The 144,179-nt window shown below is 41.2% G+C and overlaps 1 protein-coding gene across 4 annotated transcripts; it reads right to left on the bottom strand.

The window, feature by feature from the left end:
* Positions 1-27,318: 27,318 nt before the first annotated feature.
* Positions 27,319-111,139, bottom strand: PTPDC1 (protein tyrosine phosphatase domain containing 1). 4 transcript variants are annotated; one of them, XM_025360715.1, is made up of 10 exons: positions 110,604-111,139; positions 65,892-65,979; positions 45,208-45,379; positions 42,796-42,876; positions 42,445-42,563; positions 41,349-41,486; positions 38,212-39,470; positions 35,045-35,230; positions 32,464-32,574; positions 27,319-29,360 (listed from the first exon to the last, which is right to left on the bottom strand). In XM_025360715.1, the coding sequence occupies exons 2-10, from the start codon at positions 65,971-65,973 to the stop codon at positions 29,244-29,246; spliced, it is 2,265 nt and encodes a 754-aa protein (XP_025216500.1). In that variant the 5' UTR covers positions 65,974-65,979; positions 110,604-111,139; the 3' UTR covers positions 27,319-29,243. The 4 variants fall into 4 exon arrangements, with proteins under 4 accessions (XP_025216500.1, XP_025216501.1, XP_025216498.1 ...); XM_025360716.1 differs by having other exon boundaries at positions 38,227-39,470; XM_025360713.1 differs by lacking the exons at positions 65,892-65,979; positions 110,604-111,139 and adding an exon at positions 45,860-46,206.
* Positions 111,140-144,179: the final 33,040 nt, after the last annotated feature.

The raw sequence follows: 144,179 nt of genomic DNA, 5'->3' as shown, positions 1-144,179 counted from the left end.
GGGCAGAGGATTTGGAACCTCAGACATGACCAGTGACTGGTTCCAGAGAGGCCAGATGCCTGGGGACTCAGGGACGAGGGCAAAGGCGGTGGGAGTGCAACCCAGGGAGGGGACACACAGGCTGGCGGGGGGACAAATGGGGGGACAGAGAAGGGGAGGTCTGCCCCACACCCTCGCGCCCCTGTCCAGAAGCCACCCGACTTAAACGGAGGTGGACCCTTTCCTGACTCGGTGGAACCTGTCCCATTCCCGCCTGTAGTTCATGATGCTGATGTGGTTTTGCCTCGTTGCAATTTTCTCCACACTCTTGCTCCCTGTAGCAAATTCTCCTCCTCCCCTGCTCCGCTTGGACACCAGCGGGCTCTGTGGGTCTGAGGAAATCTTTGTCCTGAGCCACCCTTGCCTCCCAGGAGCCCGAAATCGGCTGGGGCAGCACACTCACTGCAGGAAGTGAGTGCTCTCTGAGGAGAATAATTTGCCAAGTTCTCCAAAGACTAAGAGAAGGTCACTGGCCTGAGGTGCGGGGAAGTGTATGGAGAAGGTCCTCTGAAGTGGGCCAGGAGGACAGATGTCACTGGGGGAAGGGTGGAAACACAGCAGGAGTGGGGTCTCAGAGGAGAGGGGGCTGTGCTGTGTGGGATGATGTGACACTGGCCCCCACTGTGTGGGACAAGCTGCACTCCAGCTGGGACCCATTTTGGTACCTGTCAGACAAAGCCAGGGAAACCACGAGACTTGGAAGTAGGGAAAGAATGTGGAGGATGTGTCTTCAGACAGGCCATGAGGGGTGTGGGGGGAAGCGGAAAGAGACCCAGAGACTGACCCGGGGGTGGAGACAGGGAGCTGGAGCTGAAAGACATTTACCCAAGAATCTGTAGACAAATTGAATGACTGGGGGTGTGGCCAGCCGATTTCATACAAAGAGAAAGACAAAAGTGATTTTCTTGGGGTCAAGAGAGGATGCCACATTAGAAGCTAGGTCTCTGAATTCCCAGAACCTGATTACCAGGATGTCTGTGGTTGAAAACCTTGGACAGAGCCATCCACTGCAGATGGTGGAATGGGAACAGGCTTAATGCCAGGGTTGCTCTCACGCCCCAGCCCAGCTGGAGAGGGGTCCTCTGCATGCTTGGAAAGGCTGGCCTCTAGGTACATTTCTATCCTTTAAAGAGAGAATACACACGTGTTCCAGCTTTGCTGGTGTTCCCTACCCAGAGGCTCCACATCTCAACAGCCCAGGCCCTGGGATGGGGAGCAGAGGACCTGGCCCAACCTGTAGGGCTGTGGATGGTCTCGGGACCGTGGCACATTCTCGGAGGCCTGGCATGACTGAGATCAGGTCTTTCACCTGCCTGGGGAGAGATGGGGGCTTGAAGTCTACACCGAGTTGGTTTAAAGAAAGAGAAGAAATGTGCTACTTCTTGCTCACTTGTTTGTGGACTGTTTTAAAAAGTGGGGGTTGGGGCTCTTTGACATTTGACACCAGAATGACCCACTGACTTTATTTCTACCCCAACCTCTCCCTACAGTCCACGGACAAAGAATGATTTGGCTTTTCAGAATGAAAGGCCGGGAGTGCTAGGATCTATAGTTTCCTTGTCCAGAATTCCCTGCACACAAATCCACAAGGCATGTCCCCTCCTCTGTGGAGCCTTCTCCGCCTTCCCAGAGGGCTCCTGGCCTCATATGACCCGGTGTGTTCCCGGTAAGAAGCCACTGGGGCTGCAGTCTGTTCCCACAGCTTGCCTCCCTCCCTAGTTGGACTGCTGAGGAGCAGAGGCCGTCTGCGGTCCATTTGTGTCCCTAAGCCCAGGAAGGACTCCGAATATGCTCCTTAGTGAAGTGCTGAATGAATGGAGCCAGTGGGAAGGAACTTAGCTGGCTCCATATTTCATTCAAATCTCGAGTCCATGGCTCTGATACAGTCCATTCTAAGGTACCGTTTCCCATTTGCCTGAAGGATTATTTTACACGCGGGGTTTCTTCATGGCTCAGTTTCTGGGCAGCAGCCAGCAGGCGCTACCGGTTAGAATTCCTGCGGAGGAGGACCTCTGAGCGCCATTCTGACCTCCTGGCCTGCCCTGCGGAAGTCAGACAGGCTGAAATCTTTCCTAAGCTCTTTAATTAAATCAAGATTTTTTGGTTTTGTTTTGGTCTTCAAATTAGTTTGCCCATGCCGATGATCAAAACCTTAAATTGCTGACAAAAAATAATTTTGTGGCTATACCAGCTAAATCTCATCTGTGACTTTTAAATATAGAAAGCAGGAAGACAAACATCTGGTAATGGAGGTTAAGTTCTGAATGGGCGGTGGCCAAAAAAAAAAAAAAAAAAACCCAAAAAAACATTAGTCAGAGTCTAGAAAAATAGTGTGTTACTTTTACCAAGTAATATTTAGAAGCAGGACTGAGAAGGGAATTAAGACATCTGTTAAAAAGCAGATTTTTCCAAACACAGTCCTTTAGAAATTCTTAGGAAAAACATTTTAAATAAAAATAAATTTCAGTTCATTTAAAGATATTTTAGATTGTAAAAACAAAGCTCCTACTGTAAAAATATTACAACTCATAGAGGTTTGCTGAAGATTCAGAATCAACAAACATCAGAGCTCAGTTGTGAGCTGGAAAATGTTTTTCTAACTTTAAAAAATAACACAGTTAATACATCGGCACATTTGTGCCACAAAAACTCAAATGATAGTTAAAGCTCAAGTTCCCCTTGTTTATAACAACCCTTCCCAGGGCCCTTCCCAGGGCCCTCCCCAGAGAAAACCACCATCATTATGTTACAGTAGGTAGTCAGGCAGACATGAGCAGGGCAGGAGAGGGCCTACAGGGGTGGGAGGGAATGTCAGGCAACCATCAGGTGATGGTCAGGAGGTTATTTATTTATTTATTTATTTGAGACAGAGTTTCACCCTGTTGCCCAGGCTGGAGTGCAGTGGCGTGATCCCGGCTCACCGTAACCTCCGCCTCCCGGGCTCAAGCGATTCTCCTGCCTCAGCTTCCCGAGTAGCTGAGACTACAGGCATGTGCCACTTCACCTGGCTAATTTTTGTATTTTTAGTTGAGAATGGGGGTTTCACCATGTTGGCCAGGGTAGTCTTGAACTCCTGGTCTCAAGTAATCTCCCTGCTTTGGCCTCCCAAAGTGCTGGGATTACAGGCATAAGCCACCTTGCCCAGTCAAGAGATAGTTTAAATTAAAAAAAATTTTTTTTCTCTTATTTCTTTCTTTTTCTTTCCCTCTCTGCTTCCCACTTCCTACTTTGGCCTTCAGAAATGCAAATATAATCTTCACCTCCCCTCACCAGACACTCCCTACAGGGCAATGCTCCAAGAGGATCGCTCCTTGACAGTTGACAGTTGATTTGCAGACTGAAACATACCCCATGGAACTCTCACCTCCAGGGGTTGCCTTGGAACTTGTACCCATGCGGAGGGCATGTCAAAAGCATACTGGTGTGGCCACCTTTACGACTTATTTCTGTCCAGGAAGGCGCCAACTCAACTGTTGGATAGATAAGGCACCAAACTAGCAGTGGGACCCCCTGCCCATGCACACTTCACCCCCTGCCTTTTTGTTTTGAGACAGAGTCTCGCTCTGTCACCCAGGCTGGAGTGCAGTGGTGCGATCTCAGCTCACTGCAACCTTCGCCTCCTGGGTTCCGGTTCAAGCAATTCTCCTGCCTTAGCCTCCGCTGGGACTACAGGAACACACCACCACGCCCAGCTAATGTTTGTATTTTTAGTAGAGATGGGGTTTCACCATGTTGGCCAGGCTGGTCTTGAATTCCTGACCTTGTGATCTGCCCACCTCGGCCTCCCAAAGTGTTGGGATTACAGGTGTGAGCCACCGCGCGGGGCCCACCTCCTACCTTATAAAACTTTTCTGCTCCAAAAGTGAAGCAGCACATTTAAAGTCATGGCGCTTTGTGCCTCTTTCCATAAGCCAGCTCCGGAATAAACTGACTTTTTTTTGTACCAGATCTCACTTTGTTAATTGGACACCATGTGTGGCAAGCAACTAACCTGCTTTTTAGTTATGGCCATGCCTCCTTCTTCTCCCTTCCCCACCTCCAGGAAACCACAGATCAGCTATCTGTCACTACAGATTACTTTGTATTTTCCAGCGTTTCATATACATGAAATCACACAGTATAGAATTCTTTTTTTGTCTAGAGTCTTTCACTCAGCATAATTAGGTTGAAATTCATTCCTGTTGTATGTATCAATGGTTCATTCTTTTTAAATAGATAACTAGTATTTCACCTATTTTTATAACCACGATTAGTTTATCTGTTCACCTGTTCATGGATGTTTGTGTTATTTACAGTTTTTGGCTATTCCACATAAAGCTGCTGTGAACACTCATGTATAAGTCTTTGTAGGGACATACGTATTTTTTTTTCTTTTGGCTAAATGCCTAGGAGTGGAATTGTTATAGAAAAGCGGTCCTGATCCAGACCCCAAGAGAGGGTTCTTAGATCTCGAGCAAGAAAGAATTTGAGGCAAGTCCATAGAGTAAAGTGAAAGCAAGTTTATTAAGAAAGTAAAGGAATAAAAGAATGACTATGCTATAGGCAGAGCGGCCCCGAGGGCTGCTGGTTGCCCATTTTTATGGTTATTTCTTGATGATATGCTAAACAAGGGGTGGATTATTCATGCCTCCTCTTTTTAGACCTATAGGGTAACTTCCTGACGTTGCCATGGCATTTGTAACCTGTCACGGCGATGGTGGGAGTGTAGCAGTGAGGATGACCAGAGGTCACTCTTGTTGCCATCTTGATTTGGTGTTTTAGCCGGATTCTTTACTGCAGCCTGTTTTATCAGCAAGGTCTTTATGACCTGTATTTTGTGCCGACCTCCTATTTCATCCTGTGACTTAGAATGCCTAACCTCCTGGGAATGCAGCCCAGTAGGTCTCGGCCTCATTTTACCCAGTTCCTATTCAAGATGGAGTTGGCTCTGGTTCAAATGCCTTGACAGAATGGCGGGATCATATACGGTATTGCCAAACCATTTTCCAAATGGATTGGGCCATTTTATATTCACACTGGAAGTGGATAAGAGTTTCCGTTTCATTATATCCTCATCAACACTTGGTATGGTCGGTCTTTTAAATTTTAACCATTCTAAAGTGTGTATTTCTCTAAAGCTAATGATGTTTTAATTTGCATTTCTCTAATGACTAATAGTGCATATTTTCATGTGTTTATTTATCAACCGTTTATCTTTGTTGGTCTATTCAAATCTTTTGCACATTTAAAAGTTTGGGCTGCTCTTTTTTTCTTATTGTCAAATTTTGAGAGGTTTCATATAGTCCGGATGCAAGTCCTTTAACAGATATATGCTTTGCAAAGATTCTTTCCTAGTCTGTGGATTGTCTTCTCATTCTTCTCATGGAGCAGTTAAGATTTTCTTTTTGTTTTTGTTTTCATTCTCTCTCTGAGTCTTTTGAGGAACACATTTTAAATTTTGATGTAGTTCACTTTACCGACCTGTTCTTATGGATTGTACTTTTGGTGTTGTATCTCACAAATCTTGAGCTAACCCAAGGCCACACACGTTTCTCTCATGTTTTCTTCTAAAAATTTTATAATTTTAGATTTTAGATTTAGGTTTACAATCCTTTTTGAGTTGATGTTTTAATACGGTGAACGATATACATCCAAGTTCTTTTATATATGTATATAAATGTCCAATTGTCCCGGCACCATTTGTTGAAAGGCTATCTTTTCTCAGACAGGTGAGGTGGCTCACGTCTGTAATACCAGCACTTTGGGAGGCCAATGTGGGAGGATGGTTGAGGGCAGGAGTTCAAGCCCAGTCCAGTCAACACAGTAAGACCCTCATCTCTACAAAAAAACAACAAAACAAGGAAAACAAAACAAAAAAGATTATCCTTTCTCTGCTCCATTGCCTTTGTACTTTTGTCAAAAATCATGTGTCCATATATGCATGGGTCTTTTTCTAGAATTATTATTCTGTTCCAGTAATCTATCTATATACCAAAACCACTCAGTATTGATTACTGTAGTTTTATAGTAGTTCTTGAAATCAGTTAGTGTTAGCCCCCCAATTTTGTTCTTTTTTCAAAGTTGTCTTGGTCGTTCTAGATCCTTTGCCTTTCCACATGAACTTGAGAATCAGCTTGTCAATTTCTACAAGAAAAGCCAGCTTGAATTTTGATTAGCAATGAATATATAGGTCAATGATGGGGGGAAGTTGACATTCTAACAATCTTGAATCCTCTGACTCATGGACAAGGTGCATGTCTCCATTATTTTAGGTCAGTTTAATTTCTCTCAGCAGTATTTTGTAGTTTTCAGTGTATGGGTGTAGTGAGTTGAATCATAGCCCCTGCCCCCAACATATGCCCATGTCTTAATACCCAGGGTCTGAAAATGTGATTTTATTTGGAAAAAGAACTCTGCAGATACAATTAAATGTCTCAAGATGCAGAGATCACCCGGAATTCTCCAGATGGGCTCTAAATCCAAAGACATGTTTTTGTAAGAGAGATACAGAGGAGAAAGAAAGAGGGAGGAGAAGGTGACGTGAAGATGGAGGCAGAGATTGGAATGATGGGGCTACAAGCCAAGAAATACCAAGGAACATCTGAAGCCAACAGAAGCAGAAAGAGGCAAAGAACAGACTGTTCCTCGGAGCTTTTGCAAGTACTGCAGCCCTACCAGCACCTTGATGTCAGACAGATTTCTGGACTCCAGCACTATGAGAAAACACACTGCTGTTTTAAGCCACCAAGTTGGTGGTAATTTGTTACGACCGTCCTAGGAAATGAATACAACAGGTCTTTCACATTTTCTGGCAGATTTATCCCTAGTATTGTATCTTCTTGATGCTATGGTAAAGGACATTGTTTTTTCAATTTCAATTTTGGATTGTTCCTTGCCACTTTATAGAAACACAGTTGATTTTTTTGTATGTTGACCTTGTATCCCTCTGCTTTGCTAAGCTCACTCATTTGATTTGGTAGCTTTATTTTTCTAGATCCCATCAGCTTTTCTACACAGACAATCATGTTTGGGAATAAAAATGGTTTTACTTTCTATTCTCCATGTCTTTTATTTCTTTTCTTGCCTGATTGTGTTAACAGCGGCAAATGTGTACAGGTCTGCAGCAACCTCAATTCTTGCCTCCTCAAAAGAATTTGAGTGAGGGGCATAAAGCAGAATGAGAGACAGAGGCAAGTTTTAGAGCAGGAGAGAATGTTTATTAAAAAGCTTTAGAGCAGGAATGAAAAGAAGTACACTTGGAAGAGGGCCAGGCGGGCGACTTGAGAGATTCAAGTGCACAGTTTGACCTTTGACTTAGGGTTTTATACACTGGCATACTTCCGGGGTCATGCACTACTTCTCCCCTGATTCTTCCCTTGGGGTAGGCTGACTGCATGTGCAGTGGCCTGCTAGCGCTTGGGAGAGGCCACATGTGCAGTGTGTTTACTGGAGTCATATGCATGCTCACTTCAGGTGTTTTTCCTCTACCAGTCTAGCATTCCTAGAGGAAGGTCATATGCCAGTTAAACTCCACCATTTTGCCTCTTAGTGCACATGCTTGAGCCCACTCATCCAACTCTTGAGACCTTATTGGGAAGCTGCTGATCACCAGTTTTAGGTGTTTCTATCTGTTGGGAAACTGCCTTTCCCTGGCACTGGCTGCAACCAATAATTATTTCAGAGAGACAGTTTAATAACTGCCTGGCCATCACCTGATGGTGGCCTGACATTCTTGGTGGGGGTGCCTCTCCTGCCCTGCTCATGTCTGACTGGCTACCCACTGTAACAATTGCACTGGTGAGAACCTCCAGTGCAATGCTGGATAGGAGTGGCAAGAGCATGCATTTTGGAATTGCTCCTGATCCTATTGGATCAGCGTCCAGTCTTTCATCATTACTAGGTACGATGGTGCCTGTAGGTTTTCTGTAGATGTCCTTTACCAGGTTGAGAAAGTTTGTATTACCAACTTGCCAAGAATTTTTATCAAGAATCTTGTTGGATTTCATCAAATGCTTTTTCTATGTCTTAAGATTATCACATTTTTCTTTTCTCAGTTTGTTAACATGGTAATTTCCTCATGAATGAAGTGATCAGTACTCATCTGAACACGCCAGGGTGTCTCACTGCAGATCCTTGGGAGTTTTTGCTAGTGTGTCTCTCTCCTCTCTGGACTCTGCTCCATCAACTCAAGCTGCCTTGGTCTCCCAGGCCCTCAGCTCCATCTTCTCAAGTCCAGGAATCTTCCAGGCTCTGCCTCTGTTCTCTCTTTGCCACAGTCTGGAAGCTTTCTCAGGGTGGTAGGCTGTGGCGATTGTGCAGTTCACAGTGTTTTTTCTCATCTCTCAGGGATCACTATCTTTCATTGCCTGAGGTCCAGTGTCTTATATACTATTGTTTTTGTCACTGTGTGTGCTTGCTTGTTTCAGAAGGGAGGTAAGTCCAGTTTCTGTTACTCCATCTTGGCTGGAAGGGGAGGTCATATATAGTTTATATAAGTTTTTTCAAAATGATGAAAAAATATTGCTGTTTTCTAGCTTTGTATCATGGAAAATTTCAAAGGTATTAAAACATAGAGAAAATAGAATAATGAATTCACCACACAGCTTTAACAACGATAAATCAATGGCCAACTTTGTTTCATCTATAACTCAGTTCACTTCTCTGCCTATGTCCTGATCTTATGAGGACACTTCCCTCTACCAATTTTGAAACAAATTGCCCACACTGCATTATTTTATTTGCCAATAGCTCTGTTTGTGTCTTTAAAATTTATGAATTTTAAAAACAAATGATAGGCTGGGTGCGATGGCTCATGCTTGTAATCCCAGCACTTTGGGAGGCCGAGGCGGATGGATCACTTGAGGTCAAGAGTTTGAAACCAGCCTGGCCAACATGGTGAAACACAATCTCAACTAAAAATACAAAAATTAGCTGGGCATGGTGGTGTGCACCTGTAATCCCAGCTACTCAGGAGGCTGAGGCAGGAGAATTGCTTGAACTTGGGAAGCGGAGGTTGCAGTGAGCCAAGTAGTGCCCCAGTAAGGACCAAGATCACGCCACTGTATTCCAGCACAGAGATTTCATCTCAAAAACAAACAAACAGCAAATGATTATCATTCTTTAATATAATAAAATATCTAGCTGTTGTCATTGCTGTTTTACAATAGTTTATTCATATCAGGATCCTAACTAGGTCTACACATTGTATTTGGCAGATAGGTCCTTTTCAGTGTATTGATTCCTTCCTAGTCTCTCCCTTGTAATTTATTTATTGAAGAATGCAGGTTATTTGTCCTGTATAGCTTCTTAGAGAATGATTATTCTGGTTGCATCTCCATGTTGTCTTCAAAGTGATTCTCGGTCCTCTGTTAAACTTATAGTTAGATGTGATTCAGGTTCCAGTTTTGGGTGACTATTTCAGAGGCTGTCGTGTATAGTACCATCAGAAGTTTATAATGTATTATTGTATTTCTTTCGTAGTGTTCTAGTAGCATCCTGTGCACACCCCCGCCATAGTACAGTCATGCACCTCATATTTGTCAGCTCAGGCTGCCACAGCAAAATACCACAGACTGAGTGGCTTAAACAACAGAAATTTTATTCTCACAGTTCTAGAGGATAAAAGTCCCAGAGCACTATCTGGCAGGGTGAATTCCTGGGGAGGGCTGTCTTCTTGTCTTGTAAATGTCCACTTTCTTGTGTCCTCACATGGTGGAGAAAGACCTCTGGTATCTTTCTCTTCTTATAAAGGCACCAGCCCTATCAGATTACGAGCACACCCCCACTATGAGCTCATTTAACCATAATCACTTCTTCACAGGCCCCATCTCCAAATATAGTCACATGGAGTTTGGGACTTCAACACATATATATTTTGTGGAGACACAAATATTCAGTCTAATATATACCTTAAAACTTTCTTAAAAATAAACTTTAAAAAAATAATATTTGCAGGTTTAGAAAAGTTGCAAAGATTGTACAGAGAATTGCTATATACTCCTGACCCAGTTTCCCATGGTACCTGTATCACAACTAAGAAACCAACATTGGCACATCATTATTAACTACACGTGATGCTTTGTTTGGATTTCATTAATTTTTCCTCAATGTCTTTTTTCTGTTCCAGGATCCAATTCAAGATGCCACATTACATTTATTCATTCTGTCTCCTTAGCGTTCTCTGGTCTATGACAGTTTCTCAGACTTCCCTTGTCCTTGATCACCTTGGTAGTTTTGAGAAGAACTTCCCAGACTTTTTGCAGAATGTCCTTCAATTTGGGGTTGCCTGATGTTTTTCTCATAGTTAGTCTGGGATTAGGGGTTTGGAGAGGGAGGCTGCAGAAGTAAAGTGGCATTCTCATCACGATATATCATGGATACATGCTATCAACATGCTTCCAACATTACTGAGGAAGTTAACCTTGATCACATGGCTGAGGTAGGGTTTGTCAGGTTTTTTTCACTGTAAACTTATTCTCTGTCCCCACAACCTCACTTCAATACTCTACTTTTTGGAAGCAAGTTACTAAGTGCATCCCCCATTTTGGTGGCGGGGAGAGGGAATTAGCTACATAAATTAATCTGGAATTATTCTGTACAGGCAATTTATCTAATCTCCCCCACTTATTTCAAGTTGAAACATTTATTTATATCTATATGGACCCATCGATATTTACGTTACACTTTTTGTATGGCTCATGCACCACACAAAAACAAGTAGTGAGCCAGACTGGCCTGCAGACCATCGTTTTCTGATCCCTAGTCTAGAACACTCCTCAGGAAGGACTCATTTGAACAATATTCAAATAAGTTATTATACTGTATGAGTCCATTCTCACACTGCTATAAAGAACTACCTGAGACTAGGTAATTTATGAAAAAAAGAGGTTTAATTGACTCACAGTTCTGCAGGCTCTATAGGAAGCATGCCTGGGAGGCCTCAGGAAACTTACAGTCATGGCCAAAGGCAAAGGGGAAGAGAGCATGTCTTTACGTGTCAGAGCAGGAGAGAGAGAGAGCCAAGGGGGAGGTGCTACACAGTTCCAAACAACCAAATCTCGTGAGAACTCACTATAATGAACATAGCAAGTGGAACATCCGCCCCCATGATTCAGTCACCTCCCATCAGGCCCCTCCTCCAACACATAGGGATTACAATTTGACATGAGATTTGGGTGCAGACATAGAGCCAAACTATATCATCTATGTTCATGTAAGTTTGTGGTCTTTACATATACAAAGGTTGCATTGGCTGATTAGAAAATCTCTTTTCCATTTCTGTAAAAAAAGGCTATTGGGGCCGAGGCGGGTGGATCATGAGGTCAGGAGATCGAGACCATCCTGGCTAACACGGTGAAACCTTGTCTCTATTAAAAATACAAAAAAAAAAAAAAAAAAATTAGCCAGGCCTGGTGGCGGGCACCTGTAGTCCCAGCTACTCAGGAGGCTGAGGTAAGAGAATGGCATGAACCCAGGAGGTGGAGTTTGCAGTGAGGTGCCATTGCACTCCAGCCTGGGTGACAGAGCAAGGCTCTGTCTCAAAAAAAAAAAAAAAAAAAAAGAATGTTGGAATTTTTACAGAAACTTCATTTATTCTGTAGATTACTTTGGATAATATTTACATCTTAACAAGATATTTGTATCAGTCCGTTCTCCCATTGCTATAAATAAATAAATACCTGAGACTGGATAATTTATAATAAAAGAAGTTTAAGTGGCTCCCAGTTCCACAGGTTGTACAGAAATCATGTCAGCATTTGCTTCTGAGGCGGCCTTGGGGAGCTTTTACTTATGGCAGAAGACAAAGCTGGAGCAGGAGGAAGAGAGAGAAGAGGGAGGTACTATACACTTTTAAACAACCAGATCTTGTGAGAACTCACTCACTATAGAGTACTGAGGCTGGGATGGTGCTAAACCATTCATGAGAACTCTGCCCCTCATGATCCAATCACCTCCCACTAGGCCCCACTTCCAACATTGGGGATTACAATTCCAGATGAGATTTGGGTGAGGACAACATCCAAACTATATCATTTCACCCCTGGCCCCTCCAAATCTCATGTCCTACTCACATTGGAAAATACAATCATGCCCTCCCAACAGTCCCTGAGAGTCTAAACTTATTCCAGCATTAACTCAAAAGTCAAAGTCCAAAATCTCATCTGAGACAAGGCTAGTCCCTTCCACCTATAAGCCTGTAAAATAAAGACCAAATGAGTTTCTTCCAAGATACAATGGGGGTACAGGCATTGGGTAAATACTCATGTTCCAAAAGGGAGAAATTGGCCAAAAGAAAGGGTCTCCAGGCCATGTGCAAGTCTGAAACCCAGAAGGGCAATCATTAATCTTAAAGCTCCCAAATAATCTCTTTTGACTCCATGTCTCAAATCCAGGGCAGACTGGTATAAGGGTGGGCTCCCAATGCCTTGGGAAGCTCCGCCTCTGTGCCTTTGTGGGGGTCAGCCCCCATGGCTACTCTCACAGGCTGGTGTTGAGTGCTTGCAGCTTTTCCAGGCGTATGGTGCAAGCTATCAGTGGCTCTACCATTCTGGGTTTGGGGGATGGTGGCCCTCTTCTCACAGCTCCACTAGGCAGTGCCCCAGTAAGGACTCTGTGTGGGGGCCCCAACTCCACATTTCTCCTCTGCACTTCCCTAGTAGAGGTTCTCCATGAGTGCTATGCCCCTGCAGCAGGCTTCTGCCTGACCATCCAGGCTTTTCCATACATCCTCTGAAATCTAGGTGGAGACTCCCAAGACTCAACTCTTGCACTCTGTGAACCCACATGCTTAACATCAAGTAGAAGCCACCACGGCTTATGGTTTTCACCCCCTGAAGCAGCAGCCAGAGCTGTACCTGGGCTCCTTTGAGCCATGGTTGGAGGTGGAGTGGCTAGGATGCAGGGAGCAGTGTCCTGAGGCTGTGCAGGACAGTGGGACCCTGGGACTGGCCCACAAAACCATTTAGTCCTCCTAGCCTGGGATGGGTGGGGCTGCCACAAAGTTCTCTGAAGTACCTTCAAGGGCTCTTCCCCATTATCTCTGTTATTAGCATTTGGCTCCTTTTTACTTATGCAAATTTCTGTAGCCTGCTTGAATTCCTCCCCTGAAAATGAGCTTTTCTTTTCTACCACATGGCCAGGCCGCAAATTTTGCTTTGCTTTCCTTTTAAATACGAGTTCCAGTTTCAGGTCATTTCCTTGCTCACACATATGAACACAGGTTCTTGGAAGCACCCAGGTAACATCTTGAATGCTTTGCTGCTTAGAAATTTCTTCCAAGGCTGGGCATTGTGGCTCATGTCTGTAATCCCAGCACTTTGGGAGGCCAAGGCAGGTGGATCACTTGAGGTCAATTCGAGACCAGGCTGGCTAACATGGTGAAACCCTGTCTCTACTAAAAATACAAAAATTAGCTGGGTATGGTGGTGCATGCCTGTAATCCCATCTTCTTGGGAGGCTGAGGCATAAGAATTGCTTGAACCTGGGAGGCGGAGGCTGCAGTGAGCCGAGATCTACTCCAGCCTGGGTGACAGACTGAGACTCTGTCTCAAAACAAACAAACAAACAAAAAAGACATTTCTTCCACCAGACAACCGAAATCATCACTCTCAAGTTTAAAGTTCCACAGATCCCTAGAGCAGGAGCACAGTACAGCCAAGTTCTTTGCTAAAGCACAGGAAAAGTGACCTTTACTCCAGTTCCCAATAACTTTCTTATTCCTGTATGAGACCTCCTCTGCCTGGAATTCATTTTCCATATCACTATCAGCATTGTGGTTGCAACAATTTCACAAGTCTCTAGGATGTTACAAATTTTCCCTCATCTTCCTGTCTTCTTCTGGGCCTTCCACATTCCTCCAACCTCTGCCTGTTACCCAATTCCTAAGCTGCTTCCATGTTTTCAGGTACCTTTATACCGATGCCACGCTTTTCTTTTCTTTTTTTTTTTTGAGACGGAGTCTCGCTCTGTCACCCAGGCTGGAGTGCAGTGGCCGGATCTCAGCTCACTGCAAGCTCCGCCTCCTGGGTTTACGCCATTCTCCTGCCTCAGCCTCCCTAGTAGCTGGGACTACAGGCGCCCGCCACCTCGCCCGGCTAGTTTTTTGTATTTTTTAGTAGAGACGGGGTTTCACCGTGTTAGCCAGGATGGTCTCGATCTCCTGACCTCGTGATCTGCCCGTCTTGGCCTCCCAAAGTGCTGGGATTACAGGCTTGAGCCACCGCGCCCGGCCAATGCCACACTTTTCAATACTAATTTTCTGTATCAGCCTGTTCTTGCATTGCTATAACGAAATACATGAGACTGGGTAATTTATGAGAAAAGAGGTTTAATTGGTTTACAGTTCCACAGGCTATATAGAAAGCATGGCAGCATCTGCTTCTGGAGAGGCCTCAGGGAGCTTTTATTCATGGTGGAAGGCAAAGCTACTGCAGGTATCTTCACATGGCCAGAGCACGAGGAAGAGAGAGAGGGAGGCAGTGCTTATAAACAACCAGATCTTGTGAGAACTCACTCACTATATGGTACCAAGAGGGGATGGTGCTAAACCATTGATGAGAACTCTGCCCACCATGATCCAATCACCTCCCATCAGGCTCTACCTCCAACACTAGGGATTACATCTCAACATGAGATTTGGGCAGGGAGAACATTCAAACTATATTAACACTTGAGCATCTGAACTCATTGTCCTCTGGCATAGTGTTGCTTTTGAAAAGTCTGATGTCAATCTGGTATCATTTCCCTTATAAATGACTTGGTCTTTTTCTCTCTGATTGTCCAAAGGTTTTTTGTTTGTTTGTTTGTTTTTCTTTTTCTTCCCTTTAAAATTCAACAATTTTACCAGAACATTTCTCATTGTTGGCCAGCTGGGTTGATTTTCCCATGTAAATGGAGTAACTTTTCAGTATATAGTTTTAAGTCTTCTTTTATTGAACAACGCTTTTGTTGCATTATAGCTTTTTAACACTTACTTTTTTCCATTACTTTGTTTTTCTTGTTTAGAAACTCCTATTATACTTATCTATAATAGTAGTAATTTGCTTTGCTCTAAACTCTGTATCTAATATGTTTTTTAAAAAGTAATGTTTGCATGATATATCTTTTTCTATCCTTTAACTTTTAACAACTTGTGACATTAGTGAGTTTCTTATAGACAGCATATTATTAATCATGGTTTTTAAATCAACTCTGTCAATTATTTAATTGGTATATTGAGACCGTTTGAATTTAAATTATTTACTGATATGTCAGAGCTTAAATCAGCCTTTTTATTATTTGTGTTCTGCTTGCTTTCTGTGCTTCTCCTCTGTTTCTTTTCTTACTTTCCTGTGGGTTACTTGAATTTTTTTCTTTTTTTTCTTTTAGACAGAGTTTCACTCTTGTTGCCCAGGCTGAAGTGCAACGGCCCTGTCTCAGCTCACTGCAACCTCCGCCTCCTTGGTTCTAGAAATTCTCCTACCTCAGCCTTCCAGGTAGCTGGGATTACAGGTGCCTGCCCCCATGCCCAGCTAATTTTTGTATTTTTAGTAGAGATGGGGTTTCACCATGTTGGTCAGGCTGGTCTCGAACTCCTGACCTCAGGCAATCTGCCTGCCTCGGCCTTCCAAAGTGCTGAGATTCCAGGCACGAGCCACAGCGCCGGGCCTATTTGAACATTTTCTAAAAATCACGTTTGTACAGTTTCTTTAGTGATTACTCTAGGTAGTACATATATCCAAATGTAACTTAGCACAGTCTAACATCTATTGATGCTTTATTACTTTAATTGAAGTAGAGAAATTTTACTTCCATAATGTCCTCATACCCTCCCTAGTTCTTAAATATAATTGCCTTAGGTATTTATTCCATATACATTAAACACAACATCAAAGGGTATAATTTTTACTTCAACCATTAAATGTAATTTAATAAACTCATGAGGCTACTCCATTATATTTACTCATTCCAATGTTCTTTTTCCTTTCTGAAGTTCCAAGCCATCTTCTATTATTATTTGCTTTTGTTTATAGAACTCCCTTTACCCATTTTCTGATCAGGTAGTCCCTTATGAACATTTATGCAAAAATTCTCCACAAAGTTCTACAAATTCAGCAGCATTTTAAAAGGATTGTATACCATGACCAAATATAATTTATTCCAGGAATGCAAAGATGGTACCACATATGAAAATCAATCAATGTAATACACCACATTACAGAAAGAAGAAAAAAACCCACACGATCATCTCAATTGATGCAGAAAAAGCATTTGACAAAATTCAACACTCTTTCATGATAAAAACACGAAACAAACTAGGAACAGAAAGAAACTATCTCAACAAAATAAAGGCCATATATCAAAAACCTACGGCAAACATCATAAACATCATGGTGAAAGACTGAAAGCTCTTCCTGTAAGATCAGGAACAAGACAGGAATGCCTGCTTTTGCCACTTCTATTCAAAATAGTACTAGAAGTTTTAGCTGCAGTAACTATGCAAAATAAATAAATAAAAGGCATCCAAATTGGAAAGGAAGAAGTAAAATTATCTGTTTGTAAATGCAATAATCTTATAAAGAAAACCCTAAAGATTTCACCAAAAACCTACTAAAACTAGTAAGTTCAGCAAAATAGCAGGCTACAAAATAAACACATAAAAATCAGTTGCATTTGTATACACTAACAATGAACAATCTAAAAGAAAATTACAAAAACAATTCCATTTAAAGCAACATCAAAAAGAGTAAAATACAATTAACCAAAGAAGTGAAAAACTCCTACAATAAAAACTAAAAACACATTGCTGAAATAAATTAAAAAAGAACATAAATAGAAACATATCCCGTGTTCACGGATTGGAAGAATATTGTTTAGTGTTGCTTTTTTTTGGTTTTGTTTTGTTTTTTTGAGACCGAGTTTCATTCTTGTTGCCCAAGCTGGAGTGCAGTGGCACGATCTCGGCTCATGACAACCTCAGCCTCCCAGGTTCAAGCAATTCACCTGCCTCAGCCTACTGAGTAGATGAGATTACAGGTAGGCATGTGCCACCATGCGTGGCTAATTTCATTTTTTTTTTTTTTTGAGACAGAGTCTCGCTCTGTTGCCCAGGCTGGAGTGCAGTGGCATGATCTCAGCTCACTGCAAGCTCCGCCTCTTGGGTTCACGCCATTCTCCTGCCTCAGCCTCCCAAGTAGCTGGGACTATAGGCTCCTGCCACCAGGCCCAGCTAATTTTTAAATTTTTAGTAGAGATGGGGTTTCACCGTGTTAGCCAGGATAGTCTCGATCTCCTGACATGATCTGCTTGCCTCGGCCTCCCAAAGTGCTGGGATTACAGGCGTGAGCCACCGCACCCGGCCTAATTTGGTAATTTTAGGAGAGATGGAGCTTTGCCATGTTGGTCAGGCTGGTCTCAAACTCCTGACCTCAGGTGATCCACCTGCCTTGGCCTCTCAAAGTGCTGGGATTACAGGTGTGAGCCACAGTGCCTGGACTGAAGATTACTGTTAAAATGTCAAAACTACCCAATGTGATCTACAGATTCAGTGAAATCTCTATCAAAAACCCAATGGTTTTTTTTTTTGTAGAAATAAAAAAGTTCACTCTAAAATTCATATGGAATCTCAAGGGACCTTTAATAATAGCCAAAACAACACTGAAAAGGAACAAAGCTGGATAACTCACACTTCCTGATTTCAAAACTTACTACAAAGCTATACTAATCCAAACAGTATGGCACTGGCAAAAAGACAGACATATAAACCAATGAGATGAAATAGAGAGCCCAGAAATAGCTCTTGCATATATGGTCTAATTACTTTCTTTTTCTTTTTTTCTTTCTTTTTTTTTTTGAGATGGAGTCTTGCTCTGTTGCCCAGGCTGGAGTGCAGTGGCCCGATCTTGGCTCACTGCAACCTCTGCCTCCCAGGTTCAAGTAATTCTCGTGCCTCAGTCTCCCAAGTAGCTGGGAATACAGGTGCATGCCACCACACCCAGCTAATTTTTGTATTTTTAGTAGAGATGGGGTTTGGCTATGTTGGCCAGGCTGGTCTTGAACTCCTGGCCTCAAGTGATCCACCTGCCTCAGCCTCCCAAAGTGCTGGGATCACACGGGCATGAGCCACTGTGCCCAGTCACCATTTTTTTTTTTTTTTTGAGAGAGGGTCTCCTTATGTTGTCCAGGTTGGTTTTGAACTCCTGGGCTCTAGCAATCTTCCTGCCTCGGCTTCCCTAGTAGCTGGGATTACATGCCCATACCACCACATCTAGTTTCAAATAGCTTTTGATAAGGGTGCCAAGACCTTACAGTCCTTTTCAACAACAAGTAGTGCTGGGAAAACTGGATATCCACATGCAGAATAATGTGATTGGACCCTTATCTAATGTCATGTAAAAAATATGAACTCAAAATGGATGAAAGACCTAAATGTAAAACCTAAAGCAATAAAACTATTAGGGAAAAAAAACAGCAAAAATTTCACAACATTGGATTTGGCAGTGATTTCTTGGAAATGGCAACAAAACAGAAATAGAAAATTAGACTTCATGAAAATTAAAAAATTTTGTGCATCAAAAGACACAGTCAATAGAGTAAAAAAGCAACCCATAGCATGGGAGAAAATATTTGCAAATCATATCTTTAATAAGGACTTAATATCCAGAATATATAGAGAACTAAAACTCAACAACAAAATACAAACCAACTGAAAAATGAGCAAAGGACTTGAATAGACATTTCTCCAAAGAAGATACATGAAAAGGCAATAGGCACATGAAAAGGCAATAGGCACATGAAAAGATGCTCAATATCACTAGTCATTAAAGGAATGCAAATCAAAACTACAGTGAGATACCACTTCATATCCATGAGGAAGGCTATTATCAAAAATACCCAGAAAATAAGGATGTGGAGAAACTGAAACCCTAGGGCACTGTTGGTGGGAATATACAATGGTACAATCACTGTGGAAGACAGTGTGGTGGTTCCTCAAAAATTTAAACACAGGATTACCATATGATCCAGCAATTCCACTTATGGCTGTGTACCCAAAGGAATTAAAAGTAGAGTCTTGAAGAGATACTTGTATACCTATATTCACAGCAGCATAATTCACAATAGCTCAAACATAAGCAACCCAAGTATCTACTGACAGATGAATGGATAAGCAAAATGTGGTATATACATACAATGGAATGTTATTCCACTTTAAAGGGGAAGGAAACTTTGCATTATACTACAACATGGATGCACCTTGAAGATATTTTGCTAAGTGAAATAAACCAGTCACAAAAGACAAATACTGTGTTATTCCACTATTTAGAGTAGTTAAAATGAGAGACACAAAAAGAATGGTGTCACCAGGGGCTGGCATGTTGGAGAATGGGGGAGTTCTTAATAGGTATAACATTTCAGTTTTACAAAATGATGAGTTAAATAGATGAATAGTGGTAATGGCTGTACAACATTTATGAATGTATTTAATAACACTGGACTATATATTTAAACATGAGTAAAATGATAAATTTCATTATATATATTTTACTACAGTAAAAAAATTGAAAAATGCATGAACAAGCACTAGAGAAAAGAAACACAAATGGCTCAAAACATGTAACAAGGTAACACATTTGAGGTACTATCTCATACCAACTGAATCTGGCAAAAATCAAAAAGTCAGTCAATACTAAGTGTTGACATGGATGCAGAGCAGTGGGAACTCTCATTTACTGCTGTTGGGAATATGAACTGGTACAATCATTTTGAGAAATAATTTGTCATTACCTAGGAAATTGAAATTGTATATACCCTAAAGTTCACAAATTTTACTCTTAGCTACATAGCCTACAGAAACTCTTGCACATGTATACCCAGAGACATGTGAAAATATGAACAACCCAAATGTCCATCACAAGTTTTAAAAGAGGTACTTTGTGGAATATCCATACAATGGAATGCCATACAGCAGTGAATACAAATAAGGTACAGCTTACACATCAATACGGAGAAATGTGAATAGCACATTGAACAGAAAAGGCAAGTCACAGGAGAATACACATAGCATTGTTCAATTTATGTAAAGTTTTTAAACAGGAAAAATCAAGAAATATGTTAAGACAGAACTATAAAGAAATACACACAAGTTATAGTGGAAGAATTAAGGAACAGCAGGGAATTTTATATTCTGTATTAGGTTACTACGGGCTCCATAACAAAGTACCACAGACTAGGTGGCTTAAACAACAGAAATGTATTGTCTCATGGCTCTGGAGGCCAGAAGTCTGAGATCAATGTGTCACCAGGGTTGGTTCCTTCTGAGGCCTCACTCCTTGGCTTGTAGATGACAATTTTCTCTCTGTGTCTCCACATAGTCTTCCCTTTGTCCATGTTTGTGTCTCAATCTCCTCTCTTTTTTTTTTTTTACTTTCTTTTTGAGATAGGGTCTCCCTCTGTCACCCAGGCTGGAGTACAGTTGCACAATCTCTGCTTACTGCAACCTCCACCTCCCAGGCTCAAGTGATCTTCCCACTTTAGCCTCCCAAGGAGCTAGGACCACAGGCATGAGCCACCATGTCCGGCAATTTTTTTTTTTTTTTTTTGTAGAGACAGAGTTTCACCATGTTGCCCAGGCTGGTTTTGAACTCCTGGCCTCCAGTTATCTGCATGCTTTGGTTTCCCAACGTAGTGGGATTACAGGCATGAGCCACTGGGTCTGGCCTCAGTCTCCTTGTCTTATAAGAACATCAGTCAGATTAGAATTGGGGCCACCTCAATGACTTCATTTCCCTTTAATTACCTCTTTAAAGACCCTACCTCCAAAGACAATCACATTCTGAGTTACTGGGGTTAGGACTTCAACACATGAATTTTATGGGGGACACATTCAGTCTATAACACCTCCCCATCTCTTTGGGCTGTGTGGTAGTCAGGTAGATAAATTTAATTATATTTAACAAAAAGTTAATTAGCATATATTTTGTTCCAAGGAAAAAGAGCTGAGTTTTGAAGGACATGTTGAGTATTAATCATCCAGCATTGTATATAAGGAATGAAAGTGTGGACTGAAGGAGGTATCTAGATGGTAGGTAATGCCAAACTAATTAGGGTGACAACAGAGGTACAGAAAATGTCATGGACAAGCGCTGCTGTAGGTATGGATGTACACCATACTTGTGTCTTCGTCTGCCTGTGCTGCTATAACAGAATATCTCAGACTGGGTAGCTTATAAACAACAGAAATTCATTTCTCACAGTTCTAGAGGGTGTGAAGGCCAAGATCCAAGATGCCAGCATTTAACGAAGTTTGCTAGCTGCTTCCAAAATGGTGCCTTGAATGCGGCACCCTCCAGAGGGGAGGAATGCTGTGTCCTTACATGACAGAAAATGGAAGGACGAAAAAAGACCATACTTTCTCTGTCAAGCCCTTTTATAATAGCATTAATCAATATATGAGGCTACAGGCCCCATGAACTAAACACCTCCCGAAAGGCCACACCTCCCTAACACTACAAATTTTGGGGTACATATTCAGATTGTAACATTCCACCTCTGACCGCCCAAATTTGTATCTTTCTTATATGTAAAATACATTCATTCCATCCCATTGCCCCTAAAGTCTTAATTTGTTCCAGTAACAATTCAAAGCTAAAGTACAGGGTCCCATCTAAATCAGATATGGATGAGACTCAAAGTAAGAGTCATTCTGAGGCAAATTGCTCTCCCGCCGTGAGCCTGTGAAATCAAACAAGTTACATACTTCTAAAATACAATGGTGGAACAGTCACAGGACAGACATTCGCATTCCAAAAGGGAGCAATAGAAAAGAAGGGAGTAAGAGGTCCCACGTAAGTCCAAAACCTAACAAGACAAACATTAAATCTTTTTTTTTTTTAATTTCAATTTTTTTCTGAGACAGTGTCTTGCTCTGTCACCCAGGCTGGAGAGCAGACCGTGTACGATCATAGCTTGCTGCAACCATGAACTTCTGGGCTCAAACAATCTTCCTGCCTTAGCCTCTCCCGTAGCTAGGACTACATGTCTGTGCCATTCTGCTGAGCTAATTTTTTTTTATTTTTGTAGAGATGGGGTCTCACTACATTGACGAGGCTGGTTTCAAACTTCTGCCTCAAGCAATCCTCCCTCCTGGGCTTCCCAGTGGGTTGGGATTACAGGCACAAGCCACTGTGCCCAGCCCAACATTAAATCTTGAAGCATGAGAATAATCTTTGACTCCATGTCCCACCTGCCAGGTACACTGGGGTGGAGGTTAGGTCCCCGTGGCCTCAGGCAGGCCCACCCACGTGGCTTTGCTGGGTACAGCCCATGCTGCAGCTCCCATGCACTGAAATAACCTGCCTGCAGCTTTCCCAGACTGGCACTGTATGCTGGTGCTTCTACACTTCTGGGGTTTCTGGGGCAGCCCCACGCTTATGACTCCACTAGGCACTGCCCTAGTGGGGGCTCTCTGCAGAGACTTGGTCTTTGCAGCAGTTCTCTGCCTGGGCCCACTGAGGCATTCCTTGAAATCTAGGTGAAGGAAGCCATGCCTCCACAGCTCTTGCACTCTGCACACCTGCGGAATTAAGCACCATGTGGATGTACCAAGGCTCACTGCTTGCACCCTCCAGAGCAGTGGTCCTACCTGGACCTGGGCCTGCTTGAATCAGAGGTGGGGTGGCCAAGGAGCACTGTGCCAGAGTGCAGGGTGGAGAGACCCAAGGTGGCCCTCAGCAGTGAGCACACAGGTCCCATGAGCACCCTGGGCCCCTCCTCAAAATCCATCTGTCCCCAAGACCCTAGCACTCTGGGCTTTTGATGGGCATGGTTGCCCCCTCCCCTTGTACCAAGATGTCCATAATACCTTTGGGGTCATTCTCCCATTGTCTTGATAAATAGCACATGGCTTTCTTGTATCCATACTAATCTCATCAAATGGTAGCCTGGCCACACCCTGTGTGCTATCTTCTAAACATACTTTTTTTTTTTTGAGACAAAGTCTCGTTCTGTTGTCCAGGCTGGAGTGCAGTGACGCGATCTCGGCTCACTGCAGACGCCACCTCCTGGGTTCAAGTGATTCTCCTGCCTCAGCTTCCCGAGTAGCTAGGATTACAGGTGCTTGCCACAATGTCTGGCTAATTTTTTTTTTTTTTTGTAGTTTTAGTAGAGATGGAGTTTCACCATGTTGGCCAGGTTGGTCTCGAACTCCTGATCTCAAGTGATTTACCCACCTCGGCCTTCCAAAGTGCTGGAATTATAGGCATGAGCTACCATGCCCGGCCTAAAACTCCTTTTTTTTTCTTTTTTTTTTTGAGACAGAGTCTCACTCTGTCACTCAGGCTGGAGTGCAGTGGTGCCAACCCAGCTCACTGCAACCTCTGCCTCCCGGGTTCAAGTGATTCTCCTACCTTAGGCTCCCAAATAGCTGGGATTACAGGCGCCTGCCACCACGCCCAGTTAACTTTTGTATTTTTAGTAGAGATGGTGTTTCACCATGTTGGCCAGTCTGGTCTCGAACTCCTGACCTCAAGTGATCCACTCGCCTCAACCTCCCAAAATGCTGGGATTACAGGCATGAGCCATCACACATACTTTTTTATTCTTTACGTGGCTGGACTGAGAATTGTCTAAATCTTTTTCTTTACATGGCTGGACTAAGAATTGTCCAAATCTTGATGTTCTGCTTCCCTTTGAATTATAAATTCTGTCTTTAAATAATTCCTCTTCTCCCATTTTAACATTTTAACATAAGCAGTTAAGAGAAACCACACAGCATCCTGCACACTTTCCTGCTTAGAAATTTCTTCTGCCAAATATTCTAGTTCATTGCTCCTTAGTTCTGCCCCTAACAAAGTCCTAGAACACAGACATGGACATAATTCAGCCATATTCTTTGCCACTTTGTAACAAGTTTCCTTTTCCCCAGTTTCCAGTGATATTCTTCATTTCTGTCTATGACCTAATCAGAATGGTCTTTACAGTCCATATTTTTATCAGCATTTGGTTCAAAACCACTTACGCAGTTTCTCAGAAGAATGAGTGAGAATTTCCCCACAGCTCTCCTCTTCTTCTGAGCCCTCACCAGAATCACCCTTAATGCTCCACTCGTGGCAATACAAGCTTTTTCCTGCTTTTATTTCACAACTCTTCTAGCCTCAACCCATTACCCAGTTCCAAAGCCGCTTCCACATTTTTAGGTATTTGTTTTAGCAACACCCTACTCCCCTGGTACCAATCGTGGTCTTAGTCCACAGGCTGGGCAACTTAAACAGACATTTATTCTCACAGTTCTGGAGGCTGGATAGGCCAAGATCAAGGCACTGCCATCTGGTGAGAGCTGCTCTCTGCTTCCAAGATGGTGCCTTACATGCTGCGCCATCTGAAGGGGAGCATGCTGTGTCCTCACATGATAAAGTGGAAGAGCAAAAAAAGAATTCCCTCCATCAGGTCTTTTACTAATAATATTAGTTCATTCATGAGGGTAGAGCGCTTATGACCTACACACCTCCTAAAAGGCTGCACCTTCCTACTCTGTTGCATTGGGAATTAAGTTTCCAACACATGAATTTTGAGGGATAGGCAACATGACTCCTAGAGGGTTGAATGACTGAATACATAATTCCTGTGTGTCCCCAGAATTAGCAGAGGGCCAAGCAGAATAGGCACAGACATGTTGCTGAAAGAATATGTTTCATATTTGTTGCTTACAGCTGTACTGGAACTCTACTGTGAGCACACAGGAGAGTCTTAGAAATTGATCACCTAATCTAAACCTACCAAAATTAATTCAGGAAATGTCACCTATTAGTCCTGGAAATACTGAGTTTGATATTAGGTTGAACCACATGAAATGGCCAGTACTTGATCATTTTTTACCAAAAATTGGCCACTCCCTATGGTTCAGCCTAAATCAAAAGTCTCAGTAGTTTGTTTTCTTTTCTTTTTTTTTTTGGAGATGGAGTCTCGCTTTGTTGCCCAGGCTGGAGTGCAATGGCGTGATCTCAGCTCACTGCAACCTCCGCCTCCCAGGTTCAAGCGATTCTCCTGCCTCAGCCTCCCAAGTAGCTGGGACTACAGGTGTCCACCACCACGCCTGGCTAAATTTGTATTTTTAGTACAGACAGGGTTTCACCCTATTGGCCAGGCTGGTCTCAAACTCCTGACCTTGTGATCTGCCTGGCTCAGCTCCCAAAGTGCTAAGATTATAGCCACCATGCCTGGTCTGTTTTAATTTTTAAGAGGAGAAAAAAAAAATGATAAAGCAACTCATTAAATCAAAACCAGAGGCTACTGTCAGACTGCTTTCTAAAGATCAGGTAAGTAGGAACCCATCTTCAAAATGTAATTTTTCTCTAAAATAGGCAATCTCAAGAGTAAAATATCTTTTCATTTTAATGAAGAAAGCCGAGTGGCAAGGGCTTAGCAGGCTTCTCTTACTGTATAAGTTTCAGTGGATGTATGAAACTTTTATTTTCATTGCAAAAGGTTTTATGACATTTAAGTCTTATTGGGACATTATTTTTAGTGACAAGCTTTGAACAAAGGCTTGTCAAGCTCCAACACTGAATGGTTCCATTGTGATTACTTATAAATCAGTTTTATTGTCAGTGTTGAGGTAATCAGAGATTAGCTCATGCCTAAAAGCATAACTAAAAAAATAATGCATCACTGAGAAACAGGATTTTGTTGAATTTTTCTCCTGCTACTTTATCTATAAACAATTTGCAGCCATCTAGCATTGAGAAAAGCTCTCTTAGGTAACATGCTAATCTTGTGCCATTCATAAAAAGCATCAAAGAGAATGTTGTTCTTGATTTACCTGCACTGAAAATATACTAATGCTTGTTAATTTGGAACAATAATAAAGATCCTATGAGTAAGCTGTCATTTTTAAATGGACCCCTCAATTACATGGGAGCTGTTAGATGTCATGAACTTGTGGCTTGCACTCAATCTACATTATATTGTCCCTGGATATTTTTTCAGACATCTGGAGACTGGCCTGAAATAGCACCCAATCATATCAGCAAGCATTCTCCATTTAAGAGAAAATAGAGAAACTTTATCTGTATTGAATTATGATATATGGTAGTTTTCATGGAATCCAGAGTGATGAAGCTGGGAAGCTGGTTGAAGATATGACTAAGTAACTCAGCACAGATATTCTGAGTTACATAAATAAATGAAGCGAGCTCTACCACCAGCAGCAATTTGTCTCAAAGGGCATTATTAAGCTCTCTGAAGTAAGAAAAGGCAATAGTGGCAAGAAATCATGTACTTCCTCTAAGTGTGATATACTAGAGAGCATCGTATGATAGTAATAGAGCTGGTTCAGCCTTTTCCAGAGGACAGATGTGTAATATTTTTACTAAGTTATGGACAGCACAGTGCTCTTTTAATGCCATCATAACATTTAGTGCTAAAGGGACCTCAAGGTCCCTGAGAAGGCACTTTGACTGGGCGGCTTTGCCAGGTTAAGAGTCCCATAGGCAGTTAACATGAGCAGAGAGGAGGGCACAGCATGGGGTCCATCAGACTCCACATCTCACGTCATACAGTTATGATTAAGACTTCTCAGGCCAGGTGCGGTGGCTCACACCTGTAATCCCAGGACTCTGGGAGGCCAAGCTGGGAGGATCACTTGAGCTCAGGAGTTCAAGACAAGCCTGGGTAACATGGCAAAACCCTATCTCTACAAAAAAAAAAAAAAAAAAAAAAAAAAATTAGCCGGATGTGAGGGCGTGTGCCTGTAGTCCCAGCTACTCAGGAAGCTGAGGTGGGAGGATGGCTTGAGGCTGGGAGTGGAGGTTGCAGTGAGCTAAGATCATGCCACTGCATTCCAGCTTGGGCTACAGAGTAAGACCCCCATCTCAAAAAAATAAATAAATATAAATAAATGAAATAAAAAAGACTTTTCTCTGTTAATTCAGCGAGGTAACGGATACGGCTGGCCCAAGGTAAGTTCTTAATATGTGTGTGCCCTTAACCTTCCTATTTCTGTTGAACTGAATTTTTCAACCTTATCATTTCTCCCAATAGGTGAGATTTCTGTCCTCTGGGCTACAAAGAACTCCTCATCCAAATATGGGAAAGTAGGAATCTTGTCAGCTTGGAGATTTTCCTCAGCTATTCCTCTTAGAACTCACCTATCCCAACCCCCCAGTGTTTGGTCATGCTGAACTGACGGAAGGAGTCTGCACTAACTAGAGCTTGGCTCAGTGACTCAGCCGACAACTCAATCTGCCTGTCAGGAAAATCTAAGAGCAAAACCTTGTCTTTATTATCAGATGTCCTAGAGCATCAAGGTAAAGAAGTACAAGACTAGGATTATGGGTTGTTCTTTTTGCTTTTATTCAAATAAATACAATACTTATATATAGCCTGATTAATTTCCCTTGTCATATCTCTTTTTTCAGGTTTCAGGCTTAGAATTTTAGACGTGCAATGCTAAGGTCACATCATAACTGTTCTCTAAGTTGAAACAAGTATTTCAACAGGCAAATAGCGAACTCGCCGAAAGACCTGTGGGTCACTTGCCCAAATGAGGCCAACTGAGATGAGAACAAACATCTTTTTTTTTTGTAAAAACTGTATTTTTATAGTGTACCTTTGGATAAAATGTATTGTTTCTTCCCCTTCTTTCCCAGGCCAGGCACTTGACAGCACAGTGCTCTCTTAATGCCATCATAAAGAGGATGGGCAACCCACTTAATTAACATCCATTGGACTTGATTTCCCAAGAAAATTAAAACAGTGTGAAAGAACACTGCATTTAGCATTTGGCATTAGAGTTAGTGAGACTGATAATGACTGAAATATTTTTGATGTGCTAGAGGTTAATTCAGAAATGTAGGACTGGAGAAATTTCATTTGTTCTAAATGAGTCTTGCTTCCCCTGAATTCTGTCTTTACGTAGTAACTTCTTTAGTTTGAAATTAGTCTGATTAATATCACCTTTACTGGGAAAAACTATTATCCTCTCTGTGGCTTGGCCTCTGGTATCTCCACATATTAATTTAAATAAAAGTATGGCTTCAATTGCTAATTGATGGTTCAGCTTACAAGGAACTAGTCTAGGCAGCTACCCTTCTTACATGAAGCCAGTTAGGGCTAATGCAACCTGTATGGTCAACTTCAGTTTAAAAATCTTAATTCTCATTGTAAGAAAGCAGCCAAGTATCGAACCTTGAGGCAAGTGGGTTTATGGAGTGGCAGATTTGGGAGTGTGGGGCCAGGGCCACACTGCTCATGCTAATACACCATCAGCACAAACAGTGGCCCAGTCTTGACTTCCTCCAGCTCCAAGAGTCACCTCTGCAGAGGGGCTGTGGCACCTCACGGAGTAGGGCTGGCACAGAGCCCCTGCCCTGCACGAATGTCCCTGTGGAGTCCCTGGGAGGACAGAGGCAAGCCCTGCTTCTTAGCAACTTCCCACACTTCCTGCCTCTGATCCCACTTCCTCTCTGTAAAGATGCTATTTGGCTTAGCAGCAACCCAAGGGAGTGGGAATAAGGCTTGGTGTGTTGAGAACTGCTCCTGCCTCCTTTTGACAGCCAAGGCTGGCAAGGTTGTTTGGAAATCTGACAAAGAGCAAGTCTACTTTCTACAAGTAAAAAATCCCAACCACTTCACGGTCACTCCATTAAAGTAAAACTAAATCTCTCTGAAAAATAATATGCTTTGAAACCCTCTGTTACATTTATAAAAAGAAAAGGAAAAACAAAAAATTTCAAAGTTAAAAAAGACCATTTAAAAATATTATAGCAATAGCCTTCTTCGTAACAAATATAAAACAGCTTAAGACACTTGGTGACTTTCTTAGTTCATTTGTGGGGGAATGGACACACAATAAGGTTTTACTACTGAAGCTAGCTATTTGGTAAAAACTCTAGGAAGAGTTCCATCAAGAAAATGGTTATTTTGGAAAGACAAATTATGATTATTTCCAAAACGTCAAAAGGAATAAGAATGTAAACACTATATACTTAAAATGTTAATGCAATAATATTAACTCAGTCAAATAAAGAAAGTGGCACCAAATTTATGGCAATTTTTCAAAACAAAAATGTAGCTCAAGGATATTTAAAAATAAATAATTGGTTCAAACAGGGACAACCATTCTCAGCACAAATCAACGACATTCAAAATAAAGTGCTATGAGAAAAAGTAGCCCCACAAACTTCGACTTATTCACATATGAACAGAGATACTATCTGGATCTTTAGGTCTGAAATATTCACCACGAGGGAAAGCTAGAGGCCAGGCTTAGGGCCATCTTTTGTCATTTTTCTTTTTTCTTCCAGCGTGTGCTTAAATATTTTCTTCAGGGTGTTGTAAACTATTGGTCCATTTTCAGAATCAAAATTAACCTGGTGATAAAGAAATTTATATTCAGGACACTGTAACAAGAATTTTAACTAGTTCCTATTTTGAGAGAAGGAGGGGGTGGAGAAAAAAACAGACTTACGAACAAAACTCTATATAAAATACATATAATAAATTTCACACATTTTAGTTGAAAGACTATATTAGAACTGCCAACCATGTCAATACCAAACTTATGAATGAAAACCCCAAAATTAAATCTAGTGCCTGGATATTTAGTCCAATTATACACACCCAGACATGAAGCAAGTCAACAGTGGGTGTGAAGTGAATTTTTTGAGACTATTATTGATGGTATAAGGGAAAAGTTTCCTGTATTAAAACAGCACATCAGCTGTATACGTCCTGCTAAGAGGCCCTGTGGCCACTCTGGACAGAATCAGAGTGACGTGAATAGAAGCCCAGCTCCCCACCTGCTAGCTATGTGCCCTCATCTCATACCCAACCTCTCTGGACCTCGATCTCCTCCTTTGTAAAACAGAGATAATAATACCCACCTTCATAGGATAGCGTATCTGTGAGTCTAACATATGTTTGGCACATATGTACAAATCTCAACTGGTCAGGCGTGGTGGCTCACGCCTGTAATCCCAGCACTTTGGGAGGCGGAGGTGGGAGGGTCGCTTGAGCCCAGGAGTTCGAGACCAGCCTGGGCAATAGAGCAAAACCTCATCTCTACAAAAAATTAAAAAAAATTAGCCAGGCATGGTGGCACGTGCCTGTTGTCCCAGCTACTTGGGAGGCTGAGGTGGGAGAAATGCGTGAGCCCAGGAGGCAGAGGATGCAGGGAGCTGAGATTGTGCCATTGCACTCCAGAGTGGGCGACAGAGTGAGACCCTGTCTCAAAAAACAAACAAACAAACAAACCCCACCTTGATAAAGGTAAATTTCCTTTCCCCTTGATGGGAGAGCACTATTTACACATATTTGCATTTTTTTCACCCAAGTTTACCATACTCTGGGTTAGGAGTGATGGCAGAACTGAGAACCAGAGCAAGTACCCACCCTCAGCCCCCTTCCCAGAATAGTGTGTGACTCCCTGGGAAAGAATCAGTGTCACACAATCACTGCTTCTCTCCTTCTGGAATTTCTCCTCTGATAAATTTTGAAAATGGAAGGTTGTTCCCTCTGTCAACAACTGTAAAGGATCTGACTTTGACCTGTTAGCTTGCCAGTGTTACGGACACTGGTAGAAGATACGAGATTTCTGGGTCAGAGACAGACAACTTTTATTTCTCACAGCTGCACGTGCTTCATGTTCACATGGGTTCTCTTTGTCTCCCAAGTCTCATGGGGGCAATGCAGAGGGGCCTAGGTGGAGGCTGCACAAGCACGGGGTTTGCCTCATAGCTGAGGAGCCCCAAGCTTAGGAAACTCCAATGTTTCACAAGCGGGCTGCAAAAAATTCTGCCAACCTTTGCCCTGAAGCGAAACATTTTTATTATCCGGGAAGTCAGAACGTGTGCCTTCTGTTCTCCAGGCAGAGCTCTCCAGACACTAGTGAAGAGTTGATCCCCAAAGAGAGTGGTCAGGGCATCTGCTCATCAGACTATGAAGAGACCTGAGAGACCCAAGGAAAACTGTCTCCTAACATTTTCTATAGAGGGATTTTGAACAATTGCTATCTCTAACTTTTCCTTCATATCCCCTTAAAAGGCCAACAGAAGTTGTAAAGAATTCCTACTGCTTTCAGAGAGACCAATCTTAAGATTTTTTTTCAGTCAAGCTCAGAATTTAATTTTATCTATAACTACACTGTATATCCTATTTGCAGAAAAACTCATTAATATTAACAATGGTCTGAATTGTTTACCTTTTTTTTTTTGAGATGGAATCTCACTCTGTTGCCAGGCTGGAGTGCAGTGGCGCAATTTTGGCTCACTGCAACCCCCGCCTCTCGGGTTCAAGCCATTCTTGAACATTCTACAGGCGCCCACCACCACGCCCAGCTAAATTGTTGTATTTTAGTAGAGATGGGGTTTCACCATGTTGGCCAGGATGGTCTCGATCTCCTGATCTCATAATCTGCTCACCTCAGCCTCCCAAAGTGCTGGGATTACAGGCATGAGCCACCACTCCCGGCTCTGTTTACTTTCTTAAACACCAAACTACAACCTTCTTCACATGGTGGGTAGCCTTTCAGTCTATGAAAATGTAAATACAGATGTAAAGGACCACATGGTTTGGATTTGAGACTACTGACTCTGGAAACAGTTGAGAACAGATTGAAAAGATGTCAGTGGTTAGTGCCATAGAATCCAGATGAGGAAAAAGGAAGGCCTGAAGTAAGAACATCACTCTGGAAAGAGTGGAGGGGAAGCAGACTGGACAAATATTAAAAAGGAAGAATCTTCACAACTTGTGAATGAGTATAAATAATAACTTATTAATGTTACCACAGATGTTGTCATTCAAAAGCTGGGTTCTTTAACGACACTTTCATATCAATGAGACGTAACAAACAAATTATAGATACTTTCATATCAATGAGAAGTAATAAACAAATTATAGTTGATGGGGTAAGGGGAAACTTTTCTCTCGGTAAGAACCTGGCTGCTGCTTCTTTCTTCAGCCAGGAAAAACTGCTGCATCCAAAAGGATGGGCTTTTAGAAATAAAACCTGTTTTTTTTTTTTTTTTTTAACTCTTTCCTTAGGATTTGCCAACCAGGACTCAGTACTGAATCAGCAATGTGGGATGTTTACTCTTCAATAAATGGTTTCTTACTTAAACCCAAGGTAGAACTGGCTCGACAAGCAAAGATTCTCTGACTCTGATTAGGCACATGATCTAAAAATATGTATTCAATACTCAGTTGTTTCTCTCTTTCTTTTATATAAAAGCTCTTTGTTCCAACATTCTCCTTCAAAAAACCCACAGTTCAGTTTTTCCTAAGATCATTGTTTGGAAACTTTTTTTTTGGTTAAAACTCTGCAACTACTTAGAAGAAATGTCAAACAGATTTCCATGAAGGGAAAACGTACACATACATGTTTTATTTTAGAGGAGGATGGTGACCTCTGGATTCTGATTTACAAAGATGATGCTGATCTGTGGTTCAGAGAGGGGAAAGAAGAGTGTGACCCACCTTAGTGAACGCCTTAATGGCATGGGCAAGGAAAGCTTCCTCCACATCCATGGGAATTGTCTGCAGGTTCACTATGCAGTGCAACACGCAGAGAATAGTCTGGTGCTGTCCCTGTTTTTGTAGAAATCAAAATTTTAAAAATGTGTTCAAAAAATGCCTCAATAAATCGATTCAAAACTATCTTAGAGTCAAGAATTGGTTTGTGACCAAGTACTCGTAATGTCAAATGCCAAAATATCTAACAAAATATCTAAACATCAACAAATGTTTATTGTTATGTGTTAATATAATTTGAAAAGTTTTCAGGAGATAATATCAAAGCTGGCTAGCTATTGCACAAAGTAAAACTAAATTTGAAGATCAGTGCAATTTTAAACCAAGTGTTTCTCTTGCCGTGAATTGAATAGATTTTCCCATTCTTGTTGTTTCTGGATATGATCATGTCAGTTGTCTAGTAGATGGCGACATGTCATAGAGATACATGGACTAACTAACTGGGCACTGAGTGGTCAGGATCTGGGTACCCAGCCACTGCAGATGATATGGAGGGAGGCGGGTAGACAAAGAAAAGGACAAGGGCAACCCCAGTCCCCCAGGAGCAATGCAGTGCTTAAGTGCTTAGCCTCCAACCTAAGGGGGTAAGATACTTAAAAATGCGCCCACTGACTTCACTCCTGGGGGCTGTTCACCTTAGCAAAGGAGAAATTCCATCACCTTCAGCAATACATATCCAAGATGTAATATACAGAGATCCACTAATTTCAATTCTGAAAACCTACAAGAGCATAATCTATAATAAAGAAACACCTGCAAGCAAAATTATCATTACAATGATGCCTATGAAAGTAAAAAACGTGAAGCAATATAAATGCCCTATACATGGGGTGAGGGTGAAATAGGATAAAACAGGCAGCCTTATGTGATAGAAAGCACACAGGCTTTGTGCCAGAGTGGTCTGAGCTTGAGTTCTGCTCTGACATGTGGTGCCAACCTTGGGCATGCAACCTCAGCTTTGTCTGTGAAACGGGCCTCTACCTCTAAGGGGTATTGAGATAAACAGAAGAGAAAATGCAAATTATGTCCTGAAGGGCTTGGCCCAGTCACCTACCAAACATTAGTCTCCCTTCTCATCATCTCCTGTTTTATGTTTGTGATTTAATTGCTGAGAAAATATCCTAAGAAAAGGACTTCAGATACAGGAAAAATTATTTCTTAAAAGATGTGTATTGGGTAACTGTGGTGTGTGAGTGTCTGTGTGTGCAGGCACACACATGTCTGTGTATTGTGTATTGTATCTGTGTACATGTGTGTGAGTGCATGTATCTGTATGTCTGTGTGTGCATCCATCCATATGTGTCTGTGTAGTAACAGCAGAAGATTTTTAGTGAAATTTAGAAACTGAGATGTTTACATGCAGCATAGTAGGTAACTCAAGGTTGGTTATTCGATAACATTGTTTCTTAAAACAAAAACAGGCCTGGTACGGTGGCTCACGCCTGGAATCTCAGCACTTTGGGAGGCCGAGGTGGGCGGATCACATGAGGTTGGGAGTTTGAGACCAGTCTGACCAACATGGAGAAATCCTGTCTACTAAAACTACAAAATTAGCCGGGCATGGTGGCGCATGCCTGTAATCCCAGCTACTCGGGAGGCTAGGCGGGAGAATCGCTTGAACCGAGGGGGCAGAGGTTGCGGTGAGCTGAGATCGTGCCATTGCACTCCAGCCTGGGCAACAAGAGCGAAACTGTCTCAAAAAAAACCAAACCAAAACAAAAACAATGCCTATTTTAAACTGAAAATTTAGTATCACTGTATGGATAAAAATGATAAATTGTATAAAAGGATTCATACAATTTCTCCTGTTTCCTAGATCCATTGTCTTCTAATATCTTTTCCTAAAGGTAATCACTATTACCAGTTTCTTATTTCTCCTTCTATATTTTATACATATATACATATTTTCTCCATTTTAAACATATATCTTTTATACATAAAATATAGAAAACATCTATATTTTACACATACAAATTACATATACATGTATGCGTGACACCTACCCTTTTTTAAAAATACGAATGAATGCATATCCCAACCTACTTCATAATTTTTCTCATATGCATGCTCACAGCAAATAAGTAGAAACAAACACCCAACAATGAAACAGTGGTTAATTATGGCACAGTCTCGTGTTACAGCATCGTATCTGTTACAGTCAATATTTATGAAAAGCTTGTGTTATTTGCGGGAAAACAGCTATAACTTTAAGCAAAAATGAAACAAACTTACATGTTAAAATGATTTTTAACAAGTTAATACACATATTGATAAGTTTAAAAGATTTGAAAATGTTTGCAGTGCCTCTCCCAGGACTACGGATAGTTCCCCTTTTTATTTTTTATTTTTGTATTTTCTAAGCGTTTACACTGGGTATCAGTTTCTTCTCTTCTCTTAGAAAAACTATTAAATTAGACTTAGATTTGGGGTTCTGTATGAATTCCCTTTTTTATAATGGATTTTTTTTTCTGCGTGAAAAACTAAGGGCCTCAGTTACAGTCATTAACTGGTCCTACAGCCACTTTACCTTCTCTAATAAAAACAGTGCTTCTGCGGCATCTGCTCGCCTGTCAACCAACATGTCCACATCCTCTTTGGTGATTACAGGCTCCTTCAGTTGCTCCACCCAAGACCACATCAAGCTGCATAGGATGAAAGGGTCCCTCTCGCCACATATTCTTTCCCAAGCTCCATCTCGGGAATTAAGCTCTTTCTAAAAAGGAAGAGAAAGAGACAGACAAACAGAGACAGAGACAGGGAGAGGAGAGAGAGGTACACCAGTTGACACTGCATGATTCTCGCACTGCCCACGAGAGTGAAAGACTCAGGCTCTAGGGTGCAGAACGGGGACCCCTCCCAGCCTCTCTACTTCCAGGCTGGACACTGGACTAAGACATTGAATTCTGTGAGCCTCAGTTTCTCTCTATGAAACTCATCCCTTGCCTCACAAGTTGTTGGGCTGACTGACTGAGATAAGGTCGGTTAAAGCTTATAGCACAGAGAAAGGGCTTAGTTAATCCAAGTTCTCTACTTTATTCAGAAACCACAGAAACAGTTCAGAAGAGCCTTCCTTTTCAGGCTTCTGGTGAACAAAACAGAACTATTTTTTGCAATAAAGTAGATGGTAGACAAAAAAGTAGAAATAAGGGAACATTTATACATTAACCTGGGGTCTAAGGAAAGGCTTTGACTGAGCTTCGAAGTCTGCAAAAATAAAATGAAGGTGCTTGAAAGTTGGTAAATGGGGCATATGTACTTCTTTGAAATATCTTTTTAGAATCCTATGTAGGATTTAACAATAAGCCTGAAATCTGACATAGGGAAAATAACTGGAAAGTTTTTCTGATACTCCAATTGCTTAGAGAAAATTTAAGCATGAGATTTTAAAACTTTACCTCACAGAGAGCAAAGGAAAAGTGAGATAAGGATTTTAATGAATTTCTGATAGGGTTCAGATTTATGTTTTAGTGAGTTAAATACATTTTTACAATAGAAGTAAGTGTAATAATTGCTACCATTCACTCATTCATTCACCTGTCCAATATTTACTACATGCACACAGTGGGACTGAAACTGTAATGCATGTCTTATCTCTAACTCTCAAATGGCACCCAGCAGGGAGCTTCTCACCGGTAAATGCATTGGGGCTCAAGAAAGACGAAATAACTCACCTACGAGCCAAAAGCTAGAAAATGGCAAAGGGGGTGTTCATACCCAGTTCTGTCTTACTCCAGAGTCTGTGCTGTTTCTGTTACACCACAAGGGCCCTCTGGTACTGGGTTTGTTTTTATTATCTTATGAATACGCCAATACACTGTTATTCACAGTCCTTCCTATCCCATAGATCATGTATAAAACAAAGTAGCTCTTGATTCAATCTTACGAAGCAGACAAGCTGGGCAGAACTGACATTACTCAAAAACCCTTAGTATAATGACTATCTCATCATGATGTTTCCTGAGGCTTTCCAGTGAGGTTAGCCAAGAATCCTGGGATAATGGAAAGTATTAAACACATGAGCTGTACCCTGACTCTGCCACATGCATGCCATGTGACCCTGAGCAAGTCACTTACCCTCTAACCTTCGTGACCTTTATCATCCTTGTCTGTGACACTGAATTGATAAGATTAACAAAGACTGTAGAAATAGTATCATCTGCCTCACAGATATGTTCTATGATAACTGTGAAAAATCACATGAAATAATATATGTGAAATGGTCTAGTACAGGCATGGGTGGCATTATACTATTCAAATAATGTTCATTTTATTCTTTTCCAGAATTCAGCTGATTTTTTGATGACTAAAAGTCCTAAAATAAAATCTAGAAAGGAAAAAAACACAAAACTATCCTGATTAAAGGTCTGTGTTCACCTCCAGAAAATGCTTTCATATACTCTACGTACAGTCTGGCCCAAACCAAGTCCTGAACACTTCATCTCCACAGGCAGAGCTCGCACAGCCACTGGGGCTGACCCAGGAGTGAGGGTGCGAGATTTTCATCTAAAATAGAAGACTCTCTTGCTTGCTAACTCTTAACACACAGTAATGCCCAGGAAACATTTGCTGACTGAATGAAAGACTTTTTCAGTTTGGAGCAGAAAATAAAGAAAACAAGTCATTTTGGAAGAAAGTAATACATTTAACTATTGGATAGGCAAAACACAATTCTGAAGAATAAAATTTTTACCAAAAGTTCTCTCCTCCCATTATATAGTTGTAAGTTAGTGTGAAGCTCCAAACTTAATTTTCATGCCTCTGCACCTGAAGAGATACTGGCACTCAGAAATTGTATATGCCTTGTTTAATCAATGGCAGACTATGAAAGCGAGCTATTAAAATAATTCACAGTAGGTTATGGTCTCAAAAGTCAAGATTTTGGTGATTCACGACAGTCTAAGTCAGCCTCCTTTTGGGGTAGTTTAGCTGTTTCTGATAGCTAGGTTTATAAGGCCTATCTTTTCTCGAGAACAGGTGCTCGCTCATTCAGGGCAAAGAAAGTATGGCTGACTTATGACTGTATCCTAGTAAAAGCACAACACAAAAAAGGGTTAAAAATTTACATTCTAATTGAAGTAAAAGCTAAGAAATGGACCCCAAAGACCTCATCTCAGCCAAAGGGAATGGCACGTAGGAATCTGTGGTTCTACCCACTTGCTCTCCTGATTTCCCATAGTTGCCCTATTAGAGCAGGATTGGCAAGTCTGAAGGAGGGGATGCCAAGGAGACAGCCTCACTTTTCTGACCTTGCTCAGCACTAGTGTTGATGAGCTTTGGAAAATAACTATTTTATTTATGTCTGTAGGTCAGTGGTTCTCAAAGTATGGTTCCCTCTGCCAGATCTCAGGTTAAAGATGCTTCAAGTCAGTTTCGAATGCTGTCTGCTGTGGGCCAGTTGCCCCCATAGACCCAGGAAGAAAGAAAGAAGTTACTAATATCAATGCCTTGTGTGGGTCAAGCATCATACCAAGTGCTTTCTTGCATATGCAGATTTAAATGAAACCACACAAACACCCTGTGTTTTTTCTAAAACATCAGGTTTGCATCAGAGATGAGAAACCTGAAGTTTGAAAGTTAAGTATTATGCAAACGTATCTTCACATTTCTATAATAAATAAGTTTGGGAAAATGTATTACACTTTTGCCCTGACATATTTCCAACATATCTATAATTAAATAAAGTACTAATAATACCTGCCACATTTCTACCTTCCTTTTTAGTTCCTCCTTTTCTACAGATTCATTTAAATTTGCTAGAGCTTTGGCCGCCAGTATTCTTCTTGCCTCAGCACTCAATTCAGACTGTAATGCAGAGTGTGAAGCTGCTTCAGCCAGATCTTTACTGTCCTGGGTTTCATGTTCAACCAAGAACTGTGCTTTCAGACTGCAGCCACAGTCCAGAGGTCTTTGGGGTGTCCTGCTGTTCTGCCTGACAGACCCAGGGCTCCCAACACCATGAGTTTTACACTGACAGTGAGACACTTGCTGGTGAGTAGGGTTTGGATCCTTACGGACATTTGCAAAGTTGGGTGAAACTGGTTCCCCAGGGCTGTGTGGGCCTGAAACATCTGCAGAGAAAGCTCTACTCTGCTGTGCTTCCTTTGGAATGATCCGTCCATGGAAAATTGGTGAGCCATTATCTTTGAGCCCTTCCAGCCCTCCAAACTTAGACTGACTCCAGAAAGAAAGTGTGCTGCGAACCAAGGCTTCCTTATGTAAGTCTGGTTCTGGAGACTGTGGGATGTAACAATGGCTTATGCGCTTCTGCTGCCTGGGGTTGTGGCCAACCAAGACCTGGACAGGCACTGTCTGTGGAGGCTCCCCTTCCTCCAGGAGGTTCTCGGCCCTCTTTAAATCTGAGTCACTGTAGCTGAGCCGCCTTTTCAGACGAGAAAGGGGTTGAAGGCACTCAACATTCCGCCTTTTCCAAAGAGGGTCAAACTCTTGCTCATTGGAGAAAATCATGCCTCGATTGTCAAAATCTGCTGCCACTGCAGTGGGGTTAGGTGGGTTGGACACATCACTGTCATTCCTCAGTAACTCTTTATCCAGCTGCATGGTGACCATCTCAGACATGGTCTTTTCTATTTCAGCAGAGAGACCAGGTCCTTCGGACTCGTCCTTCATCATCACTGGCCTGTTTTCCGCTAAGTCCAGAAGCAATTTGCAAACTAGGTGGATAATTTTTGGCACATGTTTCAGAAGTCGTGCCTCATAACCATGAAGCAGATGACGCTGGCGAATTAGATATTGAGCTAAGGTGACAGCATGTGCTTTGGGATCACAGCAAGAGAATATATTGCGGAGAGGAGTTAGAAACTGAGTAAATTCCCTTACACAGAGGAGCTGTCCTCTGGTTTGTATGGAATTGGGTCGCTTTGCCCGCACAAATATAATTGCTTGGTCAGCAGTCATTCTTGTTGCAAAAACTAAGTAACAGGCTATTAAGACACCTAAACAGTGAAGAAGAGAAGACTGATATGAGAAAAGTTTACATTTTTATTTTATTTATCACTCTTTGATGATTTACAATTTGAATATGCATTAAGAAATCAAATACATAGAGACACATTTTAAGGACAATTATGATGATAACTTTGTGACTTTTTGTAGAGGTGTTATTATTGCATGTTCCTTACTGCGCAGAACTTTATTAAATGTCTACGTGGCACCCCCTCCCCATGACTGAGTCATCTCAGTAGCCCAGAGCTGTGCCAGCACAAGCACAATGCAGGTGAGTAAGTGTGCAGGAGGGAAGGGAAACTGATCATCTGGCCCATCTATCCTCCTTGTTCTACTCAACTCCAACAGAAGAAAGCAAATCCTGTTTCTATTTTCCACTCTGAACAGTTCTTGAGAATTTCCATCCAGTCAATCCATACACTTTGTGCTTGGAACCTCTCACCCTGCCATCTTTGCCATCAACTGCTGGCACATCCCAGCTTGGCACTCTCCCTACCATGGCAGTTTCTTCTTTGGGGATTATTCATATTCACAGCCTACTTTTCCTCCTGGCAATTCTTTTTCCAGATTTGTGCCTATATTAATATGTGTTTTTCTTCAGACCATGATATAAGTCTATTTTTCCATAAGCAATTATGGAAAATTAAGCAATCTTAAGGAAGCCAGCCTTAATGGTATAAACATTATGTACTCTCATTAACATCTAATTAAAAGGAATAACTAGTAAGATTATTACTAGTGAAAAGGTAATAATTACTAGTGAAAAGGTAATAATAAATTAATTCAAATGTAACAGTCAATATTAAAGTAAAAGGCAAATCAAATACACCTGTGTGATCCCCAAGTTTGTGAACATCTTGTTACATATGAAAATCAGAACCTCTGAAAACTGCATGCTCTCCAGTTCACAGTTGGGAATAACATATCTTTCTCACTAGGACACAGAAGATCTTAGTATAAACGTAAAATGTCTGCAGAGCTATCATGTCAATGTCTACAAACAGTGCGATTTTGGCTTGATCCTAAGAGCTACCAATCTCAAGCAGAGCTGAGTCTCCTCCCCTGAGCACGCTTCCAGGTATGCGGCAGACCCCTGGCAGGAGCACAGGTACACTGTGGACAGAGTTGAGCTACATGTGGTTGGATCAGATGACGATGAAAATTTCAGCCCTACAGCCTTTATTTTTGCCCTAATATCAGCACTGTAATGAAATTGAGCTGAATGTTTTAAGTCAAATCACTGACTTTTTAATAGAATTCTAGGCACAGATAGACTCTTCTTCACAAACAAAACCCTTATACCTCCAAAAATGGAAAGCACATGAACTCTGGAGTCAGACAACCACGGATTTAAAGCTTGGCCCTGGCACTTACTAAATGTAGCAAATTACTTCTCTCAAATTGCAGTTTCTCCAACTCACATTGTTGCTAAAGACTTTAAAATGACATACATATGGTCATTGTAACTACCTGTTTATGGTATTTCAAATACCTTAAAATTATTTTTGATTTAGTTTTTAAAGTTGACATAATAATTATACATATCTATGGGGTATATAGTGATGTTTTAATATATATGATGTATAGCGACCAGATCAGTGTATTTAGTATATGCATAATCCCCAACATTTATCATGTATTTGTGCTGGGAACATTCAATACCCTCCTTCTAGCTATTTGAAACTATATATGATTTTTAACTATAGACACCCTACAGTGGTACAGAACACCAGAACTTATTCCCGTCTTCCACCTGACTCCAAAGCTTTGACAAGATTCTGAGAAACATTTTTCCTCAAATTAGGAAATCTTATTCCTTTTATGTTTAAATACGCCTACAAGGCAATAAACCACCTCTTACGACTTACCTGTTCGACCAAGCCCTGCATGACAATGGATAGCTACTTTTCCTTCCTGTAAGGCAAATGTCATCACCTTCACCATATCTAGGATAGTAGTAAGAGATGCTACACCATAATCCTTCCACCCGAAATTGTAGAAATAAACTAAGAAAAAAGAAAAGGAAAAGAAAATCAACATACAGGAAATTAACGAAAGTACTAATGAAAAGTACACAGATCTACACTGAGGCATGTAGATCTCAGTGCATACACTGCATAAAATAAGAGGGATTTTACATTCCCAGTAACTTTACTGTTCACATTTACTCACAAAGCATATTTTATATTACTGAAGACATTTCCTGCAGAAACTCAGCCAGAAAGAATTATGGTGAATTAGAATTACAAATTAATAAAGTCAGTGATTCATGCTCTAGTTACTCAGCTATGGAGGGAAAGCATACACTCTTGTTTAAGCAGGGAAATGTGTCTTAATGACTGATAAATAGCTTAAGACAGTATATATAGGTTTTCTATCCAGTGTAAATAAGCGTCTTTAAAACAAGTTCCAAGATTGTTTATCCTTTCCAGCCTGGTTTGAAGGACACATGTTGAATGTATTTCATCCCAAAGCTCTTGTGATTGAGGTGGCTTTGAAATTGTTAGAAGTAGAATTCCTGGGCGTCATTTTGGGAGCAGGGATGGACAGCAGTAAACCTGGAGCATGTCCAGGTTCCAAACCTGACTACCATTTCTAAGCTGTGTGATCTTAGGCAAGTAGGTAATTCTCTAAGCCCCATGTGGCTTCATGTGTAAAACAGAAATAACAACAACTTTGTTACACAACTGCTTTAAGGGTTAAATGAGATAACAGTGGCTGGCATTAATTAAATGTTAATCATTATTACTATGGGGTCTCCTCCCAACATCCTTCTTACAGGAACAAAGAAATCCTATACTTCCAACAGCAATACCAAAGAGAATGGTAGCTCATTTTTTTCTGATCCTTACTACTATGCAGGAGGTATTTATTTCCATCACCTTTTCAATTTAAGACCCCAGCAGAGAAAAGCCTCTGAGTGCTGCCCTTGATAATTCATGAGAGGAGGTGGGAGGAACTTACTGCCAGCCTCCATGAAAGCCTCAGGAAGGTATGTGAAGCCACTTTCTTGTTCCAGAGGGTTCCCACAGCTAGCATGCTCACCAGGGCGCTGGAGGTTGATTATTGTTTTTATGCCATGGCTTAAAGGAAAAAGGGCAGTCAGTCATGTTGGGAACTAGCATTTTAAAAAAAATAACCTTTTTTGGCATTAATCAACATTATTAATTACCCTCAAAATCTTAATTTCTCATTTGAAATACACCCTTCACTGCCTATTGTTAAAATGAAAGCACTTTTTCACTTGAAAACAAAGGCAATGAAAGAACAAACACATGAGTTTCCTCACTCGTGTGTGAACAATACAGCATTTACCTGAGGAACTGATCAATGATGTGGTACTTCTCCAGGAGCTCAGAGGATGGGCGGGCCATGGCCAGTATATTATCAGTGACCCTGCAAATGGGTGGAGGGACTGGTGAGATGTGCTGCAACCTAGGAGGTTCCAGCCCTGAGCAATGATTTTTTCTATGATTTCAACAACTCTGTTAGAATATTCTCTTTTTGTGTATAAATTTTATTTGAACAGGTAATACAGTTTCATGGTTCAATAAAATCAAAACAATACACAAAAGTATGCACTAAAATGTTTGCTCTTACCTGTTTTCATCCACTCCATTCAGTTTGTTCCCCATATGTAGTCATTTGTATTAACTTCATGTTTATCATCTTAGTGTTTCTTTTTGCAAATACAAGCAAATATGAGCATTTATTCTCATTTCTCTGCTTTTTTTTTGTACAAAAGGTAGTGTAGTAAAGGCACTGTTAGATACTTTGCTTTCTTTCTCTTTAGGTTAATTTTTAAAATTTTGATAGTTTTTGGGGTACAGATGATTTCAGGTTACATAGATGAGTTCTTTAGTGGTGAATTCTGAGATTTTGGTGTACCCATGTAAGAATATTCTTATACAAATCCGGCTTCAATTTTGGCTGATTAGAGCTCTAAGAAACTCTAGCTTCTTAAATCCCTGGAAAAAATTCCAGGACATAAATTATTTGTGGATTCCAGCAAAATATTTTCAAGGACTCTCAAGAGATTCTAGTGGACACGATGGAGAAAACCCAGCTGGTGGCGAAGGTAACAGTCTGGATTGTCACTCAATGGGTAGTGACTTATATGAGGAGGGACAACTGGGAGATATTTTTAGTTATTCAACTATTTGAATCTTAGTTACCTAAGGTGTTAAATGGGGATAATAATGCCTGTCTCACAGGGTTGGTATAAGAATTCAGTACGATGTGGATGTAAAGCCTTTGGCACAAATCCTGACATGCAGTTATGAATAAATACTGGGTTACTGTAATTTGGTGACAATTATGGGTTCCAGAGTCAGTCGGGCTTGGTTTCAAATGCTGGCTTTTCTACTTTCTAGCTTGGTGGCAAATTACTTGGTCTCTCTGGAACTCAATTCTTTCATCGATAAAATGGCATTAACAGCTCACAAGAGTTTTACGACGATAAAAGATATTAGTATGAAAGCATCTAGCACACTGACGGGCCTACAGCCAAATGGATATTTACTGAATGAATGAGTGGGCAGACGCCCAATAAATGACTATTACTCTTGTCAGGCCTCTGGGCTCTGGCTTCACTCTGTTCTGTTCAAATTTCTCATCAGTGGCCTAATGAGATATATAAAGTAAGTGCGCTGGAAGTTGTGGGTCATATGAATCTCAGGGGAATAACACAGACTGGCAGGACAGGATCCAAAATGACACCTTTCCCTCTGAAAGAAGACATGTGGTTTAACATGGGACCCAGGTGAAAAAGACTCACAGGATTTAGTCAGCAATAAAGCAAAAATACACAAATGACCTAAGCTACATTATTAGAAATTTTCTTGTCGGACTATGAATGTTTCCTTCTTCATACTATTAGTATGATAGTGATGGACCAGAATATGACCTGTAGTGAACAATAATGACAGTGGACCCCAGACTATATCACTACAGATGTACTGAGCAAATCCAATATGAAAAAGTACAGGTTGTAAGCTGGATAAGCCACTTGACAAATATCTAATTTAAAAATGGGTTCTTGATAAATAAAATAATTCACTATTAGAATTAACAGTGAATTCTTCTAAGTATGCTTCAAATGTGATTTATCAGAATTTTTCAGATGTTACATCAAAAAGGTGTATTTGACTAGTTTACTGTTTATTAAAAAGCAGTATGATTAAAGAACAATATTAATTGCACTTACACACCATAAAAAAAGCAAATATCTTCTGTTTTCTACCGAGCTGACAACTTGTACCATTTTTATTAGGGTAGACTGAAGGGTATTTGTATGAAAATGTGACTTTTCATATAGAATATAGGAATAACATAAAAGCTAAAGCTTACTTGCATGAAACTGAAAAATTCCACATGTATCTCATAATTTTCTCAAATTTATAGCTGAACAGTTTTATTATTTCTAAACATTTCTGAAATTTAAGCGCTATCTGATTATCCATTTCTTAATACACTTTATATATATCATTTCACTTACTTAAGAAAATCCCTCTGGTTTTGGTTTTATTATTTCCACCTCACAGATAAAGAAACCAAGGGTCAATAGGCCAAGAACACACAGCTAGGGCAAAGCCAGACTTGACTGGCAAAGTGAAGTCCTGACTTCAAAGTCCCACACTGCTCCTCCCACACTTCAGGGCTCCTGGCTCACACAGAGCGTCTTTCCTGTATCCAACAAAGCTATGAAAGACCAACAGGATCACTCACCAGGATGAGTAAACCCCTTTAATGGCTTGTTCCTGCTCACTCCAGCGGGCTGGATTCTCATACTTGCAAGCTCTACCACCACACGCCATGGAACACGCCATGTGTCCAGGAATGACATGCCGTAAACGCTCTCCTACTTTTGTGTACTTTGGTGTTGGACGTTCTAAATTTCCTAGAACATGTAAGGAAAGGAAAATTCAAAATTGCACTCTCCAAATGAAATTGTAACATGGGAAACAGCCTCCGTTTTATCTCAGGATGGCAGATGACAAGCCAGTGCAAAATCGCCTTCATCTTGTCAAGAAAACAAAACTGTTTCCCCATCAAAGTGACATGTATCTCTTAATGTAAAACAGCTTTCACATATAATAATCTCCACACATACTGGCAATTAGGAGGAAGAAACTGTAAAAGCAGATGTTTTACAAGAGAATGAGTTTTGTTCAAACCTATATTTTAAATTAAAAAACACAAAACATTTGATCATTTTATATCCTCTTATATATTCACTAAAATACTTAGCATAACAGACAGCAAAAAGTATAATATAGAATAAACTGCCAATATTTAAAAAGGTATAAGCACAACACAGCCGATTCCCATTCCTCAAACTTACATACAAAGGTATGGCAATCTATAAGAAGAAAGAGACCTTTACTTTTTCTTTCGGGGAAAGTTGGGTTTCCCTCTGCATGGTTGACTGAGGAAACAGCTACCATCACCTGGAGAGAGGACGAGGACAGAAGCTTTGTGGCAGAGCCGGAGCCCAAGCCAGAGCCCCGCCGGGCCTGCTGCAGCCGCAGTATTGGGTCTGAGGTGGAGTGCCGGCGGCCCTGGAGAAAGGAGCTGAGGAAGTGCACGGCTGAGGGCCGCCTAGTTGCATCCTGCACCTGCATGGCACTGGGAGGCAAGAGCCAGAGGCAGGGAAGAGTCAGCCCCACTTACTCAGTGAGGAACTTTCACTGAGAGCAGGGAGCATTGCATCGTTCTGTATGATCTAAGAGCCATTCAGATTGGCTGACTGGTTTCCATGGCGACGAACAAAGAAACTACTGATTCCCACTTAGATCTGAACAGGCAAAATCCAATATGAACAGATTGCATTTTGGGCAAATTGTTCAAATATAGGGAAGAATAATATAAATTTTAAATATATTGATTACTAAATTTTGTTTCTCAAATGCACTTAAAATATCTAACCACTCAAAGAATTACTCCCCAAAATATTGTAGTGAATTTAGAAAACTGTCTTCATGATGCAAAAACTGTCTTTTACATACATGTTAAAAGGCTTAAATTCTGTTATTCCTTTCACAACCTGTCTCTGGATATTTTGAAAAAAATTACCTTTCTATTCCTCGTTTGAATAGTGTAGAAAAAAGTTAATTGTAATAAAGTGGGATATACTGGATGCTTTACAACATTATCAAAATATCATCCAGTTTTTCATAACCAAAACTACTTCTATTTTTTCTTGGTAAAACTATTAAAGAAATACTTGGATTTAAAAAATATATTTTTAGAGATGATATATTATCAGAAGACGTTTAACTTCAAGTGTTCATTTTCAGAATATGAAAACCCAATTCTTAGTTATGCCTCTGTTGGACAGTTTAGTAGCCGTGCCTCTCAAAAACTCAAAACATCATTCTCTGCCTTTTGTTGCAGTGAGGGAAAAAAGAAGCTTCAATAATGTCTTGGCAGAGGCATATAAAGAAAACTCACTAAGTATCACATTTTTAAAGGAACTAGATGAGGGGGAGGTTGCAACTTGAAGATAAAGGATATAAAGAAAACAGAAAGTGCAACAACCGCTAATGTACTCATTGTCCGCCTCCTCCCTTGTTAATGTCAGGCTGCGCCCTCGCTTGCTCGCTCTCTCTCTCTACACAAATGGTATTTCAGATGTGTGTGCACAGAAACAAACTACTGTACTGCCACAGATGAGGCTATTTTCTTTTCTTTTCTTTTCTTTTAACGATTACTAATGCTATACCAAGCTCCTTTTAAAATGCCGCCCCCATCTCCCCAATAATGTGCACTTTTGTCAAATAAGACAGGGACACAGAATTCCAGTTTGGTGTTCAAATTCCTACTCTATGTGTAGTATCATGCCTTTGTTATTTAGAATACAGCCATGGAAGAAAGCACAGCTTTCCTGTCAGAGGAATTACATGAGGATTATTCTAGGCAAGGCCCTCAGGACCCTAAGGGCAACACAGAAACAGCAGTTGCACAGAGCTCTGCAAGACAGGAACATGAACTTATTGGCAGGAGGCCCTAAATGCTCAAACTAAGGAGTTGTGTATTTGTTATCTGAGTAAGAGGGAGTCTATGAATATTTCTGGGCAAGTCTGTGCTTCTGAGTATGTGGCACTCCAGAATGTTAACTTAGCTCTTGAGAGACAAGAGTGGTGAGCTTTGCAGAGATAAGTCCATGGCCTGGAGAACCAGTATCTGAGGACATCTACAGAGAAGAGTTAAAATAACTGCTTTCAACTACACTAAAAATGAACACTAATTTCATTAGATAAGGGGTAGGGGTAGGACTTATTTAGACCAAGCTAAGGAAGGGATGGTTTATAGATCACCTCAAGAATAATCTCTGTGGTGAAATCTTGAGACCTGGGTTGACCTCAAGTAAACGCAAAATGACTGAGCTGACCCCAGTTACTGTACAGTCAGTGACCCTGTGTCAATGTCTAAGGAAGTCAAGCCTAATGCAAACAGGATTCTGCAAGGTGAAAGCAGCCCTTTCTGCATGCTTGCTCAGTGTTCCCAATAATGAGGTGTTGTGAATATACCTTGCATTGATGTGGTAGATGAAGAGAAATGTACCCACCTCCGGACACGAGAACCAAACTTAGAACAATATTTAAGGAACCAAATGAGATACTGATCATGACAAATATGAAATCAGTCACAATAAACACAACAAAGAAACCTACTAAAATGTACCAGTGAGTACTGAGTCTTTTCTTCCTTAATTTCTACAAGTGGGCAGGTAAAACACTGAAAAGTGAGATCTAGAACACCAAGAACTGGTAATTTCCTTCTATACTCAAGATTTCAGAAAGGGCTCATTACTTCCTAAAGTCATAGAACAATAGGCTGAGAATGCAGTGGGTGCCTGGTGGGTGTGGGAGGCCCACCTATCCGCATTCTTAAGTCCACGGAGGAGTCACTTCCAGGAATTTGCTGTACAGCTGAATTTCCAGCCTTGTGTTCTCCACTTTTTGTGACAAGAGGCTCACTTTTCACAAGGGAACTGACTATTCCACTGTTAGACAGCTCAAATATTTTCTTTCTTTCCGTCTTTAGAGATGGGGATCTCACTTTGTTGTCTAGGCTGGACTTAAACTTTTGGGCTCAGGGGCTCCTCCTGCCTCAGCCTCTTGAGTAGCTGGGACTACAGATGCCTGCCACCACACTGGGCTTCAAATGTTCTCTAGTGTTGAGTTAAAATCCATTCTATAAACATTGGTTCTGGTTCTTCCCACTAAAAATAAAGAATAAAGCATCTCTTTGTCTTGAAAGATTTTCAAATATTCAAAGACAGAAGTTGTCAAATATCCGAAGATAGAACTTATCCAAGACTTTTCCTATTTCTGTTTTTCAAACATTCCCAGGTATATGTAATTGTTTCCAGATCTTTCACTATAATTTCCCTTCTTCTGCGGGCCCTTCTTCTCTCCCCTTCATAGCTAAACCTCCAAACCAAGGTGACTACACCTGCCATCTCCACGTGTCACAAGTTTCATCCTCAGCCTACTCAGCTCTGGTCTCTGCCTCCACTCTCAAATCAAACTGCTCTTGCTATGGTCTCTGATGTTCTATCTTAAGGTGGATTCTTTAGAGCTTCTATTTGACTGTGCAGCAGCATACAACACAATTGAACACTTTAGTTTTTGTTTTTGTTTTTTTTTTTTTTTTTGAGACGGAGTCTCGCTCTGTCGCCCAGGCTGGAGTGCAGTGGCCGGATCTCAGCTCACTGCAAGCTCCGCCTCCCGGGTTCCCGCCATTCTCCTGCCTCAGCCTCCCGAGTAGCTAGGACTACAGGCGCCCACAACCGTGCCCGGCTAATTTTTTGTATTTTTAGTAGAGACGAGGTTTCACCGTGGTCTCGATCTCCTGACCTTGTGATCCGCCCGCCTCGGCCTCCCAAAGTGCTGGGATTACAGGCGTGAGCCACCGCGCCCGGCCCACTTTAGTTTTAATAAAAACATTTTTTTAAGACAGCACCTTGCTCTGTCACACAGGCTAGTGAGCAGTGACATGATCATAGCTCACTGCAGCCTTGAATTCCTGGGCTCAAACAATCCTCCTGCCTCAGCCTCTTTGGTAGTCAGTAAGACAGGTGCCTGCCACCATGCCTGGCCCATATATTTTTTAGAGTATTTTATTTTTTTACTTTGAATCAATGCCAAACTTACAGAAAAGGTACAAAAGAGCACAAATAATATTTTTCCTTGGCTGGGCATGGTGGCTCATGCCTGTAATCCCAGCACTTTGGGAGGCTGAGGAGGGCAGATCACCTGAGGTCAGGAGTTAGAGACCAACCTGGCCAACATGGTGAAACCCAGCCTCTACTACAAATACAAAAATGAGCTAGGTGTGGTGGCATTTGCCTGTAGTCCCAGCTACTTGGGAGGCTGAGGCAGGAGAATTGCTTGCACCCGGAAGGCAGAGGTTGCAGTGAGCTGAGATTGCACCACTGCATTCTAGTCTGGGCAACAGAGTGAGACTGTCTCAAAAAAAAAAGGAAAGAATATTTTTCCTTGAATTTTTTAGAATAACTTGCAGAAATACTGCCCCATTACGCCAAATAATTTAGTGTGTATTTTCCACAAAGATATTCTTGAAAATTACCCCAAATCAGAAAATTATGGTTGAGATATTACTACTTGCCCTCTGTTCCTCAGACCTCAGCTTCACTGATTACTCCAAAAATGTTCCTTACAGTAAAAGGACATGTTGTATGTAGTTGTCCTGTTTCTTTCACCTATTTCACACTAGAACAAGTTCCTCAGTCTTTCCTCGACTTTGATGACCTTGACACTTTCAAAGAGTATAGGCCAGTTACTTTGTAGCAGTCTCTCTCAATTTGGGCAAGCTGTTTCTTCGGGATTAGACTCAGAAGCCCTTGCATTTATTAGTAAAGAATGATATCTAGAAACCGAGGCTGTGTGTTAGGTATGCTCATTGCCATTAGTGTTACTGCTGCCAGGCCCTCTCAGTGGACAGAGCTAAAGCATATGGATATTATGCACAAGCACACACATTACCACACTTTACATCTCTATTTACTTCCGTATGTAGGCATATATACATATGGAAAAACCAAGAGTTTACCCTGATACTACCAATTCCAAGCCAACACCACAGAGTTCCTCTAATTTCCACCCTTTCCACAACTGTACCTATAATTATAACTCTGTGAGAAGCCTGGGTACCATAATCTTTAATATATTTACCTAAGTGACCAAGCCCCCTACATGGAACCAGTCTCCCATCACTGCCTCTGCTCCCTCCTCCATGTGGATGCCTCTCTCGTCCCATCTGGACTTTAACACATATGCCAAGCTGCTGCTGCCAGCCACCTGGGTAGATGCTCTCCTCATCCTGCCTATGTTCCAATATTCCATGTAGGGTCACCCTGCCCCACACGGAGCCCTCCCAACCTGACCCATGTTCTGATGCCTGGGAATGTTCTAACACCCCGGGCCAGGTCACTCTCCCACATAGGTGTTATCTGGCTCAGGCTTCATCACTGCTGGTCTGCCCTCCCATATGGATTTCTTCCTCACCCTGGCTGGCTTCTCCCAAGTGCCCCTGCTCCACCCCATCTGTAGGTCAAAGATTCCACACTTAGGCAAGCCAAGAAGACCAGAAGCTATTATTCCTGCTCACCTTGCAAAGCAGGGGGATCACTCAGAGAACTGGGCTGTTGTCCCTGCCTCAAGCTCCAGAGACATGGCTAGTAGACTTCATCCAGAAGGAGAAGCAGGCCTTAAAAACAGGGAATTCTGAAGCTTTCCCCCTACAAAACTATCTTTACCTGAAACACAGCATGGGGAAGCTCAAGCCTAGGATGCTTTCAAAAACAATGGAGGCTTTGGTTAAGCAGTTATTAATGAGTAGCCTCATAGCTTCATGAGAGCAATAAGCTGAACTGTAGTCACACAAGCTTGCCAGAGAGAACCAACGAAAGAGACTAAGCCCTCTCATGGAGTATAAGCAAACCTTAAGACTGACCTCAAAAATGGCCACCACCCAAACTTAATTAAATCAGATGGTAGGGCAACAGATGACCCAGGGCTTTGTCAAAAACAACAGAGTGATCAGCAGGTAATTAGTGGAACCCAACAGCTGGTGTGCTAACAACTGAGGGAGACAGCGTAACAGAGAGATGCGTGGAAGAGAGAAAGGGTGCCCTGCTGAAAAAAAACATTGTCTTCTCAGGGTGACTGTGTTTGCTCGGCCAAGGCCATGCCCTCTTAGGAGTCACATCAGAGGCTTCAAACTATGAAGAAAAAAAGACTAGTCCATCACTAAGATAGTCTAGTCAAGTCTCTGACCAAATAGACAAGCAAATAACAACAAAAACAAGCCCGGGGAGGGAAGAGCATCTAGAGGTGCTAAAAAATATTATCTAAAATGTCCAGTTTTCAACAAAAAGTATGAGACATGGAAAGAAAGAAAAAAGTATGACCCATACACAGAGAAAAGCACAGTCAATAGACACTCTCTGGTAGAGGGGCCAGGCATCTGATATACCAAAGCCTTCAAAGCAGCCGTTACAAATATGCTCAAAGTCCTAAAGGAACCCATGTTTAAAGAAGTAAAAGAAGCTATGATGACACTGTTTCATCAGACAGAGAACACCAATAAAGAGATGGGAATTATAAAAAGGAAGCAAATGGAAATTCAGAAGTTAAAAAGTACAAAAACAATGAAAAATTCACTTGAGGAGCTCAACAGAAGATTTGAAGTGGCAGAAGGAAGAATTAGAGAACCTGAAGATAGACTGATAGAGATTATGCACTCTGAAAAACACAGAAAATAAAGAATGAAAAAATCAACAGAGCCTCACAGAAATGTGGAATACCATGAAGTGAACCAACATATACCTCATAAGTGAACAGAAAGAGAGTTTAGAGAGGAGTAGAAAAAACTTTTAGAAATAATGGCTCAAAGCTTCCCAAATCTGATGAAAAACATTAATCCACACATCCAAGAAGTTCAACAAACTCTAAGTAGGATATACACAAATAGATCCACGTTAAAACACATCACAGTAAAAATGCTCAAATAGAAAAATGATTCCTTGTGTACAAAGAAACCTCAAAAAGATTAATAGTTTACTTCTCATCAGAAACCATGGAGACCAGAAAGTAGAGGAATGACATATTCAAAGCGCTAAATATTAAACTGCCAATCAAGAATCTTACACGCAGCAAGGTTATCTGTCAAAAATGAAGGGGAAATAAAGGAATTCCCAGGTAAACAAAAAGCAGAGAATTTGTTGCTAGCAGACTCAGCTTGTAAGAAATATAAAGGAGGTTCTTCAGATTAAAAGCAAGTTATCCAAGACTAATGTGAATCCATGTGAAAGAAAGGACACCGGCAAATTACAACAGACAGTATGTATTTATATGAAATGTCCCAAGGAGGCAAATTGACAGGGACAGAAAGTAGATACAGTGTTTCCCAGGGGGACTAGGGTGAAAGTGAAATGGGAACTGACTGTTGGGATATTGTGAAATACACCTTTGGTCTTGGTCCCTCTTTCTTGGCATACAATTCCCGAAATCCCTGGAATCTCCAAGGTGATATCTTTTTATATGTTAATGAGTTGACTAGTAGCTGTCAGTCCCTACGCAGCTTCAGGATGGGGGCTGGCCATTGGAAAGACCAAGGTAGGATTACAGTGTTGGGACTTTCAGCACCAAATCCAGCTTCTGGGGAGGGGAGAGGGTTGAAGGTTAACTTGATCAACAATGGCCAGTGGTTTAGTCAATCATGCCATGTGATGAAGCCTTAATAACAGCTCAGAAGGACAGGGTTCAAAGAGCTGAAAACATGGAGGCTGCCAGAGGGTGGCGCACTTGGGGTCAGCATGGATGCTCGGTGCCTCTTCCACCATACCTCACCCTTATGTATCTCTTCATCTCCATCCTTGGTAACAGCCTTTATAATAAATTGGTAAATGTGTTTCCTAGAGTACTGTGAGCCACTATAGCAAATTAATGAAATCCAAATAGAGGGGTGTGGGAACCCCAGTTTATAGCCAGCCAGTCAGAAGCACAGGTTAAAAAACTGGGGCTTGTGACAGGCATCAGAAGTAGGAGGCAATCTTATAAGACTGAGCCCTCAACCTGCGGGATCTGACGCTATCTCTAGGTAGATAATGTCAGAATTAAATTGGAGGACACCCATCTGGAGTCCCCTGCATAATTTATTGCTTGTTTGGTGTGTGGAAAAAAATCCCACACATCTGGTGTCAGAAACATGTTATGAGAGTGTAGCAGGAGAAACTGAGCTTGCTTATTCCTCTGTATTCAGAAGTGCTAATTGGTAGAACATTTCTTTTTGGTCTGATGAAAATATTCTGGATTTAAATAGTGTTGATGACTGCACAGCCTTAAGTATCTACTAAAAACCAATGACCACTTTAAAAGGGTCAATTTTATGGTATGTGACTTATATCTCAATAATTTAAAAAGGGCAAATAATTTGAGTAGGCATTTCTCCAAAAAAGATGTAAAAAGTTTCAATAAATACTTGAAAAGATGCTCAACATCACTAGTCATTAGGGAAATGCATATTAAAATTACAATGAAATACCACTTCATACCTACTAGGATGGCTAGAATCAAATGTCTGATAATAACAAGTATCAATGAGGATGTAAAAAAAAATGAGAGCCCTTATCTACTGCTGGTGGGTATATAAAATGAAGCAAACACTTTGGAAAATGATCTGGCAGTTCATCAAACGATTACACAGAGTTACCAAATGACCCAGTTCTTTCCTCCTAGGTAAATACCCAAGAAAAATGAAATATGTCCACATAAAAACTCAGGTTTTATTATTACTCATAATAGCCAAAAAGTGAAAAGAGTCCAAATGCCCATCAGGAGAATGGATAAATGGAATGTGGTATATCTACACAATGAACAATTATTCAGCCATAAAAAGGAAGCAGCACTGACACATGCTACAACATGGATGAACCTTGAAAACATTATGCTAAGTAAAAAAAGCCAATCACAAAAGACCACATATTTATATGGTTCCATTTATACGAAATGCCCAGAAAAAATGAAATCTATAGAGACAGAAAGTAGTCTGATGGCTCCTGGGGCTAGGGAGGAGGGAAAGAACAAATGGCAGCCGGGGCTTGCTAAAGAGTACAAAGAGGCCGGGTGTAGTGGCTCACGCCTATAATCCTAGCACTTTGGGAGGCTGAGGCAGGTGGATCACCTGAGATCGGAAGTTCGAGACCAGACAACCCGACCAACATGGTGAAACCCTGTCTCTACTAAAAATACAAAATTAGCTGGGTGCGGTAGCATGAGCCTGTAATCCCAGCTACTTGAGAGGCTGAGGCAGAAGAACTGCTTGAACCTGGGAGGCGGAGGTTGCAGGAGCCGAGATCGTGCCACTGCACTGCAGCCTGGGCAACAAGAGCGAAATTCTGTCCCAAAAAACAAAACAAAACAAAACAAAAATGCACACGGTTTCTTTTTGGGATGACATCCAAAGATGATATTCCAAAACTGACTGTGGTGCTGGTTACATAGTTCTTTGAATGTTCTAAAAACACTGGATTGGTACTTTAAACGGGTGAATTATTGATAATTACACCTCAAAGAAGTTAAAGGAAATTCTCCCTTTCTCCCTCCTTCCTGCTCGCCTTTCCTCAATAAAACAAAAAGCTGCTAGGCAGACTTCTGGTTCTGTCCAGGTAGAGTTGACCCATTCCTCATCCTTACGACTTAGAAACTCTGGACACAATAGAACAGATAAGCATAGGAAGATTCTGAGAGGGAGAGACTGTCTAAGGACCTCAGGACTTGAGGAACAATATGGCTGTGAGCTACCTGGGATTCTTTATTGCCTCCCGTATATCCCCAACAGGGTGCTGCAGAAGCCTTCAACTCAGAACAAGCTATAAGAAAAGCCTGTCCCCCTTTGCCAAAGGTCTGTGGAAAATGCGACCTAACAACTGAATATATTTTTGGCAATACCCATGCTACTCCAGTTAAAAACGCCATATCGTCTTCCAACCCCCAGTTTCAGAGAGGATGGAGAGGGAGCTGATCATCTATCAAACACTCCTGCTCTGCAGAAGTGGGATCAATCTACTTCTCCCATCAGGTGGTGTCAGAGGGATAAACATGGATCTCATCTTCTACTGTGTCTAGAAGGACCATGTGGTGCCCTGATTCCCCCAGTGGGTGGTTTTGGGGCTGATCAGGGAGCTAATTTTCCATATCCCAACTGGAAAAAGCAGGTGGCACTCTGATTCCCCTGCTGGGTGGCGGTGGTGACCTGAGCAGAAAGATGATTTCCCCCCATCAAGTAGAAATGGGCAGTGCTTCAGTTCCCCCGCCAGGCTGGTGTCACTGGGGTCTATCTGTGAGCTGCGCCTCACCTAGCAACAACCAGTCTTAACAGGGTGGTTTGAAGTGGGATTAGTCAACACCAGGCTCACCACCTGCCTCTATGTCAGTGGGACCCAGTGGGGACTTGAACCTTCGTTCTCATCCATCATCAAGGACACTGAACAAAGCTGTGCAAGTGGGGGCCTGTAAACACTCTACTTTCCCCCAAACTTCAATCTTAGCGAGGCCCAGTAGGGAGACAAACCTCCACATTCAATTGGTGTCAACAAGACTGAACAGTGCAGTGGGAGGAAAGGCTAGTTGGTATTCATGTATCTGCTGCCGCTTCCCCAAGCAACAGGGGAGCTTCAAGAGGAGTGGAGCCTCCTCACTCATTTGCCATCAATGAAGCAGAATGATGGGGTGTGAAGCAGGATAGTCAACATTCCCATTTCCCAATCCCCTGGTGTCAATGGGGTCCAGTGGGGAGGTGAACCCCCAACTCCACCTGGTATGAGGAGGAAAGAGGTGGTGGGAGGTGGGAGGGTTGGCATTACACTTCCCACCTTGTCCTCCCCTTAGGACCACAGGGCCCAGCCAGGAATGAGCTTCAGTCACACCTCGCAGAAACAAAGCAGTGTGAGTTGCTTCCACTTCTTCCTAGGTGGCAGTGGGGTCCAGATTTTTTTTTTCTCATGTTGCTGATCTTATCTCCCCGACTCAAAGGCAAAATGACAGTGCAAGGCAATGCCCCACTTTCACTAAAAAGATGTCAAAGAGAACTGGTGAGAGACGTGAAATTCCACCTCGTCATCTGGACTGAGGCAGTGTTTTAATCACCCAACTTTTGTTGGGGTGGTGTCAGTAAGGCTGAACAGGGAGCTGGGCATATACACTCACCTGGCTCCTGGGCAATGCTTCAACAGGAAGACTGCCTGACAAGCAAGGAAAAAAAGGACCCAAAATGTACAGAATACAGCTGAAAATCACTTGTCATATCAATAATTAGGAAAATCACAACTTGAATCAGAAGAAACAATCAACAGACATTAAAATGGAGATAAATGATATGCTGAAAATTTCCAATAAGGACTTTAATTATAATGTGTCTTGGCACTGATTCCTAGAATAACTGGAATCATACAGAGAATGTTCTCTACCCACAATGAAATCAAACTAGAAATCGATAACAGAAAGACAACAGGAAAAACTCCAAAGACTTGGAAATTAAACGTCAAACTTATAAATAAATCATAAGTCAAATAGGAAGTCTCGAAGGAAATTACAAAACACACAGAACTGAATCAAAATGAAAATATATCAAAATATATGTAAGACGCTGGTAAAGCAGAGATTTGTAAGAAATTTCTATCACTTAATGCTTATGTTAGAGGAGAGGAAAGGTCTCAAATCAGTAATCCAGATTTCAACCTAAGTAAACTAGAAAAATGAGAGCAAAACACACACAAAACAAGCATTGGACCGATAAAAATAAGAACATAAATCAGTAAGATTAAAAACAGGAAAACAACAGTGAAAATCAGTGATATAAGAAGCTGGCTCTGTGAAAAAGGAAATAAAATTGATAAACCTCTAGCAAGACTGACAAAAATTTTAAAAAGACACAAATCACCCATATCAGGAATGAAACATAGCTATCACTACAGATCTGGCAAGACTGACAAAAATAAAAAAAAGACACAAATCACCCATTTCAGGAATGAAACAGGAGCTATCACAGCAGATCTGGCATCCATTTAAAGAATAACAAGGAACTAATACAAACAAATCAGAAATCACTGATATAAATTTGACAACTTAGAAGAAATGGATCAACTCCTTGAACACTGCCAACTACCAAGACTCAGCCAAGATGAATGAGACAACCTGAACAGTTCTATAAAAATTAAAGAAATTGAATTAATAAACAAAAAGTTCCCCAAAAGAAATCTCCTGGCTTAAACGACCTCACTGGAGAATGCTACCAAACATTTAGAGAAGAATGGGCACCAATTTTCCACAATGCCTTCCAGAACATAGAAGAGGAAGGAACATTTCCCACCTCCTTTTATGAGGCTAACATTACCCTGATACCAAAAGCAGACAGAGTACAAAAAGAGAAAACTATAGTCCAGCATCAATCCTGAACTTAGGAAAAAAATCCTCAACAAAATATGAGCAAATAAAATCCAGCAATGCATAAAAATAGTTATACACTACTACCAAATGAAATTTATTACAGGTACAGGCTGGTTTAACATTAAAAAAATCAATCAATATAATCCACCACACCAACAGGCTAAAGAGGAAAAATCATATGATCATATCAATTAACACAGAAAAAGCATTAGACAAAAAAAATTCAACACTGACTCATGATAAAAACTCTCAGCAAGTTAAGAATGGAGGAGAACTAATTCAACTTGTTATGGAAAACTTACTGCTAACATCATACTGAAAAGGAAAAGACTGAATGCCTTCGCCCCACGATCAGGAAGAAGGCAAAGATTCTGCTCTTGTGACTTCTGCTTGGTAGAAGCTTTAGGCTACTATGATAAGGCAAGAAAAAAAAATAACAGCATATGAATTGGAAAAGAGGAAACAGAACTGTCCTTATTTGCAGACATGATTGTTTATGTAAGAAAATCCCAAGGAATCACCAAAAACTTCCCAGAATGGAAAGTGAGCTCAGCAAAGTAGTAAGGCATAAAATCAACACACCAAAATCAATTGCATTTCTATACACAAACAAAAAACATGTGGAAACTGCATTTAAAAACACAATACCTAGGCCACGTGTAGTGGCTCATGACTGTAATCCCAGCACTTTGGGAGGCCAAGGCAGGCGGATCACCTGAAGTCAGGAGTTTGAGACCAGCCTGGGCAACATGGCAAAACCGTGTCTCTGCTAAAATACAAAAATTAGCTGGGCGTGGTAGCAAGTGCCTGTAATCCCAGCTACTCAGGAGGCTGAGGCAGGAGAATTGCTTGAACCTGGGAGGCAGAGGTTACAGTGAGCTGAGTTCATGCCACTGCACTCCCATCCTAGGCAACAGAGTGAGACTCCATCTCAAAACAAACAAACAAACAAACCAACAAACAAACCACAATACCAGTTAAAATCGCCCCAAAGAAAATGAAATACTTAAGTATAAACTTAAAACATGTATGAATCTGGCCAGGCGCAGTGGCTCACGCCTGTAATCCCAGCACTTTTGGAGGCTGAGGCGGGCGGATCATGCTGTCAGGAGATCGAGACCGTCCTGGCTAACATGGTGAAACCCCATCTCTACTAAATAATACAAAAAATTAGCCAGGTGTGGTGGTGGGTGCTTGTAGTCCCAGCTACTTGGGAGGCTGAGGCAGGAGAATGGCATGAATCCGAGAGGCAGAGCTTGCAGTGAGCTGAGATCATGCCACTGCACTCCAGCCTGGGTAACAGAGCAAGACTCCATCTCAAAATAAATAAATAAATAATTAAAAAAATATATAAATCTATATGCTGAAAATTATAAAATTCTGATGAAAGAAATCAAAGATATAAAAAACAGAGAAACATATTGTGATTATAAATTAGAAGATGCAACAAAGATGGCAATCTCCTCAAATTGATTTACAAATTTAATTCTTATCAAAATCCCAGTAATATTTTTTGTTGACATAAATAAGCATATTTAAAGTCACAGGTCCTATCTAAAATGATCTTGAAAAAGAGAATAAGTGGGAAGAATCACTCTATGCCATACTAAGGCCTATTACATAACTACAGTATTCATGACAGGGTAGTATTGGTGGATGGACAGATATATTAGATCAGTGAAACCCAGCAATGAATCTACAAACACACTCACATAGCTTCAGGGCACTAGGATAGATGAAAAGTTCTGAAGACTTGACAGCAAAAGTGTAATCCATAAAAGAATAATTGGACCTCATGAAAATTAAAAACTTTTTCTCAGAGAAGGATCATATGAAGAGATAGAAAGGTAAGTTACAGAGTGGGAGAATGTATCTGCAAACCACATATCAGAGCAAGATCTAATATCTAGAGTATATAAAGAACTCTTAAAACTCTAGAGTAAAAAAAAAAAATTAGTGGATAAAGGAAACGCACTGATATGTAAAAAGAGAATATACAGATGACAGATAAGCACATGAAAAGAGGTTATCATTATTAGCCATTAAGGAAATGCAAATTAAAACCACAAAACACACCACTATATAGCTCTAATGGCTAAAATAAATACTGATAAAACCTAATGCTGGTGAGGATGTAGAGAAGCTTGATCACTCATACATTGCTGGTAGGAATGTAAAATGGTACAACTACTCTGGAAAACAGTTTGGCAGTTTCATATAAAGTCAAACATGCAACTATCATATGACCTAGAAAGGAAATTCTTGGGTATTTATCCCAAAGTAATAAAAATCCATCTACACACAAAAATCTGTACACGAATGTTTACAGCAGCTTTATTAATAATAGCCCCAAACTAGAAAGAATCCAGATACCCTTCAGTGAATGAACTGATAAACACACTGTGGTACATCCATACCACGGAATACTACTCAACAATAAAAAGGAATCAACTATTGGTACACACAACAACCTGGATGAAACTCCAAGGAATTAGGCTGACTGAAAAACATCACTCCTAAAAGGTTACATACTGTGTGATTTTATACACATAACGTTCTTGCAAAGACAAAATTATAGAACTGGGGAACAGATAGTGGTTGCCACAGGCCAGAGTTATGAATGTAGATGGGTTTGACTATAAAGGAAATAGGAAGGATCCTGTGTTGATGGAACTGTTCTGTATTTTCACCATAACAATGTCAATATCCTGGCTGTGATACTATTATTACACAATAGTTTTCCAAGCTGCTACTATTGGTGGAAATTGGATAAAGGGTAAATACGATCCCTCTGTATTATTTCTTATATTTGCATGTAAATGTACAATTATCTCAATATTTTAATTAAACATGTATATATAATCAAAGAGAAAGATCGTACATAAAGCCTAAGCAAGGGTCATCTAGCAGAGGTCAGGGCAACACAAGGAAGGCAACTAGTAAGGTGCATGGCATATGCTGTGGGGCCTGGCAGGGTACGGGCCCTGTATGGAAAATACAGCTGAGTTGGGTGATGGCCTGGCAGGGTTGAGAGACTGGTTAGGAAAAGGAGTAACAAGCAAACAAGCAAACATACTGGGGATAATAAGAGCCAGGTTTCTCATTCTTACATAATTATAAATGGGAACAGCTATAAAGATGGTGTAATATTGGATTGGAATTGAAAGTACTGGCCGGGCATGGTGGCTCAGGCCTATAATCCCAGCACTTTGGGAGGTTGAAGTAGGCAGATCACTTGAGGTCAGGAGTTCAAGACCAGCCTGGCCAACATGGTGAAACCCTGTCTCTACTAAAAAAATTAGTAGGGCACAGTGGTGGGTGCCTGTAATCCCAGCTACTTGGGAGGCTGAGGCAGGAGAATTGCTTAAACACAGGAGGCGGAGGTTGCAGTGAGCAGAGATTGTGCCACTGACTCTAGCCTGGGCGACAGCGAGACTCCATCTTTAAAAAAAAAAAAAAAAAAAAAAGAATTGGAAGTACCAAAGTGAACTTGTGGTTTTCAATATATATAGACAGAAACAGAAATAAATATACAGTTGACTCTTGAATACAAGTTTTAACTGAACTGGTCCACTTCTATGCAGATTTTTATCAACCAAAAGGGACTGAAAATATGGTATATGCAAGACGCAAAACCCTTTAGCACGTGTGGGTAGCACAGAGGAGACTGTGAGACCTAAGTATGCATGGATTTGGTATACCGGGGGTGGGAGGGTCCTGGAACCAATCCCCTGTGTACAAGGAGGGATGACTGTACCCGTAAAAATGGACAGATACTTATGTATATGTATGAACACGTATTTCCTAGCTCTGTCCCCTAAAAGGGGTTGGGAATCATGATATTCCAGTAGTAGTGAGCATACCAGATCTTGGTTTCTAAGTACCATTTCCTACTAAAAAGAACCAAGGTTCCTTGAAGAAATGGCTGATTTCTGGGCCAGGGCAAGAAAAGAATAAGATGAGCTGGAAGGCTGTGCCAAAGAGTGAGGAATACAGGAATGGCGGCGACACGTAAAATGGACATTGTAAAGAGCTTGAAGGGGTTCTTACTGTCCAAATATGGGGAAACTGGAGCATCCAAATAAATCATAGTAAAGGATCACAACCCACTGAGCAAAACAGGAATCCATGCTAAATAAATAAACAATTGAACAAATAAGAACAGGAAATTCTTCCTTACACTAGAATGCCAACTAATAAAGACAGAAGGAATAATGAAATTAGAAAATCTCCAGTTATTGGAGCGTTGGGCAGGGGAAGAAAATCTCCAGTTATCTATCACAGTAATAATTAATTCAGGCAAGAAACAGTAATAGATGCTAAAGCTGTTAGGTAAAAGTTGGATGTGGAACAGGATATTTACGTAGTCTGAAAGCATCTCTCCTTAAAATATTAATTATGAGGGGATAAAGAATAATTTATAATGGATAAACTTTGGCAGACACCGCTTTACTGATGTGATCAAACTAAACAGTGATGGGGCAAAACGACATCTTGTGCTATCTGTGATCCTTCTACCAAAAATGCATAATCTCAGTCTTATCATGAGGAAACAGCAGACAAACCCAAACTGAGGAACATGTTACAAAAAAAAAAGTCTGTAATCTTAAAAAATGTTAAGGTCATAAAGGTCAAGAAAGGAGTGACTAAGGCCTTTGAAAGGGATTTAAAAAACATTACCAGAATCATTTTCCTATTAAAGGATATTATTGGGACTGCTGACAAAACTTGAATGGGGGTCTCTGGGTGAATAGAATGTAGGAGTTCTTTTGTGTGCTTTTCTTGTATGATTACTGTAAGTTTGAAATTATTTCAAAATAAAAAAATTAACATCACAAAAAGCAAGACAATCATACAGCCTGGGCATCCTGAGGCAGGAATATAGCACTGCCCATGAAACAGTCTTGCCAACTAAAAAAAAATCTGAGTAGACTCTACATCCATCTACCAATTTATAGAAAATACCATGTCGATATAATCAGCAAAATACAGACTGTGGCAAACCGCATAAGGCAAAAAAAACCTGTTTCCTTCAACAAATAAACTGTAAGGAAAAAGAGACAGAGGGAAGCCCAAGTTTAAAAGAGATTGAAAGCTGGGCAAGGTAGGTCACGCCTGTAATCCTAACACTTTCAGAGGCTATGGTGGGTGGATCACTTGAGGCCAGGAGTTTGAGACCAGCCTGGCCAACATGGCTAAACCCTGTCTCTACTAAGAAAACAAAAATTAGCCAGGTATGGTGGCGCGTGCCTGTAATCCCAGCTACTCGGGAGGCTGAAACATGAGAATCGCTTGAGCTTGGGAGGCAGAGGTTACAGGGAGCCAAGATCATGCCACTGCACTCCAGCCTGGGAGAGAAAAAAGCAAAGAGATTGAAGCTAAATAGCAACCAATTACAATGTATTGACTTTTTTCGAATCCCAATTCAAACAAATTATACACACACGATATATATATAAATATATCTATGGTATATCTATAAGACAATTAGAAATTGAACACTGTTTAGATATTTGATGATATCAAGCAAATACTGTTGATTATTTGAGGTATGGTAGTATTGATGTGGCTTATTGTTATTATTATTATTATTATTATTATTATTTTTGAGATGGAGTCTCACTCTGTCACCAAGGCTGGAGTGCAGGGGTACTACATGATCTCGGCTCCCTGCAACCTCCACCTCCTGGGTTCAAGCAATTCTCCCACCTCAGCCTCTCAAGTAGCTGGGATTACAGGCACACGCCACCACACTCAGCTAATTTTTTTGTATTTTTAGTAGAGATGAGGTTTCACCATATTGGCCAGGCTGGTCTCGAACTCCTGACCTTATGATCCACCCAATTCAGCCTCCCAAAGTGCTGAGATTACAGGTGTGAGCTACCGGGCCGGGCCAATGATGTGGTTATTTAACAAATAAAATGATGCAATGCCTCAGTTTGCTTCAAAGTGCAGGGAACTGTGAGAGAAGTGAGTGGCTGAGATTGTTAAAACTGGGTTATGGTACATATTTGAGGGATGATGCATACATGGGGGATGATACAAATATGGGTATCTTTATTTTATTCTGTATACTTTTGTGTTTGAAATTTTCCATAATAAAAGTTTTTTGTTTTGTTTTTTTAATGGCCGGGCATAGTGGCTCACTCCTGTAATCTCTTTGGGAGGCTGAGGCAGGCAGGTCATTTGAAGTCAGGAGTTTGAGACCAGCCTGGCCAACATGTGAAACCCCATCGCTACTAAAAATACAAAAACCAGCTGGGCGTGGTGGCACACACCTGCGGTCCCAGCTACTCGGGAGGCTGACAGGAGAATCTCTTGAACCTGAGAGGCAGAGGCTGCAGTGAGCCAAGATCGTGTCACTGCCCTCCAGCCTAGGCAACAGTGTGAGACTCCATCTCAAAAAGACAAAAAAAAAAAAAAAAAATTTTTTTTTTTTAAGTAGTAGAATCAAGATTTAACTCTAGGTCTGTCTCACTCCACAGCTACTTCTTGATAAGTTTTCTATTTTCCTTTAAAAATAAATACTTTATTTATGTATCCCCCAATTACATTTTCCCATGATTCACTACATAACATTTAAAAAAATACTTCCCATCCACAAACATAATAAAGTATAACTATCTTTATAGATGAGATATGCTTTACTAAAATTAGCTATAAAGCAAATGTTATTTGTCTAGATTTTTTCCTAACTAAAAATTAGCTGCATTTATACTAAGAGGAAAATTTTCATTAAAAAGATGTTTTTTGGAAAGGTAAAAGTCAGCATACCTAGTGGATCGCAATAGAGGTGGTGCGACCTTCCTGGGGGTGTTTGGAAACATGCCGGGTTTTTTCATTGTCACTGGAACCTGGGGATGCTACTGGATTTAGTGGGAGGGGTCAGAGATGCTTGCTCAGAGTTCTCCAGTACAACAAAGAGTTGTCCCACCTCCAAAGACAACAGAATTGCCATTGAGAAACACCAACTAAGAGGTAACATTTACAACAGAAGAAAGAAAAGGGAAAAAGGTTCATCTGACTCTGACTTGTTGGATGAAGAGTTACTCAGGGGGAAGGAAATATTATTCTAGAAGGGAAGCAGCCAGGAGACATCATTCTTGCGTTTGTTTTAGACAATACTTCTTTCTAAGACCAGGGAAACTAACACATTAAGTCTGGCACCTAGAAGCTGTCCACAAATGGTAGTTACCAGTAGTATTAGTGCCTCTAGGGCCAAACACAGCAAAGACGGATGAAGGAGGATCTACAAGGATATGGAGTTTGGACAAGATGAGAAGTGGGAAACAATGATTTTCTTGATGAGAGAGAACGCCCCCTGGTGGAGTGGTCAGATTCCAACAAGAACACAACAGAACTGACTTGTTCTAGCAAGTGTTGAACTCAATACCTTTAGTTAGACTCTTACTCCTTTACTCTTCTTCCTATCATCAAATCTATACTTGGGGGAGAAATCCTTCAAAGTTCTCTATACAGTAGGACTAAAGTGAATGTCGGCAAAGCCCCAAGGGGGCAGTTAGAAAATACTGCAAGTGGTACTGCCAAGAGAAATTACTTAACATCTCTCTTGGTTAACTGCCGGTGGTGGCAGCAAGACCAGCAACATGAAAGTAGAAGCAGGAAGGCTCCCAGCTCAGAGCTTGTGATGGTCAGGAAGAGTAAAGGGCAAATGTGGTAGTAAGAGTTCAAGTCATGACACTTGTCCTTGCCTGGGGTATCATTAAAAAGCAAAACAGCATGAGAGAAAAAACACTGGGAGAAGTAGGGCTTTCTTCTTCATATTAGAATCCCAAGTTGCATGTATTACTTACTGCTTTATCATCTTGGCCAAGATGAAGAAGAGAGCCTTTTCTTTTGTGTCCATTCATACAGCTACTTTTATTAAATGCTAGCTTGCACAGAGAGACAAAAAGTGTATTAAAGAGATATTACCTTTCATGTTTGCAACACACTTGCTGTTATTCATGAAGGTAGAGTATGGCTGTTCATTCTGAGGCAAGACTCCTGCAGCCATGGTAGTCTGTTGGAAAGAAAAATTATTTTTTGAAAGTTTGCCTTGGGATAGTCATTTATTAATTACCCAAAATATGGCTAGATCTTTGTTATCCAATGCTGCAGTCATTGGCCAAGTGGCGGATAGTTGAAATATGGCTAGTCAGGTTGAGATGTGCTGTAAGTGCAAAATACACACAAGATGCTGAAAATTTAACACAAAAAATACAATGTAAAATACCTCAATAATTTTTACATTAATTACACTTGCTAAATTTCATGGCTAAGACATTATTGTATTGCTAAAATGATACAGTTTCCACTGAGGAAAGTTAATTAAATCTTCTTAGATCTTTATTAAGTTCTTTCTATATGCCAGACACCAATATTAAATCACTTTTTTCTAACAAGAGCTCTACGAAGTAGCTCTCATCCCCTATTTTAAAGGGGTAGAAGTCGTGTCAGTAGGATTAACACACACTAAGTAGTAGGGTGGTAGTTAATCCCATCTTTCAGCTTCCATCAGTTTTTTCAACTAGTACACAGCTGCAGATGAAAGAAATTCTAATAAAGATGATCTCAACATTTTTGAGCTTCCAGATAAACAACAGTGTAATTCCACTTTGTAGCTCCTAACAGTACCTCAATGTAAATATTGATGAAAACAAAACTCAGTTGTGGAATTTTACAAATGATAAAACTATTTCCGTAAAATGCAAGCACATAACCCAGAAAAGTTTATGGAGTTGACTATGACACAAGAGAAAATAACACAATTCTAAAGTTTTTTCTAAGTAATGATTTTAATAATTTTCTTTGCAAAACCATGTTTATGGTTTGAACATCTATTATTGGGGGGTCAAATATTATACTTTTTTTAGCTTATTAAATGGCTATGAATTTTATTTAAAGTCAATAAAAACTTGTCGAAATTCTTGCACCAATAAATCTACAGTGGTAATTAAATCCAGCCCTAATTAATATTTTTCTCTGGTGCACTGGATCATTCCTCTAAGAAAAAGTCACTTCTCAAATCTCAGTGATTCTTTGAGAATTTCAAGTTCACTAAAATTTTACTTCTAAAAGCAATCTTTATATGCTCAAGAAGTACAAAATTAAAAATCTAAAATCCTATTTGATAAAGCTATTTCCCTTCAAAAGAAATACAGGAATTAAAATCACAGGGGTGATCTAAAGTGAAATTAAAAAGAATGCTTCCTGAAATAATAATAATGTCATACACTGGGTATCATACTCATTAATGCAAAAGTTTATAATGTGCATAATATTTCAAATAAACATTACATAAAGACATTAAGTAAACAGACTAATGGAACAAGTTGTTCCAGGAAATTCATTAGCAAAAACTTAATTTGAAAGGATATCCATTAAGATTAGACTTAGATAAAACTTTTTTTTTTACCATATTTTAAAATTTGGACTATTTTCTTAAAACATTTTGATGGGAAAAACAAGTATCACCATATTAGAATCATAGAATTTTGGAGCAGCTGGGACTCTAGCCCTGGCTATTTTGTATATAAGATGTTATGAACCATGTCCCAGAGAAGGTCCTGCCTTGTCCCACATGATCCAGCACGGAAAGTCACAGAGCATGTTGGTGACAAACTTGGACCAGTCATCACTTTTTTTGTGAAGCTTTCCCTGTCCTCACTCTTTGCTCTTCAGCTGTAATGTAATGAAACATGTATACCTGACAGTATCCCCTGTAGACCATGGGGTCACGAGGAGGAGGTATGACTGGTTTACCTTTATGTATCTAGAGAATGGAAAAGCCAGAAAAACTGAAATGGACCATACTTGACTGAGTTGAGTTTATTCATATCTTATTTATCTTTGTATCCTAAAGCCTATTGAAAACATGTCTAATATGGTTTGGATCTGTCCCCACCCAAATCTCATGTCAAATTGTGTTCACCAATGTTGGAGGTAGAGTCTGTGGGAGATGACTGGGTCATGGGGGTGGATCCTTCATGAATGATTTAGCATCATCTCCTTGATGTTGTCTTGTGGTAGAGTTCTCATGAGATCTGGTTGTTTAAAAGTGTGTAGCAACACCCCCCCCCCGCCGCCCTTCCTCCTGCTCCCACTCCCTTTGCTTTCCACCATGAGGCCTCCCCCAAAGCAGATGTTGCCATGCTTCCTGTACAGCCTGCAGAACCATGAGACAATCAGACCTCTTTTCTTTAGAAATTACCAAGTTTCATGTATTTCTTTATAGTAATGCGAGAATGGAATAAGAAAGATACTTGAAAATATGGAGGCAGCTTTGGAACTGGCTAATGGGCAGAGGTTGGAAGAGTGGGAAGGGCTCAGAAGACTAGAAGATGAGGGAAAATTTGGAACTTCCTAGAGACTTGTTGAATGGTTGTAACTAAAATGCTCATAGTGATATGGAGAGTGAAGGCCAGGCTGAGGAGGTCTCAGATGGAAATGAGGAACTTACCAGGAACTGGAGCAAAAGTCACTTTTGTTAAACCTTGGCAAAGAGCTTGGCTGGATTGTGCCCCTGCCCTAGGTATCTGTGGAACTCTGAACTTGACAGAGAATTTAGGGTATCTAGTGGAAGTAAAATGTTTAAGAAGTCACCTGGCTGCTTCTAAAAGCCTATCTCATATGCATGAGCAAAGACATGACCTGAAAGTAGAACTTATATTTAAAAGGGAAGCAGAGCATAGAAGTTTGGAAAATTTGCAGCCTGGCCATGTGGAAGAAAAGAAAAGTCCATTTACAGGAGAGCAATTCAAGCAGGCTGGAGAAATTTGCACACCGAAAAGGAAGGCAAGTGCTGATATTCAAGACAACGGGAAAAATGCCTTGAAGGCATTTCAGAGACCTTCCAGGTAGCCCCTCCCAATACAGGCTCAGAGGCCTAGGAGGAAAGGGTGGTTTTGTGGGCTATGCCCAGGGCCCTGCTGCCCTGTGCAGCCCCAAGGCACTGCTCCCTGCACCCTAGCAGCTCCAGCTGTAGCTAAAATTGGCCCAAGTACAGTTCAGGATACTGCTAAAGAGGGTGCAGGCCATAAGCCTTGGTGTCTCCTATGTGGTGTTTAGCGTGCAGGTGCACAGAATGCAAGAGTTGAAGCTTGGGAACTTCCACCTGGATTTCAGAGGATATATGGAAAAACCTGAATGTCCAGGCAGAAGCCTGCTGCAGGAGCAGAGAACCTTTACCAGGGCAGCACAGAGGGGAAATGTGGGGTCGGATCCCCAACACAGAGCCCCCACTGGGGCACTGCCTAGTGCAGCTGCGAGAAGAGGGCCACTCTCCTCCAGATCCTGGAATGACACTGTCACCAGCAGCTTGCACCTTGTGTCTGGAAAAGCCATAGGCACTCAATGCCAGCCCATGAGAGCAGCCTTAGGAGATGAACCCTGCAAAGCTACAGGAGCTGAGCTGCCCAAGGACTTGGGAACCCACCCTGTGCATCAGTGTGCCCATGGAGTATTTTGGAGCTTTAAGGATGAATGACTGCCCTGCTAGGTCTCAGACTTGCATGGAGCTTGTAGCCCCTTTCTTTTGGCTGATTTATCTTTTTTGGAACGGGAGTATTTACCCAATGCCTATATCCCCATTTTATCTTAGAAGTAACTAATCTGTTTTTGATTTTACAGGCTAATAGGTGGAAGGTACTAGCCTTGTCTCTGATGAGACTTTGGACTTTTGAGTTAGTGCTGGAATGAGTAAAGACTTTGGAGTACTGTTGGAAAGGCATAAGTGTATTTTACAATGTGAGAAGGACACGAGATTTGGAGGGGCCAGAGGTGGAACTGTATGGTTTGGATCTGTGTCCCCACTGAACTCTCATGTGGAACTGTAATCCCCATGTTGAAGGTGGGGCCTGCTGGGAGGTGACTGGATCATGGGTGGGGGCAGAGTTCTCATGAATGGTTTAGCATGATCCCCCTTTGGTACTGTATAGTGAGTTCTCATTGGATTCAGTTGTTTAAAAGGGTGCAGCACTTCCCTCTGCCTTCCTTCTGCTTCTGTCATGTAAGATGCCTGCTCTTGCTTTGCCTTCTGCCATGAGTAAAAGTTCCCTGAGGCCTTCCCAGAAGCCAATGCTACCATGCTTCCTGTACACCTGCAGAACCGTGAGCCAATTAAACCTCTTTACTTTATAAATTACTCAGTCTCTGGTATTTCTTTATAGCAACAGGAGAATGGACTAACACAATGTTTATTAAAAAAGTGTATGTTGAGTTAATTGTACTCTTATGGGTTACAATTATGGACTACTTTAAAGACTTATTTCTAACTAATCCTTCAGAAACTCTAAGTTGTAAGGAACCTCAGAAGTTCCTTTAGGAGAATCCTAACCAAATGTGAGCATACTGTCCACAATATCTTTGTCTAAACAGTAACAGTGACATCATTACACAGCTCTGGTAGCTAGAAAGCTTTTTATAATATTACCACTCTGTAATTTCTACCCACTGGTCCTATTTCTGCTCACACAGAACAATACACCCCTTCTTCCATATAGCTAAAGCTAGTGATCATGCTCCCCTCACTTCTGATGTATAGCTTCCCAGATGATACATTAGCAGTTCCTTTTACCTTTTGTCATAAGTAATGTTTCTAGACCTCCTCACCAGCTTGGATGCTCTTTTCTATATACACACTCTATAGTCATCAATATTCTAGTGCCCAGAACTGAAGTCTAGTTCCCAGATGTGAAATGATCATCAAAAATAAGAACAAAACCAGTCACCTTCCTTATCTGAAAAGTTTATGTGGCTTATTATCACTTTAGCATTTTCAGCCATCTCAAGACACATCAGGATACAACAACAGTCAAAGAATAAAGCTGGTCCATATATTTTGAGGCTAAAAAAGATATTCACTAGGGATAATTAAACATATATGAAAGTTTAAAGTGAATAAATGGTAACAGAATGAAAAATAAAAGTCTCCACCTTCTATCCCCCCAAGCCAAGTTTTATCCCACAGAAGTAAACCATTTAAACTCTCACTTTAGTTATTCTGGGGCTGGGGGTAATAATCACTATACTTAGACCTCTGGTTCTTATGCTACCATCTTTAAACTATACTACTGAATTCCTGATTTAAAGATGAGGAAACTGGCTCATTTACCCTACCTTCCATCATGCCAGACCTTCTCCTATATAATACATCAAAATATTTGTCTTCTGATTATTTCTGTAATTTAAAATTCTGATTATCTTGGTAAATTTTAAAGGTGAATATCCTTTAACCGTCTCTTATTCTATCATTTTTAAACAGTATCTTGATTTTTTCGATGTAAATTAGTTAACTTACACTACTGTCCACTTGCTTTTCCCCTCCACTTTCAAGTTCTGCCAACCATACCATTTTTATATGAAGATTTTTAACTTTTAAATTTCAGTTAATCTATAATTTTCTCAAGCTTCGTCTGTAGACTTATTCTAAATGTGAGACAAAATACAATTGTTATCACTATTGAGAGGTGACAACATGCTGGCGGCCCTCACTCGCTCTCAGCATCTCCTCGGCCTCAGCACCTGCTCTGGCCATACTTGAGGAGCCCTTCAGCCCGCTGCTGCACTGTGGGAGCCCCTCTCTGGGCTTGCCAAGGTCACAGTTGGCTCCCTCTGCTTGCAGGAAAGGGGTAGAGGGAGAGGCGTGGGAAGGAACCAGGGCTATGCACGGCGCTCGTGGGCCAGCGTGAGTTCCAGGTGGGTGCGGGCTCCACAGGACCTGTACTCAGAGTGGCCCACTGGCGCCACTGGCATGGGCAGTGAGGGGCTTAGCACCCAGGCCAGCAGCTGCAGAGGGTGCACCAGATCCCCCAGCACTGCTGGCTGGGCCGTGCTCGAATTCTCACCGGGCCTCAGTCACCTCCCTGTGGGGCAGGGCTCAGGACCCGCAGCCTGCCATGCCTGAGCACTGCCCCCACCCCCCTCCCCGTGGGCTCCCACGCGGTCCGAGCCTCCTGGATGGGTGCCGCCCCCTGCTCCCCAGCGCCCAGTCCCATCCACTGCCCAAGGGCTGAGCAGTGCCGGCGGGTGGTGCGGGACTGACGGCAGCTCTGCCCGTGGTCCCAGCGTGGCATCAACTAGGGGAAGCCAGCTGGGCTCCTGAGTTGGGTGGGGACTTGGAGAACTTTTATGTCTAGCTGGAGGATTGTATATGCACCAACCAGCACTCTGTCTAGCTCGGGGTTTGTGGATGCACCAATCAGCACTCTGTATCTAGCTAATCTGGTGGGGACTTGGGGAACTTTTATGTCTAGCTGGAGAATTGTAAATGTACCAATCAGCACCTTGTGTCTAGCTCAAGGATTGTGAATGCACCAAGCAGCACCCTGTGCCTAGCACAAGGTTCGTAAATGCACCAGTCTAGCTCAAGGATTGTGAATGCACCAAGCAGCACCCTGTGCCTAGCACAAGGTTCGTAAATGCACCAATCAGTGCTCTGTGTCTAGCTAATCTAGTTGGGACTTGGAGAACTTCTGTGTCTAGCTAAATGACTGTAAATACACCAATCAGCACTCTGTGTCTAGCTCAGGGATGTAAATGCACCAATCAGCACTGTCAAAATGAACCAATCAGCTCTCTGTAAAATGGACCAATCAGTTCTCTGTAAAACAGACCAATCAGCTCCCTGTAAAATGGACCAATCAGCAGGATGTGGGTGGGGTCAGATAAAGGAATAAAAGCAGGCTGCCTGAGCCAGCAGTGGCAATCCGCTGAGGTCCCCTTCCACTCTATAGAAGCTTTGTTCTTTTGCTCTTCACAATAAATCTTGCTGCTGCTCACTCTTTGAGTCCGCACTGTCTTTATGAGCTGTAACATTCACCGTGAAGGTCTGCAGCTTTACTCCTGAAGCCAGCGAGACCACGAACCCACCAGAAGGAAGAAACTCCGGACACATCTGAACATCAGAAGGAACAAACTCTGGACACACCATCTTTAAGAACTGTAACATTCACCACAAGTGGCCGCGGCTTCATTCTTGAAGTCAGAGAGACCAAGAGCCCATCAATTCCAGATACATTTTGGCAACCACGAAGGGACCACTGCCTATCGCCAAGCGGTGAGACTATCACCTATCACCAAGCAGTGAGTACCATCGGACCCCTTTCGCTTGCTATTCTGTCCTATTTTTCCTTAGAATTCAGGGACTAAATACCAGGCACCTGTCGGCCAGTTAAAAGTGACTAGTGTGGCTGCTGGACTAAAGACACAGGTGTTAAGCTTTCTGGGAAAGGGCTCTCTAACAACCCCCGAGTCTTTGGAGTTGGGAGCGTTGGTTTGCCTGGAACCAGCTTCTACTTTTCCTATACCTCTGGGCTGAGCCAAAGGTTGACAGAGAGGAAAGCCATTGAGCTCCATGGTCCCGACAGCAAGTTAGTTGACCCTGCAGCCATGAGCAGAGGTCTCAAAGGCATGTCATCCAAGCGAGACTCGCCCATCTATCCTATCTATCCTGACTCTTGCCCCCTGGGTCCTAATGCCTGCCAAAGTTCCTCTCACCTCTCTTCTCTGAGGCTAGTCCTGCTTTTAAAAATCACTCCCTGTCTCTGGTGCTTTTCTAGTTTCTCCAATAAAAATGACTTCTAGTATAAACTCGAAGACTCTGTTCCCTTCCCTAGGCACCCGGGCTCACCAATCAGAAAGACATAATTTTTGCCCAAAGCCCTGTTGTAGGGGGGATCATCTGGAATTTTAGGATACATCCTCAAACAGGCCTAACAAAAGCTAGTCCTGAAGCTAGGATCTGGGGAGCCTCAGAAATTGTATCCTTCCTATTCATATAAGTGGGGACAAAAGGCATCACTCTTCCAACTCTGGAGATCCCTTCCCTCCCTCAGGGTATGGTCCTCCACTTCATTTTTGGGGCATAACATCTTTATAGGACAGGGTAAAGTCCCAATACTAACAGGAGACTGCTTAGGACTCTAACAGGTTTTCGAGAATGCGTTGGTAAGGGCCACTGAATCAGATTTTTCTCGGTCCTCCTTGTGGTCTAGGAGGACAGGCAAGCGTGTGGGTTTTCGAGAATGCATCAGTAAGGGCCAGTAAATCTGACCTTCCTCGATCCTCCTTGTGGTCTGGGAGGAGAACTAGTGTTTCTGCTGCTGCGTCAGTGAGCGCAACTATTCCTATCAGCAGGGTCCAGGGACCGTTGTGGGTTCTTGGGCAGGTGGAGAAACAACACAAACCAAAACTGTGGGCGGTTTTGTCTTTCAGATGGGAAACACTCAGGCATCAACAGGCTCACCTGTGAAATGCATCCTAAGCCATTGGGACGAATTTGACCCACAAACCCTGAAAAAAGAGGTGGCTCATTTTTTCCTGCACTATGGCTTGGCCCCAATATTCTCTCTCTGATGGGGAAAAATGGCCACCTGAGGGAAGTACAAATTACAATACTATCCTGCAGCTTGACCTTTTCTGTAAGAGGGAAGGCAAATGGAGTGAAATACCTTATGACCAAGCTTTCTTTTCATTGAGGGAGAATACACAACTATGCAAAGCTTACAATTTATATTTCACAAGAGGACCTCTCAGCTTACCCCATATCCTAGCCTCCCTATAGCTCCCCTTCCTATTAATGATAATCCTTCTCTAATCTCCCTTGCCCAGAAGGAAATAAGCAAATAAATCTCAAAAGGACCACAAAAACCCCCAAGCTATCGGTTATGTCCCCTTCAAACTGTAGGGGGAGGGGAATTTGGCCCAACCAGGGTATATGTTCCCTTCTCCCTCTCTGACTTAAAGCAGATTAAAGCAGACCTGGGGAAGTTTTCAGACAACCCTGATAGGTACATGGATGTCCTACAGGGTCTAGGGCAAACCTTTGACCTTGCTTGGAGAGATGTCATGCTACTGTTAGATCAAACCCTGGCCTTTAATGAAAATAATGTGGCTTTAGCTGCAGCCCGAGAGTTTGGAGATAACTGGCATCTTAGTCAAGTAAATGATAGAATGACAGCCGAAGAAAGGGACAAATTCCCTACTGGTCAGCAAGCTGTCCCCAGTATGGATCTCCACACCCTTATTAGGGAGGGATATATTAGCCAAGGCTGGAGCTACTATCTACATGAATATGGGGAACAAGTTACCCATTTGTTGTCCCCTCCTTGAGAGGGGAATCAACCCTGGAGTCTGGGCATTGGAGGGACAGTTTGGAGGGGCAAGGGATGCTCGCCCAATCCAAATCAGGTTAGGGGATCCCACCACTTTTCCTTATGGAAGGCAATGTCCCTTGAGACCTGAAGCTCACAGGGGATTTCAGGATATTGTTGAACATTTAAACGCTCAAGGCTTAGTAAGGAAATGCAACAGTCCCTGCAAAACCCCAATTCTAGGAGTGTGGGAACTGAACAGTCAGTGGAGACTAGTGCAGAATCTTGGACTCATCAGTGAGGCAGTAATTCCTCTATATCTGGTTGTACCCAACCCCTATACCCTGCTCTCTCATATACCAGAGGAAGCAGAATGGTTCATGGTTCTGGACCTCAAGGGTGCCTTCTGTATGCCCCTGCACTCTGACTCCCAGTTTCTCTTTGCCTTTGAGGATCCCACAGACCACACATCCCAACTTACATAGACAGTCTTGCCCCAAGGGTTTAGGGACAGCCCTCATCTGTTTGTTCAGGCACTGACCCAAGATCTAGGCCACTTCTCAAGTCCAGGCACTCTGGTACTTCAGTATGTGGATGATTTACTTTTGGCTACCAGTTCAGAAGCCTTGTGCCAGCAGGCTACTCTAGATCTCTTGAACTTTCTAGCTAATCAAGGGTACGAGGTGTCTAGGTCGAAGGCCCAGCTTTGCCTACAGCAGGTTAAATATCTAGGCCTAATCTTAGCCAGAGGGACCAGCGCCCTCAGCAAGGAACGAACACAGCCTATACTGGCTTATCCTCACCCTAAGACATTAAAACAGTTGTGGGTGTTCCTTTTGCTGACTGTGGATCCCCGGATACAGCAAGCTAGCCAGGCCACTCTATACTCATCTAGTAAAATGGAAACCAGAGGCAGAAATAGCCTTCAAAACCTTAAAGCAGGTCCTAGTACAAACTCCAACTTTAATCCTTCCAACAGGACAAAACTTCTCTTTATACATCACAGAGAGCAGGGATAGCTCTTGGAGTCCTTACTCAGACTCATGGGACAACCCCACAACCAGTGGCATACCTAAGTAATGAAACTGATGTAGTAGCAAAAGGCTGGCCTCACTGTTTACAGGTAGTTGAGGCGATGGCCATCTTAGTGTCAGAAGCTGTCAAGATAACACAAGGAAAGGACCTCACTGTCTGGACTATTCATGATGTAAATGGCACATCAGGTGCCAAAGGAAGTTTATAGTTATCAGACAACCACCTACTTAGATACCAGGCACTACTCCTTGAGGGACCGGTGCTTCAAATACGCACATGCGTGGCCCTCAACCCTGCCACTTTTCTCCCAGAGGATGGGGAACCAATCGAGCATGACTGCCAACAAATTATAGTCCAGACTTATGCCACCCAAGAAGATCTCTTAGAAGTCCCCTTAGCTAATCCTGACCTTAACCTATATACTGACGGAAGTTCATTTGTGGAGAATGGGATATGAAGGGCAGGTTATGCCATAGTTAGTGATGTAACTGTACTTGAAAGTAAGCCTCTTTCCCCAGGGACCAGTGCCCAGTTAGCAGAACTAGTGGCACTTACCCGAGCCTTAGAACTGGGAAAAGGGAAGAAGAGTAAATGTGTAAACAGATAGCAAGTATGCTTGTCTGATCCTACATGGCCATGCTGCAATATGGAAAAAGGGGAGTTCCTAATCTCTGGAGGAAACCCCAATGAATACCACAGGGAAATTATGGAGTTATAGCACACAAGAAGGTGGCAGTCTTACACTGCCAAAACCAACAAAATTGGAAGGAGAGGGGAGAACAGGAGCATAAGCTGCTAGCAGAGGCAGGGAAAGATCAGCAGAAAGGAAAAGAGAGAGAGAAAGAGAGAGAGAGGAAGAGATGGAGAGAAAGTCAAATAAGGAAAGAGAGGAAGAGACAAAGAGGGAGTCAGAGAGAAAGAGAGAAACAAAGGAGAAATTGAAGAGAAAGAAAGAGAGATGGAAGTAGTAAAGAAAAAACAGTGTACCCTATTCCTTTAAAAGCCAGGGTAAATTTCTGTCTACCCAGCCAAGGTATATTCTTCTTATGTGGAATGTCGACCTACATCTGCCTCCCCACTAAATAGACAGGCACCTGCACCTTAGTCTTTCTAAGTCCCAACATTAACATTGCCCCAGGAAATCAGACCTTATCAGTACCCCTCAAAGCTCAGGTCCATCAGCACAGAGCCATACAACTAATATCCCTACTTATAGGGTTAGGAATTGCTACTGCCACAGGAACCAGAATAGCCAGTTTATCTACTTCACTGTCCTACTACCACACGCTCTCAAAGGATTTCTCAGACAGTTTGCAAGAAATAACAGAATTTATCCTTGCTCTACAATCCCAAATATACTCTTTGGCAGCAGTGACTCTCCAAGACCACCAAGGCCTAGACCTCCTCACTGCTGAGAAAGGAGGACTCTGTACCTTCTTAGTGGAAGAATGTTGTTTTTACACTAACCAGTCAGGGATAGTACAAGATGCTGCCTGGCATTTACAGGAAAAGGCTACTGAAATCAGACAACACCTTTCAAACTCTTATACCAACCTCTGGAGTTGGGCAACATGGCTTCTCCCCTTTCTAGGTCCCATGGCAGCCATCTTCCTGTTACTTGCCTTTGGGTCCTGTATTTTTAACCTTCTTGTCAAATTTGTTTCCTCTAGAATTGAGGCCATCAAGCTACAGGTGGTCTTACAAATAGAATCCCAAATGAGTTCAACTAACAACTTCTACTGAGGACCCCTGGACCTACCTGCTGGCACTGTCACTGGCTTAGAGAGCTCCCCTCTGGAGGTCACTACAACTGCAGGGTCCCTTCAGCTCCCCTATCCAGCAGGAAGTAGCTAGAGCGGTCATCGGCCAAATTCCCAACAGCAGTTGGGGTGTCCTGTTTAGAGGGAGGATTGAGAGGTGACAATGTGTTCGTGGCCCTCGCTCGCTCTCAGTGCCTCCTCGGTCTCGGCGTCCATTCTGACCATGCTTGAGGAGCCCTTCAGCTCACCGCTACACTGTGGGAGCCCCTCTCTGGGCTGGCCGAGGCCAAAGCCGGCTCCCTCTGCTTGCAGGAAGGTGTGGAGGGAGAGGCGCGGGTGGGAACTGGGGCCGCATGCTGTGCTCCTGGACCAGCGTGAGTTCCAGGTGGGTGCAGGCTCGGCAGGTCCTGCACTCGGAACAGCCCGCCAGCACTGCCGGCCCTGGGCGGTGAGGGGCTTAGCACCTGGACCAGCAGCTCTGGAGGGTGTCTGCTGGGTCCCCCAGCACTGCTAGCCCACCCACGCCATGCTCGAATTCTCGCCGGGCCTCAGCCACCTACCTGTGCAGCAGGGCTCAGGACCTGCAGCCTGTCATGCCCGAGCCCCCCTGCGGTGGGCTCCCGTGCCGAGCCTCCCTGATGGGCACCGTCCCCTGCTCCCCAGCACCTGGTCTCATCCACTGCCCAAGGGCTGAGGAGTGCTGGCACGTGGTGCGGGACTGACGGGCAGCTCCGCCCGCAGTCCCAGTGTGGCATCCACTAGGGGAAGCCAGCTGGGCTCCTGAGTCAGGTGGGAACTTGGAGAACTTTTATGTCTAGCTGGAGGATTGTATATGCACCAATCAGCACTCTGTGTCTAGCTTGGGGTTTGTGGATGCACCAATCAGCACTCTGTACCTAGCTAATCTGGTGGGGACTTGGAGAACTTTTATGTCTAGCTGGAGAATTGTAAATGCACCAATCAGCACTTTGTGTCTAGCTCAAGGATTGTGAATGCACCAATCAGCACCCTGTGCCTAGCTCAAGGTTCGTAAATGCACCAATCAGTGCTCTGTGTCTAGTTAATCTAGTTGAGACTTGGAGAACTTTTGTGTCTAGCCAAAAGATTGTAAATGCACCAATCAGCACTCTTGTGTCTAGCTTAGAGACTGTAAATGCACCAATCAGCACTCTGTCAAAACGGACCAATCAGCTCTCTGCAAAATGGACCAATCAGTTCTCCGTAAAAAGGATCAATCAGCAGGATGTGGGTGGGGTCACATAATGAAATAAAAGCAGGCTGCTCCAGCCAGCAGTGGCAACCTGCTCAGGTCCCCTTCCACGCTGTGGAAGCTTTGTTCTTTCACTCTTTGAAATAAATCTTGCTGCTGCTGCTCAGTCTTTGGGTCCGCGCTGCCTTTATAAGCTGTAACACTCATCGCGAAGGTCTGCAGCTTCACTCCTGAAGCCAGCAAGACCATGAACCCACCAGGAGGGATGAACACCACCAGATGGGAGGAACAAACAACTTCAGACGCACCGCCTTTAAGAGCTGTAACACTCACTGCGAAGGTCTGCAGCTTCACTCCTGAAGCCAGTGAGACCACAAACCCACCAGAAGGAAGAAACTCCGGACACATTTGAACATCAGAAGGAACAAACTCTGGACACACCATCTTTAAGAACTGTAACACTCACTGCGAGGGTCCGCGTCTTCATTCTTGAGGTCAGCGAGACCAAGAGCCCACCAATTCCAGACACACTATCATATATAATACATATACACATATAATCTCTGCACACATACTTTCGTTTTTTTAACCATCTTGTATCACCAAATTATATGATGCTTAAAGTAAGACATTGCAAGCATAAATGTCAAATGGATTATCTTTTCTTTCACTCCATCAGTTGCTTAAAATAAAAGCATATTCAGTTTTGTTGTAAATTTGGACAGTATGTTTCTTATATAGATTTCCCTGGGGTTTTTGTTTGTTTATGAGACAGAGTCTCATTCTACTGACCAGGCTGGAGTGCAATAGCACAGTCTTGGCTCACTGCAACTTCTGCCTCCTGGGTTCAAGTGATTCTCCTACCTCAGCCTCCTGAGTAGCTGGGACTACAGGCATGTGATAACATGACCAGCTAATTTTTTTTTTTTTTTTTGATTTTTGTAGAGATGGGGCATTGCCATGTTGGCCAGGCTGGTCTCGAACTCCTGACCTCAGGTGATTCATCAGCCTTGGCCTCCCAAAATGTCCCGGGTTTTTAATAGCTTGTTTGTTTTTTGAGATGGAGTCTTGCTCTGTCCCCCAGGGTGGAGTACAATGGCACAATCTTGGCTCACTGCAACTTCCGCCTCCAGGTTCAAGCAATTCTCCTGCCTCAGCCCTCCGAGTAGCTGGGATTACAGATGCCTGACACTACACCCAGCTAATTTTTTTTTTTTTTCAGTAAAGATGGGATTTCACCATGTTGGCCAGACTGGTCGCAAACTCCTGACTTTAAGTCATCCGCCCGCCTCAGCCTCCCAAAGTGTTGGGATTACAGGCATGAGCTACCACGTCTGGCCCAATAGTTTTTTTTCTTACTGACTAAAGTAATATATATCTTCACCACAGCCCTACAATCTTTCAGCTTCTTTCTTAATCATACTATCATAATCATACTACCTACTTGCTTTTTGAAGATATTGTTCTTCCAAGATCTTTGGATTCCTGCTCCAAAGAGGAGTTTGTGCAGATCAGTACTCAACCAAACACCTTGGGTCAGCAAAGCCTTGAGGGCCCTCTGCACCTTCCTGTGCTGCTCTCATGTCTCCAGGACCTGACTCTGTAAATTCTAGCCACCCTGGCCACACTGAACTCTGCTCTCTGCACACCTCTGGGAAAGCTCTGTCTTAGTCTGCACTGAAGCCTTGGAAACTGCCCCCCAGGGAGACAGCTGGTGCAATGGTAAACTCACTGTGCTTCTTTCTCTTCTCTCAGAGATCCAGGTCCTCAGGTGCTTTCTTTCCAAAATCCAAAAGACATTTTTTATATATGCTGTCCAGTTTTCTCATTGTTTTAGGCAGAAGGGTATTAATAAATATCTAATTTCTCTTATTTCATCTTGGTTGGAAGTGAAAATCCCCTCTGGCCATCTTCAAATAACAAATTCAGGGGAACTGTGAAATAGTGTCCAATATGCATTACCTATGCATCAAAACATTCATTTATAGTCCAACTGTATATAATTGCTGATCAAAAATTATATGTCAAGTATGTTAAACTATATTTTAGAATCAGAAGTTCTGTGTTTAAGTCTTGACTCTGTTCACTGTCAGTTATATGAACCACTCTGAGCTTCAATTTCTTCTATAAAATGAGGACTATAATATTTACTCTTCTTGGTTGTTGTGAGGATGAAGAAAGAGGTGTGTGTGTGTGTTCCTACCACAACACCTGGCTTTTAAGTATTCAATGAATATTTGTTATCTTAATTTGCAAACCAATATCCGCAATATCTTTTTGCTTTTTCCCTTCTTAGTCTGTACTCACTTCATTTCTCTCCTATCTTTACAAGAATGTGTAAAGCATTCTATTAACACCTGTCCAACAGTCCTGTTAATAGTTAGTAATGGGCTGCGTGCAGTGGTTCATACCTGTAATCCCAGCACTTTGGGAAGCTGAGATGGGCAGATCAGTTGAGCCCAGGAGTTTAAAACCAGCCTGGGGAAGACCGCAAAACCCTGTCTCTACAAAAAAATTAAAAAAAAAAAAAAATTAGCCAGGCATGGTAGCACATGTCTGTAGTCCTGGCTACTTGGGAGGCTGAGGTGGGAGGATCACCTGAACCCAGGAAGTTGAGGCTGCAACCTCGGTCAGCTGTGATCGCGTCTCTGCACTCTAGCCTCAAAAACAAAAAAGAAACAAAATGTCAGTAATGGCCAAGCTCCTGTGACTTAAAAAACATTATTTTCACTCACAACTGAACTTATATTATATGCCTGGCTGTAGACTCAGGAGAGAAGAGTTTGAATAATAACCGTGTTATTTCACTGCAAAATCACATATTATTTATTTCTATTTCCTGTTGTCAATGACAGATATTTTTCTCAGTCCTACAGTTTCGTTTTATTCCTAAAAAGCACCCAAATGACTCACCTGTTTAGAATTAGCCACACACTCACTAATTAGTACCGAATACTTAAAACGTAAGTGCAGGAACAGACTATTACTCACACTGTTAAGAAGAGTAGAACACAAAGAATGTTCTACTTCATAGAAGTCATTTCACAAGAGACTAGGTTCTGAGATGGACTGAAGAATTCTTAGGTCACTACTTTCCTTTCTACTTCTCAGACACATGGTGCTCTGCCAAAATCTACATGTGTATTTTTTGGACAATTTGTGGGGAAATACATTAAGCAGTGCCTGGGAAGTCAGAAGTGGTATAATCCTTCCCAGACTTTCACAGCACTAGCTCTGTAACTCTGGAATGCACCAGGATTACACAGGGTGCTTGTGGAAATGCAGATCTGCAGGAGTGTAATAATCTGTATTATCAATTCACACCCCAGGTCATTCTGATGTAGGAGGCCTTCTGCCCACACTTAAATAAATACTGTCAATGTGATTAGATTCTAGACAGCAATCGTAGCAGAAGAATTTGAGGTTGAAAAACTTAAGCTTATGTGGCAAAAAATAGGAGTGGAAGCCCAACTACATGAGGGAATCTATAAAAGCCATATAAATATTTTTATGCTCATTAATAATATAATAACTAAATCACATAAGCTTACGCCATGCCAGGTACTGTTCCAAGTGCTTTATATAATCTTAGCTCATCTAATCCTCACTACACATTACTGACTACCACTAGTACTCCTAAGGTAGGAGACCACCCCTCATATCGTCTTATGCCCAATTTCTGCCTCCAAAGAAAGAAGAAGTAAAAACTAAAAGGCACAAATGAAATCCACAGGCAGATAGCCCAGCACCGCACCCTGGGCCTGGTAAAGATCGACCCCTGACCTAACTGGTTCTGTTATCTATAGATTACAGGCATTGTATAGAAATGCACTGTGAAAATCCCTATCTTGTTTTGTTCCGATCTAATTACCCATGCCTGCAGCTTCCAGTCACGTACCCACTGCTTGCTCAATCAATCACTACCCTCTCACAGGCACCCCCTTAGAGCTGTGAGCCCTTAAATGGGACAGGAATTGCTCACTTGAGGAGCTCGGCTCTGAGGCAGAAGTCTTGCTGATGCCCCCGGTCGAATAAACCCCTTCCTTCTTTAACTCGGTGTCTGAGGAGTTTTGTCTGTGGCTCGTCCTGCTACATTTCTTGGTTCCCTGACTGGGAAGCAGGTGAATGGTGGATGGTTGAGGCGGCTCCTTAGGCGGCTTAAGCCTGCCCTGTGGAACATCCCTGCGGGGACTCCGACCAGCCCCAGCGACGCGGATCCTGAGAGGGCTCCCGGGTAGGCATTTGTCCTGGGGGGACGCCTCGCCAAAGCAGTGTGTGGCAGGCCCCCATGGAGGATCAACGCAGTGGCTGAACACTGGGAAGGAACAGGCACTTGGAGTCTGGACATTTAAAACTTGGTAAGACTAGTCTTTGGAACTTGCCCACTCCATTTGAGTGGAAGCGTGGCCTGATCACCCATGGTGTGCCTTTATCGGCACTTTGGTTTTGGTTTTGATTTGGTTTGAATTGCTTGACAGAACTGGTCTTGGGAACTTGCCCACTCCATTTGAGTGGAAGCGTGGCCTTATCACCCATGGCGTGCCTTTATTGGCACTTTGGTTTTGGTTTTGACTTGGTTTGAATTGCTTGACAGGATTGGTCTTGGGAACTTGCCTACTCCACTTGAGTGGAAGCATGGCCTGATCACTCATGGTGTGCCTGTACCGGCACTTTGGTTTTTGTTTTTGACTTGACTTGGATTGCTTGATACTTTGGTTTTGGTTTTGACTTAGCTTGGATTTCTGGATACTCTGATTTTGGTTTTGATTTTGGTTTGGTGTAAACTACAAAAGTGTGTGTGTCCCCTTTTTACCAATTCTTTGTTTTGTGGTGTGTGTGTGGTGTTAGTGTGGTGTTTTGTCTAGAGGAAACATGAGTGAGGCACAAAAGTAAGCCCACCCCACTAGGAACTATGTTGAAAAATTTCAAAAAAAGGATTTAAGGGAGACTATGGAGTACTATGACACCAGGAAAACTTAAAACTTTGTGTAAGATAGACTGGCCAGCATTAGAGGTAGGTTGGCCATTAGAAGGAAGCCTGGACAGGTCCCTTGTTTCAAAGGTATAGCACAAGGTAACATGTAAGCCAGGGAACCCAGACCAGTTTCTGTACATTGATACTTGGTTACAGCTGGTTCTAGACCCCCCCCACCCCCAACACACAGTGGTTGAAAGAACAGCAGCATAAGCGGCTGGCAGAGGCAAGGAAAGACAGAGGCAGAGAGAGAGAAAGGAAGAGACAGAGGCAAAAGGAAAGTCAAAAAGAGAGAGACAACGTCAAAGAGAGAAAGAAAGAAAGAGAAATATACAAGCAGTTAAGAAAAAAAAAGTGTACCCTATTCCTTTAAAAGCCATCATACGAATTCTAATTTGGACAAAACAAGATCTTATTAATAGCAAAGGATAATTAAAATCCCAAACTTACAAGGTTTTCAACAAAACTAAAGTTTGCTAAAAGTTAACAGTGTAACATGTATTATAGTAACTTCTATTCTTGTGGCCTTAGACAGTCTAGTTCACAGACATAAAAAAAGGTTCGCTTTGGAAAAGAATGGTTATCATCTTCAAAAGAAAAAGGCAAAAAAAAAAAAAAAAGGGGGGGTGGAATTTATACAAAAAGAGTGTTAGATGGTAAATTCTTGTCCTGAAATAAATTAACTGGTTGTTTAAAGAAAGCAAATGTTTGTAATAAGTCAGAAAGTTAAGGCATGTCGAAAAATTGCCTGTAAAAGTCGTGAAAGGAAAAAAAAGGTTATAAAAAAAGTGTGTTAAAAAAAGAATTTATGCAAAAATGTTGTATAATTTAAATGTAACTAGGCCTCCTGAATGTAAAACTACTGAAAAAGAAAAAAAACCGGTTTATGTGCAAGGTGTATAAGAAAAGCAAAATATACCTTTGGTAAAAGGATTATAAGGAGGCATAAGAATGTACATTTTTACCTACATTAAAAAGTTAAAAAAATTATTGTTTTGAAGGTTTAAGCAAGTTTTAAAATGTTAATTGTAAAGAACATTCTGTGTGTCAATATATTAGCTAAAGTTAAAGAAGTATCATCCAGTTTTTCTGTGAACTGGATATTAAAGTAAAAGCATAACAGGTTTTTCTTAAAGCACCAACCTGCTCTTTAGCAAAAATTATAGAAGGTTAAAAAGAGTCTATAAAATTGTACCTTATGTTCAAACATTAAACATTAAATAAATATGTCTACAAGGTTTTATTAAAATAAGGTTTAACATTAATAACACACTAATATAAAGATAACATTTAGCTTATCTGGTATAAAAATCATACGAGAAGCATTGTTAAATGTAAAATGGTATTTGGCTTTCTTTGGTTTAAAAACTAATAAAAACAGGTGCTAAAGGAAATTTCTCAGTAAAAAGGCACTTAAGGACTATAAAGTCCACTGCCAAGGTCCCCACATTTAAAACAAAAGGTCAGTTTCTTAAAAATTCTATACTTGGTTTATCTTCCACTTTCCTTTCTCGCAAAAACAACAACAACAAAAAACAAACAAACAAACAAAAAAACTAAAAGTCTAAGTACCACCCCTAGAATTTCCAGTAAACCAGCACCAGTCTGAAGATCACGTTTTCATCGAAAGGTGGAAAGAAGAAAAACTCGAGCCAGCCTGGGAAGTACCCTACCTTGTGCTGCTAACCACCAAGACTGCTGTTCGTACGGCAAAAAAGAATGGACTCATCACACCCTAGTGAAGAAAGCGCCACCCCGTCCAGAGTTGTGGGCCATAGTTCCACGGGAAAACCCTACCAAACTAAAGCTAGGAAAAATTAACTCTTTTAATCTATTCTATTACTCTTTCTTCTTTCCTTGTTCTATTGCTGACCATCTGGTTATTAATATAACCAAGTAAATTTCACCTCAAACTATTGCATTCAATGCTTGCCTTGTTATATCCTGTGAGGACTTGCCAAGTCAGACAGCTTTCTACTTCAGAAAAGTACTTCTGTTCCTCCTGACTCTCCTCAGACGAGGCATTCGTAAACTAGGACCATTTAATCTGGGGAGATTTCGATAAAGACCCCAGTGCCAACCAGGAGTGTTGCCCCCCCGATATAGAGCTTTCACTGGTCCAACATTCCGTGGACAACTAAAGAGCAAGGATGGACTGCCCCAACCAGTGTTTGTAATTTCCCTAAAACCATACGTTCATTTTACTAGAGGATCATAGAAGTTAATGACTTAAAACAAACTTTAGCAATTAAGACAGGATACCAGGATGCAAATGCCTGGTTAAAATGGATCAAATATTCCATCTGCACATTAAACAAAAGCAATTGTTATGCTTGTGCACATGGCAGGCCAGAGGCCCAGATTTTCCCCCTTCTACTAAGGTGGTCCTCCAGTCGACCAGGCATAGGCTGCATGGTAGCTCTTTTCCAGGATTCTACAGCCTGGAGTAATAAGTCATGCCAAACTCTCTCTCTGCTATACCCCAAAGTCCGGCACGCTGTGGTTCAGCCCGAGGGCCATCCAGATTCTGTCTCCCAACACTAAGTTCACTTCGTGTCTCTCACGACAGAGAGGAAACTTAGCATTCCTTGGAGACCTGAAAGGATGCAGTGAGCTTAGGAATTTTCAAGAGCTTATCAATCAGTCAGCCCTTGTTCAACCCCGAGCGGATGTGTGGTGGTATTGTGGTGGACCTTTACTGGGCACTCTGCCGAATAACTGGAGTGGCACTTGTGCTTTATGTCCAATTGGCTATCCCTTTCACCCTGGCATTTCATCAACCAGAAGGAAAAAATAATAATAAGACATCATAAAGTGAGAGAAGCCCCTTATGGGTCTTTTGACTCTCATGTCTATTTAGATGCAATTGGAGTCCCATGAGGAATACCAGATCAGTTTAAAGCTTCAAATCAAATAGCTGCAGGATTGGAGTCAATATTTTAGTAGGTGACAGTTAATAAAAATGTAGATTAGATAAACTACATCTATTACAACCAACAGCAACAAGCTTTTCATGAGTTAAAAGAAAAACTCATGTCAGTCCCAGCCCTGAGGCTACCTGACCTGACAAAACTCTTTACACTCTGTGTGTCAGAAAGAAAAAAAAATGGCAGTTGGAGTTTTAACCCAGACTGTGGGGTCCTGGCCAAGGCCAGTGGCCTATCTCTCAAAACAACTAGACAAGGTTTCCAAAGGCTGACCCCCAGGTCTAAGGGCCCTAGCAGCAAAGGCCCTGTTAGCGCAAGAAGCAGATAAACTAACCCTTAGGCAAAACCTGAAGATAAAGCGCCCCCCATGCTGTGGTAACTTTAATAAATACCAAAGGACATCATTGGTTAACAAATGTTAGATTAACCAAGTACCAAACCTTGCTATGTGAAAATTCTCATATAACCATTGAAGTTTGCAACACCCTAAACCTCACCACTTGCTCCCAGTATCATAGAGCCCAGTTGAACGTAACTGTGTAGACGTGTTGGATTCAGTTTATTCTAGCAGGCCCAACCTCCGAGATCATCCTTAAACATCAGTAGACTGAGTGGTACGTGGACAGGAGCAGCTTCGCCAGCCCCTGCAAAGTGACTCTGAAGAAGACAACAAGCCCTGCTCCAGTCACACCCGGAAGCTGACTGGTCCACACATGGCCAAAGCATGAGGAAACTCATCGCGGGACTCATTTTCCTTAAAATTTGGACTTGTACAGTAAGGACTTCAACTGACCTTCCTCAGACAATTTGGACTTGTACAGTAAGGACTTCAACTGACCTTCCTCAGACTGAGGATTGTTCCCAGTGTATACATCAAGTCACTGAGGTAGGACCAAAGGTTGCTAAGGTCCTATTATTTTACGGTTATTGTAAGTGTACTGGAACTCTAAAAAGAATGTTTGTATAATGTTATTCTATACAAGGTATGTAGCCCAGGAAATGACCAACCTGATGTGTGTTATGACACATCTGAGTCTCCCATGACCACAGTTTTTTAAAACAAGATTAAGAACTGAAGACTGGTAGGGGCTCAATGATACGAGTAAAGTGTTAGCTAAAATAGAAAAAAAAAAAAAAAAGGGTGCCCAAACAAGTCACCTTAAAATTTGATGTCTGTGCTGTCATTAATAGTAATAAGTTAGGAATAAGGTGTAGTTCTCTTAACTAGAAAAGAGGCTATATGGCAGAAAATAAGTACATCTGTCATAAATTAGGACTGTGTGGAAATAAATGTAAATACTGGTCTTGTGTCATTTAGGCCACTTGGAAAAAACAAATGATGAGAAGGATCCAGTCCACCTTTGGAAAGGAAAAAATGGCCCTTCCTGTACTAAGGGTCAATGTAACCCCTTAGAGCTGGTAATAACCAATCCTTTTGATCTTCGCTGGAAAAAAGAGGAGTGTGTGACCTTAGGAATCGACGGGGCCAGACTGGATCCTTGAGTAAATATCTCGGTTTGAGGAGAAGTTTACAAACACTCTCCTAAGCCAGTGTTCCAAACTCTCTATGATGAACTAAATGTGCCAGTACCAGAAATTCCAGGAAAAACAAGAAATTTGTTTTTGCAATTAGCCAAGCATGTAGCACAGTCTCTCAATGTCACTTCATGTTATGTATGTGGAGGAACTGTAATAAGAGATCAGTGGCCATAGGAAGCCTGGGAATTAGTACCTACAGACCCAGTTCCTGATGAATTCCCGGCTCAAAAGAATCACCCTGATAATTTCTGGGTCCTAAAAGCCTCAATTATAGGACAATATTGCATAGCTAGAGAAGAAAAAGAATTCACTCACTCCGTAGGATGACTTAGTTGTCTGAGACAGAAACTGTATAATGGTACCACAGAAACAGTCACTTGGTGGAGTTCAAATCACACAGAGAGGAATCCATTTAATAAATTCCCAAAGTTGCAAACTGTGTGAACCCACCTGGAGTCCCACCGGGACTGGACAGTCCCCACTGGATTATACTGGATATGTGGGCATAGAGCTTATGCCAAATTACCTGACCAGTGGGCAGGTAGTTGTGTTATTGGCACTATTAAACCATCTTTCTTCCTACTGCCCATAAAAACAGGCAAACTCCTGGGATTCCCTGTCTATGCTTCCCGCGAAAAGAGAAGCATAGCTATAAGAAATTGAAAAAATGATAAATGGCCCCAAGAGAATCATACAATATTATAGGCCTGCTACTTAGGCACAAGATGGCTCATGGGGATACTGGACACCCATTTATATGATCAACCGAATCATACAGTTACAAGCTGTCTTCAAAATAATCATTAATAAAACCAGCAGAGCCTTGACTATTCTGGCCCGGCAAGAAACTCAGATGAGAAATGCTATCTATCAAAATAGATTAGCTCTTGACTACTTGCTAGCAGCTGAAGGAGAGATCAGTAGGAAATTTAACCTTACTAATTGCTGCCTACACATAGATAATCAAGGGCAAGTAGTTGAAGACACGGTTAGAGATATGACAAAACTAGCACATGTGCCCGTGCAAGTGTGGCATAGATTTGATCCTAGGGCCATGTTTAGAAAACGGCTCCCAGTGCTAGGAGGATTTAAAACTCATTTATAATAAGAGTTATAATACTAATAGGAACCTACTTACTGCTCCCTTGTTTGCTACCTGTACTTCTTCGAATGATAAAAAGCTTCATTGCTACCTTAGTTCACCAAAATGCTTCAGCACAAATGTACTATATGAATCACTATTGATCTGTCTTGCAAGAAGACATGGGTAGTGAAAATGAAAGTGAGAACTCCCACTAATAAAATGAGTGAGAGTCTCAAAAGGGGGGAATAAGGGAGGAGACCACCCCTCATATCATCTTATGCCCAATTTCTGTCTCCAAAGAAAGAAAAAGTAAAAACTAAAAGGCAGAAATGAAATCCACAGGCAGACAGCCCGGCACGGCACCCTGGGCCTGGTAGTTAAAGATCGACCCCTGACCTAATTGGTTCTGTTACCTGTAGATTACAGACGTTGTATAGAAATGCACTGTGAAAATCTCTATCTTGTTTTGTTCCGATCTAATTACCAGGGCATGCAGCCCCCAGTCACGTACCCTTTGCTTGCTCAATCAATCACAACCCTCTCACATGCACCCCCTTAGAGTTGTGAGCCCTTAAAAGAGACAGGAATTGCTCACTTGAGGAGCTCGGCTCTTTAAACAGAAGTCTTGCCGATGCCCCCTGGCCAAATAAACCCCTTCCTTTTTTAACTCGGTGTCTGAGGAGTTTTGTCTGTGGCTCGTCCTGCTACATTCCCATTTGTTTTTAAAATAGACTTTGTTTGTTAGAGCAGTTTTGGAATCACAGCAAAACTGGGCAGAAGGTACAAAAGCTTCCCATATACCCATCCCCCAACAGACTCCCCCATAGAGTGGTAAGTTCGTTACAATCAGCTTACACTGACACACAATTATCACCCAAAGTCCATAGTTAACATTAGGGCTCACTCTGTGTTGTGCATTCTGTAGGTTTAGAAAAGGTATAATGACACTATAGTATCATGCAGAGTGGTTTCACTGCTCTAAAAATCCTCTGTGCTCCAACTATTAATCTGTCCCTCTCCTTGAAACCCTGGGAACCACTGCTTTTTTTTGTTTTTATACTTTAAGTTCTAGGGTTCACGTGCACAACCTGCAGGTTTGATACATAGGTATACATGTGCTATGTTGGAACCACTGATCTTTTTACTGTCTCCATGGTTTTGTCTTTTCCAGAATGTCACAGGGTTGGAATCACAGAGTAGGTAGCCTTTTCAGACTGGCTTCTTTCATTGGATAATGTTCATTTAAGGTCCCTCCATATCTTTTCATGGCTTAATAGCTTGTTTCTTTATAGCACTGAATAATATTCCATAGTTTGGATATATCACAGTTTATCCATTCACCTATTGAAGCACATCTTGGTTGCTTCCAAGTTTAAGCGAGGATGAATACACATTCATGCAGATTTCTGTGTAGACCTAAGTTTTCTGTTCATCTGCGTAAATACCAAGTAGCACAACTGCTGATTGTATAGTAAGCATGTATTCAGTTCTGTATATTATTTCTGTTTATAGATGAGGAAACTAAGACAAAGAGAAGTCAAATAATTTGCCTAAAGTTACAGTTACTAAGCATGAGAACTGGAATTTGAATTCCCACAGTTCAGCTCCAGAGTTTGTGCTCTTAAGGACTACACATATAGTTTCTGAACAATAAAGAGCTATTAAATAATAAAATTTAAACACATAGAGTTTTAAATATTTAATTGGCTTTTATTCATGATTCATGAACTAGGCAACATAATATTCACTCTACAAAATAGAAAAGAGCTCCACTGGGTGTGGCAGGACAATTGGCTTTTTATAAGGCAGCTGCAGCAGGAACAGGGAAACAGCCCAGTACAAAGAGCAGACTGGTTATCCTCTGGTTACTTTCCTTGTTGTATGAGTTTAAGCAGTGACTTCCTTATGCTGGCCAGGTTGACTGGGCCCCTTCCGACCGGATGCTGCAAATCTCCTGTTTTGTTTTGCTTTTTCCTAGAAAACTGGCCCATTTGTGGATTTCCTGTTGGTTTGTGTTTTAAGTTTTAGTTTAATTATGTGGCACGTAGCATGACTGACTTCATTTTGATTTGGTCTATTAGGGTCTAGTGCAGAAACTCGGTCCAAATCAATGGGCTCACATAAATTTTATTTACTAAATCTGTTTTCCTTTGTGTAGATATTAATAATTTACTGATTTTTTAATCAAAATTTTCATTCACTGTTATCTCAAAGACAAATATCAGGAACATGGCCCCTTTATATATTTTAGCCTCCTATCTCCTAACAGAAACAGGAATGCTAGTCTAAATGTAAGATTATAAAATCCAAACACATTTCAATAGAGGAGTTGGCACGTATTAGCTTGGTGATCTTAGGCACATTTATTAATATCTCTGAGACTTACTACCTACCCTACTGGATCACTGTAAAGATGACCCGAGAATGTATATGCAGACCTAATTCCGTCCCCAACATGTAAGTCAATCTATTCTCAATACAGCAGCTACAGTAATCCTGTGAACTTCAGTCAGTCATGTCACCCCTCTCTTCAAAACCCTCCACATCACCCTAATTAAAATTTAAATCACTCCCCCATTTCATTTTTCTCCACAGGACTTATGACATATAACACATTATATACTTTATTTATTTGTCCTGTCTATTGTCTGCCTTCTGCTACTGGAATGTAAGCTCCATGAGGGAATAGATTTTTTTTTTTTTGTCTGCTTTGTCAACTGCTTTATCTGCAAAGCCTAGAACAGGACCTGGCACATAGTGGTACTCAGTATTTGTTGGATGTATACATGAATAAACATTCAATAAAAGGCAGCTGCCACCACCAACACCAACACTTTTATCACTTAATCTCTCTGAATGTCAGCTTTTTCATCTGTAAGGTAGGAATAGTAATCTTGCCTTACCCATCTCAGGGTTATTGCTAAGAACATATATAATTATGTGGCAGCACTACGCAAACACAAGGAATAGCGTTATTTTTATTTAGTCTTCCTGATCACATTTATATCTCTAACTTCCTGCCCATTTTCTATGTGACAGATTTGTGTTCCAGTTCCCTGAGGGTTGGATTTGTTTTCTTCTCAGCAGAAGGTACAGAGGCTTGATACAGATGCACGATAGCAGTAACTTCTACCCTCAGCTCACATTTTCTCTCCTTTAGGATGCCTTCCCTAGTATCAATTACATATTTTACCCACATCCCTCATCATGTAGGGGTGAGTAAAGATTTATTGTATGTAGGTTTATGTGGCTCAAATGCTATAAAAACAGCCTCCTAATACCACTGTAGTATTTTCTTCTTGAGGACTTAAAGCACTGCTTATGATTCCTTATGTAGTAAAATTAAACAAAAATAGATTTCTTTTAAACTGAAATGTCCTCACCTCTGAATTTATAACCTAAAAAAATGACATGACTATATAAAATTCCTTTTCTTTTCAAATCACCCCAGAGGAAGCTAGGCAACATTTAAAAAAAAAAAACCCTTTTCTTTTTTCAGACCCCTCAACATTTCTGATACGGTTAGTCCTGGGGAAAGGAGAGAGAGCCACCTAGACACATGTTGTCTCTGGCAGAGTTTACTACACTATTACCTTCACGGGCTTTGTGATTTCACACCTCAGATACACCCTAGAGAAGTCTCCAAGACTCTCAGGAGACCAGTCACAGATTGGGGGAAAACAACACTTTTTTCAGCAGGAACCCTGCTATTTCATCGTTTAAAGAAATAGGCTATTTGATTTGGATTCTTCAGAAAACACATTATAATAAAGAATGGGTAAGATGTTAACAATAGATGAAGCTGGTTTTTACAACCAAGGTTTCTATATTTCCCATCCTTTTTCCCACAAGCAGCCGCAGGTGGCTTATTTGATTGAAACTTATTCCCATAGGTTCAATCAACCTCAAATCAAAGATACTACAAAGATGCTTCTAAGCTCATTGAAAGGCCAACAATTCCTAATTAAACCCATCAGATCACCTGGATGACTTTCTTAAACTCCCAAACTGCTGGGCACTCCCCTCTAGAGTTTGCCCTCAGTAGTTTTAGAGTGAAACTGAGAATTCTGCATTTCTAACTCGTTTCCATGTGATGCTGATGCTTTTAGAACCACTGCACTAGGTAAGCAGTTTGCATTTACCTAACAGCAAGTATTCATATTCATATAGGTTCCTGTGAAGGTCTGTTTCCTGGGTTCTATTTAGTTGTCAAACATTATAAACTTTCTTTTTATAGTTCCTGAGCCAACCTTCACAAAATCATGAAATACAGCAAGAAGACCTACATCATCAACCAGATGTAGAAACAAGCTCATATTCCTGGATGAGACCTGGCTACCAAAATTCTGTTTTAAGACAAACACATCACTTGAAATCTGAGCATTGCTATACAGGTGGTATCAACAAGATCAAAGACTCTCCAAATATCAGGCACTTTTTAGTGAAGTACCAGATACCACAATTTGGACACCATAATGTGACTTTATGATCAATACATGTTCATTATCTGAATATCCCTATTAACAAATATATAAATATTGTAGATACATAATTATGTTTACCTTTAAATACATCTTTTGTGACACTGCTTGAAATTTTTTTCAATTGATAATTTCAGGCTAGTTGCAGTGGCTCATGCCTGTAATCCCAATACTTTGGGAGGCTGACATGGGAGGATCGCTTGAGCCCAGGAATTTGACACCTGCCTGAGCAACATAGTGAGACCCCCATCTCTACAAAAAATATAAAAAATTAGCCAGGTGTGATGGTGAGCACCTATAGTCCCTACAGTAGTAGTGAAAGCTACTACTCGTGAGGCTGAGGCAGGAGGATCGCTTGAGTCTGGGAAGTAGAGGTTGCAGTCAGCCATGATCACACTACTGCACTCCAGCCTGGGCGACAGAGTGAGACCCTGTCTTAAAAAAGAATAATAATGATTTCAGCTAGTTCAATAGAAAAATCTCAAAATACTGAGTATAGCAGAGTTTGTTATTCACTTCATCCCTATTTATATACAGACTAGGAAGGATAACAAGATTTTCTACCTCTTCAATTTGTGAACTATTTCTCTATTTTTCTAACAGTTATTCTGTAAAACCTATTTCATGTATATGGGAGGCAAGCCTGGGTGTCTAAAAACACAGGCAGGTGTGTAGCTCTTGGGAATTCACAGGCTTAGATCAGATCATCCATAGCAAGATACATAGGACATCTCATTTAGGCAGTGATTTAACTCATAGATTAGCCTTCCCTTCCTCCTGAGACTCTGGAGAAAAGACTGTTAGAGAAATTTTATAAAGAATAAGCCTGGCCGGGCGCGGTGGCTCAAGCCTGTAATCCCAGCACTTTGGGAGGCCGAGACGGGTGGATCACGAGGTCAGGAGATCGAGACCATCCTGGCTAACACAGTGAAACCCCGTCTCTACTAAAAATATATATATAAAAAAAAACTAGCCGGGCGAGGTGGCGGGCGCCTGTAGTCCCAGCTACTCGGGAGGCTGAGGCAGGAGAATGGCGTGAACCCGGGAGGCAGAGCTTGCAGTGAGCTGAGATCCGGCCACTGCACTTCAGCCTGGGTGACAGAGCGACGATAAAAAAAAAAAAAAAAAAAAAAAAAAAAAACAATAAGCCCATAGAGCAAGGAACAGGAGTTGGTTATCCAAAAACCTGTGCTCTCAGTAAGCTTTTGGAAGACAGAAAGCACATGAAAGTGAAGAGGCAACTAAAACCAAGGGGGGAAGTTATGGCCCTAGTATAGATGATTGCATCTCATCAGAAAAGATGGAAGCCAGAGAGAGTGAGATGACTATTTCTTCAATTTTGAAAGAAAGCGATGGTCAGTCAATAATTCTATAACCAGTTAAACTCTCCTTCAAAAATGAAGGAGAGCCGGGTGCAGTGGCTTATACCTGTAATCCCAGCACTTTGGGAGGGTGAGACAGGTGGATCACCTGAGGTCCGGAATTCGAGACCAGCATGACCGATATGGTGACACCCCGTCACTACTAAAAATCCAAAAAAATTAGCCAGGTGTGGCGGCACATGCCTGTAGTCCCAGCTACTTGGGAGGCTGAGGCAGGAGAATTGCTTGAACCTGGGAGGTGGAGGTTGCAGTGAGTTGAGATCATGCCATTGCACTCCAGCCTGGGCGACAAGAGAGAAAATCTGCCCCTTCCCCCAAAAAGGAGAAATTAAAACATCTCGAGATCAAAACAAAACAAAACCTGAGAGAATTTGTTGCTAGCAGACCTGCCCTAGAAGAAATAGTAAAGGGAATCTCTCAGGCTGAAATGAAAAAAACCAGTACATTGTGACTCTCAGATCCAAAGAGATAAAGAACACCAACAAAGATAACTAAATAGATATTATAAAAATACATATATGTAGCTTTCTTCTTGACCTGTTTTAAAAGATACCTGCATAAAGCAATAATTATAAAAATGAGTCAATGAGCTTATAATATATAAAGATGTAATTTGTATTTTATGACAATGGTACAAAAGAGGTAGAAGTGAATGAAAACACACTAAAGGAAAAGTTTTTGCATACTATTGAAATTAAGTATCAATCTGAAATAGACTGTTTTAAATTAAGATGCCAATTGTAATCCCCAGAGGAAACACTAAAAACATAACTCAAAAAATACAGAAAAGAAACAAGGGATTTGAAAAGGCATAATAAAAAATACCTAAGATAAAAGAAGGCAGGAATTGGGAAATAAAGGAACACAAAAGACATAAGCTATAAAAAAAAGTAGGCAAATAAATCCTAATTTATCAGTAATTACATTAAATGAAAATGGATTATACATCCCAATCAAAAAGCAGAGCCTGGCAGAATGGATTAAAAAAATGATCCAACTATATGTTATTGACAAGAGACACATTTTAGATTTAAAGACAGGAATAGACTCAAAGTAAAAAGATGGAAATAGATATACCATGCAAGAAGTAATCAAAATTGTGCTGATATTGCAATATTAATATCACACAAAATACTGTTTAAGACAAAAATTGTTTTGAGACAACAGGACACTTTATCATGCTGACAGTCAATTAATAAGGAAGATATAATAATTACAAACATTGTGTACCTAAGAACAGAGTTCCAAAAGACATAAAATAAAAACTTACAAAATTGATGGGAGAAATAGACAATTCAACAATAGTTGGAGACTTCAATACCCTATTTTCAATAATGGATGGAAAAACAAAACAGAAGATCAACAAGAAAACAGAAGAACACAATGAATTATATAATCCTAAGTGATGCTATGGAGACAAAAGTAATTCCATCTTGGATGCTAGTCCACCATGTTGACTTCTGACTCGCCCCAGTCCTGTAAATGCCTCCTAATTCCCACTTTATTTACTATCCCTAGTGTAAGAACATCTACTCCTGCTTTTAGATCAAAGCGACCTTGATACTATCACATAAATTATAGGCTATAATGCATTTAGCATTCTTGACTATTCTGGAGGGTTGCCTTTGTTTTGCTAGAGTATGCATACCCTTTCCCTATGGTATATAAGCCTTGGGTCTGGGGAGTAACAGTACAGATATCCACCTGTCTTGTGGCCACCAAAGACCACACTTCTGTAAGTTCCCTCAATAAATCCACCAATACCAACAAACTGGATCTGTCTGCCTCCTTCTCTGGTTTCTCAGCTCTTTCAGCATTTGGGGATCATTTTGCATAATTACTCCTTTTGCAGAACAGACATCTAAAGAAAATTCCAGACCCAACGACAGCAGAATATACACTCAGTGCACATGGAACACTCTCCAAGGTAGACCATATGCCCATATGCCAGGCCATAAAACAAGCCTCAATACATTAAAAAAGAATGAAATCACAACATATGCTCTCTGATCATAATGAAATTAAATTAAAATTCAACAACATAGAGAAAATGTGGAAAAGTCATAAATATATACCAGTTAAACAATATTTAAACACATCTTTAAATAACTAATGGGTGAAGGTCAAAGAAAAACATACAGTGGAAAATATAAAATATTTTGAGTTGCCTGAAAACAAACATGCACAATACCAAAACTTAGGGAATGAAGTTATGGCAGTACACAGAGGGAAATTTATAGCTACAAGTGCATACTAGAAAAGAAGAAAGATCTCAATCAATAACCCAACCTTCCACCTTAAGTAACTGGAAAAAGAAGAGCAAAATAAACCCTCAAACAAGCAAAAGGTAGGAGGTATGCTTGAATGTATACCCCAAAGTTCCTGTGTTGGAAACTTAATCTCTAATGCAACAGTACTGAGAGACGGGACCTTTAATAGGTCTCTAAGAGGACCTTTACGAGGCTCTGCCCTCGTAAATGGATTAGTGCTGTTATCAGAAGAGTGAGTTCCTAATAAAAGGATGAGTTCCACCCCTTTCTTTTCTAATACACATGCTTTTATGCCCTTCTGCCTTCTGCCATTGGTGATGCAGCAAGAATGCCCTCATCACATATGGGCCTCTTAACCTTGAACTTCTCAGCCTCCAGAAATGTAAAACATAAGACTTTTCGTTAGAAATTTCCTAGTGCATGGTATTGTTATTGCAACACAACACAGACTAAGAAAGTGGGAAATAAAAAAGATTAAGGTGGCAATAAATAAAATAGTAAAATGTAAAACAATAGAGAACAGCAATGAAACCAAAAGTTGTTTCTTTGAAAAGAGAAACAAAATGGACAACTTTTTAGTTAGACTGACCAATGAAGAGAGAAGACTCAAATTACTAAATCAGAAATGAAAAAGGGAATGTTATAACCAAATACAGTAATGAAAAGAATTATAAGAAAATACTGTGACGAAAAGTATGCAGATAAACAGGTAATGAAGGTAAAATAAATTCCTGTAAAGGTACAAAATATCAAAAAATGCCTCAAGAAGAAATAGAAAATCTGAATAAATCCCTAACAAGTAAAGAAATTGAGCTACTATTTCAAAACCTTTCCACAAAGAAAAGCCAGGCTTCACTGATGAGTTCCATCAAACATTTAGAAAAGAATTAACACCAATCCTTCTCAAACTCTTTCAAAAAAAGAGGAGGAGCAAACATGTTAGAATGCAATCAGTGAGCACAGTATTACACTGATACCAAAATGAGAAAAAGACATCACAAGAAAACCAAAGACCAATATATATATGAATATAGACGCAAATATCCTAAAAAAAAAATTAGCAAACTGAATTCAACAACATAAAAAAAGAATATTCACCATGACCAACTTGTATTTATTTCAGGAATGCAAGGTTGGTTTAACATTCAAAAATCAATTAATGTAATACCTCATATTAATAGAATAAATGTCAAAAACCACATGACCATCTCAACAGAGAAAAAGCATCTGCGAAAATCTGTCTTCTCAGGATAAAAATACTCAGTAAACTAAGTTTATAAACAAATTTCCTCAGCCTGATAAAAAGGATCTTTGAAAAACCCACAATTAACATCACACCTGATGGTGAAAAACTTAGGGCTTCCTGCCTAAGATCAGAAATAAGAATATATGCTCTCATTAGCATTATTCAACACTGTAATGGAGGTTCCAGCCAGTGTAATAATGTAAGAAAATGAAATAAAATGTTTCCATATTGAAAAGAAAGAAGTAAAACTATTTTTGCAAATGAAGTGAATCTGTATATAGAAAATTCTAAGGAATCCACTTAAAAAACTATTAGAACTAATAAGTTCAGGAAGGTGACAGAATACAAGATTGATATATAAAAACAATAATACTTCTATGAATTTAAACTAAATTTTGACTGTATTTCTGTAAGTTCTGTAAGAAAAAGATGTCTTTTTCAAGTTGAGGCAGTTCTATTTTATTCTTTCATTTTCTGAGAGTTTTTAAAAAATAATGAATGGGTGTCAAGGTATGCCAATTTTTTTTTCAGCACCAATTGATAAAATCCTGTAACTTTTTTCTTTAGCTTATGATGGTGATTATACTGCCTAAACTTCAAATACTGGACCAGTTTTGCATTCCCTCTCAACAAGGCTCAAGGTGTGGCTCACAAATTTTGATAGGTTGGGTTTTCATTCAAAGTATTGTTTTTCCCTCTGCAGACGCATATGTCCACTCTTACTACTTTTTTTTTTTTTTTTGAGACGGAATCTCGCTCTGTTGCCCCGGCTGGAGTGCAATGGCTGGATCTCAGCTTACTGCAAGCTCCGCCTCCTGGGTTTATGCCATTCTCCTCCCTCAGCCTCCCGAGTAGCCGGGACAACAGGCGCCTGCCGCCTTGCCCAGCTAGTTTTTTGTATTTTTTAGTAGAGACGGGGTTTCACTGTGTTAGCCAGGATGGTCTCGATCTCCTGACCTCGTGATCCACCCGTATCAGCCTCCCAAAGTGCTGGGATTACAGGCTTGAGCCACCGCGCGCCTGGCCCACTCTTACTACTTGTGTTCAACATAGTATTAAGTTCTAGCCAGAGCAATAATGCAAGAAAAATAAATCTAAGGCTTCCATATTGAAAACAAAGATGTAAAATTATGTTTACCCAGAGATGTCATGCTCAACTATGCAGAACATCCAGTGAAATCTGCAAAAAATCTACTAAAATAGTAAGCTAATTTAGCAAGGTTGTGGTAAATATGATCAATATATAAAAATTAATCACTTTATGTAATAGAGATGAATGATGCAACTGAAATTTAAAACACATTTGCAACATCAAAAAGTATGAAATATTTAGGCATACATCTGACAAAAGATATGAAAGGCTTGTACACTGAAAACTATAAAATACTACTAAGAAAAATTGAAGAGGACCTAAATAAATAGCAAGATCTACTGTGTTCACAGTTCAGAAGACTACATGTTAAGACATCAGTTCTCTCCATCATAATTTGTAGATCACAATCCCACCAAAAATCCCATAAGGTTTTTTGTAGAAACGGACAAGCCAATTCTAAAACTTATATGGGCCAGGAGTGGTGGCTCACACCTGTAATCCAAGAGCTTTGGGAGGCCAAGGTAGAAGGATTGCTTGAGGCCAGGAGTCCAAGACAAGCTTGGCCAACATAGTGAGAGCCCCATCGTTACAAAAAATACAAATAAAAATTAGTAGGGTGTGGTGGTGTGTGCCTGTACTCCCAGCTACTTGGGAGGCTGAGGCGGGAAGACTTCTTGAGCCCAGGAGTTTGAAGCTGAAGTGAGTTATGACTGCACCACTGCACTCTGCCTGTGCAACACAGCAAGACTCCACCTCACGAAAAAATACAAATAAAAATTAGCAGATTGTGGTGGTGTGCACCTGTGGTCCAGGTACTTGGGAGGCTAAGCCAGGAGGCTGACGTTTGTGTCCAGGAGTTCGAAGATGCAGTGAGTTATGATTCTGCCACTGCACTCCAGCCTGGGCAACAGAGTGAGACCATGTCTCTATGAAAAATAAAAAATAAAGTAAAACTTATATGGAAGTGCAAAGGAGCTACATTAGCCAAAAGAACTTTGAAAAAGAAGAAAAAGTTGTCAGAACACCACCACCTGATTTCAAGCTACAATAATAAAACTAGTGAGGTAGCAGCTTAAAAACAGAGTAAAGGAACAACAGAATGAAAAACAATATACCTACATCTACTGGACAAATAATTTTTGACAAAAATGTAAAGATAATGAGGTAGACAAAGTATGGTCTTTCCAACAAAGGGTGCTGGAACAACTGAAAATCCATATGGCAAAAACATGAGCCTCAATCTCTTATATCACATATAAAAATTAACTCAAAATTGATCATACATCCAGTTGCAAGAACTAAAAATATTAACTTCATTAATTCAAGGCAAAAACTAAAGGAGAAATAGACAAACCCACTATATATTTGTATTTATAGTTGAGGCTTCAACATCCTTCTCTCAGTAACTGATTAAGCAGGCAGAAAAATCAGTAAGGATAGAGATGACTTGAACAGCACTATCAACTAAGTTGATCTAATTTATATATATAGAACATTCTATCCAACAACAGAAGAGCACATGGAACAGTCACCAAGATAGAACACAATCTGGGACATAAAACACACCTGAACAAATGTAGAAGAAGAGAAATAATACAAAGTATATTTTTAGACCACACCAGAATTAAACTGAAATCAATAGCTGAAAGACAGTTGGGTAATTGGAAATATTTGAAAAATACCCAACACACTTCTAATTCTAAATAACACATAGGTTAAGAAGTCTCAAGAGAAATTTAAAAATATTTTGAACTAAGTAAAAGTTAAAGTGTATACATATATATCTTGCACAACAGTGTGAATGTACTTAATAGCACTGAAATGTACACTTAAAATGGTTAAGATGATAAATTTTGTTATATGTATTTTACAATCAAAGTAATTTTTAAAAACACAACATCAAAATTTATGGGATGCTGCTAAAGTAATGTTTAGAGAGAAACTTATAGCAGTAAAAGTGTATTTTAGAAAAGAAGAAAGACCTAAAATCAATAACCTATGCTTCCTCCTTGGGAAACTAAGGAAAACTAATTTAAAACTAAAGCAAGAAGAAAGAAAATGACAGACCACTAACCAAGAAAAAAAAAAAAAAAAAAAAAAGGGTGAAGACACAAATTGCCAGTATCAAGAATAAAAGAGAGGTTAGCACTATTAATCCCATGCACAGCAAAAAGATAATAAAGGAATACTATGAGTAAATCTGTGCCAATAAATGTGATTATTTATATAAAATGGACCAATTCCTTCAAGTGCACAAACTACAAAAACTCCCTCAAGGGGATATAGATAATGAATAGTCCTACATCTGAAAAAGTCATAAAATTAGTAGTGAAATTAGAAAAGAAACTTCCCCAAAAAGGAAAATAACAGACTCAGATGGTTTCACTGGTGAATTCTACCAAACATTTAAGGAAGAAATAATACCAATTCTATCATCTCTCCCAGAAAGTAGAAGAGTAGGGATCACCTCCCAATTCATTCTGTAAGGCTAGCATTAACCTAATACCAAAACTAGGTAAAGAATTTCCTCAACCTAATAGAGACTATATTTAAAAAGTCACAGTTAATATCATACTTAACAGTGAGAGACTTGATGTTTCCCCCTTAAATCAGGAACAAGGCAAGACGTGCTCTCTCACCACTTCTATTCAACTTCATATTAAAAGTCCTAGCTAAGTGTAATAAGAAAAAGAGAGAAAGGTATACAGATTGGAAAGAAAGAAAGCTCTCTTTATTCACAGACAACATAATTGTCTTTCATGGTTGTCTATGGATGCAGAAAACCCCAAAGACTCTACTGAATAACTTCTGCATAGGTAAGTTTCACAAGGTTGCAAGATACAAAGTCATCCTCAGTAAACTGACTCAGGGCACGTGTTCTCACTTGTAAGTGGGAGCTGAACGATGAGAAAACATGGACACATAGAGGGGAACAACATATACTGGGACCTGTAGGGGGTCGGGGGAGGAAGAGCATCAGGGAGAACAGCTAATGCTGGGCTTAATACCTGGGTGATGGGTTGATCTGTGCAGCAAACTACCATAGCACGCATTTACCTATGTAAAAAACTTGCACATCCTGCACATAACCCTGGAACTTAAAGTAAATCTAAATAAATGAAGAAATACTTTGTGTTCTTGATTGAAAGATAACATAGTAAAGATGCTAATTCTCTCCAAGTTGATCTATAGGTGTAATAAAATTCATATTGAAATCCCAGCCAGGTATTTTGTAGACATAAACAAGCTTCTTCTAAAATTTATATAAAAAGGGAAAGGTGCTAGAATAGCCAATTCCATTCAGGAAAAGAAGAACACAGTTGCAGGATTTACATGACTTGATTTCAAGACTTAATATAAAGCTACAACAATAAATATGGAGGGGCAAAATATTAGACACCTCAATTAATGGAACAGAATAGAGAGATTGGAAATAGACGCAGAAAAATATAGTCGACTAATTTTTGAAAAAGGTGCAAAGACAATCCAATGGAGAAAGAAAAGTTTTTTCAACAAATGATGTAAGACATCTGGATGTTTATATGAAGTGATTTCAACCTCACTCACACCTTACATAAAAATTAACTCAAAATGTATCTTGGACCTAAATGTAAATGCAGAAACTATTAAACTTCTAGAAGAAAAATAGGAGAAAAGCTACATGATCTTTGGTTTGCTGATGAGTTTTTATTTTTTTGAGACAGGGTCTCACTCCGTCACCCAAGCTGCTGTGCAGTGGTGCGATCACGGCTCACTGCAGCCTTGACCTCGTGGGCTGAGGTGTTTTTCCCACCCCAGCCTCCTGAGCAGCTGGGACTACAGGTGCCATCACCACATCCAGCTAATTTATTGTATTTTTTGTAGAGATGGGGGGAGTCATTTTCAGAGATTTAGGTGTGGAGCAAAGAGGAAGAGTATACCCTATTTTATTCCCTTTATACATCTCTGTATTGTTCGAAATGTATAATTATTTTAAAATTATAAATAAAACTTTGATACTATATTTTAAATTTTCTACTAAAAAACATGGGCACAGGATCTGAACAGATACCTTGCTGAAAACATATAGATGGCAAATAAGTATGTGAAAAGATGCTCAGTATAGGGGATGTGCAAACTAAAACCATAGTACGTACCATTACACATCTAACTAGCAATATCAAAGTACTGGCAAGGATGGATAGTAACAGGAACTTTCCTTTATGAATCACAAATGAAGGACATTTGCAGTTCATGGGAGGAGGTCAAAATACCAACATTAACAGGAGTTAGGAAGAAGCTGATTCCAGCACCCATGGATGATTTGGAGAGGTTCAAGACTTCAGTGGAGGAAGTATCTGTACATGTACTGTAAACAGCAAGAGAAGTAGAATTAGAAGTCGAACTGAAAATATGACTAAATTGCTGCAATTTCATGATAAAACTTAAATGAATGAGGGACTACTTTTTACGGATGAGTAAAGAAAGTGGTTTCTTGATAGAGAATCTACATCTAGTGAAGATGCTGCACTCTGATGAACTGAAAACAAAGGATTTAGAATATTCCTTGAACTTAGTTGATAAAGCAGTGGCAGGGTTTAAGAGGACTGACTCCAGTTTTGAAAGAAGTTCCACTGTGGGCAAAGTGCTATCAAACAGCATTACATGCTACAGAAAAATCTTTCATGAAAGAAGAGTCAACTGATGCAGTAAACGTCATTGTTATTTTAAGAAACGGTCACAGCCAACCCAGCTTTCAGCAGAAGTCTATCCTGATCAGTCAGCAGCCATCACCACTGAGGCAAGACCCTAAACCAAAAAAGATTACGACTCACTGGAGGCTCAGTTGATCCTTAGTATTTTTTGGCAATATTTTAAAATTAACATATATACATTTTTTACACCTAATGCTACTGCACACTTAATAAATTACAGTCTAGTGAAAACATAACTATTATAGGCACTGGGGAGCCAGAAAATTTGTGTGACTTGCCTCATTGTGATATTCACTTTATTGTGGTGGTCTGGAACCAACCAGCAGTATTTCTGAGGCATGCTTGTATAATAAATGCATGACATGACATAATCTCACTGAAGGGGATGGGGAGGATGGAGTGTAAGAAACTTTGGAAATGAATGGAAACTGTAAGAGAAACCAACAACAACAAAAAGCCTTGTACATAAGCACCATTCTATAATTGGTTTTTATGGAAGTATGGGTTAACAGTTCTGATACTGCTGTACCTGTATACTGGAACTGAAAAAATAAGTAAAAGCATGGTGAATGGTAGGAGCCAGATTTCTCACTATGGACTGGGAGGTTATGGATAAATAAGGAGGAAAGGTTAGAATAAACTGTGTAGTTCTCAGTTAGATTCTAAGACATCAGGGTGAAATTCTCTTTGGCTTAATATAGACACTGATAAGTAAAAATAGAAATAAAAATGTGTATGCATACACAAGTTAATATACATACATATAGTTCCTACCTATGGTCACTGACAACGGCCTAAAAGCAATGGCACTCCAAGAGTGATGAGCATATCAGAGCAAATCTGGTTTCTAATACTATTTTCCAATAAAAGGAACCAGGGATCCTTGGTTGAAATGATTAATTTTAGGGCTAGAGCAGGGAATATACAAGATGAGTCTGGAGCATCACGTAGTGCCAGAAAAGTAGGGAAGTACTCAAAACACAGGGATGGATGAGAATGCCAAAAAGATGCAGAAGCAACTGAAAGAGCTCCCAATGGCAAAAGTAGAAACAATTTGAGTAACAAAATAAACAATGTAGTATTAAGTTAAAACTGGCTGGCAACAGAAGACCTAGAATTTAATAAAGACAGTTCAGTTCTATCTACATCTTTACAAATTTGAGGGATTTTTAAGTTGGTTTGTCTACATAGGAGGTCTACCACGGATCCAAGTAATAATCACTTAGAAAACAGAATTTAGAAGGTGTAGGCTAAAAGTACAATTATTCTACAATCTCTTTATAAGAATTTAAGCTATTAGGCCGGGTGCGGCGGCTCATGCCTGTAATCCCAGCACTTTGGGAGGCCGAGGCGGGTGGATCACGAGGTCAGGAGATTAAGACTATCCTGGCTAACATGTTGAAATCCCATCTCTACTAAAAATACAAAAAATCAGCCAGGTGTGGTGGCAGGCGCCTGTAATCCCAGTTACTTGGGAGGCTGGGGCAGGAGAATGGCACGAGCACAGAAGGTGGAGCTTGCAGTGAGCCGAGATCGCACCACTGCACTCCAGCCTGGGTGACACAGCAAGACTCCATCTCAAAAAAAAAAAAAAAAAAAAAAAAAGAATTTAAGCTATTAAGGGCATTCACACTTTAAAAATCCACAAGCAATTAGCAGGACTCTGTTTTCCCTGTTTTGAACTATCTAAACAGCAGCATCACATGGAACAGAAGAAAATGATCTAACGACAATACTTTCCCCATGTGCACTAGGCAACAAATGCAACTAATTACAGAGAGAAGAAAACCTCCTCTGTGGTCCTTGCTTATTATCTCTGTTTCCAAAGAGCTTTTGCTCAAAGGAAAGAAAACACTGAACTAGAGTCAGTTGATTTGTACATGATAAGGCTGATTATGTTGGAGGCATGACAGAACTTTTGCAAAATAGGCATATAGAATGAAGGAAGATGTAGAGATCAGTCAGCACGGGGGCTGAAAATACTAACTCAACTATGAGGGAGAAAGAAAGAGATAGCCATCTAATAACAATGTTCAATGGACATGGTGAAGGAGACCTTATTCAGGTAGACCACTGATATAAAGTATCAGAAACATAAGAAGTGTTCAAGAAATAATAGTAATGATGACAGTGAATATTATAAATTACCCAAGTCAGGATGGTCAGCACCTAGGAGTCTTCAGGTAAAAGGAGTTAGAAAAGATATGTGTTGGCATTAGCTGCAGAACATTATCTTGGCCATGGAATAAAAATCAACTTTTTAATGGTAAAAATGGTAAAAAGTTTTATAGTTTAAAGGAAGTAAAATACAAAATTGTGTACAAGTATGTAAAAATAAATATACACAAACTGAAGCAGATTGACCAAAATACTAATGAAGGGAATATGGCTGACTTTTTTCCTTTATGTTATTTATTCTATTATTATTATTTTGTTATTGTTACTACTCAAATGACTAAAATAAACTTTAAAAATTAGTTTTTACTAATACCTTTCACTGAAGACACATTTCAAAATCTTAATTGAGACTTAAGAGTTTAAGATAATTTCCTAATATTTTTTCACAAATTTAAACTCAGTGAGGAACGTATTTTTTCACCATGTTAAATTCATTGACATTATTCAGTTTTACTGTTTAAGCATTTATTAAAATCTGTAATTACTTTATTTGCTTACTATCTTTTTGTTATATAATTTCTTTTAGGTTAGGGACCTTGTCTGTCTTCTTTATAGTTATATTGTCTACACGTACCATACTGCCTGGCACATAATAAGTGTTAATAAATATCTGCTGAATTAACAAATGGATGATTTTGGTCATAGAGAGCAAAACCTGGTAAGAAACTAGATAGTCAATTTGCCCTTAGTTTTCTCAGCATAGTTTTTTAAAAAGATGGCCTGCTATATTTTTATGAAATTTTAAATGTCTCACATATAGTTAAGTGCTCCAGAAAATGCATCTTTTTGGAAATGAAAATGATCTTAAATATTACAGCAGGATAGGAACTCATAAGTTTGCTCTGAAGAGAGTGAGAGAGGAAAAAAACTAATATTAACAGAATATAGCTGTGCTTAGCACTCTACTAGGGCTTTACACATGCTGTCTCATATAAATGTCACAACCCTGGAGGCACTGTCCCCATTTTAAAGATTAGTAAAGTGAGAATCAGAGAGGAAGAACTGAGAATCGGAGAGGATGTCACCGGCCCAAAGTCATATAACTAGAAAGTACTAGAATTGGGATTAGAACACCAGTTCTTCCTTAAACCCACTTTATTTCCTGTATCCCATGTTGCCACCACAGAAACCAGAAAAATGAAATACAACTTTTTCGGTAACACCACATTAGGTACACGAAACGATCCAGATAATAACTGCAAAGAAATATTTTGATTACTCAACTTACATCATTTTTAGAAAAAGAAATATATAAGTAAATTACATAAAACATGATTCTGAAGAAACATTTCAATGTATACATTTTCACATCCTCTATACTGCTTAATTTAGAACAAAGAAAATGTTTGGACTTTGAGGCAGTTGTTGGTTTTGAAAAAGGACGTCCAGGCTGGGGACGGTGGCTCACAGTTGTAATCCCAGCACTTCAGGAGTCCGAGGCGGGAGATTACTTGAGCCCAGGAGTTCAAGACCAGCTTGGGGAACATGGCGAAACCCCATGTCTATAAAAAACACAAAAAAGTAGCTGGGCGTGGTGGCACACAGCAGTAATCCCACCTACTTGAGAAGCCGAGGTGGGAGGATTGCTTGAGCCTGGCAGGTTGAGGATGCAGTGAGCTGAGATTGCACCACTGCACTCCAGCCTGGGCACCAGAGCGAGACCCTGTTTCAAACTTAAAATAAACAAATAAATAAATACAAAGAGAGAGAGAGACAAAGAAAAAGGATGTGCTTCTCGGGAAGGGGAACATCACACACGGGGGCCTGTCGTGGCATGGGGGGACGGGGAGGGATACCATTAGGAGATATACCTAATGTAAATGACGAGTCAATGGGTACGGCACACCGATATGGCACATGTATACATATGTAACATACCTTCAGGTTGTGCACATGTACCCTAGAACTTAAAGTATAATTAAAAAAAAAAAAAAANAAAAAAAAAAAAAAGAAAAAAGAAAAAGGATGTGCTTTTAAGAGCATTGTGAGGTCGGGTGTGGTGGTTTGTACCTGTAATCCCAGCACTACAGGAGGTCAAGGATTAATTTAAGCCCAGGAGTATGAGACCAGACTGGGTGACAGAGTGAGACCCTGTCTTAAAATAAATAAATAATAAAAGTTTAATAGTAACTTTCAAATAAATGCCTTGAACCTAGTTTTCAAGGAGGATCAGAATAGCACAGAAGGAAGCTCCTATTTACAAAAGCACAGCAAAACTGTCAGGACTGTCTCAAAATGAAAGCTGTTCCACAGCATAGGGTGCTGTCTCCTAAACCTTGGTTTTCTCCAACAAAAGATTTCCTTCCAAAGCTTGAATGGTCACTTGTCTGCAAAAGGAGACGGAATCTCTGTTTGGGAGGAGAAATTTGAGCCCCTTGGGTACAACCCCACGAAGCCTTTGGGGTTGGGTGGGAAATTAGACTAGAACAATCGTTCTTAAAATGGTCCCTGGGTCACTAATACGGGAATCATCCTAGAAGGGTGTGAAAATGCAGATCCTCCAGTCCTGTCCCTGATACTGAATCCTCATTTCTGGAGTGGGAGCTGAGATTTTTGCACTTTTAAAAAGCCACAAGGTGGAATTCTTGTGCACTAAGAGGTTTAGACACAACTGGACAAGCTGGGAACCAACAGGATGAGTGGGTGGTTTTGGAGCCATATAGACTTGGATTTAAATCCCAGTTCTTCCATTTAATATTAATAGTTCTGACTGTGGCAAGTCACCCAAACGCTCTGAGCTTGTTTTCCCACACAGTAAATGAAATGACACTTTGTTGTGGAGATCAAATAAAACTGTGTGGGCATATGTATGTGTGTATACATGTATGTACCTTTTTGTGTGTGTTAACAGTGCCTGGCAAGGAACTTTTATAAGATGACGTCTCGGAGTTTTCCAGCTCTCAGTCTATGAATGCTAGTATACTTTAATCCTTCCACATACACAACTATCGCAGGATCATCTGCTTATCCACCTCCCTAAAGCAGTGTTTCTCAACCTTTTCTTGATTTCCCCCCTCTCCTCCCAGGAGACGTTTTAGACATTTTATTTCCGAATCTGCCAACCCCATACAATTTCAATGCCATAGGTATAATGTATATCTGCTTGTTTTGAGGCTCTTTGGAAGGCCACAAAGAACGGTAATATCTACCGTCTTTTTGCCCCCCTAAGAACATAAGCAATATCAGCCATATTGAGAATGCATGTCCGAGAGAGAAGTGACTTGGTCAAGGCCACGTGACTAATTTAGTGGCAGAATTAGATTTAAATTAGAGGGCACAAACTGGCAGACTAGAACCAGCTTATAAATGTCTTTTGTTTGGCTTCCAGTGTTTCTCTCTTTCTTTTTTTAATTGATTGCCAACATTTACAAATTAAGAGATTTCACATAAAAATCCCGACATTCAACTTTCTCATGAAAAATCTGAGATCGCTCTGAGTGGCAGTTGAGAGGCGCTCGCCATCCCAGAACGTGGGGGTTCTCCCAGCATCTCCCAGCCTGGTCCCTGCAGACATCTGAATGTGAGATCCTCAAATCCAAGACCTTTACACTTTAGTTTCAAGCTCACGACCCTCAATGATTTGCCTCCAACCACGCATCACTTAATAACTAGACGTTTAAAAAAACAAAACTGAAACAGCCATACTGAGTGTGCGGCTAAACTAGCTGCAAATTCCGAACCTTTTCCCGCTCGGGATTCCAAGCCCTCGGCGCCGGCTGGGGTCAGCAGGACGCGCCGTCCGTGTCGCACGTCGTCTGCGGCCGGCGGACCAGGGCGCGGCCGGCCCGGAGACGCTGCCCCGCGGAGGGTCTGTGGGTAGCGGGCTCTAGGGCAGCCTCTGCGCACCCTCACGGCGCGGCACCGATCCCCGCTGCTCCCGACGCGCCCAGGAGGCAGAGGGGTCCCGGCCCCGCCCGCCGGACAGCGTCCTCCGGCGAGCGCCTAGGGTGCTCCCCGCGACGGGGCGCCCCTGCTGAGGCCGCGTCCCCTGCGCTGCCCTCAGCGCGCCCGCTCGCCAGCCAATGTCAGCCGCCACACGCCGCACGTGACGTGTGCCGGCCAATGGCGGCCTGAAGCGGACCGTGACGAGAGCGGCGGCTCTGGGCTTTTTCGAACAGGCGCGGGCGGTGAGGGAACCGTGAGGGAGGCTGAGGGGATGGTGCGGGTGCGGAAAGGGGACCCTGGGTAAGCGAACGGCGCGAGGACGGCTAGGGGACGGCGCGGGCCAAGAAGGACGGCGGCGGAGCTGGCTCCTCGCGCTTCCCGGCCGCTGGGTCGAGACGAGTGAAGGAGGAAGAGCCAGGAGAGCCCTGGAGCAGCGCGGACTGAACCAGACGTCTGGCCGCCTCTCTCCCGGCCTGCTTCCTGTGTTGTTCCCCCTGCTTCTCCTGGTTCTGGCGGCCCAACTCTTACGGCATCGCGGCCCCAGGTGATTCAGAGAAATCCGAGGAGCAGAATCTGGGTGAGGGCAAGGCCCAGCAGTTTACAGAGTGGCTGACGGGGTTTGCCTGCGTGTAACAGAAACCCCCCAGATTCCAGTATCCTAAACCCACGAGGGGGTTTTCCCCTCTGTCATAGAAGAAAGTGGGAGGAAGGCACCCAAACTCGTTCGGCTCTGTCATCCGCACAGCCTCGCTTCCGTCCACAAATTTGCCTTATGGGCCAAAATAGTAGTTGGAGCTCCAGCCATCACATCCTTATTTTAGAAAGAGCCTTTCTGGAAGCCCCACACAAAACCTTCTAACTACATCTTACAGACTCGAATGTAGCATCATGACCTCGCAGAGCTGGGAACTATAATCTTAACTTGGCACATTGATGGCCTTAAAAATCTTCTTTCCAAAATGAAGGGAGGAATGAATTTAATTAAGCAACTGCAATCTCTGCTGCATCTTGTTTTTTCACCCTTGCAAGTGTTCCTGTGTCTCACGGCTCAGTAGAAATAAGTCCTTCCCCTGCATGTGCAGAACAACTCACTAGGCAAATACATACTCTCTGGCAGACCCTATACCGGATACTTTATGTCTATTTTCACATTTAATTCTTCTAGGTAGGCATTACTAGCCGCATGTTGCAAATGACACTAGAAGATAGAAATGGTGACAAACTGTGAATGCAGAGAGGCTGTTAGATTGACCAGATGGTCTGATACCAGTTGGCTGCAGAGTACAAGCACATGGACCTGAGAATGTTATTTTCTGTACCAAGTCCACAAAGGCCACTCTGCCTAAAGATGACAGGAATCAACAAAGAAGATGGAGATACGATACTGCCCTGTGGCTCAGGAAGCAGGCCCCACATAATACACCAATGCAAAAATAGTGTGACATCTAAACACTAGTATGGTAATGATGTAAAAAATTTGTTTTAGTAAGCAACAGATGAAAAGAGATTTGAAAACGTTGACTTGGTATTTCTCAGCACTGGCCTACAGAGAACTGTGCACATACTTGGACTTAATAGTAAGTAATGGAGGCCAGGCACAGTGGCTCACACCTGTAATTCCAGCACTTTGGGAGGCCGAGGCGGCGGATCACCTGAAGTCAGGAATTTGAGGCCAGCCTGCCCAACATGGAGAAACCTTGTCTCTACTAAAAATACAAAAATTAGCCAGGCGTGGTAGTGCACACCTGTAATCCCAGCTACTAGGGAGGTTGAGGCAGGAGAATTGCTTGAACCCAGGGGGCAGAGGTTGCAGGGAAGATCGCACCACTGCACTCCAGCCTAGGCCACAGAGTGAGACTCCATCTCAAAAAAAAAAAAAAAAAAAAAAAAGATTGGTTTCATGCATTTAAAAAACAATGTCTTGTATATACTTGTGCTGAACTAAGCATTAACAATTCTAAGGTGAATTAGACGTTGCCCTGCCCACAGTCTATGGGGACACAGACAAGTATACAAACAATTGGAACACATCATGATAACGGTATTTGGGCGGTATGGGAGCACATGAGAAGAGTATCCAACCTGGCTGGAGAGAGGGAAAAAGAGGGATTTTCGTTAGAGAAGACTTTCTAAAGAAATGATGATTGACCTGAGTCTTGAAAATCAAGCTTGAGCGGATCAAGCCAAGTAAGTGAAATGGCAGTGCAAGCAGAGGGATCAGGTAGTGTAAAAGTATGTTGATGTGAGAGAAGCCAGCGTATGTGACACTGGCTATGAAGAAAGAGGGGATAGAAGAACCTATTGAGGAGTTAGTGTGCTGTCATGATGGATCATGTGTACCATGCCAGGGAGTTTGCATCCTTTGGCCATAGCATCCACTCCTTCCCTTGCTTTGGGGAAATTATTTCTCCACCTTGTGTGTAGTCTTGGTGGCATTATTAAGATGCCCTGTGTTCCCCCAACTAGTGGATAGATGGATAACCCTAGTTAGGCCAACCAGATTGTCTGCCAATTGTGAGAAGGAAAGTAGTGGGATAGGAAGTTGAGAGTGTTTAAACACGCCCCCCTAGGGAGGGGATGAGATTTCCTTTGGATCATGAAAAGATTATTAAATTGGATAGAGAGCACAATCATGGACAGAGGTCATGTGTGTGATGTTTGCTTCAGCAAACTCTATAGCACAGAGTCTCTAGCTGATTTTCACATCTTACAAGTGGATATAAATACTGTACTCCAGCCATTCGAAAGGTATATTCTATAGTTATTAGGATTATATTTTATAAACAAAAATTAAATAACTTTAGTATTTTAAATAAGCACTGTATGGGAAATCTGGACTATGTAGATATCATTTCTCTACTGTAACTTGGATGGTTATTCCACAAATTTGAGTAATATGTGGGTTTTACTTTCATTCTATGTTTACCTAACAACCTTCTTGGAGTTCGAACTCAATAACAACAGGATTCCCCAGTGGAAAAAAAGATCACTGTATTATTTATACATAAATTATTTAGTTATACATAAATTCTTTAGTTTTCTAAATTTCTAAGGGCTTAAAACTGTAGAATAATTGTGACACAAAATTTACGCCATCACAGATAAACTCTCTTCCTAAAGTTTTGAATATAGTTTTTTCTTTAAAAATGAGAATACATCTATCTTGATAATATACATGTTCATTGAAAAGTTTCAAGAAAGGCAGAAAAGTATGAGGAATACACATGGTGGTTTACATTGTCCAAGACATTTTTCTATGAACATTTATTCAAATATAAGTATACTTTAAAGTAAGATCATATCATACATACTGTTTCATAACTATTTTTTACATAACATGTTAGCTTTGCTGAGCAAAGTACCACAGACTTAACGGCTTAAAACACCACACATTTATTATCTGTTTCTGTGCATCATTAGTCCTGTCACAGTTTCTGTCAACAGATTGCAATCCAGATATTGGCCAGGACTACAATCTTATCAGAGGCTCAACTGGGAAAAGATCCACTTCCATGTGCCCTCAGGTTACTGACAGAATTCATCTCCTTGCAGCTATAGACAGGTCACCATTTTCTTGCTGACCATCAGCAGTGGGCTGCTGTTGGCTTCTAAAGGCCACCCTCAGTTCTTTGTGGTGTGGTCCTCTACATAGACCTCAGAAATGGCAGCTTGCTTTTTCAAAGCCAACAAGGGAGAGAGAATCATTATAATTTTTAATAGTAACATAGTATTCTACTATAGGACTGTAACATAATTTATTTAACTGTCCTCTATGGATACTAGGATGTTTTGAATTTTTCATTATAAACAGTGTTACAACAAATGTTCTCATGCACATACCTTTGTGACTTCTCTGATTATTTCCTTAGGATAATACCCAGAGTGAATTGCTGAGTCAGATGGTATACTTTTTAAATCTTTTTTTGTTTGCATATTGTAACATAGCTATCCGGAAAACTAAGCCCTTTTGTATTTCTAAGAATGTATGAGAATGCTGGTTTGTATGCATAACTTGCCGACACTGGCATTACTCATAAGTTTATTAGTTGCCAATCTAATGAGTGAAAAAAATATTTCTTATTGTTTTAATTTGTATTTGTTAAATTAGTGAACTCAAACATATTTTTTATATGTTTACTGGACATTGTGTTTTTTGAATTGTCTTTTCATGACTTTTGCCCATTTTGCAATTGTGAAAGCACTTCGTATGTTAAGTGCTCTTTGTTTGTGGATTGCAAATATATTTTCTCATTTATTTATGTTTGTTAATATTTTAGTTATTTTGTTTCTAGGAGATAATTTTGTTTATGGGGAATTTTTGGCCATAGAAAAGTTTTTAATGTGTTTTGAAATCAATTCCATTGATTTTCCTAATGCTTTCTGCCTTTGATGGCATGCTTAGAAATGTTTTTCCCACCTAAGGGCATAAAACCTTTCACTTATTTTTGTTCTAGAATGTTTATGGTTTCTTTTAACATTTACATTTTAATAGTTTTAGAATTATTGTGTCGCAAAATAGATTGATTGCTATTGTCCTGTGATGAGTTTTTTTAAAAATTGAGTTATTCAGTTGAGAGGGGTAACTCTAGAGTTATTTTTGAAATCTGTGACTTGTTACTGTAGATTTGTGGGAAATAGAGAACAAACCAACACTGTGAAATGTTTTCTTCATCATGTTCTCTAAGCACTTTTTGTTCCAGTAATGTCTACTTTTTCGTGAAATTATATAGAAGTGTATCACTTGTGCTGTAATAACATTATATGAGAGGACTTATTAGTGACAAATTGACAACAGGGAATAAATAAGCATAATTGACCAGGAGGACATGGGACAAAGACCAAACCACAAATGCCCTTAATTAAGAGGGCAGCATGATCCTGCCACACCACAATTACTTTCAAAAACAATAATATTGAGGCCAAGGGCACCAAGGCATTGGTTGAGAAACTAGTCATTCATCACTGCAAATGGGCAACTGAAGATAGAGAGGAGTGGCAAGCTGAGAAAGAAGGAGCTCAGGCCTGGCTGAAGTGTGAAGCAAGTCTCTGAGGTACATTCTTCTGCTCCAGTGAAATTCAGAGTAGAGATTCTGGTAACCAGAAAGCCATAGGAACTTTCATGAGCTTGATTTCTCTTAAGGAATGAATGTGTGAAATGAAAAATCAAGCATTAAATTCATTAAATTCCAGTGCTGTGACTTACTTGCCTGGGATTCCCAGCACTTAGTGCAGTGCCTAGCTCAGTGTGGGTTCTCAATAAATATTATTTTCTTCCCCCTTTCTCTTATGCCATTCTCTTATTTGTCTCAATATTTATCACCCAGTGCAGGTACTGGTGTGTATTAGTCACTTAGTGAATCTTTATGGAATAGTTTGAAACATTTGGTTTCAATACCATGGGTGGTTTGAAGAAGTAAATGTATAGAAATGTATTTGAGAAGGAGTTTAGTTACATACCAGTAACCATAGTAGCCCATGTGTTGAATGTTCTGTACCAAGCACTTTGCACACTTAATTAATTTAATTTTCATGATAGCCCTGCAAGGCATAACTCTTTGTATTATTCCCATTTTATATATGAAGAAACAGAGCTCAGAGAGGTAAAAGGAACCAAAGTTACCCAGTTAGTAAGTGGAGAAATCAAGGGTTGTAACCCTGAACTACAAAGGCCTTTCTGACTACAAAGGCCGAGTAGTTTTCCAGTATTTATAGCCTCTAAAAAGTTCACATATGACTTTGGCAAGAGAGCTCTAATCATTGTATAGGCATGTGCACACCCAAGGCATTTCAAGTGTATGTTTATCTTCTAAAATGGACGAGACCCAGACCCACAGATTGTGCAAGACTATACGAGCCAGAGAGGGCTCATTAACCTCCGTGAATTCCTTCAGCTCAGCTCCCCAGAGAAGAAAGGGAGCAGATGGTCAGCGTGCTGCTCACTTCCTCAGCTGCACGGCTATTGTCTAGAGACAGTTTCAATTTGACAGCCTGGCTTGGAATTTCTAGAGGCTGTTGGAGCTAGCACATTTAAGTTTAGCTAGAGCCTCACTACTTGCTTATTCTGTTCAGAAGGCAGACACCAGGCCAGCATAGTGGGAAACAGAATTGTGTACTAGAAAGTGTTGGATGGGAAGTGAAGAGAACTGGGTTCCAGCTCACTGGTTGGTTGGTTTATTTCATTTATTCATTCTGCAGATGCTTTTTGTGTATTTAGCAAGGAAGGATTGAAGGAGACTATCACATAATTATTTCTTCTGCTTAAGAAGGAAACAGTTCATGTACTATAATCATCATTCTTAAGCAAGTTGCACCAAGGTCTGTGTGCTCCTTTCTCAGAAACTAAGCCACACTGAAGGAAGAGAAAAATGGAGCTCCTACAGATGCTTATGTTGGCTTGCTTTCACTGTTTTTTTTCAGATAACAGAGAATCTTGCCCTTCAGTGTTCTAAATTTAGAGAGTTATCATAACTCACAATTTCTGCCCTAATGTTCAGAAGCAGGGAGGGGTAGACAGGCTGTGTTCCTTGCCAAAACACTTGCCTGTTCACCTCTGCAGCCTTGCTTTCATCTGTAGGACAGTGATCTGAGTTAGGTCCCAACTGTACTAGATGAACCATGCCAGCATGGAGGTCCAGGACTGTCCCACAGATTGAAGAAGAATCCCACCTTCAGTGGAGGGCCAGAAGCAGTCCAGATATATCTGAATGGGGCTTGGCATTGCCTTAGATAGGTAATAAATGGCCATTTGAAACTGTTTATCTACCTTCTGTTTCTTGATGCTGTAAACTTCCATCTTATTGTCACTAAAAGATAGTAAGACTCACTTAGCCCCTGATTTTGTCACGTCATTAAGCCTCTAACCTTAAGGATCTTTTTATCTAGGGGGTGCCATATACTTGCTCATAATACTTCAATTAGCCCCTGCCAGGTAGTGACTTATACCTTAAAAGTACTTTCAGACTGGGCGTGGTGGCTCATGCCTGTAATCCCAGCACTTCGGGAGGCCGAGGCAGGCGGATCACCTGAGGTCAGGAGTTCAAGACTAGCCTGGCCAACATGGTAAAACCCCGTCTCTACTAAAAATACAAAAATTAGCTGAGCATGGTGGTGTGCGCCTGTAATCCTAGATACTCAGGAGACTGAGGCAGGAGAATCACTTGAACCCAGGAGGCAGAGATTACAGTGAGGCAAGATTGTGCTACTGCACTCCAACCTGGGTGACAGAGTGAGGCTGCATATCACACACAAAAAAGTCACTTTCGTATCCATTTTCTCTTTAACCTTACAAAAGGCATGTATAGGCATGTAGGGTATTTATTATTCTCATCCTGCAGAGGAAAAAACATAGGCTCAGTGAAATTTAATGATTTGCCCAGTTGCAGAGATGTTAAGTGGCAATGTTGCTATCAAATCCATGTCTATGTGATTCCCAAATCCTTACATGGTAGGCAGGATTCTATGTCTTCTAAGACTTTTCTCCTTGCCATCCCCATGTACACATTCTATATAATCTTTAGGACTGTTAATTTGATTGCTTTTACTGCCATGATTACATGGCAGTAAATATTATATGGCACAGCTGATGTTAAGAGAGTATACAAGGGGGCCTGGTCTAATCACATGAGACGTTTAAAAGCAGAGAGTTCATTATGGCCAGTAGCAGTGGCAGAAGTCAGAGAGATTCGAAGAGTGGACAGGGCTTCCTGCAATGTTTTTACTTTGATGGAGGAGACCATGAGGAGCTGAGAGCAGTTCACAGCCAATGGCCAGCAAGGAAATGGGACCTTTGTCCTGCAACTGGAAGGAACTGAACCTGCCCACAAGAATGGGCTTAGGCAGGTCTTTCCCAGAGCCTCCAGACTGGAACTCAGCCTGGCTGACACCTTGCTTCAGCTTTGAAGAGAGCCTGAACAGAAAACCCAACCAGGTCATGCTGGACTCGGAAGCTACAGAACTGTGAGCTAATGAATGAATATAGTTGTTCACCTCTAAGTTTGTAGTGATGTGTTATGAAGCAATAGAAAACTACCACACCCTGCTTTTCTTGCAAGAACTTGGGACTTGAGACAAGATCTTTGAACTTTTCTGGTCTTAATTTTCACTTGAAAGAGGATTAGATGTGATCTTTGAGATTCTTTCCAGCTCAGATGACTCTAAGATTCTTAAAACAGTTTCTTATGAAAAGTAACCTGTATTTTAGGGCCATGGCTATGGATATGTTGGGAAGATAGAGTTTGTGGCTCCTGATTCGAAGGCCATCAGCTCATCTGTGGAAAACTTAGGGAACACATGGAAGGAATGAGGCTCTTCAATGTCCTGAGGCCCTTTGCTAGCTCGGAAGTACCACAGGAGTAAGACAAGGTGCCTGCCCTTACACCCTGGGTAGGGGGGCCGAGCGTTGGTGTCCATATGAATAAGCAGTGACTACAAAGTAAAGTCCCAGAGGAAAGAGGGAGTCTTAGCTGGAGGATGTAAAGCTTGGACTGGATTTTAAAGCTAAGTGGTTTGCCAGGCTTTTGGTGCTGGAGCAGCCTGAATAGAGGTAGCAGCATAAAGGAAGGCATGGGAGTGAGTGAGACTGACCGTGCAGTTTATACCTGCCGATTCTAAAGCCCGGGGCAGGCATTGAGTAAATGGAAACTGTTAGCAAATAGATTATTGCTGGAGTATTTGGAGTGGAGAAGCTGGAGAGAGGATTTTGTAAACAGGATACCTCTATGCTGAACACGTTGAACATCACTGTGATATAACCTTGCTTATTTTATTTTATGTATTTATGTAGTTTTTTGGGGGGACTGAGTCTCACCCAGGCTGTCACCCAGGCTGGAGTGTAGTGGCGCCATCTCAGCTCACTGCCACTTCCGCCTCCTGGGTTCAAGCGATTCTCCTGCATTAGCCTCCTAAGTAGCTGGGACTACAGGTGCCCACCACCACGCCCAGCTATTTTTTGTATTTTTAGTAGAGACGGGATTTTACCATATTGGCCAGGTTGGTCTCTAACTCCTGACCTCAAACAATCTGCCCACCTCGGCCTCCCAAAGTGCTGGGATTACAGGCGTGAGCTACTGCACCTGGCCCCCACTAATTTTAAATCCATGTAATCAATATTTACTAATCCTTTAATCTAGTGCTTGTCCCCTCTGAAGGATAGTTTTGTTGAGCTTTACTTTCTGTAGTCAGAATGATAAAATCAATAAGAACATACTGAATATATTCTTCCCATTGACTTCACAACTTAACCCTGCTCCTACCTGCCACCTAACACAGGATCCTATTAAGCTCTCTTGAAGACTTACTTGTCCAAAATATAACTTTAATGTGAATGACAGAATCACAGGACTGAAATAAGAATTACTGGACTGCAAACTTCTTTTCACTGCTCAGTATCACCTAAAGCAGTCAGCACAGTTTCCTACACACAGCAGGAGCTCAGTGTCTAATTAAATTTAATTTGAGATAAACTGAAATCAGCACACAAATCAAAAAGGAGCAGGGATCCTATTCAGAGCTTCCTGATGGATTGTGCTCAGGCTTTTTGCACACAACAAACCTGAATGGCTGGAAAGCATGGAGCAGCTACAGCACACTTCAGGAGAATGCCACAGTTCACACCCCTGATACTGGAGAGAAGCCATTCAGCTGCCAGGAGGAGATTCCCTCTTCACACTATGTCCGAGCTGTTGTATGAGCCACCAGAGACTCAGTTATTATTACTGTAGTTGACTGCTCCATGAGTTGATGGTCAAATTACATTAACAATTATGGAAAATAGTGTGACACTAAAGAATTATTAAATAGTTCATATGCATTGCTAATCTCCCATCATTATACAAAGTAAAAGACCAGATAAGATAGACAGTTGGTAGCTGCAGGTTTATCTGCTTGTTTTTGATGGGAAGATATTTTCCCCCTAAAATCTACCATTAATTTATTCATTGACTAAATGTTTATACCCATTGTGACTCAAATGCTGGGCTGGCCTCTAGGTTTGAACTGCAAAAAAGATCAACCTTGTCCCTTGCCCTTATATGAAGCTTAAAATCTAGAAGTTAGAAACTTCAAAAATGTAAAGTATTTTGATGGCTAAGGGCAAGATGCTCTTGGAGTGAGTGTATGTGCAGGGAACAAACCTAGTCCAGACAGGTGAGGTTCTCTAAGGAAATAATAAGTTAGGTGACAACTGAATATTAATGTGAGTTAACGGAGGGAGAGAGGAAAGTGTGGGAGAGATTTCAGGCCAAAGAAATAACCACATTCTTATAAGTTAGCTCTTACTAAATTGAAAAAATCAAGACACTATCTAAAAGAAAAAGAATATTCTAAGTGGAGAAGGCAAAAGTGAGATTTCAGACTTGATCAACCTCATTCCTTTTCCTGCGAATTTTGCCCTCTTGTGGCAGTTAGCTGTCAATGAACATACTTTGTCAACAAGTTTCCTTAGATTCCTGGTACTACTTTTCGAGCTGGAGGTCTTTGCTTTAGAAAAGGACTATTACATTGGTTTCCAAGTTTTGTTCAGAGGCACACCATTGATTATCTGCTTCCCACATGTTCCCGTATTTTGAAAGGGTTCTGTCAAACAAAGATACACTGTTTTTTTGTTGTTGTCTGTTTGTTTGTTTTTTGAGAGATGGTCTCACTCTGTCACCAAGCTGGAGTGCAGTGGCATGATCATGGCTCGCTGCAGCCTCAACTTTCCAAGCTCAGATGATCCTCTCACTTCAGCCTCCTGAGTAGCTGGGACTGCAGCGCATGTCACCGTGCCTGGCTAATTTTTAAAAAAATCTTTTGTAGAGATGGAGTCTTGCTCTATTGCCCAGCTGGTCCTGAACTCCTGAGCTCCAGCAGGCCTCCCACCTCTGTCTGCCAAAGTGCTGGGATTACAGGCATGAACCACCAGGCCATGTCCGATACACTTCCTTTTCCTTTTTTTTTTTTTTTTCTCTAACTGGATTATCTTGGCTACATTATTAAGTTGATATAATTCTATATAAAAGCAAATAAGTTTGTTTTTGTGTTTTATTTGGCCCTGTAAACTCTAGCTCTGCCTTAAGCTGTCTTGCCTCTCTGTGGGACCATTTCCTCATCTGAAAATGGAAATGATAAAGTAGATATAACAGCACCTACTTTTAAGTAACTCTGAGGAAAAATGAGCTGTTAAGAGGGTACTTGGTAAATGTTTATTCCTTTTCTAGCCTTCTCATGGGCAAAAGTTTGGTTTTAGTAAGCTTACTAACCCCCATTCATATCACTGAGCTCCCCACCCCCGAGTTTAACCCTAATCTACTTCAACCTTCTTATTTTATACATGAAGAAACTAACAGCTAAGAGGAAGGGAGTGACCTCATTTCTGCCCCTGATCTTAATTTGTATATCAGCTTACTTACAGTCATTATAAAAAAAAAAAAACAGTGAAAATAAGGGCTTAATTTGTGTATCAGCTTATTTGCAGTCATTATTAAAAACAAAAACAAACAAACAAACAAAAACAGTGAAAATAAAGGCCGGTGCCTCCCAGAAATAAAAAGAAGCCCACTGTGGCAGAAGAGTGAGCAAGAGGGAGAAGGCCGTGCAATTAGGTTGAACAGGTAGGCCAGGCTCAGACCACACAGCGCCCTCTGGGCAATTTTAACTATTTTTTTAGTCCCTGTTCTATGGGCATGAGCATAAATAATGTCAATGTTATCAGTTAAAATTTGGAAACATCTAACAACTGCATTTAAAATTTTTCATCCATATGTTTGTAATAGTCAAATCACAGGTTTAAAGTTGTAAACTCTTATTGTGCAAGCTGACAACAAGAAATTAATCTGTTTCCAGTGAAGACCAGAATCTAAAACAATGGGCTTAAGTAGACAAAAGAAATTTACATTGGATATGGAGGGCAATTCTTGACTAAATGTTATGTGATACTGGCCATGTTACTGAGGCTTTTCTATCCCGGAAAAGCATATCTAGGTAGCAATATTCTTGGATCATTATGAATCTGAGGGCTTTAAAATCATGGTCCATGCAAGATGAAGATTTAAACCATCTAAAGAACTTTTAAAACATATTTTAGATATTGGAGTTCCAGTTTGATTTCCTTTTTAAAAAATTCTGGGGAAAATGGGTGCAGAGTTTGAAAACAGCTGGATGTAGAGTATCTTCCATACTAGCTATAAGTCAGTGGTGTGATTCTAAAACATAATTTTGTCTTATATTTATCTTATATTTGTCCTCTTCAGATCTCTCTCTTGTGCTCCAGAACCCTGTATTTAACAGTCATTAGACACCTCTACTTCTTATCCCACAGACTTAACATTCTAAAACTTGATTTAGTCTTTTTCCTCCTAACTGCTCCTTCTAGCCGAGTGAATGTAACCAGCACCATTTATCTGTTAGCCCAAACTAGAAACTGGGGAGTCGATTTTGATCTTTTGCTTTGTCTCCATGCTTACCAGCCATCTGTCTTATGGATTCCACCTCCTCAGAACCACTTGAATTAATTAACTAATTAATTAACTCTTCTTGTCCACTTCTGTTACAGTTGCCCACCCTAGATCCTCTACAGGGTTACTGCACCTGCTTCCTGAGTGACCGCTCTGTCTAGTCTAGACTGCTTCCAATCCGTCTTCTGTACTGCTCTCCACCAAGTGAGCTTTCCAAATACAATTCTGATCATGGCACTCCCTCTTTAAATGCTTTCATTGTTTCCCAAGTTCGTGAAAAGTCCACACTCCTTAGGATGGTGTGCAAAATGCTTCACCCTCTCTCTCTAGCATCCTTCCTCCCACTCCATTTCCCTTAATTTTTAAACCTAGCTATGCAGACTTCAGGCACTTTGTCAGATGTGCCGGGTCCTCTCTCACTGTTGCCATGCTGCTTGGCCCAGAATGTCCCACTTTCCTTTCCTCACCTTCGTGATTGAACTCGGTTATTAGTTCTTCCAAGAAGCCTTTCCCCAGCTTCTCTACCCCAGCCTGAGTTAGGTGCCCATACTTTGAAAAGGACTGTGTAATCGTATTTCGCAGTTTACAAAGTTCTTTTACATATATAATTATTTAATTATTGTAAAAGGCTACATTGAGTAGACTTATATCCCTTTTATAGATGACACACATAATCATTTACTTCTTTTCTGAAGGCTAGATGGGGCAGGTTAACGTCCACTTTATAGGCAAGGCTCGGGGAACTGACATCCAAGGCCAGGTGGTTGGTTAGTGACAGAGCTGGGTTATGGTCCGAGACTGTGGCGTTGGTCTTCTGACTTCGAGTGCAGTGCCCTTTTCCGTCTAGCCCACTGAAACAGAGTCAGAGGAGAAAGTAGAGGACGCACACTCCAGAGTGCAGCAGGCCGCCACGGAAACAGAGAAATCATCCTGCCCCCTTCCACCGCCCCCTGTTCACTCTGATCTAGCCTAGCAGGAAACCTTTTCATGTAGCACAGCATTTCAGGCTGAGCAATGCATTTTTAAACTCTGAAAAATGTCATTTCTCCTGACATTTCTGGAAGTACTTCCAAAAATGAAAGCCAATTAACCAGCAACTTTGTTGATTAATTCATTACCTAATTAGGGCTGTGAGGACATTTTGAAATAGATGAAAGAAGTTGGATAAGAGCAGTAAGAACAGAACGGTTTCCTGATGTTCCAGGCTCTGTGGCTTGGGGCCTGGGGAAAAGTGTATATTCAGGACAGAAAATGAAGGGGGAGACTTTTCTCTGAGAACAGATTTTAGTGGTCTGATTGAGTTGGCAACATGAAAGCCTGTGGGCGGATAAAGACCAAGAAGAACTCACATCTGCTTCCAAGATTTGCCCTGTGGACTAAATTGTGCCCTCTCCCTACCCAATCCATATGTTGAAGACCTAACCCCCTGTGGGACTGTATTAGAGTTGGGGCTTTTAGGAGGTAATTAAATGAGGTCATAAGGGTGGAGTCCTAATATGACAGGATTGATGGCTTTATAAGAAGAGGAAGAGAGAGATTGCTCACTCCCTCATCCTGGTGGCCGGGTGTGGTAGCTCACACCTGTAATCCCAGAACTTTGGGAGGCCAAGGTGGTTGGATCACCTGAGGTCAGGAGATGGAGACCAGCCTGGCAAAAATGGCGAAACCCCGTCTCTACTAAAAATATAAAAATCAGCCGGGTGTGGTGGCGGGTGCCTGTAATCCCAGCTACTCAGGAGGCTGAGGCAGGAGAATCGCTTGAACCCAGGAGGCAGAGGTTACAGTGAGCCAAGATTGTGCCACTGCACTCCAGCCTGGGGGGCAGGGTGAGACTCCGTCTCAAAAAAAAAAAAAAAAAGAGGAAGAGAGAGATTGCTCACTGCCTCTCCCATGCACCAAGGAAAGACCATGTCAGCACACGGTGAGGTGTCCACTGCAAGCCAGGAAGAGAGCTCTTACCAGGAACCCAAGCAGCTGGGCCTTGATCTTCAACTTCCAGACTCCAGAGCTGTGAAAACAATAAATTTCTGTTGTTTAAGCCACCTACTACATGGTACTTTGTTATGGTAGCCCAAGCACACTAAAATAGTTGCTATGACCACCTCAACCCTGGTACACTAAGAACAGATAGTTCAGTATAGGACTCAAATGGAAAAGCTAGATGGATTTCTGCCCACCCTTGCTTTGTGCCCACATTTAGGGGAGAAGACAGAAGGTTTCAGTGCCTTATTTGCTAGTGGGTGTCCTTCTCTTGACTTCTGTCTGTTTACATTTATTGCATTTAGATAACTAATTATTTATTCCTTAATGTGTCAGGTTTCTAATTTTTTTCTTTTTTTTGAGACTGAGTCTTGTTCTGTTGCCCAGGCTGGAGTGCAGTGGTGCGATCTCAACTCACTGCAACCTGGGTCTCCTTGGTTCAAGCGATTCTCCTGCCTTAGCCTCCCAAGTAGCTGGGATTATAGGCACCTGCCACCACGCCCTGCTAATTTTTGTATTTTTAGAAGAGATAGGGTTTTATCATGTTGGCCAGGCTGGTCTCAAACTCCTGACCTCAAGTGATCTGCCTGCCTCGGCCTCCCAAAGTTCTGGGATTACAGGCATGAGCCACTGCGCCTAGCCTGTTCTAAACATTTTACACATATAAACTATTCCATTTAGCTTGAAACCTCAATTACAGGGCATGCCTAACACTGATGCTCCATGTTACATAGTAGACTCGAGGTAACATTCATTTGCTTTGACTGCCAAACATTATTTAGAAAACTCAAGAGAAGGAGGCCAGGTGCAGTGGCTCACACCTGTAATGGGAAGCCAAGGCGGGTGTATTGCTTGAGGTCAGGAGTTCGAGACCAGCCTGGCCAACATGGTGAAACCCTGTCTCTACTAAAAATACAAAAATTAGCCGGGCATGGTGGCACATGCCTGTAGTCCCAGCTACTTGGGAGGCTGAGGCAGGAGAATCACTTGAACCCAGGTGGTGGAGGTTGCAGTGAGGTTAAATCGCGCCACTGCACTCCAAGCTCTGTCTCAAAAAAAAAAAAAAAAAAAGGAAAGTCTATTTCATTTACCCATACTTTTGCTCTTTCAATTTTTTACTCTTCCTCCCTGATGTTCCAAAATTCTTCTTTTTATCATTTCCTTTCTGTCTCAAGAGCATCATTAAGGGTAGATTTGCTATTGACAAATTCTCTTAGTTTTCTTTCATATGATAATATCTTGATTTCCCCTTAATTTCTAAAGGATATTTTCACTGGATGTAGAATTCTGGGTTTACAGTTCTGTGCAGTTCCTTGAAACAATGCTGTGCTACTCCCTTCTGACCATCCCAGTTTCTGAGGGGCAATCTGCTGCCTTTTTTTTTTTTTTCTCCTGTGGATAAAGTGGTGTTTCTCATTATTTTTGAGATTTTTTTCTTTGTCTTTAGTTTTCAGGAGTTTGACTGATATGTCTTGGCATATTTCCATTAGGTTTATACTGTTCAGAGTTAGCTTCTTGAATCTATTTTTATGTCTTTTGCTGAATTTGGGAAGTTTTTGGCCATTATTTTGTTGAATACTTTTTAAGCCTTACCTTGTGTCTTTTCTCTTTCTGCGACTCCAATGGCATAGTATTAGATTTTTTGGGTTATAGTTACATAGGACTCTGAGGCTGCAGTTATTTTTATCCAGTCTGGTTTCTTTCCATTTCCCAGAGATTGGGTAATTTCTCAGATTGGGTTATTTTTATTATCCTAACTTCAACTTCACTGATTCTTTACTCTGTTCTTCCCATTTTCCATTGAGCTCATCCATTGAGTTTTTCATTTGTATCTTTTAGTTCTAAAATGTTCACTTGATTCTTCTTTATGTCTTATATTACTTTGCTGAGATTTTCTATATTTTTGTTTTGTTTTACATGCATCCATGTTTGCTCACTGAAACATTTTTATGATAGCTGCTTTAAAATCCTCACCAGATAATTCCAACATTTGTGTCCTCTCAGTGTTGGCTTCTGTTGATGGTCTTTTCTTATTCAAGTTGAGATTTTCCTGATTCATTGTTTGACTAGTGATTTTCTAGTGTGTTCTAAACATATTGAGTATTATGTTGTGAGACCCAGATTCTTTTTGAAATCCTTTGTTTCAGCAGGCCCTCTCTGGCACTGCACTAGTGGGAGAAGGAGGACGCTGTCTTGGTACTGCCAAGTGGGGATGGAAGTCCAGCTTCCCCCTTGGCTTCTGTTGACACCCCAGGGAGGCAGTTCCTCGTTACTTCAGAACAGGTGTGGAAGTTCATGCTCCCTGCATCGCCTTCTCTGACACCATCCCAGTGGGTGAGAGGGGTCACCTTGTTACAGCCATGTTGCTAAAATTGGAAGTCTAGGCTTTGCACTAGCTCTTGGCCAGTGGAGGTGGAGCTGCAGTGTTTTCTGTGGGGTTTGATTGGTGTTTTAATTTGTATTTTAGTTCTAAAATTTCTACTTGGTTCTTCTTTAAAAGTTAGAGTCTAAATATTTTCTGTCTTTCTAGGCTGCCCCTTTCCTGTTCCTTTGGCTAGAGAGAAGAGGCTTTTAGGGGACCTCTTTTTGTCTATGCCCATTAGTGTTTGTGGGCTGCCCGCCTGTTCAGCTCCAAGTCTGGGATATAGGAGGCAAAAACAAAACAAAAATAAAAAAATAAAAAAATAAAAAAACCCAGGGAGCCCATCCCTGTGTTGTTCCTCAGGTCTCAAGGTCCCTAGCCAGTCTCCCCTTTTCTCCACCTTTCAGATTATTGTTTTGTTATATATCTCCAGGGATTTTAGTTTTACTTGGTGGAGGAATAGGAAGAAGTGAGTCTATTGTATCTTGTCCAGAACCAGAAGTCCTTTTTGTCAACTTTTGAAGAAGATCTTAGAAGATACATTCCCATCACCCTGACAAAGTCTTCATGGAATGGACAGTTGCAGTAGCACTTCTGAAGTGGTTAGAAGCGAGCTCATTATAGGTTTGATATTGTTAAATCCTTACAGCAACCTTTTGAGGCAGGGATTATTATACTCATTTAACATAAACGAAAACTGAGGTTAAGGTAAAGGGAGGAGGGTGGGTCCTTTGCAGTACATAATAAAGCCAAAAGATAAACTTCCTTACCACCATCTTTTCCACTCTCTGAAAGCCACCATCTTTGCACTTCACTGAGCAAAGTAAGCTGTCATGCTTGGGTTTTCCTCAGCTTCCTTTCCAGTTTACTTGCACCTCTCTTTGCTTCACTACTAGAGAAAGAGGTGCCAGTCTTTCTCTCCCAAAATGTCTCTACTTGCTCCAAATCTCATTCCCCCTCTAGGACCTCACTTTCAAACCTTTTACCCCTCTCATGTCTTTAATCTCTTCCTCTTGATTTTTCCCCTTATGCTACAAAAATGATGAGGACCCTACCATCCCCAAAACATTGTTCTCTGACCCTTCCTTCCTGTAAGCCCGAGTGCCACTGCCTTCTGCCTGTCTGCTGAATCATTTGGCAAACACAGTCAGTGTCTCCACCTTCTACCTCTTGCATCTCAGCACACTGCCGTGTCATGCCGGCTCCTGGTCCCACAGCCATGCCAAATGCTCTCTGTGAGGACAAGTGACCTGCATCCAGGCCTCAGGCTAAGGGCCTTCTTCCTTCCTCTAGGTACCTACTCTATCAGACTCAGGTGGGGAGTTTCTAAAAACGCCCACATTGTGACCTCACCTGTTGATTCTGATATAGAGGGCTGAGGTAGAAGTCCGAATCTACTTTAATCTCCTAAGGTGATTCTGATGCATAGCAGGCTTGGACTTCGTTGCTGCATCCGACTCCTTCTCAGGGCTCCTTCCTCGGCCTTGAGGACCTCACAGCTCCTCCTTCATCTGTGCCCATGCTAGGCTGGATGGGAGGACAGACTGGGAAATTTCCAAGTCCTTGCTCACCAGGGCTGACTCAGCTGATGGTAACAACTGTAAACAGAGTATAAAGACTTATGTAATGTTTACTATTTGTCTGGCATTTTGCTAAGTACTTTACACTTACTTGACCTAACCTGGCCAGAGAAGATTATCCTTCCTTTGCCTGAAGGCCTTGTACTAACCCCACCTGAGGGTGATGCTTCTTATCCTCAACACCCGCCCCACCACCCTCTTTGCTTCTGGATTCGTAACTAGAGTCAGAACCCAGTATGGATAAGTGATCAGTCTGACCCAGATAGACATAGCTTATCCATAAAAAGAACAGAACAGCTTGGCCAATTAATATCAGCAACAACAGAATGATACATGTGAGAAAGGATTCTAAATATGATAGTTCAATTAGGATGGAATATAATGTTAAATTGGGAAAATTCTACCAGTATCATGCCAGTACCTGAGATTCTGAATTAAATGCCTAGCTGCATCAATGGGGGGTGGCTCTAACATTTATTTGCCTGGCCAGCTAAAACCTGGGTCCAACAGTGAACTACAGTCAATAAAATTGAGATGCGAAGACCTCCCTGGCATAATCTACATTAGAAGGAATCTAAGAACTTCAAGAAGCCGGAATTACGGGGTATATTTTATGTGATCCACTGCTATGGACTGAATAGTTGAATAGTGTCTCCTCCAACTCCACATTCGTATGCTGAAGCCCTAACTCCAAATGTGACTGTATTTGGAGTAAGGAAGTAAGTGATATCATAAGGGTGGGACCCTGATCCAATATGATTAGTGTCCTTATAAAAGGAAATGCTGGAAAAATTACTGTCTGTCTACCTTGTGAGGACACAGCAAGAAGGCAACTGTCTATAAACCAGGAAGAGAGTCCTCTCCAGAAAGCAAATGGGCTGGCACCTTGATCTTAGACTTCCAGTCTCCTGAACTGTGAGGAATTAACTTCTGTTGTTGGAGCTACCCAGTCTATGGTATTGTATTATGCCAGCCTGAGCCGACTAAGACAAGCACCTACTTATAACCATTGTGTCTGGACTGTGGCTCTCTCTCGTTTCAAACACTGGCAGATTTCTATCCACATTTAATTTGCAGTAAATGGATTGAACTCTCATCTGTTGATATTTTCGCCTCTTGTTCCTTTTGCTATTTGGGTTGATAAGTTTTGTAAATATTTACACCTTTATTTTAGTTGGATTCTGGGAGATAAGGAAGTTGAACATAGTTTTCCACCTGCCCTCTTTCCCAAACCACAATTTTTGATACTGTAGCTTTTTATTATTACAGAGACCATATTAGGTATTTAAACAGAGAGGAATTTATGTGGGGAATTGGTTACAAATGAGTTGAAAGTGCTGGAAGAGCCAAAAGGAAGGCGTGATATCCAGGAATCCAGAAGCTGCTCCCCACTCCTATGCTGCAGATGCTGGGATGGGCCACAGGAGTTCAGAGGCCCCTTCCCACAGCCACTAAGCAACTACCTGGTATTTGAGCCACGAGCAGGAAGTATATGTCTTCTTCAGTTCTGATCTCCTGCTGATGCCTTTTATTGTTAGAACCTGATGATTCTAGCTGTCAATCTAGGAAATATAGATTTTGGACTCCCAGTTCCAGTAGTAGAGGAAAAGGGAAAAAATGGATATGGGCTAGGTTACAACAAAAATAGCTCATGTAGTCTACTCCTTTAGCAGCTCAGCATTGCTACACACCTCACTACCTATATGCAAAATTGTATACAACAAAAATAACAGAACATCATGCTTCTTCCAGTATGATGCAGCCATACTTGGTGGGGGAGTTGCTGTCATTCTCATCCCCGAAAGGGGAAACACAGAGTCATATTAGTCACCATAACGATGTCTGGGTATTAATTCCTTTTTTGATTCACTTAAAATCCCACCTGAACATTCTATGGCCCCAAAAGTAATGAAGATTATTACCAAAACTACTTAATAAATAATAAGAAAAAAGGAAGGAAAATGCTTGCTTTGCACACACCATAAAATGATGCTTTATTTTACAGTTTTCATTTATGCAACTAGTCTTGAAGCTATGGTCAATAGTTTTGATTTTCTTCCTTCACTACCCTCTCCTACATTCTCTTTGCTATTGGCTGGTACTTCAGCTGGTTGAGATTCTACTTAACGCAGTGGTAACCCAAACCTGCAATGTTGAAGGGTTTGAATTCTCAATGATCCTGCTTTTATTGAAAGGCCATAGTTTTCCATTAACATTCAAACATTAACTTTATTAAAGCATAACTTATATAAATAATATGCACTCATTTAGTGTAGAGCTCTATAAGATTTGAAAAATGAACATAACTCAAGTAACCACCACTGTAAAATCAAATATAGAACACTTCCATCACTCCAGAAAGTCTCTCATGCCCTTTCGCAGTGATGCCTCATCTGAGTAACAGTCAACTGCTGGTTTGCTTGTTAAAGTTTTTCATATAAATAGAATGACACAGGATGTACTATTTGGGTCCTGGCTTCTTATACTCAGCAAAATGTTTTTGAGATGCATCTGTGTTGTTACGCATATAGTAGTTCATTCCTTTTTATTTTGAGTAATATACCATTGTAAAGATGTACCACCTGCTGTTGGACATTTGTATGGTTTCTACTTTGGGGCATGTACCGGTTATCAATTTATTGCCTCATGGCTGTGGATTTGCCCTAAGAGTGCCTTTTCCCTGTTAATGGCCTGGATTTCCCTTTTACAGTGAGCAAAATGTTAAACATTGTCAGCAGAGGGCGCTAGAGAAACATTGCAAGAGAAAGGGGGCTCTTCTTGGTACTCCTATGTGCTATGTTCTGCCTTTTCTTGTTTTTGCACATCCTCTGGCACTGCAGGTACCCAGTGGCACTGCACCCAGCCATGCACCCAGAGTGTGTCGTCCCTTGGCAACCTTGCTGCCTTGGGTCAAGCCTAGAGACCACTTTGCCTTGGGCCTCCCCACATGAACACCGTGCACCAGAAGCTGTGTACTGTCCTGTCAGTGAGCAGTCAAGCTCAGAAGGCTATTTTGTGCTGCCCTGGGACAGTCAACCAGTGCTGGCCATGCAGCCCAGCAAAATCCTGTGCCATCAAGTAAATAAGCTGCAACCACACTTCAACAACAGTGTCTAAATCCCATTCTTGGGGAAAGGGGGCCCTGTTCTTTCTGTACATACCATATGCAAGATCATATATATCACGTTTTTTTTTTTCCTTGTACCACAGTTTGTTTATCCAGCCCTAAGATACTGGTTAGAGCTTTCTTTACATCTTTACAGTACTCGCTGAATCACAGTTTAATAATTCTTTATACTCTACTTCCCTTGCTTACTGTACAGTGACTCCTCTCCTGAATCACGGCCAACTGCTGGTTTGCCTGTTAGTTTGCTTGGTCCAAACTGATACAGAATTGGTTCTGAGACTGATCTCAGGAAAGAGACCTGTGAACATGGAGTCTGAGGATGGGTTGGGTCCTGCCCTCGCGCTCATATGCAGTGCTGAGCTCCTTGCTACTGGGAAATGGGAGGCTAGTAACTCAGCAGCATCCCCATGGTTGATTGTGAGCCAAGTGGCTGCTGTGTTTGACCATTATGACGGTAATGATAACTGTAAGGGCTGTGGTGTAAGATGAATTCTTCTGGGTACACTGAGCTCTTGCAGAGAGAAAAGGAGAAGCTCAGGCCTGTTAACTTTCAATTCAAGTCATCTCTGATAACCAGAGAGCTTCCATGACAACCCCCAAAAGTCTCTGTTTCTTATAGCCACAATACTGCTGAAAACCAAACACAAAATTTAGTTATGCAAGTTTCTGAATTACAATGACAGTAAATTCACAGTCTTGCCATGTTTCTCACTTGAAAGTTAGGGTATTGATCAGGAAAGAATGGGATCTTGAAAGGTGGATTAGAGAAATCTGATTGGACCCAGATGAAACTGACAATATTGAACCCACAAATCATTTTGAGCCTCCCTCAAAATGGTTTGCCCTCTGCTGTCCAAGGAGACAGCTTCTTCTACTTAAAGGTGGCAACTTCACCTGGGACAGTTGCCTCAAAAAGGGATACTCATCCTTCTCATACTCACCACAGCCATTCCCTGTTGCCACTAGATCTATAAATCAGGTCAGATCTCAGCATGGTCTATGGGAATAGGTACACACTATGACCCAGGAGGACAGAGCTCAAACACTGAAAGACTTTCTAGGCTTCACTGATATATATCAGTAGAAACTTGGAGAACATGTGTGGAAATTGTTTCTAAGGGTGTTAGACTAAGGAAGATAGCATATAACACAGATAAACTGAATTCATTCACAAGGGTGCACTTACTAAAGAGTTTGAATTTATTGTCTTACTGGAGGCGGCTCTAACAGCTTACCTGGTTGAGTGACTGAAATGTGGGCTTAACACTGGCTTACATTAGGTGAGGTTGAGATGCTAGTGCTTCCCTGGCATTATGTGAAGGAGGGAATCCAAAGGCTTAGGGAGATAAAAATGTTGGACTGGTCTTATCATGTGTGACCTGCATACCTGCTCCCAAACTGTTCCACAGGAGGGCCCAGAAGACATTCCCTTCACTAAGACATTGGGAAATACATGAGAGTGAGGAGTACCTGAGTTGGGAAAAGTGCACTGTGGTGGGCCAGGTATGACTGTAGCAAATTCTTATTGAGATGGGCTCCTTGATTTCAACTGGAATTATGAGATTCCGGAGTAGAGGAGGACATGTAACAGCACTTAGCCATCAAAAACAAGATGGGTATATTTATCAAAAAAGGCGGCAGAAATGTACTAATAATCAGAATGCTTTGGCTTGCAGAACCCATTAGTGGTGGCTCATTGATCTTGGTGTGCCTAGGAATAAAATAGATGGGTCACCTACTACAGTGTGGCCTGATCTATAGGAAAGGAAAAACTCTAGATCTTTAGCCAAAAACCTGACTTGAGGGGCCACAGTGGAGAGTCCTGGCCTCTTACCTAGTTTCCAAACTTGTTTCCAAACTTAGTTTCCTAAGTCAGTTCATAGACCTTGAGGTCCTTGATTGAAGGGGAGACTTGATTCCCTTGAGAAAAGACAGCCCTTCACTGTTGCTCCGGGTTTGTACCATACCTTTACCTCCAAGCCTTCCCTAAAGAGACCTGTGGGCCATTTACTAAAGTGACTGTGCATTGGAGAACAAGAAATGCCCAGACCTTTTAGGGAAAGCTGGAAACTGGCTCTGAATTAGGGCTAATTCCTAGGGATTCAAAATGCCACTATGGTCAGCAAGTCAAAGTAGAGGCTTATGATGGTAAGATGATAGATGGAGTCCGACGTTTCACTAACAGTGGGCCAAATTAGTCCACAGACCCACCCTGCAGTTGTTTCCCAGCTCCCAAATGTAGAGAGATCTGTAAGTCAGGACAGATCTCAGCACAATCTTTGGGAATAGGCATACACTACAGAACAGACATACATGGAACAGACACACATGGCAACTGGCACATTCCCACATTGGTTCTCTGACCCATGCAGCGAAGATCACTATGGGAGGAAAGGCTAAGTGGAAGCACCTGGAACTTCCCTATCAGGATAGTAAACCAGAAGAAGTGCTGCATTCCTAGGAGAGCTGCAGAAGTAAATGCCACCATCAAAGCCTTGAAACAAGCAGAGGTGGTGATAGCTATAATATCTCCCATTTAACTTACCAGTTTAGCCTGTGCAGAAGCCAGATGACACAGACTGTCATAAATGTAACCCATGGGAATTCCAATTTCAGCTGCTGTCTCAGATGTAACGTCTTTATTGGGGCAAGTCAACACAGCCTCTGACAGTTGGTATGCAACTATTGACCTGGCTAATGCATTTTTCTCCACATCAGTTTGTGAGGACCACCAGAAGTGGTTTGCTGTTACCCAACAGAGCCAATAGTGTGCCTTTACAGTGTTGCCATAGGCTACATTAGTTCTGCTGCTCTCTGCCGTAATATAGTCTAAGTGATCTTGATTGTCTTGACATTCCACGAAATATCACACTGGCTCAATCTACTGATGACATTATGCTGATGGATCTAATGAATAAGAAGTGGCAAGTTCTTTAGATGTCTTAGTAAGATGTATGTAAACCAGAGGGTAGTAGATACACCCCACAGAAATTCAGGTGGTGAGAAGGGCCTGTTACCTCAGATAAATTTCTGGGGATTCAATAGTCTGAAGCATGTTGGGATATCCTGTCTCTGGTCTGTGACAAATTGCTGCACCTTGAAGCTATTACACACACACAAATATGAGGCACCATGATAGTTTTATGTCAACTTGATTGGGGTACCCAGATATTTGGTTAAACATTATTCTGAGTGTGTCTGTGACAGTGTTTCTGGATGAGATTCCCCTTTGAATTGTTAGATTAAGTAAAGCAGATAGCCCTCCCAACGTGAGTGGGCCACATCCAATCCATTTAAGGCCTGAATAGAACAAAAACTTGGGCAAGAAAATAATTTGTTCTCTCTGGCTGTCTGAGTTGGAACATTGGTCTCCTGCCTTCAGACAGACTTGAACTAGAACACACACCATCAACTCTTCTGGTTCTCAGGCGTTCAGACTTCAACTGGAACTCTACCACTAGCTCTCCTGGGTCTTCAGCTTGTAGAGGGAAAATCTTGTGACCTCTCAGCTTCTATAATAGTGTGAGCCAATTCCTTATAATAAATCTGTCTCTCTATCTGTATTTCTACCATATCTATCTTATTGGTTCTATTTCTCTGGAGAACCTTGACTAATATAGGCACTGCATTTGTTAGGTCTTTGGGGACTTTGGGAGGTGATAAATATCACATTTAAGTGTGCTATTTTGACCTGTCTACACAATCACATGAAAATCTTTCAGTTTCAAGTGGGGCCCAGAACAAGAGAAAGCTCTGCAGCAAGTTCAGGCTGCAGGGCAAGCTGCTCTGCCACTTGGTCCTGTGATCCAGCAGAGCCTGTGATAGTTGAAGTGTCAGTGCCAAATAGAATTGCTTTGTGGAGCCTCTGACAAGCACCAGTAGAACAGTACAGTAGACAGTGAAGACCTCTAGGATTCTGGAGTCAGTGAAGACCTCTAGAATTCTGGAGTAAATCTATTATATTCTGTTTTTGAGAAAGTGCTTCTGATTTGCTACTGGGCCTCCATAGAGACTGAATACTTAACCATGGAACATAAGGTAACCATGTAACCTGACCTTTCTATCATGAATTTGATGTTGTCTGATCTACCTAGTCATAAGACTTAGTGTACAGAGCAGCATTCTATTATTGAATGGAAATGGCATATAAGAAACCAAACTCAGGTAATTCTGGAAAGTACAAGTAAGTGACATGAACAGATGGCTCAGACTCCTTCAATCTCAACTGCTAGGGACTCAAAATGCATTTTCTTCTGTTGCATTGTCTTCTGTCCCTTAACACATGTCTTTGGCTTCTCATCATGTTTCTTACAACCAGTTAACCAAGAAAGAAGAATTCGAGCCTGGGTTACTACCCACAGACTAATTTTTGCACTACACTAAAAGATGATCATGGAGGACAGCTGATATGCTTTGAATGTTTGTCCCCTCCAAATCTCATGTCAAAATGTGAATCCCAGTGTTGGAGATGGGTGGTAATTAGATTATTGGGGGGGATACCTCATGAATAGTTTAGCACCATTCCCTTGGTGATAAGTGAGTTCTTGCTCAGTTAGTTCACACTAAATCTGGTTGTTTAAAAGAGTCTGGGACCTCTCCCTTCTCTCTCTTGCTTCCACTCTCACCATATGACTTTCTGGCTTCCCGTCATCTTCCACCATGATTATAAGCTTCCTGAGGCCCTCACCAGAGCAGATGCCAGCACTATGCTTCCTAAACAGCCTACAGAATTGTGAGCTGGTTAAATTTCTTTAATCTATAAATGACCCAGCCTCAAGTAGTCCTTTATAGCGATTCAAAAGTAGACTAACATAACATTGTGAAAGGAAATTGTCCCCGTAGGCAGAACTTTGAGCAGTTATTTTGGTTATGAGAGGGGGAAAGAAATGGCTAGAAGTACAAATCTAAATTGTTTCATGATAAGTAATGGTTTGCTTGAGTGGTCAGGCACTTGCAAGGAACAGGATTGGAGGATTGGCAATAAAGAAATCAAGGGAAAAGGTATGTGGACAGACCTCTTTGATCAGGCACAGAATGTGAAGATATATTTGTGTGCCATGTGAATGACCACCAAAGGGACATTCACTGAAGAGGAGACTTCTATCCAAGTGAAAAAAAATGACTTGTTCTGTAGATGTCAGTCAGCTTCTTTCCCAAACCACTTCAGTGCTTGCCCAATGGCCCATAAACAAGTCTTCATGGTGGCCAAGTGGAGATTATGTATGGACTCAACAACACAAACTCTCCCTGCCAAGGGTGATCTGGCTGATACTACTACTGATGAGTGTTTAACTTGCCAACAGAAGGAACAACATTGAGCCCTGGTAAGGCTCCATAGCCACCTGGTGTTAGGTTAATTACATTGAGCCTCTCTGCTATGAAGGGGCAGAGCTTGGTCTCACTGAAATATACACATATTCTGGAATAGATTTTCTTTCCTCATCCATAATGTCAGCACTACCATCCATAAACTCACAGAATACTTTATTCCCTATCAAGACCTCCCTCACAACATTGTATCTGATCAGCAAACTAATTTCATAGCAAAGAAAATGTGGCAGTGAGCACATACCCATGAAATTAACTGGTCTTGCCAATACTCCATCACCCAGAAGCGGTTCTTCTAATTGAAATGTGGGATGGCTTGTTGAAGACTCACTTATGATGCCAGTTTGAAAACAGCACCCCAAAAGGAAGGGGTACTATTTTGCAGGATGCAGTAAATCAGACACTGTTATATGGTCCTGTCCCCTCCATAGCCAGAACACATGGATCTGGGTATCAACAGGTGGAAATGGGAGTGACTCTGTCCACTGTCAGGCCAAATAAAACAATCATTCACAGATTGTCTGCTTACTGTCTAATTTTCAACGTTGCTGTGTTGGAGCTCTTAGTCCACAAGAAGGGAATGCTTCCATTAGGGGCCACAATAGTGATTCCATTAAATTGGAAGATGAGACCGCCGCTGTGCCATTTTGATCTCTTTATGCCACTGAATCAATAGGCAGAAAGGGGTGAATCTACTCACAAGAATGATTGATTCTGATCATTTTACAAAGTGGCGGTTATGAAGGGGAAATGGGGTTACTCCTGCACAATAAAGACAAGGAGAACTAGGTCTGGAACCCAGGAGATTTTCTGGGGGCTTCTCTGCACACATCCATGCCCAGTCATGAAGTTCATGGAAAACAACAGCAACTAAAAGAGAGGGCAGGACAATCGAGGACTCAGGCCCTTTGGGAATAAAGGCCTGGGTCACTGCACAAGGTAAATATTGCAGAGAAGCTGCACTTCTTGCTGAGGAAAAGGAAAATATGCAATGGGAAGTTGAAGAAGGAAGCCATAGATATCAGCTACCACCTCAAGACCAATTATAGAAATGGAAATTGCGGTAGCTGTGGATATTTTCTCCCTGCTTATTAAATGCATGTGTTTATTTATACATACTAATCATTTTTTCACTCTCCTTCTATTTTTTAAATATTCAAGTTGCAGGAAGTTAACTTTGCATTTTAGTCTTTAGGTAGTAGAATATCCAGTGGAAACTAAATGAAATTGAGGAGTAATTAATATAACTGGCAGTAGATACAATGACTTTTGAGAATGAGTCTTCTCATTTGGGGTAAGGATGAGAACTTCACTTGTAAGAAGGATGGCTGTATTTTGTTAAGAAGTGTGAAGTTCTTTGTTGTTGTACAGGAGTTCAAATGTATATAGAGTACATATGAAAAATAAGTAGCCATAGAAGTGGATGGTGGCAATGACTAATTTATTACTTCTCAGCTCAAATTCACCCTCTGATATCTGCTGTGCAATAATGGCCTAGATTCTATAAGCATTTCTTTTTTACGGTGAACATGACGTTAATTAAACTTCGTGAGCAGAGGATGCTGAAAGGATATTGCAGGAGGAAGGGGGCTTCTCTTTCTGATGCTGGTGTGCTATGTTTTGCTCTTTCTTGCTCTTGATATATGGTCTCAGCATGTGTGTGTGGTTGGGCGGGGGGATCCACTGGTGCTTGTCTCAGCCATCGACTCAGAGTATTCAGTCCCTTAGCAACCTCACAGCCCTGGCTAGGCCAAGTGAAAACCTCTGCTTGCCCTTCCTGACATGGACACTAGCATGTTCTAGGCGTTGTGCCCACAGTGGTGCCCTGATCCCTCTGCACATCTGCCCACCAGCATCAGCTTGCCTGTGCTCCAGAGGGTTGTTGTCAGCTGCCCAGGAACTATGGATCAGCTCTGGCCAAGGCAACCAATCAAAATTCCTCCCCCTCCAGCAGGCTGTGATCACCCCTTCTCTAACAAAGGTCCAAATCCCAGACTTGGGAAGAATCCCCACTTCCAAGTTTAATCCTTATTCGAGTATTCTCCTTCAGCTCTAGGATCAAATAACTATATGATAAGTTACTCTCTTATCATGGTTTAGTAATTCTTTATGTTAAACTTCTGTATAAAAATTACCGTGTGGTTTCTGTCTCTTGATTGCACGTAACTGATACAGGGCTACTATGAAGAACACTGCTATGAACATTCATGTAAAAGTCTTTGTGTGGACATATGTTTTCATTTCTCTTCGGTAATTATCTAGAAGTGGAATTGGATGGGTCATATGTTAATGTGTGTTTATCTTTCTAAGAAGCAGCCAAATTGTTTTCCAGAGTGGCTCTCCTATTTTGCATTCCTACTAGCAGTGTATGAGCACTCTTGTTACTCTGCATCCTCTCCAACACTTCACATTGCCAGTATTTTGAGTTTTAGCCATTTTGGTATATAATGGCATTTCATTGTAGTTTCAAGTTGAATTTCCCTGATATTGAGTGTCTTTTAATGTACATATTATATATGTATACATTATCTTCTGTCAAATATCTGTTTCAATATTTTTTAATTGCATTGTTAAACTTAATAATGACTTGTAAGAGTTCTTTGTATATTGGGTCAGGCCCTTGAAATGGACTCCCTGTGGCAAAAAGAGACCCAGAACATGTTAAAACCAGATTCTACAGCTTTGGCCAGGCAGGAGGTCAGTGACCCCTCAACACTCCCCTACCTTGCCAACTGGTACAAGATTTTCTTTCCCATAATTAAACAGACACCAGTTCCCGAGAAACAATGTTGGGAAGATTTCCCCACCAACCTTGACAGACCGCTTGACATCGTAGCTGACCTCCCCTCTCTTATTATGGTCTTGCCATGACAACTGACCAGCCTTACAAAGCATTCCTTCCTGGTAGACAACCACCAGCCACAGCCTGGTTCTGGCCAGTCCACAGAGGCTGTGCATGAGATGACTTTGTGTCCTGTCTTTCACCTCTTGACATAAACAGCCAAATTTTACTTCATTTTAATGTTAAATCTCTACCCCAAAGTGGAATGTATTTAACATACATGTTTACTCACTGAGCATGCATTTAGTTTCTCTCATAAATATTCATAGATTCTCCTATAACCCGCGAAATATCACTAACCCCAACAGGCATAAATCCCAGCCTCTTCCCTTCATCTTTGAAACATATGCTTCTGGTTTGGGCTAGGAGCTTGTTTCTCAATCTGCAGGTTATAACCTTTTATAGGATGTAAAGCTCTCCTTTTTCATCCTCCACAAATTTCATGGTCTCAAAAATTATATATATATAATTTATATATTATATTATATATAATTTATATATAATATAATATATATACACACACACAAAAGTTTCTCCCTGTCTATGACTTATCTTTTCATTTTCTTTTGAAAAGTTGAAGTTTTCATTTTGATGAAGGTTAATTTGATGAAGGTTAATTTATTTTCTTTCATGGTTTATGCGTTTGTATTAAATCTAAAAAATATTTGCCTGACCTAAGGTCAAAAATATTTTATTTTTTGCTTTCTCCTAGAACAAAGACCTGCAACTACAGCCCTCAGTTTGGTAAACAAAGTTTTACTGGAACACCACCTATTTTTGTAAAGAAGGTTTTATTGGAACATAGCCTCACCCATTTATTTGTGTATTATCTATGACTGTTTGGTGCTACAATGGCAGAGTTGAGTAGCTGCAATAGAGATCTTTCAGCCTGCAAAGCATACAATATTTACTATTTGTTTCTTTAAAGAAAAAAATTGTAACCCCTGTTCTAGAAGTACTATAGCTTTAGCTCTTACATTTAGAACTACCCTCCATTTACGGTCATTTTTTTTTGTGTATGATGTGAAGTAAAATTTCAGATTTGCTTTTTCCTATATGAATACCTTTTTATTCTATACCTTTCCCCCATTGACTTGATATATACATCTGGATTCTCATTTCAGTTCTATTGGTCTGTATGTCTGTCCCTGTGCCAGTAACACACTGTCTTTATTATTGTAACTTTATGCTGACTCTTCATTTTAGATAATATTCATTTTTTTCAAAAGGGTTTTTGTTATTCTAGGTCTGTTGCCTTTCATTATGTTTTAGAATCAGCTTGGCAATTTCCACATTAAGCCTGTTTGGACTTTTACTGAGGACATATTAAGTCTATAGATCAATTTGGCACAAATTGACAACTTGACAGTGTTGACTCTTGTCTTAGTCCATTAATGTGTCTATTAAAAAAAACCTGAGACTGGGTAACTTTAAAAAAAACCAGAAATTTATTTCTCACAGATCTGGAGGCTGTCCAGATCAAGGTGCCAGCATGCTTGGTGTCTGGTGAGGGTTGCTGTCCCTGCTTCCAAGATAGTATTGAATGCTGTGTCCTCCGGAGGGGAAGGGACAGGAGGGCAAACCCCTGTGTCTTCACAGGATGGAAAGACAGAAGAGAACAAACTACTCTCTGAAGTCCTTTGATGAGGTTTCTAATTCCACCCGTGAGGCTCTGCCCTTATAACTTAATCACCTCCCCCTTTCACTTATTAATATGGTGAATTACATTGATTTTCAAATATTAGAACAATCTTGCATTCATGGGATAAACCTCATATGGTCATGATATGTTTTAGTTTTTCTCTATGGATGGATTCAAACTGCTAAAATTTTATTAGGGATTTTTTGGCAATAAACATGTATCTGTAATATCTTTCTTATAATGCCTCTGTTTAATTTCGGTATCAAAATAATGCTGGTATTGGAACTCAGAAAACAGTACCCCAAATGAAGCCCTCAAAATAGCCTCAAAAGCAAACGTTTTCTCTAACACTGTTCTGACCTCCTGTTTCTCAGTCTCATTCTCCCCCAAGGCTAACTATAGAAACTAGAATCTCTCTTCCCCAAGGCAGGTCATGAAAACCAGAATGCCTTTTCCCCAAAGCCAGCCATGAAACATAAAAATATTGCTTTAACATTCCTTCTGCCTTTCTGTGTAAAAATTGGCCATAAAGAAATAATCTGACCTTGTTTGACTGTAGGTCATAAGACCCCCATTCCAGAGAGGTTTGTGCCCCATACCCAAAGAAAAAAATACATACTCAGAGAGGCCAAGAGGAATTTAGACAGATAGGCCTCGCTGGGTTTTCCCACTCAGTCTATTAGCAGTAGATCATACCCTTTTAGTCCGATTCTATTTTACATGGCTGTCCCTACTTTGTTAAACCTAAACACAAAAATGGACAATTTCCCCTGCATCTTTGGGCCTTCATTCTAAAGATTTATGTGTATACACCCTAAATAAATGTGTATGCCTTTTCTCTAATTAACCTGCCTTTTGTGAATTAATTTTTCAGAGAAACTTCGGAAGGAAAAAGGGAACTTTTCTCTTGACTCTGAAAGTCTAATGCTGTGAGCAGAATGATCAAAGCTCTGCTCTTCTGGAAGCCACAGTTAGGGGAATCCAGGACCTGAGCAGCTGGCAGAAGAGTAAGATTTTCTTACCGGCCAGACTCTGACCTCTCTCTCTGTACAATCTGGTCAAGTGGATAGTAAAAATCAGCTTCCTCTGCAAAACTTTTCGTTAATGGAATAAAAGGATTTGTGTGTGACTAATCTTGGTGTATTGACTCTGGTGTACTTTTTGGTACTTTGTGGTCAGATTGTTTGATCCCTTTATGCCTCCAAATCATCTTTTTCCGTTTGTCTTTGTCTTTCTTTGTTGTTGTATCTTAAAGAGAGGTACCAGAGGGGTTTCCCTCTCATCTTGTCTTATTTCCTCAAGAGTTTCAATTGTGATCAAGTGGAGCACTCTCTCGGTCTCTGCCACCCAGTGGGGGAGGGGGCATGATTTTTGGGTCATGTCAGGCAGCCAGTATAAAAATCCCTGGAAACCTGAGACTTTTTGTTCCAAATGTGCCAAGCTCTTGGGAGAATTTGTCTATCTTAGCCTCTTCCCTCGAGTGGCGGGGCGCCAGGCAGGCAGATCTTTGAGATTGCTCCTTCTCTGAAGAGGCTATTGGATTTAGCTGCTATGGGAATAAGTATGCCATTGGAAATTCTAATTGTTAGTGACCAGAAGATGGATCTTTTAAATTAGACTCCTAAATTTAAAAAATATATATTTTAGAAATTTCTTATTGTAAACAATTGATGGGAAGATCAATTTTTTAAAAAGACATGTAATAGTGTCATGGCTAACCTTAAAAATTCTCTTTACTAAATTAAAGAACAAAAATATGACTTAAAACAAAGTTAAAAATCCTACACTCAAACTGCCTGCTTTAGAATCCCTGCAAGATTAGCAATAAAAGCCACTCTGCCTTGTGACCTAAGTTAACATTCTGTGCTTTCATTGCCACTTCTTGGGTTCTAGATATAAAAGCATATCATCAGCATACAAGAATAATTTGACTTCCTCTTTACCAACTTGGATGCTTTTTATTTCTTTTTCTTGCCTGATTGCTCTGGCTAAGACTTCTAGTACTGTGTTGAATAGGAGTGGTGAAAGTGGACATCTTTGTCTTGTTCCAGTTCTTAGAAGAAATGCTTTCAACTTTTC

This window comes from Theropithecus gelada, chromosome 15 (genome assembly GCF_003255815.1).
Source record: "Theropithecus gelada isolate Dixy chromosome 15, Tgel_1.0, whole genome shotgun sequence".
Lineage (NCBI taxonomy): Eukaryota > Metazoa > Chordata > Mammalia > Primates > Cercopithecidae > Theropithecus > Theropithecus gelada.
The sequence above is the reverse complement of the archived record's forward strand: the minus strand, read 5'-3'. Positions and strand labels throughout refer to the sequence as shown.

Coding starts and splice junctions, on each gene's coding strand:
- PTPDC1 (XM_025360713.1), bottom strand. CDS start 46,103: ATGCAGGTGCAGGATGCAACTAGGCGGCCCTCAGCCGTGCACTTCCTC. Junction 35,231..38,211: donor GGAAGGTAGAAATGTGGCAG/GTATTATTAGTA, acceptor CTTCCTTTTTAG/AAAGAGCTTAATTCCCGAGA. Junction 32,575..35,044: donor CACTGTTTTTATTAGAGAAG/GTAAAGTGGCTG, acceptor CTACAAAAACAG/GGACAGCACCAGACTATTCT.